The 144,179-nt window shown below is 36.2% G+C and overlaps 1 protein-coding gene and 1 long non-coding RNA gene across 4 annotated transcripts; both read right to left on the reverse strand.

Annotated features, from left to right (window-relative positions):
- Positions 1-27,328: 27,328 nt before the first annotated feature.
- Positions 27,329-108,612, reverse strand: PCDH17 (protocadherin 17). Of its 3 annotated transcripts, none has more exons than XM_088533154.1 (5): positions 105,756-108,612; positions 82,227-82,285; positions 81,879-82,048; positions 36,008-36,082; positions 27,329-29,385 (listed from the first exon to the last, which is right to left on the reverse strand). In XM_088533154.1, the coding sequence occupies exons 1-5, from the start codon at positions 108,369-108,371 to the stop codon at positions 28,700-28,702; spliced, it is 3,606 nt and encodes a 1,201-aa protein (XP_088389280.1). In that variant the 5' UTR covers positions 108,372-108,612; the 3' UTR covers positions 27,329-28,699. The 3 variants fall into 3 exon arrangements, with proteins under 3 accessions (XP_088389280.1, XP_088389279.1, XP_088389281.1); XM_088533153.1 differs by having other exon boundaries at positions 81,879-82,051; XM_088533155.1 differs by having other exon boundaries at positions 29,169-29,385; positions 36,008-36,077; positions 81,879-82,051.
- Positions 108,613-109,488: 876 nt separating this feature from the next.
- On the reverse strand, positions 109,489-110,978 carry LOC148592901 (uncharacterized). The gene is made up of 2 exons (XR_015913854.1): positions 110,484-110,978; positions 109,489-109,675 (listed from the first exon to the last, which is right to left on the reverse strand). It is a non-coding gene; the product is annotated as an uncharacterized LOC148592901 (long non-coding RNA).
- Between the last annotated feature and the right edge of the window lie 33,201 nt (positions 110,979-144,179).

Here is a 144,179-nt window from a genome sequence, read left to right on the forward strand (position 1 = left end):
TGTAGCAGGGAATATTGTCAGCAAGGATGAAGATAAGGCTGAGGTACTTAATGCCTTCTTTCCCTCAGTCTTTAATATTCATATCAGTTATCCTCAAGGTACTTGGCCCTCAGAGCCGGAAGACACCTACAGAGTGCAGAATAAATCCCCCATAATCCAGGAGAAAACTGTCAGTGACCTGTTACCCCAGGTCCTATAGGGTCCTATACAGCGCTGTATAGGGTCCTATACAGCGCAGTGACCCTGTAGTTGGACACCCATATGTCTATGGGGACAGATGGGATCTTCTGAAGGAGCTAGCAGAAGTGCTTGCCAATCCGTTCTCCATCATCTATCAGCAGTCCTGGTTAACAGGGGAGGTCCCAGATGCCTGGAGACTGGCCAATGTGACACCCATCTACAAGAAGGGTCGGATCTCGGGATCTACAGGCCTGTCAGAATGACCTGGGTATTGGGGAAAGTTATGGAGCAGATCACCCTCAGGGCAATTACACAGCATGTGTGCAACAACCAGGAGATCAGGCCAAGCCAATACGGGTTCATGACAGGCAGGTCCTGCCCTGCCTCTTTCAATGATCAGGTGACCCACCTAGTGGATGAGAGAAAGGCTGTGGACATGGCCTACTTGGACTTCAATAAGGCCTTTGCTGCAGTCTCCCACTGCCTTCTCCTGGAGAAGCTGGCAGCTCCTGGCTTAGAAAGGTGTATTCTTCATTGCATGAAAAACTGGCTGGATGGCCAGGCCTAGAGAGTGGTAGTGAATGGAGTTCAATCCAGCTGGCGACCGGTTACGAGTGGTGTTCCCCAGGGGTCAGTGCTGGGGCCACTCCTCTTTAATATCTTTCTGCTCCTCTTTAATATCTTTATTAATGAACTGGATGAGGGGATTGAGTGCACTCTCAGGCAATTTGCAGACGACATGACCCCTGCTTGAGGGTAGGATGGATTTGCAGAGGGATCTGGATAGGTTGGAGCAATGGGCGGAGACCAATTGTATGAGGTTCAACAAGGCCAAGTGCCAGGACCTGCACTTCGGTCACAACAACCCCATGCGGCGCTACAGGCTTGAGGCAAAGTGACTGGAAAGCTGTGCGACAGAGAAGGATCTGGGAGTGTTGGTCGACAGTGAGCTGAACATGAGCGAGCAGTGTGTCCACATGGTTAAGAAGACCAACATCATCCTGGCTTGTATCAAGAACAGTGTAGCCAGCAGCACTAGGGAAATGATTGTTCCCCTGTACTTGGCACTGGTGAGGCCGTACCTTGAATACGGTGTTCAGTTTTGGGCCCCTCACTGCAAGAAACACATGAAGGCACCAGAGCATGTCCAAAGAAGGGCAGCGAAGCTGATGAAGGGCCTGGAGCACAGACCTTGTGAGGAAGGGCTGAGGGAGCTTAACTTATTTAGTGTGGAGAAGAGAAGGCTCAGGGGAGACCTTATCAATCTCTACAACTTGCTGAAAGGAGGCTGTAGTGAGGCAGGGGTTGCTCTCTTCTGCAAAATTGCTACACATAGGACAAGAGGAAATGGCCTCAATTTGCACCAGAGGAGGTTCAGGTTAGATGTTAGGAAGAATTTCTATGTGGAAAGAGTGTTGAAGCTTTGGAACAGGCTGCCCAGGGAAGTAGTAGAGTCACCGTCTCTTGCAGTGCTCAAGAAACATGTAGATGAGGCACTTAGGGTTTAACAGGCATGGTGTCAAAGGATTTACGGTTGGACTTGGTGATCTTGAAGATATCTTCCAACCATAATGATTCCATGATTCTGTGATTTGGACTGTCCTTATTTTCTGGGTGCAAAGATGGGTATAAAGTGCTCTGCTACAGATCCTCTGCTTATGAAATTGCTTTTACAAAAAGAAAAGACAAACTGATCTCTGGAATATTGCTGAAAAACAACACCGTTATGTGAAGAGCAGGATAGGAGAGCAAAAGTGCTAAAAGAGCATAATATAATTAATTTCATTTTTGATTTTAGTTAGTTTATTCACATTATTTCATTGAATAAAAAAATAAGAATATATTTTGCTGTGCTGTTAAGCCTTTCTTTCTTGCTGGCTCTTTTTCCTCTCTCTCTTTTTGCTTATTTGCTTTCCTAGGTGCATTTGGGCAGATCCGCAGCTGGCAAAAGCTGGAGGGCACAACCTAACAAATTTTTCAGAGCCTGAGGCTGGGTGACTCAACATAGGTGACTCTCAAACTGAAATAAACTCAAGCATTTAAGGCTACACAGGAAACACGGCTAAGAAAAGTAGAAGTGAAGCACACAGTAGTCAAGTAAAGTGTTCCATAAATACAGGCTTCATGTTTCCATTATATACTAAACATATTAGCATATTAATTACATAATTAAATTATTGATATATTAACTTAATTAACATAATACTAAATATCAAATATATATTATATATTAATTGTATTATATATTAATAATAGCTAATAAATTCTGTAACTTTACATAGTGTAGGTACCGTTATAATCATTTATCTATAGAGTTAGCTTGTTTTTTTGTTTTTTAATAAGCTTTTCAGTGACTTTGGGAAAGACCAAATGATCTGAGGTACTAATGAACTTCTGAACCCTTGAAAATGGAGAATGTGCGAGGACTGTTGTGAGAGAGGGAAAACAAATGTACAGTCTTGAAGGCACCAAGCAGTCTGGGAATTTCTCACAGGTCACATCAAAAGGGGCATACCACAGATAAGGGAGGCAAATTCCAAGGTATCAGAATCTCGTATAAAATTATCTTCTAAAAACCATTAAAAACTTCATTATATCTTGAAATCTATACTTTCCGTGACAGAAGGGATACAGGGTTGCATAGTTTACATAGTAATGTCAGAGGGGCATTAAATTACCTAGCAGGGTAATTGAAGAAATGGAAGGGAAAGGAAGTACAACCCTCAGAACCTACGTAAACTTTCCTCACAGCACCAGTAATAATCCTTGTAGTAACAATCCTTGTTGTATCATTTGTAATATGAAAAACAGACTTTTGTGCACTAGTTGTAAATGCACTGAGTCCTGAGTCGATAAAAGAACTGGCTTTAGCTCCATTTCCTGCTGTACAGTTGCATCAGTTTAGTTCAGCTCTAGTTTCTGTACTCTCTATTGAATGATTTCAAACCAGGACTTAAGTACCTAAAGTGGGATATGTATGAAAATTACATATATATGTCCAAAACTGTAGGCATTGCTCAGGTGTCATCTGACTTCAGAGGTGACTGCAATACACAGTTGTTCCACTGTTAGATGCTAAACTCTCCCAGTTATCTAGGTGCAGCTTCATCCTGCCTAACTCTAAATACCTAAATTAGACATCTACTCATCATAGGTTCCCTCTGTATACCTTGTAGACCTGTAGGTATCCTTAGAAAACAAGTCAGACACCTAAGCTTTAGATTTTATATGTATACCGAGTGAAGCAATTTCGATTTAGCTAAAATCATCTTTACATCGCACAGTTGGAATCTGGATGTTTTATGTCTTTTTTACTGTATTCAAAAAAAAAAAAGAAAAAAAAAAGAATAATTTAGAAGCTTTCTACACAGCACTTTTAATACATCCCACCACATCCTCTCATGACACACGGACAGAGACTCAACCTTGTTTCATACTAATGTAACTACTAGTACGCCCAATTCCCCATAAGACAAGGGGGTTCAAATTCTTTCTACAGTTTTGTATGATTCTGTTCCTACAGTTCTTTCATTTTTCTCAAAAAAAAATTAGTATTTTACTAATGAGATATAGTCCATCTGAAATATTGGGACAGACATTCTCACTGTTGACACTGTGCAGAACAAAATTCAAGATTCATTGGCACAGAGAGTATTTATTATATGTCGCTTGCACTCATGTTATTTCTTTTCATATAATTTTCTTCAGCACCAGGAATCAGTAATATGAGACTTCTTAGCATCTTTTCATTGATTAGATCAATATCAGCATCTAGACTATTGTACCTTTCTCTGCTAAATTAGGTGAAAGGTATTTTAAAGTTAAAAAAGGGAAGGTAGCTAGAGATAGCTAACATGGTTCCTAATATCAAAATTAGAATGAAGAAGAGAATTGAATTGGCTAAGAAACAGAAAACATATTGGAGTTTTTTTTAAAAAAAGAAGTCATTAAATTAACAGAGGGGTATTTCGAGATTTCATGCTAAATTCTATGCTTTCTTAAAACATTTATGAAAGATCTGGAAGAGGATTTTGCAGTAGCATGGAAAGATGACAAAAGTTTCCAATCAAGCCTGGATGGGATTGTGAGGAACTTTAGGAAAGGAACGATTATGAAAGGAACACTGCCTGCTATTCAATTTTCTGATTATTGCCTTCACAGGTAATAATTTGTTCAAAATTATCTAAAGCATTTGTCAAATTATTGTAAAGTTTGATGTTTATCCCTGGAGGGCTTCATGGAAAAGACTAGAAAAACAGAAACTGTTCTGATGGTCACATGAAAATGGGAAGCATATGGTGCAGCACATTTTCTGTGCTTTGGGATATGTTTGGGTCTCAGCCACCATCCAGGAGAGCCACCACTCCTAAGATCTGTGAACTTCTGTAAACCAGTCAATAAAAGCCTTGCCTTGAAAAAGCTTAAAAAGGCTTGAAAAAGTGTTTGGAGGAATAAGAAAATAGACAATTTTAGCCACTATCTCAAACTGGAGAGAAGTGTTTAAACAGTTCCTACTGTTTGGGGAAGTCTTAGTTATTGGGCTATTGAGGAGAACTGCCTTTGAACTCCTGTGCAAGGTAGAATTTTGGTCACCAATGAATGGAAGGTTAAAATTCTCTACTTCTCTGCTTTAGAGCAACATTTTGGGTAAGAGAAGTGGATTATGACATTCGCTTACTTCTGCATTTTGCATTACAGCTAATGTAAATGTACAGCTAAAATCCTGAAATTATCTTGGGAAAGCTCAGTCATCCTAGACTATAGCATTTTTTGCCTCTCTTCCAGGCACCTGTTTTGGGACCTGTGTGACTAATCTGCAGAATTTGAATATTCACATCTTCAGCTGAAGCTAGTGGGAACTATGGGGACTGTGCTCTGAACACATAATACAGAAACATAGGGCCAAGCATTTTGAATAATCAGATCCTAGCTGTCTCAACTGGTATTTGACTAAACCATTGTGCTGCTGGTGTCTACCTACAAAATGCTATCCAATTTACACAGCCTGACAAGGATGAAGATAGTAGGTTGTGTCGTAGTTGAGAATCTAGTGATGAAACAAAGTCTGTGATGAAAGGAATAATTTCATTTCCAGTGCAATATCTGAAAAGGGTTCAGTAAGTAATACTTTACTCCACATTTTGAATATTGGGCCTAATAAATGAGCAACATCCTTAGCTGCAAATTGAGTGTCACAGTTCTTGAGTTAATAAAGACAGCATCAAATGATGAGCTCCAGTTTCAGTAGATGACAGCTACAGCTTGCACCTTAGCTTTGGAAGTTAAGTGATTCGGGTCTCCTGCAATGGAAAAAAGTGTGTCCTTGCAAATATCCATTTTTTCCACTAAAGTTTAGATATCTAAAGAAAAAAAAAAAAGCAACCTCAGTACAAACATTTTATAAATTCATATTGCTTTATTTTTGCATCCTTAATCACAATATTTCAAAGACATTTTTTTCCTTCGACATATTCTGTATGCAGTTGAACCAATATCTAGTAACACCCTGAATTGTGTGCTCTAAAAGGAAAAGGATTTCACTTACTGTTGTTGAATATTGCCATTGCTAATATTAATCACATAACGCATTAGAATACATTTTTTTTCTATCTTTATATGTTTATTTCTTGAAGGAATGTAACACATCTTGTAAATATGACTCTCTATGGTTGCTTTTTCTGAATTGCTTACATGTATAGCAAAACATTAAGGCCATGTGAGGAATTACAGTGCAGAAAACAACTTGTACCTTGTTTGCTCCTGGCTTTTTCTGTTACTTTCAGGCAAGTTTATGAGTCTGACACTCCACAACTTGTTTATTTTGCAACTCCATTGCATCTTTCACAGCTGTCTCCTTGGATACCACAGTCTTAATTGCAGATTTTAAGGTTAAGTTGCTTCTGTTAAAAGCTGCATCTGTGAGTGCTCATTACTGTTCAGGGTGGGCTGTGAATCTCTTTGGATATCACTCTACTCATCACCTGATTGCTTTAATATGCTTACTGCAGTGCATATCAGAAAAAAAATATATATTTTTTATTTTACTAGCTTACCTTAGATAAAACTTAAATGTGGTTTAGGCAGAGGTTATTCCCAAAAAGTAGTGTAGGTGATAATGAATGTTCTGAGTTCCTTTCTCAGTTCTCCAAAATCCCAACAATCTTAGCATCCCCAAAAGTCCCTACCCATCAGAGATATGTTCCTTAGATTCTGGCAATGAAAACACCAATCTAATAGGCTGAAAAAAAACAATCAAACAATCAAAGAAACTCAGAGATCTGCTTTCCCTCCCTTTCTAACCCTGAACAGTGCGGCCACTGCCTGTTTCTAGATCCCTACATGCACTCTCAAGATTGAAAATCTTTTTCTAACACTTTTTTTCTGAGACCCAGAAATGCAGATATACTGGAGTTTCCAACTCCCACAGAGTTTGGGGTATCCTAGAATATAGTTTACCTGTATTAGGACTTTTGGCTATTACAGCCAAAACAAAAGTGTTCCACAGACAGGAACTTTTTAAAACAAAAATAGTGATCTATATTCCCTACATCATCAAAGGAAGGCAGTGATGGTCAGGTTTCTTCTGAAGCCATGTCCATCATCACTAATGAGCACTTTTAGCAGACAGATCAAAGACTTGCATGAGTTAGGAATGGAGACTGCATTCCCTCAAATCTCCAGAATAGAACCCCTTTGATAAGTTTGATTATAGCTGGACAGGGAAGGAGAAACACACACTGTCAATACTATTTAAGAAGAATAACCTGACAGACAGCATGAATACTGCAGGTAGCACTGGACATAAGACTAATTACTTACAAGGTGGGATGGAGCATAATAACTTGAAAGAATATATTACCCTTAAAATTATATATTATCAACCTGTAAAGTTGTTTATTCTGCAGATTATATGTTTTCTGGTTTGCATGAGGTAACTTTTTCTCATACACTTCACATTTCTTGTCATTCAGGATTCAAGAGCAGAATGCCTTTGGTATGCTCCTGCCATGTAAGCTATCCCCTCCACACATTATTTCAAATGATTTGTATCAGCATAGCCACACACACAGTTTTCAGATTCTGTGACCCAAAGGGCACAAAATAGGCTCCAGAATAGACCTGAGAATGAGTGGTGTGTCCATGAGACCTGTCTGATCTGGAAGGAGATGGCCCTGAATGACATCAGCATGAACCAGTCTGTACTATGAAGCCTAAGGGGAACAGGGCTGGCATCAACCCTGTTTTATTCAGCAACATAGTGTGGTTTTGGTTAGAGGTCATACCTATAAATACATATGGATTAGTGGCCTTCCCTCTAATATTAAATAGCAAAACTCTCAAATGGGGTTCTTAAGTCACTGCAGGATGCTATGCACAGGCATATCAGGAGATATTCTGTCTTAAAGTGATTTTTTAAAGCATCAAAATGAAATAAAATACAGATGCCTAAACAGTTTTTACTGCCTTAAATTGTCAGTGATAACAGACATTCAGAAAAAAAAAATTGTACAAAAAGGGTAGTACTATAAAAAGCATAGCAACTGCAAAACTAATCCCTAAATATTATCTAAATAATAATGCCTTCCTGTTGCAAATATAATTGTCAAATATCTATGGACAAAATAAATGAGAGTCCATCTAGAATCTTTGTTAGAAACAAAACAACTTGAGGAAAAAATCCATGTAGCAGTCTGATTATATGAATATGTGAGCATACTGACACACTAGAACAAAGAGAGTCTATTTAACATGACATTCTGTTCTGACATGTCCAGTGCAAAACATTTCGGTGGAAGTTGCGGTATTTCCCCAGAGTGAAGAATTATAGAATAATCTGTTCATAAAGGAGGTTACTTCTTGACTCTTAGCATTTTGAAATTGTAGCATTTTCTGAGGTAGGAGGATTTCATATATTCATAGATATTGAGGCCCGAAAGCATTACTAGAATCATCTAGTTCGACCTTCTGCATCAGGCAGAGATTTTCTAGGTTCTGTTTAAGGTCAATACTGAGTCTGTGGGTTTTTTTTGATCCTATTTAGTAGAATGGAAATATTTTCGTTATCTGCATATGCAAGTTAAAATGTTAGTTGACTATATGTTTTTATTTTTAAGGAATAGTGATTGATAGTAGTGAATAATACTAGGACCATTACTGCTGTAAATTATAACTTTAGTATTATCCATGTAATGTTCACTGAATGCTCAGAGCCGTTGTAGGTTTTGCGTACAGAAAAGAAAAAATTGATGCTCATGAGGAAGATACACAACAGTTGTCATCTTCCTAAGCACTTGGACCCATTGCTTGGGTGCTAGATGGAGGTCTAATTGCACAACTAAAAAAGATCTTCTACATAATTAAAACATATAACATATTTGAAAATATGCCACTTTCCCCCCTTTTGCTTTTTTTTTTTCTTTTTTCTTTTTTTTTTAAGAAATAACTTATTCCCTGGAAAAAAGTCTGTCATTTTGCAGCATCTTTTTCGCCATAGTGTTAGCACATCTTTTTGACAGTATTAAAGTTTCAAGCAGAAGTCATGCAGATTAGTCTAAATATCTTATTTTGCCTTAACACCAGGTTTCTGTTAGAACAGAAGAAATCATTACATTCATTCATCATCATTTGGCTTTGAGGTTCCAATATGACAAAAATAGTAAACACTTGTGGAATCTATGATAATTGAGAGCAACAGTAAATTACATTTTAAGTGCTCATCAAGGTGAGAACAAGGCACTTCATGCCTCTTCATACATCCTTATTAGGATTTTTGCCAAGATAGAAAAATATGCAGGTTCACAGAAGTTGTTAGCTCTAACCTTCCTATGAATGCATTTGTGCTGTACCATGCACTGATTTTTATAGATACCTAATCTTGCTCAAAAGAAAAAGAAAAAAAAATGCCCTGGACAGAAAATTGTGTAAACACATAATCTACACCACTGTTGTTGCCCATTTAGGATTCAGTGTGGATATTGACTTTACTTCCTTTAGAGTTCAGTCAGGATGAGATGTTGTACTTAGCAGTGGTTTGCTACATGAAGAGTTCCCTCTCTAAGGTGCAGCAACAGTGTCTTAGCATTGGCATCTATTGCTTAGATATGTTATAAGCATCTATTGCTTAGTTTGTCAACATACATGTATGGTAGATAGATATGGTAGACTAGCAGAAACACCCTCATAGAACTACTGATGTTTTAAAAGTTTCACTTTCTTCACAGTTCTGCCCCTACACAATGCAATTCAAGGAGCTGAAAAAGTTTATCTTTGGCTCTAATAAGGTGAATTACAAGATACAATTTTTGGATTATGCACTAGATGGGTAATTTCTTGGTTCTGAAAAATTGCAAGTACTGTTAACCACTTTAGCTAAACAACCTACTGGATCTCCCTTTACTAAAATAAAGATTTTCACGTATCCATATGGTAAATTGAATTGTATGTGGTTCCTTTGAGAATACTGAATACACATTCAAGCTTGGGAAGTATTCCCTTATGCCTGAAACTAGATTTTTTTTTTTCCTCTGGTAAAGTCCCTATGGACCAGATCTTATCTGTTCTTTTACATGGTATCCAAGAAAGGCATGATCCTATATGCTTAGTCTCCAGTTCCTTCTTTCATGTATGTGAAATACAAAGAATCAAAGGAAGACATCCTGTTCTGAAGAACTCCAGTTCTTATAAACATAGCTGGGGTTTTTTATATCTTCTCTGACTACTCATCTCTCTATGTACTCTACTGCAGGTGGCTCCAAAGCAATACAGCTGAGTGGGGGCTAAGCAGATGGTAATAATTACTAAAAGACTAGCCTTATAAATGAGGCAATCACAAAGGGATATACATTACAATACAATGATTGGTAAAAAAAAAAAAAAAAAAAAAAAGCTTGGAACCCTGTGTTACACTGAATGCAAATTGCATTTTATGCCACACAGGTCCTGCTTGAGTGTGGCCATATATTATCAGGCGACTTAGATATATCTTAGGAAAGCATAATAGACAGAGAGATCCACTTTGAGATACTCTGAGTGGAAATTGCTTCCCCTTTCATTCTCTCAGCAAAGGAGACAAACAGCTTTAGAAAAAATTTTGAAAGGTTTTGTCCTATACAGATAAAAATCCAAGGCCTCCCACATATCTTACTTCTTCTCTTTGCAGTTTGAATGGTTTGGTAAATTATTAAGTTGGCTGAGTTCTCAAATTATTGAAGCTAGGAGGATCAAGCAGAAATGTTGCCACAACATATTGCTGAGGAGGAAAATCTGGTATCTTCTCTTCTCTCATCATTCTTGATATTGTCTAGAAAACTGTCAGACAGCAAGCTGGATGAATAAAGAGGAAAAAAAAAAGTATAACCACGAGGCAGCGCTTTACTACATCTCAGCTAATGCTAGATACTCATATGCATGTAATAAAATCCACAAGTTTCTAAATGCCAACTGCATTCAGAGGGTCTTGAATCTGGAGGGCGTCCTCAGAGCTCCAACACTGCAAGGACACCTTTGGGGCCCAGGATACTGCAGCTCTGTGACAAGTAATTTAAATTGCTAGCTGTCTCCCTGATCTAATGAATAAATTGTGAAGAACAGTGATTGAATATAAAACAGAGACAGGTATGTTTTATTGTTCCTGGTTTCAAATAAATCTTTATGTCTGATATTTATTTGTTTTTATTCTGAGGGAGGAATGGGAATGATTGGAAAGTTTCTGTTATGTGTTCATTTCTCTCTTTCTTTGCTGATGATGAAACTAATGCTGTTGTGCCCGGTTCAGAAGGACTGCTTGATGGGAAAAGCAATCTGTGACAAAGAGGAAAGGTTGCTGTAAGCATGTAAAACAGCAGAAATAAACTCAGCAACTGTTTTCTTGTCGTAAAGGGAGACAAACTGCTAGGAATTTGTACAAGTCTTTTCTACAGAGGTATGAGAGGGAAGACAGATCCAAGGGCTGTTAACAATCCTGTCAAACAGGATGTTTATTAGATAATGATTTTGATGGGAAATGAGTAGACAGTATATTACTCTTTTCAGCTTTTAGATGCATCTGAGGTGGTTCATGAGGACCATGACTGAGCAGGGATAGAGCCAGAGCCAGCACCCACTGCAGCATCGTGGGGCAGTGAATGAAGGCCCCAGTCTGGGCTGGGCTGAGGCTGTGACTGGACAGTGACAGAGACTCGGTGGTGGGCAGGAACCTCAGTGTCCTCAGGGACTTGACACTATGATGATAAAATGTCAGGAAAGTTAACTTAAATCTGAATTTTAAGCTTTGTCTATGCTGCCTGTTATCTGATGAAATGTGGAACAAGGGACTTTTAGATAGTCCCTTACGTGATATTAAGACCAGACTTAAGGTTTTCCCTAGGCGAGAACTGTTAACTACCATACATCTCCAACCCCAGTTCTACCTAAGAAGTTTTGCTTGACTTACCTTACCAACACTCGTATTTCAGTCAGGCCCATTTCGTGGTGCTCCAGGAATTTCATACACCCATAGAAATGGTGGTTGGTAGAGATGTCAGGAAGCCATCTAGTCCAACCTGCTCCTTGCTGCAGAACTATCATCACCAATATTAAGCCAGTCAGACTTGATTTTTTTCTAGCTGTTTCTTGGACACCTCCATGGATAGAGTCCACAGCCTCACTAGGCAAAACAACCTAGGGCTGTGCTACTCTCTTACAGAATTTTTTGTTGCCATTTCTTAATGTGCAATTTGAATTTCCTACGCTACAACTTATTGCCATTGCTACATCTAGCAGTACGAAGAAGATTTTGGGTGCATCACTTTCATAACTGGTCTTTAAATAGATATAAGCAGAAGTCCTTTGTGTCTTCTTCCTCAGGCTAAATCACCTCAACTCCCTCAGCTTCCCTTCACAGGTCTTATATGGTGGCCCTGACCATCTTCACCACTCTCCTTGGGATGTCTCCAGTTTATTCTCCTTTCTTGAACTGTGGAGGCCAAAACTGGGTGCAATATTCCAGGTGTGACCTCACTGGTGCGAAGTAGAGAGAAATAATTATTTCCCCTGAACTTCTGTCTGCAGTCCTCCGAATATGGTTTGCCTTATGCAGGAACAGAGAGCATTGTTGTCTTATCTCCAACCTGGTATATCCCTATCCTCCAGTTCTTTTCTGGCAGTTCCTTCCTAGCCTGAATTGATGCATAGAATTATTTACTCCAAGCTTCAGAACTTTTCACTTTTCCTTACTGGACCTCCTGAGTTTTGTTTTTGACAAGTGTCCAAGTTTATTGCAGTTTCTTTGGATGGAGTTCTGACATTTGTCATGATAGTGGCTATTCCTCTCAGTTTAATGTCATCTGCAAATTTCCTGAGAGTACAGGCTACACCAGGAGAAGTCCTGAAGTTAAGAAATTTTACAGGTTAAGTCCTAGATGAATGTTGGTAGGAGTCGTGGTCATGGGAAGGACTGCTCTTGACATTCAAATTCTTAAAGAGGAGAATTTCTTGTTGTATAGGTATATATCAGATTAGATTTTTTTAGGCCTTCTGTATTGTTTTAATTAAAAAAGAACAAGGATTTGGTCTACATCAATTAGGAAAAAAAGTTTGCTGGTCTAAACTTCTATTCATTAATTGTCAATAATTTGAAGTATTGAATTGTAACTTTGTTTCTTTTTCTTTTTAAAAGTTGTTACTTTACTCATTTATTTCAAAAATCTATATGAAAAAGTAAAGATACTGACTACTACTCTTCTTTGAGTTTGTAATCTATATACATGCTGTGGACATACAGGAGTAAAGGCACTCAAGACTAAAAGTGTTTTTGCCTTAATACTACCAGTAGAATTGTTTTAGGGACATATAGTGTGCTTGGTACCCAAAAGCTAAGATTTGTGGAAATACCCCTAGACCATATATGAATTAAAAATTGTCTGATTTCAAGTGTTTGTCTGCATGTATGACAATAATATGCACAAATGGTCAAGGGGAAACTGAAGTTTTACAAGATTATAAGCAACGTTTTTTCTCTGTCCATTCCAAAACTTCCAAGAAATATATTTCATCCTCAAATACAGAGAAATGTTCTACTTGCTAAAACAGTGTGTGTCTTGTAGCAGTTCTAGGAAAAGCTGTTTCTACCGTGGAATATTCTCTGGAACATTTGAATTCTTTTAACAACTGCACAAATTCTAGTTATGATATATGCATGGTTCTTCCAGTCAATTATTTTTGACCTTTATTAGATAATTAGATAAAAAGTCAAATTGATTTACTTTATTTTTCCCCCACATGGAATTAACAAACACAACTGCACCATTCCTGGAAAGAGCTCCAGCTTTTTTTTTCCTGAAGATATGTATTCTTCCTTTGGCTAATCCAAACCGAAGACTGATCCAAAGAGGGCAGGAGTAAATGTAATTTATCTGGAAGAACTACCATCGGGCTATTAATAATCAATGACATGCTTTTACCTCCAATAGAAAAAACAAGAAGATCAGGGCAAGACAAGTTCTCCATTCCTCTCAAATCAGAGTGGCTGTAGAAATGTGGCTTTAGACAAGGCAGCTTGGACCATCAGCTTCAGTTTCTGCTACCCTTAAAGTTACATGATAGAAGTTAAGAATGTTCCAGATGACACTACCTTCAGCAACTCTCTATATTAAAATTCAAACCAAATAAAAAATCAACGTAAGAAAAGAAAGAGAACAAGTGCAGAGCTCATGCCATAAGCTCTGAAATGGCACAGATCTTGTCAGGTGAAAAAAATTTAGATTAATATTGATTAGTTTAATATTGACTTAGGAGAAAAGGACAGTATCACCTGGTAAACAATCCAGTTTACTTAGTAGAGCTCTTATGTTTTCCTTGGAGATGTCCCAAGAATTGACTAGGGCAAGCTCCACTTAGTTGATTGGATTTGGCACAACTACATGCTATAGTAAACCAGCTTTTGTGTACACTGAAAATCCAGGCTGTATCTAAACTGTGAAGCTTTTATGGTCAGTTTACAAATTTTCAATATTTATCATCCACGTATGCAGTGTCTTAAAACTGAGTAATCCTGTATTTTATATCTGGGGAATGACAGGAATAGATACATAACATGTAGGAATAATTCACAAATGAAATGAAATAAACAATGTGAAAAAAGACAGAGAGTGATCTGCTGTGGGGACGTGTTGATTTAAATTCAATATTTAGAATTGCTTAAAATAAGCACATTCTAAATGCTTATCCTGCTCTTACAAGAGTTCTTGAATCTGAAAATAGAAGTAGAATATTATCACAGGGAAAAAAAAATTCTAAATGTTTTTTCAATATTTGTAATTTAATGGACTGTCTAAAACCAGATTACAGATGCACATAAAAATGGAAAAATTTTAATTAACTAGTTCTGTAGTAAAATAGAATTACTCCTTTGTTATAAGTAAATACAATAAGGGAAAGGTTTGGATCAGAATGTAGCTTATCTGAACTATGTGGCTCAGTTTTAATCCTTTTACATTCCTGTTCTCTTTTTTTTTTTTTTTTTTTTTTTTTTTTGTGTGTGTGTGTGTACTGTTAGACTTTTATTTTATTTTATTTTATTTTCAGCATTCCACTGAAATATATCCGCCTTTATCATGACATCATTTTTCTTATTTGCTTAGAAACCCAAGAGGGAGTTTATCCCCCCTTATTATTTACAAGAAAACGAAAACCTTGGCTTCACTAGTCACTTCACTGTCATATTCATTCATATTCTACTGTGACTGTCAGGTGCTGGTTTTGATATACAGTATAAAATAGAAATCAAGCATATTCAAATGGTTTATGCTGCTTTTTTTTTCTGTACAACACAGTTATAAATGATTTTGAATATCATACAAGGAAAGGTCAATTCATTATGTTGAACCAATACTTGTAGTTAAAGTGATACACTACCTATTTGTCTAAAATTCTATTAAAACAATATTCCTTCTGCCAGAAAATTTGACTTTGAAAAATCCGTACCTTAAACACATATCTAAATCATATAACAAGACTCAATTACACCAGGTGGTATTGACTGATATATTTGCTAATGCAATAAAGATGCCAACCCTGACAAAATTTGTTAGTCTGAAAGTGGGGCAAAATGCCATTTTACTGCAAAGTTGGCTAATGAAAAATACTGCTTACAGAACGATGAGACCTGTCAAGTAGATTTATAGTATATGATGTTTGTAAGATCACACATATTTCAAGATGACTTGAAGGATCGTGCAATAAGCAATATGACTATTGTCTTTGCAGTATAATGAACACCATAGAGAGAGGAGGGGCAAGCTTTGACATTCAGACTTGCACGCTAGTGGGATATAAACTTTCTGAGTAAATAAAACTCTTCAACTTAATTTGCTGCCTTTTGAGGTTATGCAGGCGCTGTTAGGACTGGACCACCACCTGGATGTTTTTCAGGCTCCACAATTCAAAGAGCTTTTGGGGATTAAAAGCTGAGAGTCAGATTCAGTGAATTCAAATCCCAGCAGAAGTTTGGCAGAGGATTGAGGCAGTTCCTGGGATGCCAGCATTAATGGCTGAGGGCCAAGCCCTAATCTGAGATGCATGGCACGAGTCGCCTCCTATCTCGATTAAGCCACATCGTTGGCTTGAACACACAACTCCGAGCATCAGATTTTCTAAAGCATGTGCCCATCTTAGGGCCACACATCTTAGTTTAAAATATGGTAAGGTGCGAATATTTCTTTTTGTTTCTTTTTTTCGTCGTATGATGAAGAAAGTAAAAAAAATAATAATTTTAAAAAGATAAAGATTTATTGGCTTTGCTCATCCTGTTTTATTTATCTCCTACTCCCCCCTTCCAAAGGATTCAATCTGTACCACACCAAAGAAACAAAGAAATTAAAGTAATAATAATAGAAATAGCACCAGAAGATTATTTTTCTTCGTTCTTTCTCCAATATATGTGGAACATGACAGGATTCTATAAACTCGCAAGTATTTACTATTTAAGGTAATTCCGCAGTGTTGTAAAACAACATGCAAACTGCAGGCTAGAGAGAAATAAGAGAGTCAGCATAGCAAAACTCGATTAGAAAGTTTGATTTGATTATCTGTTCCTTATTTGCATCATACTGCTGTTTCACTCAGAGGTACCTGACTGGAATATTTTCACTGCACTCTGAACACAGAAGCTAAAGCTCTCGGCAGAGTACGAGGCTGTGGGAAGTGCAACATTTTATGCTGGAACATTCGAGCACATTAATTGCTGCTTTGAAAATTATACCCCATACATTTTCTTGCTTCATTTTGTCTCTTAGTTTTGATGGAAAGTGTCCAGAAAAGATGTGGTTGGGCTTGAAGATGAAAAATGGAGAGCTAAGGGACTGAAAGGTACCGTAGACCTGGATTGATGCAGTGTCTTAATGTACTGGCCTTGAACTATACGAACTTTATGGTGAATGCAGCCAGATTAAGAAGAGTGAGAATCAATCAGTTTCTGATGGCTGTAAAAGTCACAATAAAAGAGAAGATGGTTGTGTATTTATTGGCTAAGAGCTACCCAGAAGACACTCTTCTGCAATAATAATTAAAAAAAAGCTCAACGAGAGAGGTTAGCTTGAAAAACAAGGAACAAAAACACCTGACCTTTCTGTTCTTAGAAGAAAGCCCATTAGCTGAATGATTGATTTTGTGCTCAACTTCTTTTATCTTTTTTCCCCTTTTTTTTCCCAGCATGTATTTTTCCTCTTGTTCTCTCTGTAACGTGCAACACCCCAAAGTATTTTTAGTGACTGGAAACTTAGCATAAATTAGGGGTGGTGGGGGGAGTAGGAGGCTGATTAAAACTGCTGTAGTATTAAAATCCACTTTCAGGAAGCTGCTTTTAACCTTTACCTTCTAGCAGCATCGAGAGCAGAAATTTTACTGCCTTTCTGTATATTTAAATAAAAGGAAGAGTCTGTTTACATTATTTGTCAAATTTTAAAGTCATCTCCCCATTTCACTGATACAAGTCCACCAAAAAAAACCCCATAAATTGCAAGAAAATGACACCCTCTTAATTCCGAGGTGTTGTAAAGCGCTCTTTACAGTCGCTTGTGCTCCCTTTGTGTAAGCCTGCGTCTTGCACGTTAAGGCCATATATAATGTTGATGAGATTGCTAGGGCCAGGAATCTTAATTTATTTATTGTATAAGTGTAATGGCAGCCACCTCCTGTTTTCATTATACCAACCTAATGCCAGCCATTTCCTGTTTTCATTAGACCATTGTAATGCTAGATTCCTACTGTTCTCATTAGTGCAGGACTGTGTAATGGCAACCACCTCATGTTTTCATTATAACAAAACTGTATGGTGCCAGCTGCCACTTATTTTACTTTACAGAATAGCATTTGAATGTAGTCCATACTCTTTCCAAGAGACTATATGCTGAGATGTCAAAAATCTTAGATCTCTAAGATCTAAGAAAGAAAATGTTGGGAAACACCCTTGCTTACTAATTTGTCCGTAGAATAACAATAAGGCAAGCATATCAAATATACAGAGAAAGCAATAAAGGCTGGGGAAAGCATCAAACTATTGTGGAATACAGTTTACTTCTAGAAGAAGTACAGAGACCAATTTCAAATCCATAATCTGCCTAGGCTTTGAAAAGAAGATAAAAAGGTGGCTGTAGCTGCTCAAGGTCTGGATTGGTCTTCTAGAGAAATCTAAGTCAAATTCCCAGTTCCATCACTTATCACTTGTGTAGACTGTGATCTATAAATTCTCCAAGTCTTATTACTCTTGCTGTGACTGATCTGAGGATAATAAGATTTTCTCTCTCCAAAACATTGGATTGTCTGTATTTTTTTGTTTTCATAAACACTTTGAAATAGGTATTAATTCACCACCTATCTGTCCAATGCATTGAAAGTAGCTGTGTCTCCTTCCCTCAAGATTTGCAAGCCCTATTGTAATAATATTAATTAATACTGATTTCTTCCTTTGACGCAAAAATGTGTTGTTGAGAGAAGAGCCTAAAAGTGACGTGTCTCTGAAACCTCAAAGTCTTCTGAGAGGGGCAGTTAATTTGAAGTTACATTGTAAATGTAGTATAACCAAGGTGGTTATTTTACTAAAAGATTTTGTAGTAGATATTGCAAAGAATGAATGTAACTCTATGAGGAATAAAACTACGAGATATTGTGGAAATACTTTTGATTTGTTAAGCTTTTTAAACATTTAGGGTTTTGCTCATATTAAGCATTGCTCTGTAAACACTGCACAACTGCAGTGTAGGTAACGTATAATACCATCACAAATAAATATTTGGCCGGGGTTATAATGTATAAATGAGCTGGGTTTTAGTCATGAAGCAGATCCAGTGAATACATCTGCTGTCTCAACTCTGAAGCCTTGAGAGCCTGAAGTGCTTACCATCAGGAGTGGAGAAAATACCACAGCGAAGGCCTTTATTCTGTACCTGACCAAAATTATCAGTTCTGCACAGTGACTTTAGTTTTAATTATTCATGTGATTCCAGCTTGTCATGTTTTATCTGTTGTATGTTTTAATGATTTATAGCTTCACTGTAGCTTGTGAGGAGAGGAAGAAAGCTCTGTGGACAGGTACCATGAAAATAAAATTTCACTGTTATTATAAATACCGGTACTCATATTCATTTCTGTGGAAGAAAACTGCTCTTCAAAAGTATTTTTGTTCTCCTCTTCCCAGCTTGATGGAAAAGTTGTGGTTTCATGAAAAGAAAAGTGTTCTTTGTCATCTCAGATTGCTGTATTATTAACATCACTGAATGGAGTAATTGACAGATGTGTACAAGTTTTGTTAAAATGATTAAAAGCTCTGCAAATCATAACCTGACAGTGTTCCCTGGGAAACAAAGACCTTTCCATCTGTTAGGGAACTCTGCAAATGAATGCAATGAGTCACCTTTAAAATGACAGCTGTCACTCCTAAGATTTGAGCCTTGAAACAAGTGTTAAAATATAAAAAAATATATATAAATTGACGATCAAAAATATCCTTATTTTGTTATTGTTTTGATCACCTTCCTGTGGGCAGGGAGAAATAGTTTGTGATTTGCCTGTGATCTCTAGTGCTTGGATGAGGTCCAAGTCAATAGGAAGATAGTTATGTTTAGTGATGTTACAGTTTGATAAGACACTGTATGTCTGCATATATCTTGCACATTCTCTGTCACAGTCTTCATAATGAATAAAATTTTACAAGGATGGTGGCATGTGATAGCAGCACATCTGAAAATTACTTCTCCTGAATTGTGGAAGCCCAATAAAACTGGAAATGAGGGACATGGAAACCAGGGTGTGTTTTGGGGGTATAAAAATGGTTCAGTCTTTATGCTCTTCTGCTTCAATATTTAAGATGTTTTAGTAAAGGTAAGTGATTTTTAACTCCTTTGCTTGTACCATTGACTCCACTTTCCAATATCTTATGTGAAGTAGGGCAGGTGGAATAATAACATTTTCTGTGAAATAAAATGCAAATTCTGCTATGCAAACGAACAATTAAGAACTAAATTAGATCAAGCAGCAGTGGTAAATCAGCAATTATATTGTGTTTGTGTGCTTTCTTTTTATACAGCAGGATTCCAGCACAAGTAAAATCCAGCAAGTCTGGAACACGTCATGGATGGTAATGCTAGTCGCTACTACAGGAGAAATTCTAGGGCTGATGGTGTGCTTTACTGAATTTCGTATACTCTTTGCTGCCACTTTGATGCAGTCTTTAAAGTTGAGGATACTGAGCAAAGTGCTTTGAGTCAGCTGGTAACACAGTGTATTAATTACCGCTCATAATAACTTTCATTCTTATATAATCGTTGCATATTTGCGCATGTTATGCCAAATAAAATCCTCAGCCCGGACTGGTGATTATGATTAATATTTATGCTGCAGTTAAAATGTACATGCTTTTAGCTCTGCCAATGAGAAGCCTGTCTGGATTATTTATAAAATGAAACAAAAATAATAATTAAATAAATCCCCACGCTGAGCAAACAGGTGGTTCTTTAAATACATTTCTACCTGCATTTTTTTCTGGCTGCAAAAATGCATTCTGTGTTAACCACCGTGTGGATTGAACAAGGGCTGGTCTTTCTCCAGACCACCCTTCACGGCTTAGAAATGCGGACCAACATTTTCTTGCGTTTGTGTACCAAATAAATACCCAGGTTGCAGGGAATAGAGAGAATGAGGAGAGCTGGCATCCTCTTGCAAGAAGCTATGGGCTCCAAGATTTGGCAGCAGCACCTGACGACTCCTCACTGTTGAATATTGTCGTTGCCTTTGGAAGCTTGGATTACATCCAGGCAGGAGGGGAGGTGAGCAGCAACTCGGACTAGAGGAATTACTAGTTATCAGCAGACATGTCTCAGTTTTACATTCTTAATCCAACACTAAGCTTGGCAAGTCTCCAAGAAAATGTTTTCAAACAAGAACACTCAGTTCCAATGACCTCCAGTCTTTCCTACTTCTACCACTGTTTCAATAAGAAGCTGGGAACCTGGTATTTCACCTGAGCTAAAGAAGTGCTAAGGACTGGCAATTTGCTGGAAACACCATATTCTCTGTCTTCTATTATACTGATTTCTTTCTTCAACCACAAAGACCTCTGCAGGGCTTTTGGGTTTTAGGAATTCTGTGAAGATTTTTATAAGTGTTGGGGAATTAACCTTTTAAAAAGAGAATTTCTTTGGAAATGAAGACACCAAGTGTACTTGTCACGCTTTTGTTTTTAGCTGTCTTTCCTGAATCTTCCATTCCTCTCTTCTATTTTAGCCCATTAGATCTGTTGAATTTAGAAGAGAATGGTGATATATTCACGGTCATTAACAGTTTTAAACAGCTGAGCTGTGGAGAAAAATGTGTTCATGAGCAAAGCCATATTTACCATATTTCCTATACATTCCTTTTTTTTTTTTTTTTTTGAATTCTTTTCTTGGAGATTATTTTTAAATAACTTTTTTAAGAAATAAGAAATAAATCACTCTTTTTCCTTTTAAGAGATTGATGTTCTTTATATTGCAGATGCACAAAAATATAGATAACTGCACAAATCCACTTTCTATCCATATTTGATTCCCAAAAAAAAAGTCAACTAAGCATATTATGCTAAGATAGCATTGCAGCTCTAGGTAGCATACCAGGGAACTTTTTTCACTCACACAGATACATGGAGCTACAGAGGTTATTATGGAAACACAATACTAATTTCTCTAGATTTCTGCAAAATAAAAAACAGAGGACCAGTGACTGGACTGTGCTATTTTTTCGGACACTTTCTTCTAGCAGGGACCTTGAACTTTAATGGCTTTAAGTAATTTGTCTTGTGGTCAAAGATATTAACAGTTGCTAATCTCTTTTCTAAATCTCTTGTGATGGTACCATAATACCATTAAAATAATTTCATATGCGTTCTTTTCTATTTACTGCATTCACTTCATGTTTTACAAATCCATATTAAATTATATAGGACAGTGACTTGTATTCATTTTGTTTTCCATTCAGGATGAGGAATAATACAAAAGAAAATCAGACCTATGGCCATTATTTCTTTCAGCACTGAAACTCAGTTTCTCAAATTCAAACTCAAAATCAATACAACTTGTCATCTAGTGTAGGATGCCCCTAAACATATACTGATAATGAAATATTTAAGCTCTATGCTATATTTAGAAAACACAAAATATACCAGCTTTATAAAATATACATATCAACTATTGTGACTCTGTCACATTTTCAGTCAAAAAAAAAAAACTGAGGAAAAGGAATTTTCAATAACAATGTCTGCTTATTAGAGAAACAGCTTGATTTAGAGCTGATACCTAAATTACAATTTTAAAAAAAGAAATGGAAATATCACCTAACAATATTATTAGTAGGTATTGACTATATGGTATAAAGTGTGAAAGAACTTTAAGTCATGAAGACTATCATCGCCTCTAGTATCTCCACAGTGTAAGCAAATTTGCAACACCGTGTTTTAAATGGACTTTACATTACATAGTTGATGGTACACAGAAAAGGAGGGAATGGTAACGATACTGAAAGGGGTTGTTGCAAAAATAATTATAGCATCTAGCATCACAGTAGAAGTCTCCCATGAATTGCACTGTAAAAAAAAAAAAAAAAAAAAAAAAAAGGTTAAATAAAGAGATGCATGGGAAAAAAATGCTTTAGACAGTAGTAACAGCAATAGATAAATGTCATTTTTTGGTGGTCAGACAGTTATGGTGTTTCCATCTTAATTCTGATCTCAGCCTAGAAATCCATTTTTATCACTTTCAAATTAAACCACTGAAAAGTGTTCTGCATGTGATTGCCCCTAAAATGCTGGAAAAATTGAAGCCATTACAAAATGTAATTGCAGATTTGTTGAAGAGTATTTCTTCTTGCAAACATACTACGAATATGTTTTCTGAACTGCAGTAGCAATCAGCTGATTTGCAGATACAGCTTAAATGTTTTTTAACTTGCAAAAAGTTAAATGTCAAGGACTGAGGATAACTGACTCCCCGATCCCTTAGTTTTCTGATGGTAAGTCAATAGGTGCTCTTTAATAAGATATCTATAGATTTAATTTTAAAGGCACTAGGAGGAAAATATTTTCAGAGATGGAATTTTAATTATTCTATTTCAGTAGATCACGATCTAAATGTTTCAAAGCCTGTCTGCAATCTTGCTCTTTGCTAAGATAAATCACAGAATGTTTACAGATATTTTAGAGTCTTGTCCAAACAAAAACTAATACCTCCAGCCTAAACAATGGAACGGTGTACGTGTTAGAGCATTATTATTATTTTCACTCTTAAAACTAACAAAGGGTTCCCAAATTGACTGATATACATTTAGTAAAAAAATAAATAAAAACAAAAATAGAAAGATAAATTAAAAAGGAATCAGTATTCCAATGACAGAAAAATGCTTCCCCAAAACTTAAACTGAAGCCAGGCACTATTGGGGATCATCAGTAATAAATATATTGAGATACTGTGCTTTCTGTTCTGAGTTGTAACATATGCATTATGAAATATACATCGCAGAAAATTCTAAGATGGGTCATTAATTTCCTGATCCATTTCCACATGCACTACTGAAAGTAAGGTGACCTTTCACAGTTCACGCTATACATGCAGCAGAGAGCCATCCTTTATTTCTCCTGGAGAAATTTCACTTTTTAGGGAAACATGACTAACTGAAGAAATAAGCTTTCAGCTGCCTTCATGTCTTAGACTCAATAAAGGATGAGGATAGGATCTTTATCCCATGAGTGAACACCCTGAAGCAGTTATATGTGGTTGGCTTAAAGGAGATCTAAAAATCTCTGTTTGATAGACTGGCCACTTTCCAAATGAGAAATCAATGACTCTGTATTCTGGGTAAAGAAAAGCCAGGATGGTTTATGACTTGTTCTACATATACTGTGGAGCCAGCCAAGCTCTGAATTACACACAATTGAAGACAGCAAGACAGCAACATCCCATGTCCAATGAGGCCTTCAGCGGCATAAGGTACATCCTGGCAGGACTCTGCACAGACAGTGGCTTGCTAAATTTTGGAATTCAGCCTGTAGAAAGACAAATATATATAGCAGAAAGAAAGGAAGGAAACAATAGGGGTTTTCAGTGTCTAGGATAGTCAGCTAATTAGATGTAGGCTAGTTTTCTTTCTGGCAAAGAGTCTTGCAGAAAACATGCGATGGGTAAATTCAGCCTGCAGGACTGGCACATATCTCCATAATTCTTATTGTATTCTGAACAGATGAAAACTCAATTTATTTGTCAAAAGCAATGCCTTTATATATATATATGTATATATATTATGGGTAATAAACATTCAGTGTGTGGAGACTTTACACTATTTGCTATGCCAGTTATATCACATAGGAGCAAATAGAAAAGGACACACAGTCTGAAGAAGCCATCATGATATTCAGACAGAACATTTCTTAAAAAAAAATAAAAAAGAAAGAAAAAAGAAAAAGGGCTAACAGAAGTAATAAATTATAACAACATCCTCAGACAACCAGTCATGAGAGAAACATATTTTTTCCTAGCATTTTGTCACGTTGTTCACAGTAACATGGATGAAATTATTTACCTCCAATACTGAAGACCCTGAGGAAGATGCATTTTTAAGAAACTTTATATCCTTTAGAATATTTTTTCCACTTGCACACTCAGGCAGTATTTTCATCTTTCATGTCAGGCTGACAGTCTTTGAGATCTTACACTCTCATTTATAGTGCTTTTGGTGAACTCACACCAGTGTACTAAACCAAACTATGCTTTATTCAGCACCATATTTCTGTGAGCAAATAACAGCCTGTAGGGATTCAGCACATCAGCTGCTTAAAAGATAAACCTACCCAGCTTGATGAAAACTCTTCACCATCTTCCTGTTGAGAGAAAATGGTTACACAATTCTAATAAATGAAGCAGGAACTGTCATTTTTTTTGGCAAACTGATAACTAGCTGTAACAGCTGCATTGCCACAAGTTGCTTTTCCAAAGTAATTACCATCAGGCTCCCTGTGGTATGCAGTGTTTAACACATTTCTTCTGTGTTAATGAATGCAAAAGCAGGCAACACCACTATTAGTAATTGCTTTTTATTCGTAGTCCTCATTTTCCAGATAGGTCACATTAAACACAGCCATTAAACAATAGCGGTTGAGATAAACCATACAATGTATGCTGCTTTTGTTTGTTTTTGTGTGTGTGTGTGTGTGTCATTCACCGATCAATTGGTGCAACTTTGAGCCATATGGGGACACAGGGGCTGATAAATGTGAATTGCCAACCTGTAGCACAATTGGGCCAGAGAAGTCAAAACCTTAATCAGGTTTCATTCAATTACACTTTAAATCAACAAATCTTGATAGCCAAAACTCCCATTTGAATTTATGCACTAATAATCACTGCCTGATGTCAAAAGAATGCAATTAAAGAATAATGAGTGGGTGTATATTATGCTAGGCTTCAGACTACTTCTTGACCTCAGCAATTTCCCTTCCATTAGGCAACAAACAGCTTGAAAGCTTGTTTGAATGATGTCTCTTGTTCCACTGCGAGCAAATGCTTCACTTCTAGGTGTAACTTTGACTGGGAAACCCGTATGCTCAAATGTCAAATCACAGTTCAGGATAATCTCTTCCCTGATAAGTATTCCAAGAAAAAAAAAAAAAAAAAAAAAGGAAAAGTCTGATTTGACTCCTAATCTGATTGGACGACCATTTAATAAGCTCCCAGATATTTGCTGTCATTAATGAAAATATATATATATATATAATTGTCTCTACTATCTCTACTCACAGTGTACAGTACAATTTTATTAATTACTTAACAAGCTTTCCCTTACCTCAGCCATTCTCTTTATAGTCACATGATGGATATTTTCTTTCAGTTCTATAAAGCATGTACATAAGAAATGAAAGAAATAGCTCATAAGTTTCATTGTTCATTGCTGTCTCTGTCTTCAGTGGTAATAGCAGAGACACTGAGAAGTAACAAGATTTTACTTCTTTTCGGTATGTAACTTCCTTCATAGATGATCACGTTAATTTTGACTGAACCAGGAAAAGTCACATCTGCTGGTTTATTGGTTCTTTATGTATCAATCCCATATTAGGAAACAGATTTTATAAGATGGGATATCCTTGCTGGAAGAAGTATGCCAGAAATCTACAACACAGGGAAGTTGTCAACCAAATTAAATAAAAGCAAGATTTCCTAAACTCATCTATAAAGCTGTGAGTCATGAATTCTGAATTACTTTAGAGTGGTAAATAAATAATAAGTACTAAATACAGATAATGTGTTAAACAGCTAAAGCTAGTAAATCACTAGTGACAGAGAGCCTTAAGGTAAATTCTCTTACATTGGCACAGCCCTTTCTCAGAATGTTGTGTTTTATGTCTTCAGACACATACAATGAATTGTACAATTGGTTACTCAGTGTTAAAATCATTTATAAAATACACAAATCTCCATCACTTGACTGCATTTAAATACTGGCTTGGATTTTGCTGAATAATGGATCTCACTGGCAGAGCTAAAGACTTGGTGCACAGACACAGAAGTGATGGGCACCACAGAAGTATACATATAAGAGACTGGTCAAACAATAAGAAATCCTCTCCACTATGGAACTTCAAGCTACCAAGCTATCAAGCAAAATCAATCCTGGGTCTCCTGGCTGAAAACAAACAAAAAAAGAAATTGTAGAACACAGACAACACCACATTTCAGATACATAAATTGTCCAAAACATGGAGAGTAGCTTGATAAACATGTACAAGAGCCTTTGTTCACACATAATTGTAGACTTTCTTAACAGCAGGAGCTAAGAGCAAACTTTCAGAATGGGTGTCTCCAACAACCAAAGACAATTCATTGTAGGACTGACTAGTCAAGATCACCCTTTGACAGGAATCCCAAGATCAAAATCAGCTGCCATTTAACTTACTTTCCTAAACTGATAAAAAGTATGGCTTTGTGGGATTTGAGATTGCCAACCTGAATTAAATAACCTCTCATATATGTTTGCATAATATAGCTTAAAACTAAAATAACCCAGACACTGTTTTTAAACAATGTGTCATAGTGGTATGTCTAACAGAGTATCTGAAGTATACAAGGAGCAAATGCTGGATTAAACACTTTTTTCTTCTGTGTTTATTTCTTGTGTGTTTTTTTTTTGTTTGTTTGTTTCATTTTGAACGTGCGCTGTTGCTACTTCTTCATTTTCATCTAAAGATAATTTTGAATTTTTCTAATGCATTAGAAATACCCTTAGAATAAATAAGATAAAAGTAGAAATTATCTCCCAAGTTGCTCTGCAAATAGTTTTCAGAACAACTGAAAATAAAACTAAAAACAACCCCAAAATAAGCAGCCCATACCTAGAACTTCAGTAAACAATTCCACTTTCGACAGATTTTGATAAAATGCTGCTCATGCCACAATGGCACTGTCAGGTTTTTTAGCTCTCTGAACTTAATAACAAAACTTTGAAAGTAGTGGTAGTGGTGATATCGAGAAGTCAACCAAGTATCCTACATCAAACAGGCTGGCTGCATGTGCTTGGAAAATAACAAGGAGGTTCCAGGTGTTGGTTCAAGTGTAATTGTTGTTATTAAACATGGGTTTGCAATAAAGGCTTCTACAAGGACTTGCACATAACCATGACTGATGGATGTATGTGTAGGCCGTTCCGTTAGCTCCAGCAGCTCACTCAAACACATTTTGAACAGATTATGTACTGCAGTACTTCGTAGACCATACATTAAACAAGAGACTTTGCTCTGAGGCGCTGCTTCCCACAATCCATGGGGAAAAGGAAGCAGGAAAAAACAAAACTCATAGAGTTCGACAGCTACTGAGGCAACACTTGCCATTTACAATATAAGCCCAAATATTTTTGCAACACAACTATATATTAATTTAATAAAATACACAATATAGCTCTTATACACTCAACATTTTGGCTCATATGCACTGAATCTGCAATAAATCAATAAAAATATGTCATTTGATGTAAACACACTGAATCTTCTTACATTTGCACATTTAAATGATCATGTGATTTGTGTGGATGTCTAAGACATTTTCACTTTCCTGAGCTATTTTAGTGTCCACAGAAGAATAAAAAAGTGTTAATAATGTTAATTTATTTTGTGTATTACCCTTACAGGTAACTTTTTTTTTCAAACTTTTATTTTACCTCAGGATTGTTTAAAACTTACCGCTAACTATTTAAAGTTTGTTGGACACTAAAATGCTAAATAGATATTAAAATCTCTTTTCTTCTTTTTTATCAAGTGAATTAGCTTATGTGTGTGCAGGACAAAATGAACTATATCATTTTACATTTAACCTTAATATGATATGAGGTGTTTTACTAATGATCAGGATATGTTTTGCTGAATAATGATCTGGAATGTTTTTTATTTTCTTTTTTTTTCTTTTTTTTTTCCATTTCATTATCATGTGGCAGATAACTTTGTACATAAATGTATACCACAAATGAATGTTAATGTTTGGCGTCGCTTGGACTACTACAAGAACTCTTTTTTAGGACTTTCAGTAGAAGCCTGTGGTGGCTGCTGGAAGTCCACCACAGATCAGAATAATTCAACCCTGTTTTTCTTGGGGTTTTTGCGTAAACAGTAAAGTCAGCATCAGCTATTGAGGACAGTCTTAAAGTATCAGACGTACTCCGATTCCACCTTTCTCACAACTTCTCTTCCTATCAGATTGTCAAAATGGCACCGTCTTTCCTTCTTTCCTTCAGTTCTTAATTTACTTCGCTCTGTCCTAATGAAAGTTTGGTCAAAATGAAACCAGTGTTATCTGTCAAAAAGAAAGAGCAGTGAAAAGAACATACTTGTGGGCACTTCAGATGTTCACTAAAAGCCTTAAAGCAGCATTGGTCTTCTTTCATTCCTGTAAATCTGTGACAACCAGGGGATTTTTATTTTATTTATTTATTTTTTAATCAGCAGCAGAGGAACGTAACTGCCAGCCTGTCCGTATTTTCCCCCTCACTTCCTCACGGCCACAGGGTCGCTTCCCCGACAGTCCTGCAAGAGCTTGTCAATTTCTCTAACAACTTCCTCCGCATCCACTGACTCCCTGCCGAGATCCCGGGTTGAGCGGTCCAACTGCTCCAGAACTGAGTCCATCTCGCTCGAGTCTCGGCTCACTCGGGAATGTACATCAGCAAAGGCCCTGGACATCTGGTCTGACGCAATGAATGGAGGAGCGTCTTTTGATTGTTTACTGGGAGATAGATACTGACTGTCAGTTGACAAATACTGGCTGCTTGGTTCAGCCAAGGCTCCTGATTTCACTTCGCAACCATCCATTGGTCCTTTTGTTGAGGTGCAAGGCTCAATGCATGTCTTGGTTGGGCTGCTTGATGCTGAGGGAACCTCCTGAAGCAGAGGACTCAGGGCACGTTTGGCTTTTAAGTAAGGTTTAACATTGGCAATGAGAATAGTGTGCTCTCTCTTGTCTTTCCCAAATGTACAAAAAGTCTTTTTCCCGGTGGGATTCACAGTTTCATAAGTCTCAGTCTCAACATTAGCTTCAACTGCGGGTACAAAGAGATTTGTGCGATAATCTGCATTCTCAGCCTGGCTGGCTGTAGGGAACTGTGGCATCCAACACCTGTCAGAATGACCAAGTACTCGGCATTCGTCTGTGCAGTTAACACATTCTTCTTGTTCTGCAAAACAAAGGAGAAAAAGAAAAAACTCTAATTATAAGTGGATTTCTTGAAACTAATGGAGAGTCTATGATCAACCTGTGTTGGGCTTACTTGACATCTGGCTTCTTAATTATGGAGATAGAAAAAGGAGGTTATAATTAAAATATTTCAGGCTTGTATAAACCAAATAGCTAAGACAATACATTTATTTAACTCTATTCTCTAGGTATTAAAGCCTTTGCACAGCCCAAAGGAAGTAAAAACGGGTCATTAGAGAATCATTCTCAGTGGAATTGAGCTTCATCTGTAAACTAATCTGCTATAGAAATCTGTTAGGCTTTGTTCTGTACAACTCATCCTAGAAAATAGTGAACAGTACTTAAGGAACTCAAAAGGCATTATCAGGATTAATTTTTCAAACCAAATAACTCAGCAATGACTGCCTTTCTGGAAATACAAACACTTCATAAAAATCAGCAAGCTGGGTTTTCATTTTTGTCACCTCCATTCTGTTTGTAATTGTTATGTTGTGTGACAGCCACAAAATAAAAAGGGTTTCTTAAAAAGCCTACTTTTCCTGCTGAGAACAGAGAACTAGAATTTTCCATCAGTATGCATTAAATATAAGCTTGTCAAAAAGTGCATATTGCAATTTTATTAGACATGAGTATGGATCATGTAATCAGTTTTTCCCCTTTTTGTTTTGGTGCAAGTAAGTGAAAATGGATTTGCTTGATACATACAATTTGGAAGAATGACAAACCGTGACACACTATTTGAACTGATAATATTTTCAGACAGGATCTCTTTTTCTTATGTCTTTCAAAGAATATAGTTAAATAAGATTTTTTTTTATTCTCCACATTTTTAGAACATAAATTTCAATGCTTCCTATCCTGTAATTCCATTCCAAGGCATAAAAAATCCTCTGCTTTGAAAACCTTACTTTGTCTGTCATTTTACACTGTATAATATGTTTGCATTACCATTCCTCATTTATTAATACATGAATCTGACTCAGTATCAGAAAGCTGGAAAATTCCATAAATATTTCTTAAAACTGTGTTTTAGAAATGCTTGAATCTGATACAAGTCACCTTAAATCTGATGTTAGTTACCTGCTCTTTCTCTTTCATCTTCTCTGCACTTTCTAATAATATAGATAGAAAAAAACTTTTATCAACTCTAGTTTTGGGTCATTTATAAGCTGATTTTTAACCATTGGATATTTCAACCCACAGAATGGAAAGGTGGAATTTAAAAACAAATTCATAGAAAGCATTTAGTATCTATTAAAAAACACAAGATTCATGAACAGTTACACTGCAAAACCCTGACACAGGAGAAATGCTAATGCTCATCTATCAGAATTAAATAGTGTAAATAGTTTTGACGGTTCACATTTCTGAAAGATATATGAATAAAATGTGAGTTAAATTTAACTACAATTGTGTTATGCCACAATGCTAAGCTAAATTGAGGTGAGATAATTTACTCAGATCTGATGTTTGCTAAGGATTATGCACATTCCTGTGAACAACCATTATGCCTCATATATGTTCCCTGCTTTGAAGAGTTTAAAATTTAAGCCTATTATAAGACTAAGGAAAAAAAAAAAAAAGGAAGAAAACAAGAGTATTTAGGTGCTCTGCTAAGGAAGAGGAAAACATAGAGTGATTTTTCAGAATGCAATAGAAAGATAAATAAAGGTGAAATTTGTAGAACACCAGCAAAAATAAGATGAATAGTGTTTTTATCCCACAACATAGGGAAAAGCAGGGAGATAAAGATACCTCAAATGCTGAGATTGTAACATAGTTACAAAACAGTGAAGGTTTAAGGAAAAGATTTTGTGGTTTAAAAAAAGAAATATGACAAAAACATGGGAGAGGAAGGTTCATGGTTTTAGCAACAGTGACTACTAGTCAGGCTTTAAGTTTTGTTATACAAAAAAATAAATATACGAACAAACAAACAAAAATCAAAATCCTATCCATAACCAAGCCCTTTCAATGGTAATCCTAGAACTTTAGATTTTAGCAACGCACATTAATAATTTATTTCACTCTTTTTATCTTCCTTGTAATCCTACAGAGTGAACTTGTGGTAACCTCAGCATCTAGCTTTAAAAGTGGACTTATGTAGCAATAAGAAATAATAGTTGGCTTGTTTAGATTTCTCTCTAACACATTTCTAAAATTGTTTTCCTGTTACATTACATAGAAAATGCCTGACATGGCAAAGCAAAAGCTTTCTGGCAGTTGTAAGGGACTCCCTAAACAATTAATCCATTTCCCAACTAACTGTTTAATTTTGCACACTTAGCAAGCCTTTTGTGTCAAGTTATGCATAATTTTGGGCCTTCCTTCTTAACAGAAGGTAAAAATAATAACTCTGTAAGATGTTGCATTTTTTAGTTTCCATAAAATACTCTGAACCTGTGGACCAAGTCTTCTCTTTGCTGCTTTCTCCACTTGTAATTATTCCATCAAAGTGGGATTCCTCCTTGCTTCTCACAGGAGAGAGAAAAAAAAAAGTAGCACTTGCTGTAAACTTTCTAATCATATTTAATATGTCAAGAACTCATAGTGTATTGGGAGAGCATCAGAAGAACACCTTTTAGAGGATTTCAGTACATGACAGGCTTTTCCCTTAAACCACTAAAAGGATATCTTAAGAAGGTAGTTCTTCCTACCTTTCAAGTACCGCTTCTGTGTCAGATTATCTAAAAATGCATTAAATAAATATTCCTACATGTATAAACAAATTCCAAACTACATTAAACATTTATTTAAAAATATAAGATGTACACTGTATAATGTAGATAATAGGATTTTTTTTGCAGATTCCAAAAATTGGCAGAAGCATATTTGTTAAAAATATATTAAATACAAATTATTCCCAGATCAAAACGGCCAAGCTATAGACGAAAAGATCAAAAAAGTTATCGGATACTGAAAATACCAGACAGAATGTTAACTAGAGATTTCACAGAGTGCTCAGTCCTATGCCACAAACTGTACTTTGAGATTTTGAAAACCAATTAGGTTAATTTTGTAACCAAATTATGTTTTAAGATTTGAAATCCTCAGCTTTCAAGGATGTGCATACACATATACAGGGTGTGAGGAACTCTTATGCGGCATTTGCATTATTCATTCCTGCCAATAAAAATACAAAGTTTGCTGGCTATCTCTTGAAGTAAAAGAGAGATATATCATATATTATATATTGCATCCCATATCTCTCTTCCCGTTCTCATTTCCTGCATTTGCTAAAGCAGTTTTTATACATGCATTCATACTCATAGTATTGACTAACTTTCCATTTCTGCTCCGTGGGCATCCTAGCCCTGACTGAATTAAATATGAAGCCAAAAAAGAAGACAGCTTTGTGAGGAAACGAATACAAGATGACCTTGAAGTGAAAACCACCTGCACTGCGTAAGCTCTGGCAATCTAGTTGTAATTTTTTTTTTTTTATTCACTCTTCTATGTCACATCATAGGAAGGAAAGTTTGAGTATTGATTATTATAACATTGAACATATTGAACATTATACATTGTTCATCTCACCTTTAGCCTATATTTTTGGCTACAGCTAGCAGATAGTGAAGAAAATCTAACAGGAGCTTTTGTAGTAGCAGCAGAAACTATACACACAAAGTGAACTATCACCATGAAGGGCCAAATTAGTGGTTAGGAGAAAACAGAATCAGTTCAAAGGTAAATGTATTGTACATGCATATGTGCTTATATGTACACATAGGGGTACATGTAGGTATATATATATATACACACATATACATACATAGGTCATACACAGTGCTGTAGAGTAATTGGTCTTTATCTCCCCACTTATCTCCCTCCCGTTGAAAATAAACCCTTAACAGTCCAAAAGTATACAATAAACAGAAGTAGCCTGGAGGTTTCCCTAACTCTCTGGAGCTTTTAGGGTAAACAGTCAGAAGTGCTTTATGCACTTTAGGGAGAACATACACAAAAATAGAACTGCTAAATTATCAGCCATAGGGAGAAAAGGAACCAAGCTATTTGGAAACAACAGTCACCGAGATAGAAAATTTATACCGGAGAGAAATTTAGGATGGTGTAGGAAGAAACTTACATTGGCAAAATATAAATTGCAAACGAGGTATGTATTTTGGTGCAACATATGACATACATACCTTTTATCTTTTATGCTATTTTACCAGAGAAACTAAATTTGACATCTGCCTTCTGCAGCAAGCTTAAAACAAAAAAATCTTTTATTTCCTGCTCTTTTCTCATAAATATTTTGAACATAATTAAATAAAGATACTGATTTTACCCTAACTGTAGTGCACTATAAAGTTAATTAACTAATATTTTAGATAGCTGTCTCCTTGCAATGGCTAAAGCTGAGATATCAAAGTTTGACTCATTAATTATAAGAAATTTGCATAATGATAACAAAGACAAAATGCAATCTTTTTTTTTCTTTTTTTTTAACAGTATAGCATAACTGGCTTCATAAGTACATTACTTTTTCACTTTAATTGGACCCTAATTCTTTAAATTACGCACACACAAACAAAGCTGAAAAGCAGATTAAAAGTAAACAATCCATGTACATGAAACCTCAGCATACAAGCATGAAATATTTCAATAAATATTTCCTGTTCTGAGCTTATAATATGAAAATCACTGTAGTCTGTGTATAATTTAATAAGGTATACTCAGGCTTGTGTATAGGTTTTGCAATCATATTTTGATATAAAAAAAGATAACCATATTCCTCTCTAAACCTGTTTGCACGTGAGCAAAGTAGACAAAGATTAGTCTATTATCATTTATAAGGTCTGACCTGGTAAGTGTTTGTTCAAGTGCATTATTTTCTGAGAACTTTTTACTCAGACTATATAAAAAAATGTGTTGCTATGTATTCATGGATGAAGGTTAAATAAGGCTATGATTAAATAAGTACATAAATAACACTGAATGTTTTAAAATGTCGAAAGCTTTTATTATGCTTTATTGTCTCAGGAGATCCTAGTGTAATTTTCATATCTCTCTCTCACTCATTTACTTCTTTTTTTCTCTTTACGCAGGTGACACCTAGTTTTTATTACTGCAGTAACACCTCAATCTAATAGACTTTCTTTTTTTTTTTGCCTCTCCTTCTCTAGTAATATGGAAGCTAAATAATAACCAGTAATTGGCAGGAATAGCTCACTGGAATGGCTCAGTGACCAAGAGCTCCAAATGAAAATTAGACTGCAGGACCGAGCCCAAAATGTGAATGTTCCTCTCTTTGAAGCACACAGCTCTAGACTGCTGATACTCTCCACCCTCATCCTTGAAGTGCTCTGTTCTTCACTGCATTACACAGTGAATGGCAATTCACCTTTTTTTTTCTGACCTTTGTCTCACATTACAAAGAAAATGATCTGCCTTTGAATGCATGCATGGACTTCACACTGACTTGCCTAGGAGAAAGACTCATTTGACACTTGATTTTGTGAATTCATAGTCATTATTGAAAGTATTTCCATTCAACAGCCATTCAATAACGAAACAAGTTATAAAATTCTTTGTAGTAGCTGCATGCGTAGTCTAACCAAAAACATACTATGTGAGAAAAACAGCATTTGTTTTAAACCAAAAATTAATATGTTTTATGTATTTTAATATCCTGAAATGGAAATGAAAGACCTGCATTTCGTGTACATATGTATAAACAGATGGACAATAAACTATATCTAATGTCCAAAAGAGAAAGTAAATAACTACCTCTTTCAGAACTAGAGGGAATAATCCTTGTAATACAATAAGAAAACTGATCCCAGAACTTATATGAAATGGTGTCATTTTTATGATTTGAGGTAGACAATTGCCCTTACTTAAAAAAAAAAAAAAAAAAAGGGAAAAGATAGTAAGCAGATATTTATTTATTTATTACAAGAGGAAAAAACCTGGCTTCTTTGACATGTCCGAAACACTAGGGCAATATGACACTTCTGATGAGAAAAATCACATAAAGTACTACTACTGAGGTTGGATTCCTGTTTAATTACAATTGATTTTGACATAAATAAGCAGAGGTAAACAAATGCTTCTATACGCACGCTTGCTGTTATTAAACAGTGCTGCCTCCAATCTGAGTATTTATATTGGGTTGGCTGCTTAGAGGCGCCTTTCAGTGAGGCAAAGCAATTATGTAGCTCAGATTGGCATAATGACTGGCAGTAAAATAAGAATAGGCTGACACTTTTTTTGAAACCTCTTGGATCACAAGGTCTTTTCTTGATATTAGAACTGTAATCTTTTTGAGGCCTCTAGAAATCCTGATACAGAGTTTCCACCCTGTCTTTCTTTGCTAGTTTTTCTAGCAAATTTTATAAACAGAATATATTTCTAATATTGACATTCCATAAAGTACTTCAAAAGCAACAAACAGCTTATGGGCCAATAGATTTAATTCTAGATCACAGTTTTCCTGGGCCATAATTAGGGGAAGAATATTGTAGGATAGCATTACGCACTACAGAACAGTTAACATTTTTGTCACGGAAGTATGCTTTAAATTTACATTAATGATTTAATGGCATCATATTTTTGTATTTAAAGACAGCATAAAAACAAGAAAACATTTCCATTACCTGAAAATTTTCCCTCCTCACAGCGGGCTGGTCCACAGATCCCAACGATGGGTCTTTGGCCTCTGCCTTGCTGTTCTGGAGGCAAATCACACCTGTGAGTCACAGACAGGGATAGGCTCTGCTTCCAACATTCCCAGCAATGTCAAAACTTCCCCGTTGGAGGAAAAAAAAAAAGTTTCTATCTAGGCACAGCTCATGGCCATTGAAATTATTCAATGAGACGAAAGGGGCAGTCTGAGTCAGTCAGAGTACCAGCAAGGGTGTCCCATGTCCTCCCCATTAGAGCAGAAAGGGAAGGGGTTGAGGATGAACACTCAGATTTGGCTTCTAAGATCTGCCTGTAAGTTCCTGGAAAAGCTGGGACCTACTATCATTCCTGCCTATTGGCTTATGCTGGCCAAAAGACTGTAGAAAAGCTGTAAAGTCACTACGGCCTCTCTCCCATCCATCGAAACATCTTCCTAGCCCACTGCTGCAGGGAGCAAGATGTAGGATTTAGCTGTGCTGGCCGTGCACTCATGGAGAACTTTCATGGAGAAACTTCAGTGGTTTGTCTGATAAACCCTTATTTAAAAACAGTAAATTCTTAAACAGCAGACCCTTGTTGCAGAGCCAAGAGCTGTTTCCTGGAAAAGAAGAGAAAGAAAACTGGAGAAGTTAACAGACGAGAACATCTCTGCTGATCGATCTGCTGAAAAGAACATTTTTAATGCAGTGTATTTTCCTCATGTTGCTCAATGCACTTCCACAGATTTTAAAGAGGGATTGCTTCTAAACTGGCCTGTAAAAATAGAATAACTCTTAACCTGAAACTTAATCGAATTTGTGCAATCATTTACAGATATTGCATGGCATTCACATGTTTTTTTCTTTACTGACTTACTTCATTGTGCGCTAGTCATAATTGTAACAGCAGTAATTTCCATATCTAATTTGTAATGTCTAGTGAATACTAGCACTGTATTTTGTATTGTGGCGATGCTTAGGAATTCAGTCAGGAACCAGTCCATTGTGCTGTGCCCTATACAACTAATAATAGATTGTACAGTTACAGGCAAGAGGCAACAAGTGATTATGGCAAACAAAAGCTATGAATGGGATGGAAAGACAACATTAATGAAAATATAATCAGGCTGTTGGCAGTTCCTGAAAATGCCAGTGTGAAAGCTCCATAATTCAAGGAAGCTTTCCCCATCTGTTACACCATCAAGCCACCGATGATTAGCTATATGTTATACCACTGAGTCCTCTTCCCTGGCTATCAATTATCTCAGTATTCAAATCTTTAATTAGAAGGCACTAAGCTTTTTGCTTTGTCAGCTTCTCTCAAAGTTGGAGATGACAACTTGTTTACAGGCATTGATTGATGAGGGTGCCACTGAGAGAAATAAGAGGGGTTTCTGAAGCAATTTGTTTCTATATCCTTTCGACGGCTCCGTTTGTATCCTGACTGTCTTGAATGGAAGTATATGAAGTTCTGTGTCTGAGCATGATTTGGTCCAACACAGAATCAGTGCATTAAAGCATTTTAAATGCTATCAGTTTTCCTTTATGAAGTCTCACAAAAAAAGTCCAAAGGCAATTCAGAAACTGAGCCATCCTAAATTTGGCTACTTTGGAGAGAGTACTGCTTCCCTCATGTTCCTGCCAGCATGCCTGGATTTACATTTAAAATCTCTTTTACCAGACATAATAAGACCATATCTGTTTTACACTGATAGATAGAAAAGCCCACTGAGTGTCATTCTCTGCTTCAAAAGGCTGATGTTGCACAAGGGTCATACACTTTGGACTTCATGGGAGGTAGAAGGTAGAAAGCATCTGACAGAATAAGATGAAAAATGCTTTTTCCTGATTCTGCTCTCAAAAAATATGCTGGCTATACAGCGGTCCAGTCATCTCAAGGAATCCTCACTTGGACATAAAATGAGGATAAAAAAATGAATTTATAGGATAAAAAAAAAAAGATTTAACACTTTCTTTCGGAACCTCACCTATGCCATGCTAAGTAGCATATACATATTGCATATAATTGTTAGGCTAGATAGTGTTCTGGACTCTTGTTAGCAGTTTGCTGGTATTAGGTTTTATTACTGCCTTCAAAATAGATTTCCAGGATGAGATTCCCCATATGCCAATTTATGAATCACCTAAATTCTGTCAATAATTTGAGTTTCCTAATGCTACTTCACTTTCTGCCCGGATGGTGCTCCAATTAGATCAACCAGAAAGAATAATTAGGGATGTTGTTTTGGAACCTGATGTTACAAGTATAGGTAGTATGGTAAAGAGTTGTAAACTGAGTTGATGTAAACTGAGCTGATATGTTTTCAGGGTCTGTATGAACTTGTGAATGCCTTCATTTTTCCAGATATTTCACCAAGAACCTTGAGTTCCAGTTTGCTTTTTTATATATATTTTCAGGATCATAATTATGAAATTACACATTCTAACAACACTAATGCACAGGATCTCCAAGAAAACCATGGGATATTCAGAAGCCTTTTGCTTTATTGGAATCTACCACTGATGACATTTACTTAGTTTACAGTTCCGTGTATGATTTCCACTGTGATTTCCTTGCTTTTGATATTAATGGCTGCCCCATCCTCCTAGCCCTTTTTTGGCCTGGGAAGAGAAAGGGCAAGATGTCTACAGATAGTTTTGGCTTGATTCTTAGTACAACAGGTAATGGGAAGTTGTGGAAAAAAAAAAAAAAGTTGTTAAAAAAAAAAAAAAGCTGAAATAGCTATTGGGTCCCAGTTTTCTCTAACTGTCTCTGGTATTCATAATAAAAATAAAGTGGCTTAGCTTTGTTTTTGTTTTGGTTTGTTTCTTCTTTTTTTTGGTGGGAGCTGTTTTTTTTGTTTGGGATTTTTTTGAAAAATAGAATTTCTTTAATTCTCAAGGAGACAAAACCTGTGTGAAAAGCACAATATGTGAAAGTAAGGCTCAATCTGACCTTGCACAAATTCTGTAAGGATTTAAAGTGGGAAAAAAAAAATGTTCCTATGGGAAAAAAAAATTAAAATCTTTTTTTCCTTCAGTCTACCTGTTACTGCACATGTTCAGTATGTATCATACTTCTCAGGTATCTAACAAGCAGTTTAGCAGAGCTCTAAACTTATTTGTAAGCTCTCAAGTGGCTCTGCAGTTCCAGCTGAAGATGGATACAAGGCAGCTAATTTGCTGCCACCAAGGGAAAATGTTATAACATAAAAACATTCCCTCCCTTAGCTTCAAAACTGTTGAGTGTCTAGGGAGCTGAAGTATTTGTAGAGTTGATGCTATGCATATGCTTCCACTGTAACTGCTACATGCATACATCTGGCATCTGTCTCTGTGTTAAACAGTCTTAATTGTCCCTAGTTTTACTATGCAAAAAATATAACCTTTGTTAATACAAAGGAAATAAATTAAAAGGATGTGTATGATTTTGTATAATTATTTTTGCATCATTGGCAAGATTTGCAAGGAGCTCTGCACTATGGCTGTCAGCAAAATATTTTACTTCTGTTTTGAATATCTTTAAATAGAAATTGTGCACTGTTCTTAGCATGTCATTTGGCATTTCATACAGTCTCTTAATAAAACAGAGTATTTTCCTCTAGAAATAGTTTATGTAGAACTGTTTTCCATTTTTTTTCTCACTCTTTTTTTCCTTGTTTATTGCTCCTTCCTCCTTCACTTACATCAGACTTCAGAAGACCGTATTATTTTCCAGACAAAGCAGGATCAATTTTGAATATATGTCATAAATGTTTTCAGGTTCTATTAGGTGGAACTTTATGTGTTAGCATATTATTCAAGTCAAGACTCCCAAAAGCACTTGATTTGAGATGTTAATTATTTTTAAAAGATCAAAGATCATGGCCAAACTTGTTCCTTGGTTTGTATCTTAACATATGCAGAATGATACTCTAAAAGATAGTTAACTAATGCTATGAGAAAAAAAATGAAGACCTTCTGAAATTAATTTAACAGTTGCGTCAATGCTCACATTAAAGATGTCAAAGTGAAAAATGCTTTTAACTGAGAAAATATACTCAAGTAGGTTCTTTCTGGGGAGAGAAAAGAAAAAAAGCAATAAAAATCTGCTGCAACTTTGACATCTGACATTGCTCATTATACATATATTTACACACATACATATATATATTTCTATCTAATGTTAAGAGTGTTTCTTTTGCTAAGATTTCCTTTTATGAACATGGCTATAAAGAAGGGTCCTGCCTAGGCAGCTGTACTTGCTTCAGTTCTCACATCTAGGTCTTCTGAAGGGCCCAATCTCTATACTTGATCCGATACTTCTAACTTGCTCAATTTATATTAAGTTCTTTCTAAATTATTACTGTGAATTACTGCAATGTGTTGACCTGCACAGTAAAGAAACACACTCTGGAAGTTGAAGAATTGAGCCACAGATGCCTCACTAGAGTTGGTCAAACCTTCAGCTCCCTACTCCCCAGTGAGCAGGGAGACGGGCTTGTCTCTGCTATAGTTTTTCACCCCTCTTGCTTGAGCTTTCTTATCATGCAACAGAAAAGCAAGAAAGACAGAGTTTAAGTTAATCGGGCATTTAAGGAATTCTGGGAGAGTTCCTGAAAATCTTCAAAAAGAAGAACCCAGGAAGTGGGTTCAGATTCTGAATATTAGTTCTGTCAGATGCTTAACAGCAGCTTTAAGGGAGAGACTAATTTAATTCAAGAAGCAGAGATAGCCACATAATATAATTTCTGGTGATTAAAATTGGCCTTGAATTCTTATGCTGTCTTTGCATACAACGATGAAAGATGGCTTTGAAGAGCCATTCAGGATGCCTATGGTAGGCTCCAGACCTAAAACATCTCCCAGACAGGTCTACCTATCTTCACTTAACATGTAGGGAGTTAGAGATGTGAAGTTTTCCATTCAGTATTACAATCATGACCATCATTCTATGTTTTTCCTATTAGCTGTATGAAGCTTTTCAGCACTCAGCAGATTATCTTTCATGACTCTAAGAGCCCAGTTTTCCCCAGGTCAATGGATGGAATTTAGATGCTTAACTCAGCATGGTGAACGCCCTCTTCCAGTCTGTGCTCCTAATATTCCTACCCATTTGGTATGAAAAAAAAAAATCCTTTTTCAAAGTAATATAGTAGGGATAACACACATGTACTCTAGGATTTCCATATAACATTCATTCATCATCTAGTCAAATCAAGACTCATGGCACTTTTCCACTGAGTTATTTTCCTGAAAAAAAGTGAAGAAACCTTCTTTCTCCCCTAATACTGTGCTACAAATCTGGTATAAAACTACTGCTTATATTTTTTTCTCTCTCTTTTTTTACGATTAAAATTTGCATCAAAGAAGTGCTGTATTTTGAAAGCCTGAAGGAATGCACTGAGATCTGCTGCGCTTCACACAGGCAAATTATAGCTCATCAGATGTCTCTCATTCCTCTGGATCAGGCCCTGGTTCCAACTGTGTTCTTCTCAGAACTCCAGAAGAGAGTGGCTTTGCTGATGTATAGGTACCAGCTTTATTTGGGCAAGATATTTGGCACTGTATGAAGAAGCTTTGATTCTTATTTTATTTCCAGGTACTTAGTAAAACATATGATGAGCATTTGATCATCTATACTTTGTGTACAGAACAAGCTGTCCCAAGAGGATATTTTTCAAGATATTACCTTAGGTCCTCCAAGAATTTAGATGGAGAGACAGACAGGAAATGAAATCTTTCTCTCCAAGAAAGACTCTTGTGATGGACTAACCTGCTTTTGCAGCACACGTTCTGTTGGTTAAGAGGTTCAGTTGTACTCTAAACTCTGTAGAAGTAGTGGGCAGTTTACAAAGCTTCTAAAGTCTGGTATTCCCTTTTAACTTGAGGGCAAATTAAAGATCTTATGAAAATAGTATCAGAGTATAGATTTAATTTTCACTTAAGTGGGAAATTGAAAGAAAGGAACCTTGGCCCATGCCTGCCTGCCTACCTGTCCGGAGAGGAAGCACTAGAACTGGCAGAACTGCTAGCCTTGTCTTTTGGATTCAGATGTGAAGCTATTTGAGATTATCAAAAGTAAATCATAATCTCTCTTTTCCAAGAAAACACAAAACGTATAGGAATAGAGCAGCATGCTTAGATTTCCCTCCAATCACTTATTCCATTATTGGAAACAAATTTGAGTTCAAAATTCTTATTTTAAAATTTCAGAAGGATTGAGATATTCTATCCATTAAATCTACAGCTTTCGACATCAACAAAAATATTCCTTCTGTAAATAAAATTCAGTTTAATTTTGGCAAGTGCTATTTGTTTCAATGATGGCATTTCTGAGAGGGCCAAGCTGGCTCCATATTTTCAACAATTCTCTTCATAAAATATCAGCCATAATTCTCCAAAAGGCTGACACACATATTTAGCAGATAATTTCTTTAAAACATAATTAAGTGGAAAACTAGTGATGGCAATCCTGTAGAGTGCATCTGCATTATAAAATGTTCCTGCGCTGCATCACCAAAGCTACGTTCAGGCACTAGAGCTTATAGGGTCTACACTATGTGCAAGCAAATTCAGTCACAGATGGATGCTCCAACATGCCTCCAACATTTTCAGACACAGATCTTTCCATTTGTATAACTAACTTCAAAGGAATATTTTGGAACATAAGAGTAAGGATAATATTCACAAAATATCTTTGGATATATTTCATCAGCTTTAGTGTATCTTTTGGACATATTAAAGAGAAAGCTAAGGGCATATTAAAAAGAAAATAAAAATAGCAAAAATACATGAAATAAATAAATTAGAAAGTAGAAATTAAGGATGGTTCCTTAATAACTAGCCTGTATAGAAGCATAGTCTATAAGTCTCTAATCTTCAGAATTAGAAAATAGAAGAAAGTTAGAATGCAGAAGAGATCACACATTAAATCTATGGCAATGTAAAATATCTTTAAAGTTTTGTAGAGCTAGTTCCTCAGAAATTAGTTTGTTTACATTCGTCTGTAGTCAGTTTCTGCCTTTAAAAAATATCAAATCTAAAATATTTTGCCTGTTTATAAAACATTCCTTTTTACCTATGAAACAATCAGAAAATGTCATCCTTGAATATAATTACCTATTTAATTTAAAACACAAAAGTTGAATAGAACCACAGAAAAGCAGAATAAAAAAGAGTATAAAGCATTTAAAACAGAGGGAAAAACATCTATTTCTCTTGCTTTTTACTTTCTTCCTTTGGAGAGGAAAATACAGCATTTGTACATGCTTTCAGTGTCACAGTCTCCAACTATGACAACATGCATCTTCAATGACATGGATGAAAACACCTAAAATTCAAGTCTTCCTTCCAGCAAAACTGTAATCCTGTATAGAAGGTCAGCAAAAATCCGCCTATTAAGGCCAACTGGTTGTAAATAGTAAGCAACATTTTCTTATTTGGATTTTTTTTCACTCTCTGTGCTTTGCTGTCTGATTTCCAAATGGACATGTATCTATTTATCACATTAAATCCTGTTGTTCATCCTTTGCTTCTAACACATACTCTTTGTTCGTTTCCTAGATGTAGACAAACAGAGCTCGTGTTATTGTTAGCATCCTCTGAAGACGCAGTCAATGCAGATGTAGCTAATCCCCTCCTGCTTATTATTCAGCAATCGGCGTCTGCCATTAGGATTTGGGAATCCCAAAAGACCAAGTTTAAAGTGAAGGGTTAAATTCAGCTTGTTTAATGGCATTCTCTGTTCCTGAGATCATTCATCATATTCTCGGAAAGTGTTCTGTGGAGGGCACTAAGGTTACCAATTAAATTAAATTAAACAAGATGGTCAACCATCCAAGTGCACGAGATCGCTGCCATGATCTGAAGCAACTTTATTAATGGTGGGAAGCTATGTTGGTAAAGATAGTTCTTTTAATCTGTTTTAAAGTCCCATGTATTCCCTGTTAAAGATTCCATTTGGGAGATATCACTGGTAGAGCTACACTCCCTAAGAAGTGATCATATTAACTGAAACCTGCTGGGGTACTTGACTTAACATTAAAGTGAATTTATCAGCTACTCCCAACTTTTTGAGAGACTAATTGAATTATCAAAGGCTGCAATGGGGATTGCTAAATCTTTTGAGAGCAGACCTGTAATATAGATAAAATTCCTAACTGGTGCCATATGATTATCTTAAAATACAGTAATAGTCTGGGGCTAATACACACCTAAACTCAAGACTCTTTTTTTTTTTTTTTTTAATCTGTCTAAAGTCTCTTGCCATCCACCAAAATCACAGGAATTTTCAGGAGGCTGGAAGAGGAAGAATTCTTTTAAAACAATCTTATTTATTTTATGTCCTCTTTCAGTTTTTCCAGGCATGCTCATTGGGGAGGACATACAAAATTTGCTGTTCAACTGTTCACGTTATACGTCTTCATCTTTTATAGGATTTCAAAAAATATATCTTTTTTCTCATTTTCAATGGCATCACACATGATTAAAATCAAGCATGAATGCATTTCTGAATTGGAGCACATAATAGTGGCATTTCTACATACAGAAAAGCTACAGATGTGAACTTCAACTGGTAAATTCTAGGGCAAGGCTCTTTTTTCAATTATAGATATCTAGCAGTTTATTTATTTTTAAAATTTATTTTAACTTATTATTATTATTGTAAGTTTTTTGTGTCTTCACTTGTGTGAGGCATCTGTATGTTTGGAATGGTAAAACCACTTAAATATTTAACTATTTCAATTTTATTAAAATTAAATTAAAATTCCAAATTTTACCATTTGGAATAGTAAAACGTGTCAAAAGAGAACAGTGGGCAGGGGCCAAGGGAATCGCGTAAAGGTACAGACCAAAGGCAATTTCCTGCATCCCACTAACAGCTTATAACACAGATCACCTGCATACACATGCATACATTCCCAACAACATTGCTGGGTATATATGTTACAGGGAAAAATACCATCCTACAAATGGAACAAAGGTATTTAGCTATGCTGTTAGCACAAAGTAATTATAAAAGTACAAAAAGTCATGCTAACATTAAGAGTATGGGAGTAAAGCTGATACAACTTGCACGACAGAACAAAAGACACATGACCAGCTTTGACCCTGTAAACCTCTCAGGCTGCAATGCAGTGTATTGACAAGCTGGAGGTGTTCACTGCATGAACAGGTGACAAAGAGGTGATTGTAACAAGCATGAAGACAGTTTTATATCCATAATACATTCATCCTAAAGCACAAGGGCAGCTGTTAAAATCCTTTCTCTTAACAAGCAGCTTTAGAGACACTAGACAGAAAGCAGATAAAGAATTACAAAGAGAGGATAACTTAACAACAACTTAACAAGACATTATAAAGTATTACAAAGGAAACATGTAATATGCATTATAATGTTACTATGATGTAAAGATGTATCTTATCACATAAATAAATAATTTTGAGTGGTTAATAACTACAACAAGAACTACCTGATTATCTCCTACAAACTGAGCAAATCTGTAGATTTCTGAAAACTTGCTGGCATTGTTTGCATTTTTCCTAGCTCTTAAGTAGACCTCCCAGTGGCATGCAGAGTCTATCACTCAGTGAAGTCAACCTGGGAGCAAATCAGGAAAAGCTAAGGAGCTATTAGTGCTCTCTAATTATTTCTCTGAATACGAATTGTCTGCATAAAGAGTATGAGAAGGGAAAGAAAAAAAGATAACTCCCCCCTGCATTAAATGCATATATATTCCAGCATACTCAAATTCTAAAGTCTCATCAGTCACCCAACATTCTCAAAAGTCAGTTTGTTTTTTCTCTAATTTCTGGAGAGTCATCAACCTGAAATCCTCCTGAGTTTTCATCTACTACCAAAGGAAATGTTATGATTCTTCAAATTGCTAACTACTCTTTGCTCACTCCCTAGCCTTCTGTCATCTTCATTCCACTAATATTCCTGGTCTTGACAGCTGTGTGCTCCTTGATCTTCTGCATAAGACCTTTATTATTCCCATATCGATTTCTGCTAAGTAGACCTATTTCTATTGTATTCTCTGCAAAGGTAATGTGTCCAGATAGGTCCATCAGTAATGAAAATAATGAAGGATTATTTCCTTAAAATTTTGGTATTATTGTTGACTAAAATGCCTTGGCAGGTACAAAGTCTGCATGAAGTTTTCCCCATAACCAAGTTATTTTATATAGGGTCTCTCAAGCCTTTATATCACTGTCTAACAGTGTGATCTCAATTTTTCACTTACAATGGGCACTTATATGGTCTGCTAGAGTTCTTCTTCCACCAAATTGTGAAAAATTATTTCTGGCACCCATGTCCCTCTAAAATTTGGGTAGATAAATGTTCAAGCGTTACTGGTTTATAATGAAGGAAACAGACAGACACATCCTTTGCAACTTCTCTAAGGTGTTCCTAAACAACTTGAAAATCAATATTTATGATATCAGATTAATTTATTTGCTCTTTTTTCTAATTGTCGGTGACAGATTTTTAGCTGTCTTCATGGGACTTCTCAAATATCTGGACAGCACATAGGAGATCATTAATGCTACTATAAACTTTCTTGCTATTTACTTATTTATTTAAAATATCAGTTCCTGAGGTGAACCATTGTAAAATATGTTTAAATAACTCTTCTCAAGAAGCAGATTATTAGGCTGAGCAAAGAGCTTCACTAATGTGTCCAGATTGCTTCTGGTATGGAACCAGCCCAGATGTTTCCAGTCAACATGCAGTGCTACTTTGTGTTGTTCTAACAAACAGGTATACACATCTATACTTAACTAAGGAATTGAAGTGGGACATAGCTCCATATTCTGACATTTAAATGCCTGCAATGAAAGTGTCCATAAGATAGACAGGGCTCTAAGTCCCCATTATAGTAAATAAAGATATAAATCAAGTCAACAGAATACTCACCTCCACAAGTGTACATATACAGTTGCACTCAATCCCACTGCTACAGTTACCTGCATGAATTTGGACCAAAATCCCACTCCAGATGTCTAATTACAGATGTAGGTTATGTCTTTAGACAGAAATATTTGCAAATGCTTAGTTCTATATCCTAAATACATTATTAGCTTTCCATATCTAGAGACTAAATATATTTTGCACAGAATCTTGGCAGCGATTATGAAATGAGCTGCAGAACTGACATCCAAGTAGATTCTTTTTTGTTTCTGTGTAAGCAAATACTTATTTTCATTAATCAATCTTACTACAGAAATCTGCTATTTCTTTCACAGCAGTTTTCAAGAAAACTGTTCTGAAATTTCTTGGAAGACACGCTCCACATTGTTGCGCCCAACTGTGTTACATCTCACAGCAACACGTTTATGCATGATTAATGAAACCCATATCCTCCAACAGCAGCCAAGAAAGAACTGATTTAAGTTAACTTGATTATATTCCGTGCTCTTCTGTAACAGAAATTTCATGTACAGATCTCCTTTTGATACTTTCAAAACAACACAGATTAGTTTATGTACCCTTACTCTGTGAGCAAAGATCAAGAAAGCAGAAGTTTCAAGACATAACAGGGCAAAACTAGCCATAAGATGTCAACATATATTTATATAATTAAAGTATAAAGATTATAAAAGCAAAAATCCAGGCAATACTTCTGCTGAGAACTGTTTCTCTAAATCTGAACTGCAAGTTTAGACTTAGCAGTCTCCAGTTTTCACTATGTGATAAACTTTTATGTCACAATAATTTAGGTGCCACTTACTAGAATAAGACTTTTATTAGCATCCAAGATCAGTTCACACGAGGGAGGGAAATTTATGAGTATAAGCATTCAGGTAGAATTTTCACTATGGGCAATACACCAAGGAAAAACAAAATGTAAACCTAGCAACCCACAGCATACCTTTTTCCACATGAGCAGAAAAAAATAAACAAAATTAAATTAAAAATATTCATTAGAAGGCCATACTAAAAAACTCAAAAGTACAAACTAAAATGCTTAAGTACAGTATATGTCCAGTATATGACTGCTTTGCTTGAGGGCAAAATCCTTTTAAAAAAATCCAAAAAATTGAGTGATTATAGAAAAGGACTAGTTTACGTTTTAAAAGAATTTCTTTCCCTCACTCAATCACAAATCCCTTCAAGCTTAACTTATGACTTTGCTAAATGGTGGTGGTTAAGCTCAGCTGTGTAAGTCTTTTTTTTTTTTTTTTCTCCCTCCTTTTTTTTTAACTGGTATTGGAAGAAAATCTTATGTAACACAAAAGAGCTTTTATCTCCAGCAAGCTCTAAACAAGAATGTATTTCAGCATGATGTTTTTCCTTTCAGGTAGCTTTTTTTTTTTTTTTTTTTTTTTTTGGTTCTGTTAGAAATACATTGCAAAAACACAGAGCTGTAAACAGTTCCATAATATAAAGTTTGGAAACAATTTAGCTTTGTAAAAAAAGGTATGATGGATTTTTAGATGTCCAACAAACTGGAATCTAGCTAAGTCCACTTCTGAGGGACTGATCCAAACAAGTGGGCATGAATGAAGACAGTAGGATATGCTATTCCAAGATATAAATATATCTAGTCTGATGAAGAGGAGAAATATCTACTTTTAAGAAGATATTATTTTCCACAAAATGTAAAATCTAGCCAAATATGTGAAAAAGTACTTATTTATTCTATTCCTCCCTCCCTTCCTTCTTTCCTTCCTTCTTTTCTGTTATACATAGTCACACCCTTAAAATTCAGAAAGAATGTTTCAAATTTGATATGTTTTCATGAGATATATAAATTCTAGTCCTGGTAGCCAGGATTTTCGATGAAAATCTCTCTCTTTTTCTACTGATATTTGCGTCTTGCAGGAAAGCAGGTAATAAATAGACAAGATATTTTATGCGCTTTAGCAAAAACTACCTCTTCAATAAATCTGTGGTAGGCAGTAATGAGCTATATTGTGTGGTACTTAATCTGCTCTAAAAAAAAAAAAAAAAAAAAAAAAAAAAAAAAGAGGAGGAAGATATTCCTCTGCCCAGCTCTCAGAAATTAAGTCCGTACATCTTTTATGTTGACAGTTCAGCTTCAGGCTATAAAATAGAAGAACCTGTTCTACATCTACTGTTTAAAACAAGAGCCGAAAACCTAAACCTCCATCAATCTGCTGTCTTTGTTTTATGGCTTATCTATGGCAAAAATGAATCATAAGAAAGATTTGTTCAGATTCCACAGACAGATCCATCAACCTGCTTGTACTTGTGAACCACATGCTCCTATAGAGATTGGTAGTAATGACATAGTTGCAGTATTAAACATAATAGAGCACTGAGCTACTCATATTCGCTTGCAATTACGGTGAGTATCTCTAATAAGAACGTACCTAGAAAATACTCATGCATACACCACACACCTCAAGTCGTACAAGCTCTCATTTTCATTTCTTTCATATCTTCCGATGCTTTCTGAATGGCATACTTTATTTTAAAAGCTCTGTTAGGAACAAAACAAGGAGAATAAGGCAGTGATCTAATTTTGAATTTTCAGATTAAATTTCAGTCCAACTCATAAAAATGAATACAAATCTGCAACTTCTTCATCATATTACTTGCAAGATCTTCAAGAAATACCTCAGACTATCAAGTTCTGAGATGCAGACTTAGAAAAAGAAAAGAAGCTACACAGCTTTCTAATCTCATGTTTAAAATTTGGATCTCAAAAGAAGACAGCTAGCAGATGAAGTATTTGTTCACCTGGAAGAAGCAGCTCAACAGAGTGAAATCTACTTGTAATGCTATGTAGGCCAAAGATAGCAAAGAAAAGCAAAGTTGGTAATATTTTTAGTTAACAAGCAGGAAAAAAAAAATTGTGGGAAACGGATTAATTTCAGATCCGAATCCTTTTCCCCAAATGGCTTCTGCTTTTATCTTAAGCTTGTGAATGGCCATCTCTGAAATAGTACGGCAATGGTGCTATAAAAGCACACAGTACTTTTAGTTAAGACCTCTGCCCAGGTCCCATTCAGAGATAAGTCCCATTGTGACAAATAATTCACTATGGGTAAGAAGGAGAGGATACACTAGGTGATAATGCAAATGATTTTTGGATAGCCCTGTCTCAACAACAATTTTATAATGCATTCAAAGATATATTGACTAAGCAGGAAAAAAAAGATGGGACATTCTTAAAAAATGACAGTTCAATTTGCTTTAAAACGTGATGCAAATGAGGGGACAGAAAAACCCCCTCATATAGTTTAGCAGCACTTATGTCACAAAGACTGGAAAAAAATCACTTTCTATGGATTATTTGGCTATTTATAATGTATGAAAAAACAGCTAATTACAAAAGCAATCAAGATACTTCCCATAGAAAGAGCTCAAAGGGTTTCTGACCTGCTATCATATTCATTTAATCTGCTTTATGAAACTGCTTGAAAAAACATTCAGCTGCTTTCTGAAAGACTGACTTGGGGATTATCGGAGCTGTATAATTGTTCAGCTGATCAGACTTAAAAAGAAACACTTTATTTTACATTAATCTTGCAGAAATGGGCAATGAATTTGAGAAATAGATTGTGGTCTAAAAGTCTTGCCAAAAATGTCTAGCTGAGAGCAACCTTACCTACTTTAGTTATTTATTTATTTATTCTGAGAAGTCTTATTTTCTCATTTTCAATCTTTATTCAACATCTGTTGTTTCCCCCTCCTCTGTAACATAATTATGCAGAAATTCAGAGTAAAACAGGTTGAACAGTTAATAACAAGCAGCTTAAACATTTTTTTTCACATGGTTGCCCTGCAGATGTTTCTCTCTGTTTCCTGCCTTCTTTCTTTTTTTTTTTTTCTTTTTTTTTTCTCTTACCCCCCCCCCTTTTCTTTTCCCCTTTGGCTTCTCATTTAATTTCTTTTTCCTGCATTTTTTTTTCCTGTTCTTGAAGCATTCTCTCACAACACATGGAAGTACCTGAAAATAGGTCAGGGAATTGCACATGTTTATAACACAGAATCGCAGAATGATTAAGGCTGGAAGGGACCTCTAGAGATCTTCTAGTCAAACCCCCCTGCTCAAGCAGGGTCACCTAGAGTATGTAAGGCCCTTAGCGTCATGCAGCATGCTAAAGGCGAGTGAAATTTTGTTCAGTTAGATAAATTTGCCTAAAGAAATTGCTTGCATTTTACCATACTCAATCTGATAAAGTTTCTAGATCTTGTTAAGACATTCTTTATAAAGGTCCTCGATCTTTCAATATGCATATAAGTGTTTGTTTCTTTTCTCCAAAACACGTTTATTTGGTTTTTCTAAATTTGACGTAAATTCACTATATATTTCAAAGGTAATCATGGCTGTATGATAAACACTCCTCATTTTGCAATACTTCATTTCAGAAAGCAGTACTTGACATTTAGCCTAAAAGAGATGGAAAATGTTACCCTGACAGATGTTCAAATGGTCCACTAAAATGTAAGAGTTCTCCCATGCAGAAAGAGGTTACAACATGCTGTTTCTCTTTAAATTTCTCAAAAGTTCATTAAGAATAAAGGATTCTAATTCACATAGAAAAATGTTTGAAGTAGTAGTAGTAGTATGTTTCTAACTTCAGAAAAAAAAACACTACAAAAATTCTAATAAATCTTTAATTCACACAAAAAATAAGGAAAACTGCAAAAGACAATACTGTGCAGAAGGAGAGAGGATTTCATTTCACCTGTGATACATGTAAAGAAACAAAATACAGCAACTTTTACAGAAAACACACCCTATTGCAATTAGATTGTTCTACCTTTGGGTTTGTGTAAAAACCGTGACCAGGATTATTCACTAATGTTGAAATGGTTTATAAAAGATGAATCCAAACATGGCTAATAAGACTGAAAGATTTTTTTTTCCCATAGTTTTAGTAATGAATAACTTCTGACATTTGTGCTCCAATTTTACATTTTTCTTTTTTCATATTAACATAGGTTGATTTTTATACTATGCACTAAGTGTGTGGATATCATTTTATTTTTAAAATGTTTTTCTGATTTATGCTCATTTGAGTATTTTTCCAGCATGACTGCTGGAATATTTTTTTAAAGTTACGTGAGGTGTCACTCACATATTTTACAGTTGCAGAAGATGCTATCCTGTATTAATGAGACACCATATAATACGAGGGTTTCTTTTGCAGAAAAAATAAGGTCTGCTTTCTGTTTTCTTGCAACAGATGATTAATAGTTAAAGAAAAATAAAGGAAGAAGAAGGCACACATAAATTCTTAGTATATCTATGAAATATTTGTTCTTCCAAAAAGTCAGAAAACTATAGCTTCAAACCTGCTGGTTTTCAAGTTAAAGAAAAAAATATGCCAATGCCCTCACAGAGTATGTCAGACACAGATGAATAAAAGAATTCTTTTAAACTAAATATGAATTAAAAAAACAGAAAGATAAATGTCTTTTATTTAGGCAAAATTGCACATAGGTTAGTTACAGATTATCAGATTATTTCATTTTCTTCTTTTTCCTCTGAAATATGTCTGGTTTTCCCCTGAAGCAGAAGGTTATAAAACATTTCCAAATGAAAAACACTCTCCAATTTCAAATTTCTCTTTGCGATAAGGTAAGAAAATGCATTTGATATTTTTTTAAACAGTGTCTAATGCTAGAAGCTGCTTTAATGCTGAAAGATTACATGGATAGCTTTTGTAAATGTGCTCCGTAAAGTTAGCCATAAATATGTGCATATATAACAGAAAAAAATTCTTTTGTAATGCAAAATTTTGCTTTGGGAAAAAATAATATTTCCATGAAGGAGTTTTTCACCATATACTTGAAAGAAATCTCTTTATAGTTTCACTTTTAAATTATTGAAGTTGCAAAAATCTTTTGTTCCAAAACATCCTCACCTGCTTCCAGAAAGGGAATCAAAGCAGGAGAGGCAGTTTAGAAGCAGAGAAATGCTAAAGAATGTGAGAAGAAACTGAAAGGCTCTTTGCATCCAGTATATCCTGAAATTACCTTGGAAGACTTAGAACCACCTGCCATTTATCAGTGTTTTGCTACTTAGTGTGCACTGATATGTGCCTAGAAAATTTGGATTCTTGGGATCGAGCCAGCCAGATTGTAACTTAGAGCAAAGTTTTTTAGCTTATCAATGTGTAAAAAATTACAACAGCATCTTCAATATAAATACAGAAAGCTATTTTCTAAGAGATTGATGTAACTGTGCTATTGGTTCTGGCAGAGACTTTCTGTCAAATCATTATAGTTAGTATGTACCAAAAAAAAAAAAAAAGAAAAATAATAATGCAACGTTGTCTTCTTGCAGTACAAATTACACTGTACTTTGCTTTACAAAACCTCTTCTGGGCATCATACAAATATCTTCAGTTTCAGCATTTAGTGAAGGGAATTCTACTAAATAGATTTCTATAGAAAGTTATATAATGATTTAATTTGCATTTTTATGATATCGGTCACATCACTCAGTGCACTGAACTGAGAAAAGATGAACATATTTTCTTAAAATGACTAATGTCACCAGAGTTTTTGTTTTTCAAAAGTTGACATGCAGAACACTGCTACTTATAGTGGATGCCCTATTCTTAGACTTGGACTATCTTATAGCACGTATGTTAGAGTAAATCTGGGGAACTCATTTTGTGATTCCAAAAACTCCTGCAAAATATTCATACAACCACTGTTATCTTTGAATTTGGATACTGGAAGAGGAGAGGAGGAGTAGATGTGAAACCCTTTCCATCTGGTGTCAAAATAAAATGGCACATACATAAAGATACAAGCTGCAGCATGATTAATCACCTACTCTTCTTAGAGTTTACATATAATTTCAGAGAACTGTTATTTCTTGTTATGAGAAAAAAACTCCTTCACATTTCACCGAAAACAGATTTTGTAATTGTTTTTAAGTAACATTTATACAATAATGAAGAAGGCATAATTGCTCTCTCTATATAACATCCCTTTTAGGTTCTACCAAGATATGATTGCTGTCAGAAGAAAGAAATGTCCACAATTTTTTTCAGGGAGAGAATTTCCTGTTTTTAATATATGTCATTGTCAAAGTTGACAAGCCAGAATTAGATGCACCAGGATTTCTTTGGTTTCTTCTTCCTTCTGCCAGTCTGCTCTCTATTTCTGAGATTAAAGTTCACTAGAAGCCTCTAGTTTATCTGATATCTGTGCTTAAAACCACAGCTCTGTAAATAGAGAGTTCTGCAGTCAATTCTGCATCTATAATGTTAGTTATAAAATGTACATTTATAACCACCAGCTACTTGTCCACCTTAAGTCTCAAAATTCAGTATAGTTATTCACCAGAGAGATGGTGCATAACCTGAGAAAAAGGCTATATAAGAATTCTGAACAATGCCATCTCTAGTGTAGAAAAGACAAAAGGTGAGAACTGGAAAGTGACTGGCAGTGATGTTGGCTAGAATAAACAATATCACTCAAAGAAATCATCTTTCTTTGAAAACAGAGTATTCTAATAAATACAAAGAGGTATATGAGTTCTAACAAACATTGACATCGTCCAATCACCCAGCCTCTGAGCGAGTTATGGAAGATTTTGGTTAAAATAAATCTAAGTCAGTTTAATGTTATAGAAAATTCACTCTGGACATGTTGTATAGATACAGCATAGACTTGACAGTACCCTGATGGCTGATCTAAAGAGATAGATGAGACATCCCTTATTCTTATATTCTTGTATCTGTGCATTATTTAATGCTATCAACCATGAGATCTGTCTGGCTTGTTTGATCTAGGGAGAACGTGATGTACTTTTTTTGTCAGAAATGAGCAATGAAAGAGCCTCACTCCTCACTTGTGCTGAGGAGCACAATGATCAGTTTGCTTTCTGGACATAGTGAGCATCTATATATCATGATTAGGTAAAATCACACAATACGGACTCAAAAACCAAGAGCTTGTATGCGACAGACGGCTTTATCTATCTTCTTTTGCAGAAAAAGATTCTACCTTCACACAGAAAGAGACACTTGAACAAGATCAGCTCACAGAGGAATATCAACTTGTTTAGCCAAGCTTAAGCAGGGTAAATAGTACTGAATGACCCATTAAAATATTCTGAAGCTCTCACAACTGTAGTCAGAGAGCTCCATCAGTTGAAACTGTACAACTATAAATAATAAAATGGTCTGTGTTCTGGGAAAGTGGTGTTACTTACATATGCAAGCTAGAAAGTCAGCCTCTCTATGCTCCCTACCAGTAGAGTAGGAAAAGAATGGAGAGAGAGAGGCTCTTCCAGGAGACACTTTAGGTTAAATTCTAAGTAGAGAGGCTATATTCTTTTACAGAAAGCTGTCCTAGCTATGACTTGTATGTGGTCTACCAGGTAAATCATAATTTTTGTGTTCTTAGGGAACTGTATCCTAACCAAGCATACAGTGATCTCTCCTCATTCAATTTTTATTTTTCTCTTAAATGAAATGTCATATATATGAATATAGTATTACACAGTGCAATCAGAATTACAAATTCTAACTGGAACTGTCGTATGGGACATAGATTACCAGAAGAGTGTGAATTTAAATGTGAGGCACTGAATTCTCTCCTATTCTTAAATGAAGAGTTTAACACATAACTCATATATAACTCTCCTAATCTTGTGATCTGAGTATCAAAGCAAGAATAGTAATACCTAACAGAATGAAAATGGTGTTGAAAAAGGTTGAGTTTTGGAAAACTGCCTGCTCCATTCACAATGATCTAGCAACCAATGTGTGTGGTTGTACATTTATAATCCTTAGTTTTCTGATTAAATAGTAATTATAGAGATCTCCTCTTTCGCTCTATGCCCTTTGGATGGGCCTGACTTCTTCAGACAGAGGAACATGCCTTCTGGCTCCAAACTGAAAAATGTCTGAAAGGCTTGGAGGCTTTTAAGGTTCTCTGTTTTGTCTGACGAATGAATAAACAATAACTCTAATCATAAAGATGAGGTAATTAACATAAGTAAAACTAGTAACAGAATATTTTTTGGATGGTATTCACTATAATGTGCGCAGCATAAATCTTAATATAAACATTAAACAGTGAGATGGATCACCCAACGCAGTTGTTATGACACTTTTTTTTTTCTATGGGGCTCTTGTTTTGAATAGTATATTAAAACATCAGGGGTGGGGGAAGATGTTTAGGGCAAAAAGGATTTGGGAGCATTAACCTTGACAGAGCTCTCTCTGCCCTAAGCAATTTTTGTGCTTTCATAACACAAGCTACCAATGTTCATTTAGAGACTGAGATGAAAATACAACTGTATTTTGCTCAAGAATAATACCTATATTTTGCTAAATGCACCCACTTAGTCACTGACATCGGCTCCCTTTTTGCAATTCACCTTAAGAGAAAATGCAATTATTCAAATATTAAAACTTTCAATAGTTTTTTTTTTCTTGCTCGTTTTTCAGTAATCCAGGCCATGTTCAAGATGATCATGTAATCACCTACAAATGCCCTAATATATATAGAACTGCCAAAAAGTTGCTAAGTTAGATTTCTAAAATAAGAAAATTATACAGCTGCAAGCAAGGACAAAACAGTATACAAAATTCTTACTGGATATAGAAAATGAGATTAGAAGAAACGTTTCTGATCAGAGAGAATCAAACGAATAGAATGACATTTGCTAAGAGGAAAAAATAAAAAATAAAAAAGGAAATAGAGGGCAAAGTGGAGAAAAGATTAAAAAGACATGCCTTATGTAAAATAGGGGGAGAAAAAGGTGATCAAAAGGTAAGAAAGCTAATTATAAGATCAGAGAAAGAAGCAACATGCCATAATTAAGGTAATAAGAGGCAGTGAGAAGAAAAATTCAATAGAAAGGTGAAAAACAGTATGTGACTAGCAGGAATGATCTCAAATACTAAACAAGGAAGATTAAAAAAGGCGACAGTGCAAGGAAAAATATGCAAGAACACCAAACGGGTGTGAAATGGAGAGAATGTTAAAAGTAAAACGCTAGAGGAGAAATGTAATGTAAATGATAGGATCAGAGGAGTGTGGTAGAATTCACACAAGTGTTACTCAGAATGATTAACAGTAATAATAACGACGATGGAGCTGATTTGCTTTAAAAGGAAAACTCAGGGTCTAAGGACTGGTCTGTTATAACTCGTCCATTCTGTTATAATGGGAATGAAAGAATTCACGGAAAGAACAATCTGAAGCACTTGAAACACCACTAATATATGTGCACTCTGACTAAATGTATATACTTCCTAATGCATATTTTAGTGTCCATCAACAGTACATAAAGTATTACGCAGAAATGCATGCATAATAATAATACAAGTCTAAACCATTCAGCTGTATCACAAATAATAATTATCTGGGACACTAAAAGATCATGGCAAAAGCTAATCTAATAAGTCTTCCATTATCCTTTAATACTTTAAAGCTGTGCCATGAGCTAAACAGTTGTCAAAATTGAGTTCTGTTTACACCGAGCTGAGTAACAGTGAAATAAACAGAGATCACTGCTGAGCTCTAATTACAAACACAAATTGTTCTTTCTGTAAGCGAGCTGGAAAGGTTAGTCTCCTTCTCCTCCCATCTCCCCCTGCCGCCCCGACTCCATGCTTCCTGGAGGTGCAGAGACAGATGAAAGATCGTGTGTCATTTGCTGAGCAGATACCGAGTGCAAGAGCGGATCCATAAGAGGAAGACCCCAGCAGATAACACTGATTAGCTGCAGCCTCGCAGGAATGAGGTCATGGTGAACACAGCGACTGCTTTACACCACGTATTGTATTTCATTTTAACTCGCTTAATGGCACACTCCTTTCTCTTCGAAGCTAAGGCCGCTCCACTAGATAAGCGCAACCCATGGCCATCCTCCTCCCAAAGGGAGGTACAGACCACAGGGGTTACACGGACAGGGAGATGGCATTTATTCCTTGCTCCAGATGGAACACTATGCAACCTGGCCCTCACCACATTGCACAGATAGCTTTCACAGCTGCCTGTGCTCCACTGCAAATTAGGCAGCGCATAAATGTTTGCGGGAAGTTGACAACATATGGATTCAGGAATCAAGCTACTAATAAGCCTGCATCAAAGACTGATCTCAGATTTCATGCTGTGAATTACTGCCCAGATGAATGTCCAACATGAAAGAACAGCTCAGAACTTTGCAGGTCTTCTGTTTTTGGGTTTTTTTGGTGAAAGATCACGTGCCACTCATTATGAAGACATAAAGACTTAGGATGATAAGCACGTCGGTGACCACTCCCCGCTTCCCAGCAGTCTTGCCAATACTATAACAGAATATAAAATTGTGAGCGCATAATAACAGCCATAGTTGCCTGAAAACCATGAATTCTCTACAGATACGTAATTCATTTCTTTTAAAAAAATGCTGCTGTAATGCAACTAAATATAACACAGCTCCTCAGGAGGTATCACTGTGGTTAGAGTAGCCCACCACAGCCAGACCGTAAGGGTTTGTTTTAAGCAAGCCACTCTCTACTTGCTGACTGCCAGAGACAATACATTTTGCATCATCACTTAAATTGTTTTGCTTATCTGGCATGATAGTTACAATCTATATTTTTCAGCTCTGTGCCCCAGGGACCAAAACTATTAAAGTACAAGGAAAGCAAATAGCCTGATAAAAATGCAGTACCAACTCATCTCATAAACAGAGGCAGTCACCTTTGGTTTCCAACACGCTGCTAGTCCTGTCCAAGGCAGCTGCTAAATTACTGTTTTAAAATACTGGAAGCCAGCATGAAAACCCCTTTTTATTTTTATGGATAACTGGTGCAACACACACACACAGACAAGTTAGGATTGATACTGATTCATTCAAACTAATACACAGCTTCGCATTGAAAACTCAAATCAAGGGAGAAAGAGCTACTGAGAAACTTTGCTACAATGGCAAGATATACTTCCGTTCCACTGAATGCTAAATTACAAAAACAGAAAACTGAGAAAAGGCAATTAAATCTACTTAATTCCCACTTCCTACAAAACTACATCACATCTCCTAAGACAGTGACGCTCATTTAAAACAAATGGAATCGGTCATTATCAGCTTGTTGAAGATGTCAATCAGCTGGAGATGTGGGAAGAATTTAAACACATGCAAATGCTGCCAGTCGTGCTTGACTTTTCTTCTTCTGCTAAGGGAGAGAAAATCAGTCTTGCACCCCTACTGGAACCAGAAGCTTACTCTGAGTGCAGTGTTTCCATTTATAATCATTTCATATGACATCTCCTCTGGTACCAGAGATGTTAAGTTGCCTCATGCACTGTGGAACATGTGCCTTCTTTATCCACACTAATTGCTAAGAAATAATTTTATGGCTTGATGTTAGTGCCTTGAAATTTCTAGTATATTTGACTAAGTGCATTTTATCTTCACTTATTTTAGGTTTGCAAAATCTGACTGCTATAGATGTTAGCATCTTGTTTTCAGCAATACTTAAAGTCCTTTTGAATTTCTTTGCCTGTAGTACAAGTCTGAACTTTCTGTGAACAGTAGCCATTTATGGTTTGCAAGAAAAAGCTATTATTCTTTGATATCCTCTTTATAATTGTCCAATTTAAGATGATAAGGCATAAAGTCATTTTTCTAAATGGAAATAAAAACTGAAGAGAAATCTACACCATTTGCTCAGTCTTGAATGATGAATGCATGCGATTGTTTATGTAGTTACTAGCAAAATGGGAATTGTAATCTGATTAGTCCTCTTGTATAGATATAAAACAGTAAAAAATAAATAATATTAACACTTTTTATGGTCTTTTCTTTGAATATTATTTATAATTAAAATATCTCCTTTAAAATATGATGCAATTTAAATATGTTCAGTTAAAGCTTTGATGTTTCATATTATACACAATGATGGTTTTTATCTTGCTGTAATTCTGGTTAAGTAATTTGAAAACCTAATCTAGTGCTCAAACCCTAAGACCTATGTTTTTTGCATACTTATAATGGGTATTCATTCATACTGCATTCATAACAAGCAGCTTACATTAAAAATAAAATATCAATTTGCAACACATTGCAAATAATTTGGAAATATCATCAAATATCTTATGTATAACCACTTAAATCATAAATATACATAAATACAAATGACATCTCTTTTTGTAAAAGATGTGCAAAGACCTTTATTTTTCCCCTTCTTTTGTGGCAGCTACGAAAATACACATAAAAAAGATCTATGTTATGATGCGTCTAATTCCAGAAAACTGTGTACGTTAAATCAGGCTAAAGTAACTGTCTGCTTCCTCATTGGTTAAGAATAAGATTTTTACCCAGAAGTGAAAAAAAAAAAAAAAAAAAGATGCTGCCATTTTTGTTTTGTCCAAGAAGCTTTACAAATTGGATTCTTGACCTTTCAGACTAGAGAATGTCATTAAAAAAAAAAAAAAAAAAAAAGAAAGAAAGAAAAGAAAAGAAAAGAAAAAAACCCTAATGATGACCGAAAAAAGCTTTTACCATTCTTAGGCTGGGTTTGCACAATATATTAAATAATCCACATCAGCAGTGCCTGGCATTCTGTCTGACTGCTTTCCCACTTGCTTCTTTTTTTCCTAGCACTCATTTAATTCTATGTTAAGTTGATTTAACTTGGCTATGGCTAAAAGGAACAAAAAGTAATAATTCCTCCTCCATCCCATACCAACTCCGTCAATCCACCCCTCACCCCTTCCCCCCCAAAAAGTGCTTAGTATTATTTCATTTTAACTTCCTGAATTGGCTTGCAACAGGATCAGACGATCGCTCCCTCCCTTGAAAACACACATCTGGAGAAAGAGTAATGTCCCATGCTGACAAAATTATGATTAGATTGATTTAGATCAGCCAAAATGATTGTCAAAATGTGTGCTGACAATTCTCTAACCTCCAGGAGACTGTGACAGTTCATAAGTTCATCAGGAGCTAATACTTCTCATGGACACATTTGTATACTTCTCTAATTCCTCTCCAGGAATTAACCTTCCTAGGCTTCAATCTAGAGCACATGAACCACTTTCATTCCTAAAGATACTTGGGCACAAGAGAGATTTCTAGAATCTGAATTCTGGACAAGAGGGACAAGATTTGGGATCCTTGAGATCACAAGTTGCGTGCTCGCTGCACACACCCAGACAATCTAGCTAACTTGACTTCTAAAGCAGTGTCATCACAAAAGCGTCACAAGTTCTAAAGGATAATAAAATAGCTGATTTAAACTCACTCAACAAAAGTAGTAAGTTTCAGAACTCATGTACCTTACGGTACATGGTGCCTTGGTAGCACAAATTCTCAAGAACTCACTAGACATGCAGAAAAAAAAAGCGTAAATTACTTTTTTTTTAATATACATCAATCTCTCTGGGAGCTGTTATTTTTTAAGCTGGTTTTTGACAGCAATCATCAGTGTGTTCAGCACTTCCTGTTCATACTATTGTACTTAGCTTTATGTAGAAATTAGAGTAGAGGAAACATTCATAATATGAAGAGAACGAGAAAATTAGCTGTTAAAAGGGAAAAGTCACTGCAGGATGCCGTATCAACGATTCATATTTTCACTGGCTCTCAGTTTATTTTCAATGCCAGTTCAAGAGCCTGGTCACAATATTTAAGGTTTTTACTGAACAGGATGCATCCGAGAGTGATTCTCTGTTCACTGCACAATGAGACAGCTGTGTCCCTCTAGGCCACTCGCGTGAGTGTGAAGCTCACAAGACTAGAGATAAAATGTTCTCAGTTGATGACTGTCATTTGATGGAAAAGACACATCACATGAAATAAACAGGGGCTTAGGTCAGATTTCCCTATACCCAGGAAGCGATGGAAGCCAAAAATTAATAATAAAGTAAATAAAAACATAAGCTAACAGCAGTAAACAAAGCTCACCAAGTTTGTAAGCTAAGGGCTTGAAAGCAGAGCCTGTCACTAATTCTTCCATGATTACACCAACCTGAGCAGTGTCTCTGGCGCCCCATTCCATACACCTAATTTATCCTCTAATGGAAAGATAAGGAAGGTAGTGAGAAACAGAGGAACTGAAAGGAGGTGTGGTGTCCCAGGTGGATTTTGTCCCAGTAAACAGCGGAGCACACGGTTTGGATGTGTAGGTGTCTAAATGCTAGAGCTGCCTCTCACAGATTGTGGTAAGAAGCACCTGGAAGGGCAGTTCAGGGTCAGAAAGGGACTTTAACATAGTGTATATACTAATATAAATGTGCTGCATCATTCTTTTTTTTTCTTTTAACTAGAAATAATAGGTTAACATGTTAACATCTTCAGGTGTTTTTACAAGAAAACAGTAGTCATTTTGTTTCCCTTCCTGTAACACTAGTGTCAATTCTCATTTTTTTTTTTTATTTGCTCCAAATTCGCTCTGCGAGGACAATGCTCCCAAGAAAAATAGTGGGAAGAGCTGCTTTGGAATCAACACCAGTTCTGCTGGATAAAACAAATGGCAGGATACGCTTGAAGAGTTACATGGTTGGCAATCGCCACTGAGAATAAAGCGTATAATGCTAATTCTCAGCATGCAGCACGGTGGAATTGAAGCACAGCTGAACGGAGTTGCAGGTATCCCTGTCTACCTTTGAGCTGTACAACCTGACAGGGCAGTGTACCATGGCTTTACATTCAGACTTGTTTTGTTCTTTTCAGCAAGACAGCCCTGAATACAGGATTGAAGGAATTGCTCGTTTGACTCAGCAAGCAAGCTATTAAAGGGACACCACCGGGTCATATATTCTGCAAGTCTGGGGTTTTGTTACAGTATCTTCTTTACAACAGAAATGGAAAGAGGTTTTCTTTTAAGGTTCTAGAGGAAGAATTTTAAATAAATACATTTTGGAATTGAGTCAAAAACTATAAAATCTCCCGGACTTGCTGAGAGACTCTTATCCTTTCTAAGAAGCTATGAGTGACATTCTTTGTGGAGCTTAAAATATTGATTCCTTCTTTATGGATTCCTTGGCTACATCTGTATTAGTAAATATAAGTGTCATAAAAGGGAACTGTCTATACTATTAAGATACTCTGCCTGCTGTGTCTACAGGGTGGGAATGATACATGGGGCACCTTTGGCCAGGGCCAGCTAGTGTCCTGCCAAGCTATTCCTGGAGATGATTCGGAAGTTAGAGAAGCCAGGGATCATAACTGTGTGATTGTTCTGCTTAGAGTAACTTTCTTCCTGGATTTTATCTTTCTGTTGCAGTCCACTGAGTCAAGACAGCATCTTCTCCTCCCCTCCCCGCCCCCCTTCTTTTTTTTTTTTTTTTTTTTTGTGAAAGAGAGCCTTGGTAATTACAGAAGTACATGACTTTTCTGTGCTGCAGGGTAAAAGAGATTAGTGGTATGTATGTGGCCAGACTGTGCTGCTTGGCTTCACGTTCAGGCAACTTTTGCAGTTATAGACACTAAGGCCTATTTGCAAAAAGTAAAGCTTTGAAAAGGTTAATGACAGCATCAGAGCAACTGTGGATATTGACATATTTCCAGCATGGTATGTACACATTTTCTGTGTATCCCTTTACCGGATCCTGCCACAAAGATGCAATAAACTCCATCGACCACCAGCAGCAGTTGGGAGCCACAGCAACTGGGATGGACCCCACTGCAGTCCATAAGGCAGTCATGGGCTGACGTGGACTAGTTGCTTAAGGTATTGCTTTGGTAAAATCCACAGCACACCAACGAAAAAAACAAGTATGCAACTAACTTTAAGCTTACATGTGTCTTACTCCAAAGGAAAGTATTGGTGTATGAGGCAGGAGGTGGAATGCGAGCGAGAAACAATCTGGAAAAATAATCCTTATCAGTTAAAAGGGCAGGGATTTGTTTAATCTTATTAAACAACTATGTGGATATTCCTATGCAGAATTAAAATGGAATTGATTCAGTTTACTCTCAGTCACTTTGGAGGCTATTTAGGCTCAACAAAATTAACTTTATTTTAATCCTGCGTGAGTATATCTATGCAGAGATTTAAAGTAATTTAACTAATGCATGTTAATTTGGACAACTTTTCAGGAATGCTCCTACATAGGAAATAAAAAAAAGGCATTAAAAGATGCACTACAATGAAAAGAAACATAATTATAATAGCCAATATTTATATTCCTGAGTGGAGTTTTGCAATGATAACCCACAAAAGTGCTTTAAAAATATTTTTCCAAGGGTAAGGAAAGGGCAACAAAAAGACATTAAAATATTGTTTTTGTTACTTATCATAATTAATATACCAAACAAAAATTGTCAGAAGTGTATTTCCCCAAAATCCCAGGAAGAGTAAGAATAATAATTAAAAAAAAATCAGAAGGAAGTAGATATGCAAAACTGGTTGTTGTCACTGAATACTAATAATGTTAATACTAACAATACTGATAATACTAATAAAATGTTTTCTCTAGAATATATATATATATACACTATATATATAGTATTATTATATTTTTACTTAACTTACAGTGTTTCTGTTGTGGCCTAAGAAGAAAAATTAAAGATGACATCACATTTCTGCAATATCACTTTTCTGCAGAGATTCATTTTCCAGCTTCTGACTTTGGACACTCAGGCTTACCTACTTCCTTGGGTTGAAAATTGACTTACATAAGAGAAAAGTATATATTAATTAGCAATTTAAGGATTTTTTGCAGTGGACATAACCTATCCAAGAAGGAGAATCATCATGTAAATCAGGAAATGAAAAAGGCTGGTAACATTTGCAAAAACTACAAGAGAGATTTCTGAATTAAAGACGGGACAAATGGCAGTCATAGGACACGCACATCATTTGAGATAATGTGTCATCTATGGCAAAATCTCAAAACTGTACACTCTAAATACTAGCAAAAAAGGCAGGAGAGAGCCTTAACCATATTTCAACAGGAAATAGTAAATAAAACCTTTAGAAATAAAATCCCAATCAGCAGGGCTCACAAAAATTGGCAACCAAACCAAGAACAAATGCTTGTTTGTTTCTGTACAATTTTTAAGGCTATAGAAAGAAGACAAGTGCATTGCCACAACTGGTCTTAAGCAAGGCAATTGATGCAGTAGACATCTTACAGAGGAAGTGAAAAAAATAAAAAATAAAAAAATTGAGTAATACTGTAATTTTAATGGCAAGATACAAATTATATAGGGATGAAGAAGTACATTGCACTTAGAGTAACTTGTCAAAGAGTTCACAAGGGGATAAAAATCACTTACTTGATTTAGTTTTTAGCATTCAATGGACAGGTTCAAATACAATTATCTACATGCCACATTGTAAAGCTGGCCATAACACACTCAATTTCATTGTCTTTGTACAAAAGAAAAAGAAAAAAAAGAATGACTACAGTAACATTGAACTTCAAAAATGGAAACTGCTTGAACATGACAAAGCTTTTTAAAAGGAAATTGAAAAGGACAGCTAAAAGACTGAATGCTTGCAGATAGCATGACAAACTGCTTAAAGTTACTATATTAGGAGCTCAGAGTAACAGTATACCACTTATCAAAAACACTTTAAAAGGACAGAAAAATAGCCAGCATGGCGAAACAGCAGGGTAAAGGAAGCTATTAGAAGTAAAAAGATACCCTTAAGAAAAGGGGGAAGGTATGTACAAATTAGGAAGAGAAAAGCACATGGAATCTAACAAATTAAATGTTCAAACACAGGAGGGCAGGCTGGAAAAGATTTTGAAAATTTGCTTACAATATAATAAGAAATAAGGAGAACTTTTTCAACAAAACCAGGAAAAAAAAAAAAGAAAAAGAAAAAGCCTGCCAGGGAATCAGTGAGCTGACAGAAAATCAGCATATAAAGTAATGCTGAAAGAAGATAAGGTCACAAGCAGCCTCTTCTCCCCTGCCCCATACACACTGGCATTTACAAAGAAGGAGACTAGGGAGATTCCCACGCTGGAGCTATTTTGAGGGGTGGAAACGAGTCAGAAAATCTGTCTGTAGAGGAAAGATTAATAGACTCAGCTTTAGAGAAAAAAAAAGCTAAAATACTCAGCAGCATGTCAGCAGACCAGATGGAACCCAGTTATGAAAACAGAATGTAATACTATCACTTAAATTAGCTTTCGTACCAAACAAATGTAACACGGCAAATGTAGGCAGCAAAAACTAAGAGTGATTGCAAAGAGAACGGATGTCATGTTATTGACAATACAAGAATAAAATGGCCCAGGAGATTCGGTGTCAATAAATGAAGGCAAAGCATATGGTGTAAAACAATCCCTACTCTATATACACAAGCCATCGACTCTAAAAATAGTTATAACCACTAAGAGGACTTCAGCTTCTGGGCAGTTAAATGAAAATGTTTGTTCATTTCTTACAAAGGACTAAGAGAACAGTTGGGAAAAGAAGAAATCTTAGGTAAGGAATTAGACCTTAAAGTGCACAACATTAGTTTGTTTAAATTCATATTTGCCAGTGTCTAGAATTCTGTATGCAGTTCCGCTCATTCCCTTGCTTAAACAGCATAATAGAACTAGGAAGTTAAAAAAAAAAAAAAAAGGATAGAAGATGATCAAAGGTATGAAAAGATTTTTGTAAGAGAAGAGATTAAACATTTTTTAGCTTGGAGAAAACAGAACAAAGGGAAAATATGAAGAGGTATCTGAATCATGAATGTCACTAAGAAGACTTATAGAAAACAATTATTTATTGTTTCTCTTAAAGCAAGGACTGACAGTGAAATTATCATGCAGCAGGTTTCAGCTAACAGAAGTATTTTTTTACATGTGTCAAAGTTGCAGAGTTCATTGCACAGGACATTATAGATGACAAATGTCCAAAAAGCAACCAGACAAGTTAATGGAATATATATTCATTTAGGTTTGATGAAAATCTGTCTTCTTCATATTTTTGCATTCTCTTCTTCAGACCTCTCTCTGCCTCACCTAGGAGTATAGATGTCTTAGAGTCTATATTTCATTGCTGGATAGTGACAGGAGATTCCGGAAAAGAAGTTAGATCTTAAAGTTAGATGCACATTTAAATACTTTTGTGGGATGAAACAAATCAGTTCAAGGGACTTGTGTTACTTTTAGCTTGTATAAACGAAGTGCATATATACGTACAGTTGTCAAAGCCTAGATGGTGAGTGTTACTTCATTGCCTCACAGTAACTCCCACATTTCAACCCTCACACTTCCTAAATGGAGTGGTTTGTATGCTTTTAAATTCTCAGAGATGTATATCTTACATGCTAAACAAAATGTTTAAATCAGTGTGGTAGTCGCTGAATCAGTGCTTACACTGCACCTTCCCGACAGTTTTTATTACTCTTACTTTCATATCCATTATTCTGAATGTCAGGGAGCTATTTTAAGTACTAGCTTACTTCAGCTTAAAAAAAAAAAAAAAGTGTTAAAATATTTACACCAAAAAGTATAAAAAAGTGTTTTAAGAGTTTATTTTCATATAGTCAAGAGTGAAGCTATCAGAAAATAACAATGCTAAGATTAGTATAAGATCTAAATTTGAATCACCTGTATTTTGGCTAAAGAAATACTATCCAAAGGAAATGGCCAAATTTCACAAAGTAAACTGACTATTCTGAAGGAAAAAAAAAAATAAAGAAAATCTAAATGAGATGTTTACACTACTACCATTTATCAGCTGACAAACCTGAAAAAGCAAACACAACAGCAAAAGACAGTCAAAAGTCTTTGACTGATGTACAACACATCAAATTTGCTCTCTGAGACAGTTCTGAGGGCCCCTTATAGAGCTGAATATTTGGTAATAGGGTTACTTCAAAGACGAGAAGTTATGTGACATATTCTTGACAATCTCTTCAATTTGCAAAATCTGCCATTCAATCTTTACCTGTGCAAACTTTGTAAGAAAGCAGAATGTGCTCACCATTAATAACCCTGGTGCTGAATTGCATCGTGTGAGACCAGATCTATACTGTAAAGTATTACTGGCAAAGCTGTGTCACCTAGAAGCGTGGAAAAAAAAAATGACAACTCCAGTTCACAGAGCTATTTTGGCAGAAAACCTTGACATGTACGTAGCTGTATCAATATATATATAGCTTAGTGTATCTCTTTCGGGGACAGAGCATAAAAAAAGGTTTGAAGGAGACTTCTTTGTGCCAGCATGTTCTACGTCTCCAGCAGCTGGCTCTGGCAGGATAGTCAAAAGAGAGAGTGGCAGCTGCTCTCCTAGAGATAAACCTGACCTTACCATCAGCAGCAACACAGCGATTGCAACACGACAGGACAGAACCCCAACTATCTTAAATAAATGTTTACCTAGACCTAATAATATTGTTACTGTATGTTTATGAAATGCCAGTTGACTCTTGAACATATTTGCCAAGGATTAAGAGCTGTTTAAGAATCCACTGATATTTAATGAACATACAAGAACTGTCTTAGATTTAACACGTTAGGTTTAATAAGATCATGAATTACTTCAACTCACTGAATGATAAAAATTTACTGAAGATTAACACTGTGCAAGATACAGATATCTTTTATAAAGGTTAATCCTTAAATTAATATCTTTTTATTCATCCCTTGGTATTTAATTAACATAAAATTATAATAGCTTAAATGGTCAGATAAATATGTTAATTTATTTTGACTTTTAATGGAGGTCCATGTAATCCAAGACCATCTGACCACCTCTTTCTTTTTTTTTTTTTTTATTTGAGGGGGGATTTCAGCACATAGGGCTTTTTAGAATCAAAGGTTGATCTCAGATTCTAATTTTAAATCTCTAACATGTTAATCTTTTTATTTCTGATGTCAGCTATTTGACAAGAAAAAATAAAAATAAATGATTATTTGGCTAAAGGATTAAGAACTATGAGCCTTACGCAGTCATCTAATTTTGTGATTGATTTTGTGATTGATCCCATCATGGAAAACACAGAAAAAGGAACAAGAGCTGTGCAGAGATCATATTTCTCAGGTGGAGGAGAGGATCACCACGTCTATATGATATATCTATCAAAATGGAGAAGATTTGAGGAATAAGTTAACGATGCTGCTGCCAAAACAAACCTGCACCAGAACTATTGACACCATACTGCAATAAAGAGGTACAGAGGTGAAAAGATGGGACAGGTGAAGGCCGTTGAGCAAAAAGCTGGTTCCTGCAAAAGCACCAAACTGCAATTCATCTTTTGTAACTCTAGACATCTATTGAACTACATCTGAGTTAGTCACCTTTTACAGACAACGGAGAGAAACAAGCACTTTGAGTGCATGATTCATCTCAAATAGGTCAAATGAATCATGCTCCACAAGAGCCTGTTTCTCTCCCCGTGAATTCCAAAGAGCTCCTCAACCAATTAACTATAAAGAATTAGGGTGAGTAGCTCAGAGGTAGGTAAGATGGTAGGAGAAATGCACAGGACAAGGTTTCTGATGACCTGTGGACTGTTACGTCTTTCAACAGGGATTGAGAATATAGAGTTTTGGAATGTCAGCATTTTTCATTTCTTAACAAACAAAATCCTGTGAACCAAGACTTCCAGTTTCCTTGTAATTACAGAGGATTAAATAATCTAGAAGAAAATCCAGGTCTTACTTTTTAATCAGTTTTTGAAAGCTAAAATTCTCTATATATTTATATAAACCTCTATTTTCAGGATTTCATTATGATTGGAAAGAGTATTTTTTCACTTTCTAGATATAAGATTATTTTTTACTCTTGCTCTTTTCTCTGGAGAAGATTTAGAGAAGATTCTAGAGAAGATTTCTAGAGAATATCTGGATTTTCCCAATAAAGTAACAAAGACACAAAACCTCTAAATAAAAATACTGCTTCCTGTATATTTTTTAAAACTATCTTATTTTTGTTTATCTACAAAATCCATGCAAAAGAATAAGGATGCCTGACCATGAATAAAAGAATAAATTACATGTTTTCTTTAGTTAACTCATAACAGCAAGCAAAGATTATACCATACTGATATAAAATGGGCAAGCAATGCAAGTCTACTACTCTGATAAGCCTTCACTGCACTTTATCAGGCAAATTGATACTGTGGAAAGTACTGCTACAGTTTAGGCTAATTTAATCACACCTATTATTTAAGACAAAAAAGAAGAAGAAGAGGAAGGAGAAGAAGAGGAGGAAGAAGAAAAACCTCTCATTTGACAGAGGATTAATAAATTCATTGTTTACATAAGGAGAATCAAATTTTCAATGTGAGGAAAGCATCTATATAATAGTTATCTTTTAAGTGTGCTGGTAGAAAGCTTAAAAGCAATATTCTTTTAAATAAACAGCCATATTCTGTTGTCCTATATACTTGTGGAAAACTGCAGAATCTCAAAAAAATTGCAGTCATTTGAAATTAACTTCTGAAGCAATGTCTTTAACATAATCTAAAGAAGCATAATATAAACATAACATAAAGAAATGTTTAGGATTTTAATAAAACTTTATCTTAGTCAATGAATTTAAACAACTCCTAAAATAATTTTTGAATAATGAATTAGTGAAAGGTGTTCAGCCATTTTCTACAACCTGAAGATAAGTTGCATTTCTAGTGATCATTGATGGTCTAACCTGTTGTGAATGTTTTTTCTTGTGTCAAAATAAAAGCAATTTTGACATATCTTTTATTCTCTGCATACCAAGAAAATAATTTGAAAGCACAAAAATGTGTAAAATTGAAATAAAAACATATAAATACAACATTAAAATAAATAACAAATAAATGATCATGTATCCCATGCAAAATATGAGCATTATCTATAGTTTAAAATAAAGAAAAAATACCCAATGATGAAGTCCACAACATTTATAACTCTATGTTCATAATTAGGTTTAAATATCTCACAGGTTGTTATCTCCACAATAAATAAATAAATAAATGAGATATATTTCAGAATAAATCCAAACTATATCGATTCTGTTCTTATGTATAATCTGAGACAGTTTTTACTTCATGCTCCAAGGTTTTTGAAAAATTATTCAAAACATATTTTTTATTATTTTTGGAAGTTTTAATAAATGTTATATATACACGTCCTGAGTTAATGTCATAATATTTGCTTTGGGAACAGTTGCAAACTGTAATGTATTTTATCATAGATAATTATTTCTAATTTCCATAATTATCTATGTTTCTGAACATAGATTTTTAAGAGTGTCTTTGTTTGTTTATTAAAATCCTGAATGACAGAGAAAAATATCTGGTGCAATTTCAGATGATTATTACATAGGTAAAGTCAATTTTTCATGTTTTTTTTTTTTTTTAACTTTTACGGTCAGAGTCATTAGTTGATTACTACTCTGAAGAAGCAAAAAGCAGCACTTCTTGCAGTCAGCAGCACTGACTAGTTAAGATGGGTTTACAGCTTTCTCCAAAGCAGTGAACTCTAGAGAGCTCTCATTGCATTTTTCTTTCTCCTCACTTCATGCATTTCTCCCCAAAAACTTTTTCTATGAACAGGGGTATTTTACCTGAGTACCATGCAGATGTTATTTCCATACTTTTAATATTTTGAATTGAAAAGAAAGAGAGAAAAAAAAAGATGTCTGAGAGTAACAATCAACTTTTCTGCTTTGTGACTAACACCCAAAGGTCTTATTAGCTTGGCACAAATTTTACAAATATTTCAATAAAACTATTTTAATTTGACTTTTTGGAAAATATTTGCCAACTATATAAAAAGAAATCAGGTTAAAATTAAATATAAACTGTTTTCATAAAGTGTCTTGTGGTTTTTATTGTAGAGAAAATATCAGCCCTTTTTAGGACCATCTAGCCAAAAATGGCACAGTTAGGATCACATCATAATATTTGCCACATTACATATGCAAAATTTCTACTGTAAGTAGAATACTGCTTTAAAGGGTTGTGAAGCTGGCACTGTCTGAGATGATTATGAATGTGAAGCATGAATTTTATGTAACTCAGCAGAAAAAAAAAGTTATTTCTTCTTTAAATTAGAAAAAGCAATTTTGGGTAAATGTGTGGACCAAAGTAGGTTCCTTTTATGTGAACTTTGCTTACAACAACATAAAATCATAAGGTTGAGGGACAGAATCCTCAGTTCAAATCAAGCTACCTAAGCACTTCAGACCCAGACAGCAGAAAAGAAATGCCACATACTAAAGCTAATACAGCACATAAAGTTTAGGACTGCTAGCACTCAATAGTGCACACACACTCAATAGCCATTTCCATGGGCCACACAAACTGCAAAAGTGCTACAGAAATCTTATTGTTGCATCAAATAGACTTAGTTCCATTTGTGTTTCTGTTTCTCTTGTTCTGTGCAGTTGAGTCAGAGCTTTTAAAGTTATTTGAATTGTGTGCAATGTGCAACCTAAATTGCATTTTTCAGATACAAAAACTGGGTTTGTTTAGTTTGCCTATAAAAGCTTCATTTGTTTGTTCAAGCTAAAATGGGGTCAGATGGTAAAATACTGTATGAAGAATATAATTCAAAACAGGATTCAAAAAAATTAAGTTCAAAAATACTCTGTAAAAATCCATATTGTACATCCCTGTTATTTTTAAACAGCTAGTGCAACAATACAGTAATATATTATATATACAGATGTGTAGACATATATAGGAAAATTATATATTTGGTACTATACATTATTAACTGCATACTAAAAAAAAAGCTTCATCTTTTGAAATATTGTCTTTAACCATATTACTGGTACACACTAAAGGTATACACTATAGAAAATATTAAAAGATGAAGGATTATAGAAAATTTACTCACACTAACATCCTCATTGATTTATAAGAGATATGTACATAGAGTTAGCATAATCTGGTACTAAATTTTACAAAATAAACTTACATATTTTAAATTAAGTTTGTTTTGTTTTGTTTTCTTGCCACATTATCACTCTGTTATACTGGCCACAGGCTTCTCTCCACTCCACGTTGTAGGGGAAAGCAGATGGAATTAAATGTAGCTTGGCATGCTGCACGGGGCAGCCATGGAGCAATATTTTTTTAGTACCACTACCAGTTCCATATATATTAGAGATAAAATACAAAAAGGGGCATGTCACCTTCAGGAAGGGGTAGCAGTCAGGGAACATCTGTTATACATGCAGCGTTCCCTGTAGATAGAACTGAAACGTGATAAAATATGAATCAAAAGTTCCCTATGCACGGAGGTGCATTAAGTCCCGTTCGTGCCATATGAAAGCCACTTGGGGAAGGGAGGTTATTTAAGTGCGGCAGCTGGAATAGGAGAAAGCAGCAGCAGGAACTGGAAACCAGCTGTTCTCCATTCTGGAAATAAAGATGGGCAGTAGCCACACATCAACAGGGATGAGATAAAGTTTCTCTGAGCAATAATTAGTTAATCACATTGCAGCTCTGTGTCTGAGCAAAGTCCTCTTTAGATGTTAAATAGTGGTATGATATACTATGGATTCTTGTTACAAAGCCCGACATAAGCCACATTTCTTGCAATTCTCCAATATGTTTAACTCTTCCCATAAAAGATTATGTTCACAGACAACAGGCTGTAGGAGAGATGGGAATAAATATTCCCTTTCAGAACATTTTTTTACTCAGGACTGGACAGTACAGCTCATCATCACCTTTAATTAGCCTCATAAAAAGCAGGGCTTGAGTGGATCTGGTAGACTAAAATAAAACTGGATTATCACAGACAGACATGTATTTAATCTTTTCTTCACACAAACAAACAAACCCAAAAAACCTACATGAAAGGGTATTCTATAACTTACATAGGTACCTTGTTCCTGCACTTAACTATCTTTATAGCAAAGTTCTTCCTCATATTTAACCTAAATAGCTCTCACTGCAAATTAAACATACACTTTGTGCCTTGTTTACCAAAAATAAAGAAAAAAAAAGCAGCATCGCATTTTAATAGTTTTTTTATACAAAGCCTTTTATTGTTTCCCCTCAGTCCTTATTCTTTTAAATAAATATAAATTCCAAACAAACACAATTCTTTAAAATTTCACCTACAGAACACATTTCATAGATCTCTCATCATTTTTTTTCTGCTATTCTTCTTTCCTGTTGCTTTTGAATTTATCTAGACTTTCCTTAAAATATTCCCATAAACTGGGAGTGGGAGTTGTGTGACTAACTAAAGTGCACTGCAACTCTGCCCCCATTTAAGTTATTCCACTTTCTTTTCTGTGTAAATGAAGACATACAAGGAAAGTCATATGACCACAGGACACTGACAAAGGGCCAGGAAAAGGATGGACAGGAGTTTTGTGCACAGAAATTAGAAGATGCTCCTTGATCCAGAAAAACACAATATAGTTAGTATTATTCCAGCATTGCTAGATGGAGTAATTCACTCCCAGCTCTTACTTAAGACATTTCTGTTGATATGTTTGCTTATTTGTTCCCCAGATTGACAGAAAGCCATTATTAACTAAAATTCAAATTCGGGTTTTCTACTAACATGCATTAGCTTCACAGTAAATTTCTTTCATGTGACTGGAAGAACGTGCCAAATCTTTACTAATATCTCTGTCTAACATATCTACATATTTTGTTGGCTTTATATGTAGAATATTTTGATGATACTAAATATTCCTCTAATATATGAATATATGCTGTAAATTTTTCATTAACAAAAGTAAGCACAGTCAGAGAACATCCATTTATAACCCAGAGAAATGCATGAAGCCTGAAACAATGAAAACTATCTATTTTCTGGTTTCCTCGTTTCCAAAGTTGTTGATCTTTCTATGCCCCCACTTTTCTTTCAATTTATAAAAAGAGTCTGAAAAGAACAATTGTTAGCTGAAGATAATGCTTTTGACACAGAAGCACCTCATCTTAGAGAGAACGGCAAGTTCTTCTCTTGCTCTTCTTGTGGGAATAAAGCAAAAAGATAACTTATGGATTCTAAGACTTCCAAGAACAAACTGCAGTACAAAGACTGAGCTCAGCCCCAGGAAAAGCAGTTTCAAAACAGAGAGTACAGAAAGCCAATACTGAGGCTTAGACTAGTGAAAAGGGAGGGATATTCTGCTTTGTTGCCTCTCTAGCACAGAATGAAAAAAACCAGCACCAACAGCTAGAGCGCCCAAACGTTATAATTTACACTCACATTTCAGACTTCCAGTTACCACAGGCTAGTGATCTTGAAGTACTTCTTATGCATTTATTTACGAATAAGCACATCAAAGAAATCACTTCAGAATTTTATTAATACTTATACTGGTCAAGTTTAAACATTTTCAGGAATTAATAAGATATGTGTCTATATATCTGGCAGTGATGCTTTGTATAGCCTATGAAAACACAAGATATAGGGCAAAAATATAGACAAATTTCAACAAATGATTTAAAGCGTTACTATAAAACAAGAAGAAATAATGGGCAAAAATGAAGTTGCCTGAAAAAAAAATGTGGCATACACACCAAATAGTGCATAAATTAAGCAAAGGTGAATATATATAATAAATTCTTGTGTCTCAATGAGATTTTTGTATGCCCACAGACACAGGAAGTTCTTTCTTTATGTTTTGTCAGTTATAGAATTTCACAGTAATTCACAACTAGGTGCATTCATTAAATGTGGGACATGCTATTCACCAAATTTCACTACTACTAGATACATCATGATAATAATCTGAAAAATGATAAAACATGCACCTGATTTTATATATACATATACATACATTTAGCTAAACTGAACTCCAGCTAGGAAAGACAGGATAATCAGTAATAACAGGTGGCAATAATAGGCTCTATTCAAAATGAATTCACTGGCCCTTCCACAGCCAAAAGGTTTGCATTCATTTACCATTTTGTGTCAACGAAGACGGATAAAAGTAAGTAGTAGAGATATTAAGCTAATCTATCCCTTCCTCATTAGGATGCCACTTCACATCCTTTTTTGACTTCTTCTAAGACATGCATGTGTTTCCTCAGACTTTCCTCATCTGGCTGGCTTTGCCTGAGCTCCTAAGCTGTCAGTATGGGCACAGAGTACCCCATGGAGGGAAGCCACACATCAAAACTCTCTCATCTCTAAAGAAGAGTCACCAAAAGAAATCTGTCTCTGTTTCTAAGCACACCTGATTATCATTTAACCTGACATCCCAAAGTGTGATTCAAGAACACAAATTCATCATTGAAATAACTGAGATAAAAAATGAACCCAGTTAAAATGGTAGACTAGCATGCAATCTAAAAATAAAATGTATTAACCAAAAGATATTCAACCTATAGGCACTTCAGAGAAAAAAAAATAACTTTAATCCTCTGAGTAAATAAAATTTGGTAGCAGGACAAACGTAGTCTTTACTTTGTCCAAATCCACTGTACAATTCAATCAATATATAACACAGAGCAACGGATGTATCATAAGGCATTGGGTGAGAAAGACTGAGACGATCACCTGCACAACAGGCAACTGAATTGCATTCCTCTGTTTAGCTCATTAACTTAGGTTCATTATCCTGGACGTTTAAGGATTTTAACATCCTTAGAAAAAGGACGTTACAGAACATTGGAAGCCAAAGTATTTGTATTGCCTAGCTCAGCTCAGTCAAGGAAGTCTGCAGAAAGACTTAGTTTTTTCTCATTTTATTTAGACAAGTTTTAAAGGAATGTTTATTGATACATATATTAAGACCAATGTGCCTACAAGATCATTTTTTTCCTGATTACTCATCTAACTAAAATTGCAACATATTCATTTGAAGGTTAAATACCAATAGAAGTTTCAATATTCTCATTCGCAATAGACTTTACAAGAAGGATGCGACCAATAACAATGCTGCTAATTCTCTCAAATTCAGAATTACTGGTTTATTGAGCAATCTACTCACAGAAGAAAAGTAGGAAGGAACTGCTGATGCTAGTCAAAATGTCATAATGAATTGTTGAATGCACTGAAGTGGACACAAAACTAATAAACTAATATGAGTATGGCCCTTTTCTTCATAAAAATCTACAATTCTACAGAAATTTTTAGTCACAAATTAAAATTCCCAGTATTATAATGAGTTTATATATACATATATATATCTCCAGGTTTCGGAACCCATTTGGTCAAGCAGAATGAGTTGACAGAATAGATAACAGGGTGCCCAAAGTGGAAAAAAAAAATCTAATTTCTTGTGGGATTTATCTGACTGTTTTTAGAGTTTACAGCTCCAGAAACAAGATAGAAAGTCAGAATAAGGCAAAGAAATAAGTTCTCAATATAAGTAAGCTGCTGTTGTTGATCTGGAGGACACTTAATTAGATAAAAGTGAAGACTGGAGGTTGCATGTGCAAGTCCTGACATACAACAAGATAGTGTCTTACCTGGCTATGTTAGGGGCAACCAAGTTGGAATGGATGAAGGTCTTGAACATAAAGATTCCTAGATGGTGTCAGAGCAAGGTGAACAGAACAAAAGCTGTCAGAACAACAGTGACAGTTATTTGTATTCTGGGCACAGAGTGTGTGATGGGAGATGGTTTGTCCAAGGGGGAGAAAAAAAAAAAAAAAAAAACTATGGGAGAAAGCAGTGTTGAACAAAATATTCCACAGGTCTCCCAGGTCTCCCAGCCTCATTCGGTGTCTCAGCAGAGACCATCACCATCTCTGAGAACTTTGAAAGGAGATATTTCTCCACATTCTCCACGTTTCATTATCTCATTAAACTGATGCGCTTATGAAAGAACCCATCATCCCCAGTGGCATGGAAAGCATTGGTGATCATGTCAAGCAGCAGAAATTTGTCTGATGAACTTTCTGCACTGCTCAGTCTAGACTGATTCTCACTCTGTTAAACAGAATGGATTTTAATTATCCTAAAGATCTGAAGAGTTATAGCAAGGAACTCAATGAATAGTTCAGAAAACTTCTGATAATTTCTATTCTGCTGTTGATGGGTAATGTAGGAGAGTAGATTTCAAGCATCTAATGTGCTAATAAACTGAGACTGTAAACATACAAGCTACTGGAGGCTCATTCCATGTACAAGCATGTTAAAAGCATTCATGAAGACTTTGGAATATTGATGCAGTTACATGCTGGACTACATCCATTGTGATGTACATGCATTTTTGTCATTATGATAAAGAAATAAGTATGATATTTTTCAGTGGTATTTAGTATCCCTTATTTTTCTTTCTGAGAATTTATTCCAGTCCTTTTATACTACTTATCTATATCTTAGAACAAAACTGCAGTCTTCTACAGAGAAGCCTGATAGGGAAGACCAGTGCCTTAGTGGAGTCTCCGACACCAACTGCACGGCTTTCTTTTACTCTTTTCTCCAAGGAGGCGCCTCTGTTTTTCGCTTTATTCTCAGGATTCGTGCTACTGTTGACGAGGCAACGAGGCAATGTAGAAATGCCCCCTCTACGGGATTCAAGCGTGAATGGCAAGCAAACCTTTCAAAGCCAGACATCAGGCTTATGATGAGAAAGTAGCAGTGAGAAAGCAAAAACTAAACAACTAAGCTACTGAATTCAGATCTTGGATATTTCTAAAAACAGCATGAAAATGTAACTTTATGTTAAAAAATATAGAAAGCACAGACAGCACAAAACAAAAGAAAAAGGAAGAAAAAATCTATGGGGAAATCAGACAATGATTTACAAATACCTAAAAAAGAAAAAAAAAAGTCTCTGTATAATACAATAAACTTGTTCACTAAGAAAAGTATCGAGTACACCTCTCGCTGTTGTACTATGCATTTGTAGATATCATTTATGGCTTACGATATCATTTTCAGCTCTGGATATCTCTTCAAGACATACAAATTATTGCTGCTATGTTTAAGCTATAGCAAACAAAAAGATTGCTCTGTTATGTGAATATGCAGTGTGAATACTATATGCTATGTCATGTGCTCCAAACAGGAATTTGGGGGTTACCTGGCAGAGGTAATCAAAACTATTATTTCTTATAATACTTGTAACAAGTAGGGCAATCTCAAACTGTGATAACTAGTCTCAGCAGGATAATAAAAAGAGAGCTAAACAAAACAAATTTAGCTAAAACCATTCTATTGAAAGAGCAGCAGGCATGCGGAAGAAGCTGCTTAGTAATACAACTGAATCGGATAGCATAAGCAAGCTTAAGAGACGGCTAGATATTTTTTATGCAGAAAGTGGATTGAAATTCAGAGCCGAAGGATATATGGTTGGGATAACTAAAAGGGGACATATTTTAACGTAAGACTTACTCTCCCAATAACTTTTCAGGTCTCCTCCCCCCCGCCCCGACCCTGGTCTGTTCTTTCTATCAAATGTAACTGTGGAGCTTTCATTAGCATTTGATTGCTGGTGCAGCTGCTGCAGTGCTACAGACAGAATTTTTGACTATCACTTAATTTTCAAGTTCTCTAGACTCAAGTTGCTTAAAACTGTAGTTTTAAATAATGCTGGTATTCTTATTACTGCCATGGGTAAAGCTGGACTGGTGAAAATAGTTTGGAATTACATACAGAAGATTTCAAACTCAGACTAAAGTCACTTTTTAATTCAGGAAGCTGAACTCAAGATCCTGACTCTACAGTGACATCCTGATCATTTTCAAAAATATCAGAAGAGCTGCTGTCCCCTCCTAACTATCATCTTTCTAACAGCAAAGGTTGCAGTACTTTAAACAGCTTTCAAAAACAATGAACAACCCTGAAAATTTGGTACAAAATAACAAGTTCCTATCCTTGGACATGAACCAGATGATGACAGAATCGGAACTTTTGATATTGTTTCAAGTCCTACTACAGACTATTGTTTCTGGCAAGTTGTCCAAATTCTTTGCTTGGAAATTATTTTTTCTCTAAGAAAATGCAATCCTTTTCCTATCCTAATCACACACCTTATGTTTCTAAACCTCCTTCAGCCTGGCTTATCATCAGAGAAAGCAATTTTGTTTATCTGCTTTTAAAGGAGAAAAGTTACGTCAGGCTGCAGTTCCCTAATCAGACAAGCAATTGCTGATTTCACTGGAAACACCACATTACACCACCTTCATCATTGCAACGATCGGTAACCCCTGAAGGTCTTCACTGCAGGTTCAGTTTTCATAATATGCCAATGGTCTTAGCACGCACTTGAGACGGAAGAATTCATAAAACAAATGGGTATCATTAACATTTGTAATTATATTTGGGGGAAAAAAAAGAAAAAGTTTATCCCCATATACTAAACTATTGGATATTTTTTCAGTAAAAAACACATAAGCACCTGCTGCTGTAGTTCATTGGCTGATAGTATTTAACATTCACAGTTCAATATATGTATAATAACAATCTGAGGAATTACTATGAGCCAATTGCGTCAGGCTTTTTTTGATGAATAGGACTCTTCATCCAGACATGACGACAACTGCAAGCCTCCAAATAGCTCTTTGCATTATAATGAAAAAAAAAAGCAATAGCAATAGTTGACTTGATCTGCTTACTAATGTTTTCACATTTTGACCAGGAGCAGGCTTCGTGCCATTGCATGAACTGCAATACTATGAACTCTGGCTACAGGCCTTTTCTATTAATAAATAAATAAATAAAAATCTGTTTTATTTGGAGTACTAAACAATTATCCTGATCAAAACTTTTTAAAATTGTAGAATTCTTTGCTTTTTATGTAAGCATGTAGCAATCCAGAGATTTTGACTTTTTCTAATACAAAACTGAGAAACTTATATCCACAGACAGTTTCTTAAAAAAAAAAAAAAAAAGTTTAGTACAGCATCTTTATACAGATCAATGTCCAATTATAAGCAAAGAGTGGCTGTGGCAAAAGGTCAGGAAAAATTAATCCTTCTGGCATTTATGAGTTTGAAAACAACTCATGTGAGGTCAACCCTCCAATATACACAGAATAAATTAAGGCTGTAGCATTCTAAATATTCTGCCCAGAAAATAAATAAATAAATAAATTTCAATCACAACATGATCAGAAATATGAACATATATACTTCCTGATGATTGTACTACCGACCAGACCAGGCTAGAGGCAAAATCTAGTTCCAATGAATCAACAACTAATATAAAGCTTATAAAGTATTTCTGCTCAATTATAAACATAAGTTTTCATTAAGTCTGACTGACTTACTCATTCTTTTCAAAGTCTTTAATACTGAATCATCTCCCAAGCAGCAAATGAAAATAATAGCAAATACACAAAACAATTCAAAATAATTCAGTTGTACACTTTCTTGTGGCTTTCAGTCTAGAAACAAACAAACAAAAAAAATTCAAAGCTAGAGTGTTTGGTTTATCTGCAGCTTTTAAGAATTGTGCTTATTTTAAAATAAAAAATCTCATAATTAATTAACACATTTGGAAAAAAAATGAATTGGACACAGACTTTGAGGAAATAAACATACTTATTTGGTAGAATGGATGATTGTAGAGAGCATTGCTGTTCGCATGATATAAGCTGTTTAGCTATTTTACAGATGCTTATTTTTGATTCCTTCATAGGGTGTGAATGAAATTATACTGAAAATCAGATTACGCTATTATTTGACACTTCTCAAACTACCATTAATCACGAAATCAACATTACAAATTGCCGTGAAATGAAAACATCTCCTATCCATTTTCACTATTGTCTGATATCCTGAGTGTTGTCTCTTTTCCTCTTCTGCAAACTACATGAAGAGCACAAAAGACTGGGATCCTTTTTATCTGTAGTAATCCTGCCTAGTTTGAATTTTGAAATCCAGCTTTGGCAGAGGGCTGTATATAATATATTACAGGTAATGACAGCGAAGCTTAAGTATATTCTAATCATTTTAGAAAAGTCTACTTTGGAAAAAAAAAAAAAAACCTTCATTTCATTTTTCCCCTGATTTTTCTGAATGATAGCAAACACTCTTTGCTCTGGGCTAGCTGCAAGATTTACTGTTTTCTCTGATAGTATTATCAGAGGGCTATTCTGCCCTGATAAACTGCCACTGCAATACTAATGGGTTTATAATGATTGCTTAAACTTTACACTCTGCAAGCATGGGAGGCTTCACTCACCTTGTTCAAGTGGCTGGCTTTTAGTTGAAGCAGTTTTCATCTTGAGTGCCTCCCTAACAGACATGTCACAGCAGGAGCCTTTGTTAGTGTCTTGGTCACTGTCAGCCTGATCACTGTCCCCATGCCCGCTGTCCCTCAAGCTGGCTCTTTCTGGATCCTTGAACGTGGAGCTACTGAAATACATATTAAAAAAAAAGAAAAAAAGGAAAAGAAAATAAAAAGAGAGAAAGAGAAAAAAGAAAGATAGAGTTGTATTTACTTGTTCTAAGTTGAATTGTACTCTCTGGCAAAGCAATTTTGACAAGAATGCAAATGGGGAAGCCGAGAAAGTTATTTAATAGGCCTTACCTTTGAACAAACTGCTGCCTGCTGCCCATGTAATTGGGCTCTGCGGGAAAATTGTCTGTCTGTGAAAGAGAAGGAAAAAAATACGTATAGTTGTACACTGGACAAATCTCCTGCAGAGCAACAAGATTTCCTAGAGGAGAAATGATTAATAATTCAAAATTTCCCTTAATCTTCAGATTTGTACATTTTAATTAAATTGGAAAATGCTGGCATGTAATTATGTGCTCAGAACAATTAAATGATTCCGGTCCACAAATTACCTGCTAAAGTAAACAATGAGGCTCCAGTAAGTGGCATTCTCTGTTAGCAACCTGACAGATGACACTGTTTATGTTTTTTCATTAGTTAGATATTAAGACTGATGGTTATTGAAAATGAGAGAAAAAAAGACTTTTGCATATTACAAAAGTGAATTATTCAATAATACTAATTTTTAATCATAATTACATCATCTGCTGGGATTCTGAGGCCCTTACCGCTGTAATGCAATTTCATATATTACTATATTATTTTTGAAACACAAAAACAACAAAATTAAAAAAGTTTGTGGCTTATAAGCTCTTTTTTAATGCTACTGGAGAAAATGTAAGTTTTAAAAAACATATTTTTTCTCTCTCTAATTTTCATCAGTATTAATAGCTGTATTTGAGCAATGCAAACCACATGCAAACAAGAACATTAAATGATTGTTGTAGACAAGTAGTTTTTAAAAGAAGATACTTAACTATTAAGTCTGCCATGAGTATATTTTTAGCTGCATGAGCTAAGTAACTGCAGAAGCAGAAGTATTTACAGCATCCAGCCCAACATGGAGCTCTGCCAAGGGGAACTGAATTCCCCTTGTGTCATCAGCTAAAGTTCTTTGGGAGAAAGAGAGACTGAATCTTTCACAAAACTCCATATACTGTACATTCATGCACGCCACTCCTTGCAGCTGACCTCGCGACAGAGCTCCTACTGTTTCCTGCATCACTTCATATCACGCCATTACGCGTTGCAGAAGCTCCGAGTTTTGCAACGGTGTCTAATTATTAGCACTCAATTAACGGAGCAGAGGGTCCAAGGCGAGGTTTAATGTTGCACAAGTGTTTACATAAATGACTGGTCTCTTAGATATTTGTTTTCCCTACAGCTTCCAGCTTCATTCTTTAGCCCTGTTTTTTCTTTTTCTTTTTTCTTCTAATAGGCAGATAGTAAGTGGAAATATTTACTACTAATTGTATGGTTAGACTTCTGGAGCTTGGAAGAGATGCCTGAAATTACATGTGAAATTCCACAGTCGGTGCAGGTCACAAAGGAAAATCGGTGAAAACAGGTAGCTACCTGCCATTCTTAGTTAACACTCTATATTAACATATATGCAAAACAGACTTGTTTATATACCATGGATAACTTGTGTACTACAGGGAAGGGTCAGATGATAAATAATTATCTTCTATTCTGCAATTATGAAGCATACTTACACGGGTTTTATTCCTACTGCTGATTATATCTTTTGGTACAAAATTAGGATCATAACGCACTTTGTGTTACACACATTTTGAAGCAGTTTCTAATTTAAGCCATGGAGTTCACATCATTCACTCATTGGGAAAGATTAAAAAAAAAAAAAAAGCTTGATATTTCATCTCTGAGATTTCTTTTCTTATGATAAACGGTAAGACAGAACTGGATTTTTAATGTTCTGTTTTCTCCACTGCCATGAAACACCTATGCTTAGGATTCTAAATGATATTTTATCAGATCAAAAATGAACATTTTGAAATCTGAGTATTTATGTGTAACTGGAGACTTGAATTTTAGCAGGATTAAAAGGTGAGGACACAGCAAATTCTTAAATAGTGCCATAAGAAAAGCAAAAAACACTCTCTAGATTACAGAAGCAGGCTTCTGGAGATAAGCGTCTTCAAACTCGGTATTTTGTGACTGCTTTTCCAAGTCAGCTTTCCAGAAGTATTCATAATTTCATCTATAGATATGCAAAAATAAATATTTCAGCATTCTTACACATGCAGTCACTTAAATGTGACACATCATATCCTGCATTTCAGAAGCACCCCATATTTTTTCCCTGCCTAAAATTATAAACTCGTATCGCTGCTGTATGCAGTGAATCCACAGAACATAAACAAGTATTTTGTGCAACATCAAAAAAGAGCATACTTTTCAACCCATCTAAACTTATATAAACAGAGCTCATTTCTATTTTCTGGGTTCTATTATCTTACTACAGCTGCCCAAGAAAACTAACCTCATTCTTTTACTTATGTAAGAAGGAAATCTGCTTTTTCCTAAAACCAGCTGCCTCTAGAATGATCCTTTCCATTTTCTGTGTCATTGTCAGGCAAAACGCCTGTCTTTTCATCAATTTTATGCCACCTAATTAGGAGACCTGATTCTAACTTTTGCCCTGGAAATAGTCACAGCATCTCCTTAAAATGTACTTTTATTATATGGTTTGCTAATGACCTCTCTGTCAGGTGGCAGCACTTTTCATTTCCACCTTGCTATAGCAATAAAAACAAATGGCCCACCCTGGACTATCACAGATTTACATTCTAAAACAGAGGCTGTAACAGCGTCTTAGCTGCAGTCCTAACAATGGGAGCTGCATCTGAGAAATTCCATATTCATGGTAATCATTAATGGCCCTTAACTCAATAATAATCTGACCAATTTTCTTCATATTGTATTTTGCAGCAAAACAAACAGTTGGGTGCCATCTTACAGTGAGTTCATTGCAACAAAAGTGCAAATGCAAATGCTTGATAACTGTGTACAGCTGCAGAGCTCCTGTTCTTTCCGTCTGTTCTAAAAGCATTAAGCCTTCTCCTATGATCTACGAAAACATCGTGTTTGTGATCAGCAGTATCCTGGCACTCTGAGATCTAGGCAGCAGAGAGACAATTGCTTCATATATAATAATATCTCTATGAGGATGGGGATAATAAACAAACATTTAATTTTAAGGGTAGGTAGTTTAAGAGGATTCCTAGAAAGGCAAGCATACGATCCTCAATGGGTTGCAGAGATATATGAAGATCTAACTCTCTTAAAACCTTTGTTTTTTTTTTTTCACAATTCTAGTTGAACGAAAGGTCATACACTTAAAATTTCTACACTTTAATATGGATGGAAGTGATATTGTACATTTCAGCTCATGCCTTGATTGAATCTCTTTCCCCATAATACCCGTATTTCCTCAAGACACTTTAAACACTTCTCAACAAGAAATAAACTCTTTGTTTTCTGAAAATCTATCACTTTCCAGGAAATCAGAAGCACGTTTCTATGGATGTCTGCAATCTGAATGTCTAAATGCTAAATTAGGAAAGTTCTTACGTGCAACAGATTCAGCCACCCAGTTCTAAGGTGGCTTTCAGTTCGCCTACACATAGCCATCTAAGGTAGTCACCTACTGAAAGCTAATTAGCTATATGCCCTTGGTAAGAACTGGAGACATAGGTGCCTACAGATGAATCATTATACTTCGACCATCTATCTTTAGGTATGTGCTGCTCTCTGGAGATGATTTCTCTACCCAGTAAATATGGGGAAATATGGTCATTTATATGACCAGCAAGATGTTTAATTTAACAGCTAAAATTGAGATGCACCCTACCATGAATTGCACGGGAACTATCATTACTCAAATGTCAGCACTATTCGCATTCTGAAGAACAAAACCAAACAACATTCTGCACAAAGAAAAGCCCAGAAACAGTCCAGCTCTAGAAGTCATTGGAATTCGTTAGTAAAAGACATCTTTTTTGTCTTTGTGATTCAAGCTTGAGGGCTGGACTGGGAATTAGGTCAACCGTGATTAAGACACAAGTTCTTTAGAAGTAAGAAAACATACTGAAACAAATAGATCCCTAAAACAAAATCAAAAGTTGAATAGGAATTGCCCACTGCCTTGGTTAGATACTGGAAAAATAAAAGGTCTGTGATGTTAATCTAACAGACCATAACTCTCCCAGGGTTTTTGGGTCTAGGAAAAAAACTCTCTCCTGTTTCTTTGGGGAAGCGGGCGGCCGGGGGGGAGGTGGGGGCAGGGGGAGGTTGCTCATTTTCGTGGATTAGTAGAACTAGCTCATTTCGAATAAGAATAGACTGTTAAATCATTAAATAAAAATACTTTTTCACAGTTCCTATGACAGCCTCCAAAAAAAGGCCTTTCCATACATCTGTCTTAATATGGGACTGCAGAGTAAATGTGAAATGTTAAGAACACTAACTGATCGCTATTTTGCAGAGAAGTTCATGAGGATTTTAGTACACATGTGAAATACAGATTGCTTAGAAGGATGGAGATCATAAAAATGCCATTTTGAAAGAGATTAGGACTCATAATCAGTTCAACAGCCACCAAAATTTGAAAAGGTTACTGCCATTCAGAAAATATATTACAGCTTAACAATGTTACATATTTTGTATAGATGGTGATGAATAGAAAGGAAGAATACAGGCAAATGAAATCTGTACAAAATACACTTTTTTTGGTATAGGGTCTTCAGATGTGACAATATAATTGCTATAGTCTAATATACCTAGGAGAATCACATGTTGGTCAATGTTTGCATGAACTACATTTAGAACATTAGAAGTTTTTGATATTTTTACAGCTAGAGAGGAGTTACAGAAGAGCTCTGCTTGCTTGAGATATTGTTCGCTTGTTTCAAAAAGAATGTCAGTGTTTAAAGTGCAACCCGGTACTAATCAATCTGATTCCAGAGATGCCACCATTTCTTAGTGAGACCACATTGGAGAACTTCACAAGGCTTCTCCTTCCATGACTTCCCATATCAAGAAAGACGTTAGAATTGAAAAGTTCCTCATTCCCATTTTTCCCTTTTTTAAAAAAATCAAAGTCATAGTTCCTTTGTGATTCTGAAGATCTTTAGCCACCTTTATTTCATTTCATATACTCTGAATAAATTTAGAGAAAAGTAGTAAAATATACAGTTTAAATCTCTTTTCCATGGACAGGAATTCTGAAAATCAACATGACTGCAAAAAGAAAGAAAGAGAAAGAGGTGGCAGAGAGAAGAAAATGTAGTACTTAAGTATTCTTGACAAATTATGTCCCCCAAATAATTGTCATATTAGGAAAAGATGTATTCTAAAATGTAGGGAAAAAGGGCTTAAACATTAATCAGATTTATGAATATTAGACTACTAGAATATTCATAATTTTTTCTCAGAATTACAAGAACAAGTAGCACATTTTCAGAAATGATTCAATGCAACTCTATTTTATGTAGCTGTTCATACCTGAAACTATAATAAAGCAAAATGTCTTTGCTGATTCTAACTTCTTTTTAATTAAACATTAAATGGAGAAAATGAAATGAAACATCTCTTCCCTTTATCATACTGCCACTTAATATCTAACTCAAGCATCTTCTGTGTCTTTTCTTGAAAACCCTAATTCCAAGTATTCACCCTTCCCCTACGAAACAAAAAACATATATAATGGCAATCACTTTTCAAGACAAAATAATTATTTTCTGCCAAAACTAGTTTTGAAAGAATAGAAAATTGTCTTGATTTTGTTAGGAACAGTTTGTGTTCAACATAGTACAATTTTTTCGCAAAAGACTGCTCAGGATAAGACTGCTAGTGAGTGTATTTATTTAGCCTGAAGAAATAAATTTTCAACTTCGTAAGACTTTTTCCATTATGAAAACAGTATTCCACCAATAGCAAAGAAAAAATCTGGATGTAAATTACTAATAAAGTATTCTGTTATTTGGAGGGCAAAATTAAGTAGGCTATTTTAACAAATCTAGAATGACAATTCTCGTATGTGCTGTCCACCTTTTTTCTTAGGAAAGTGTCTTTGGGACATATTTTATATGACACGTGCATACTTGGGAAATTTCACACTTCCTGCGAGATATGTATTTTGGTGTTACAAGACCTACAGTGTGACAACATTAATTTCTTACATGATATATAACATTTTTCAAAAACACGTAAGAAGCACAGAAGCTACAAAAACAGCAGGATGCACAAGGCAATCACCAGGCTGCTGTACTCTCTTGCAGGATGTTCCTGGCTCATGTTTTCTTTCTCATGCATGAGGAAAGTGGAACTACAAGGTAAAAAGGTTGTGAGCTCTTCAGTCAAATTCACAAAGCAACTTCTGAAAACTGAGACTCAGGGAACAGAATCTAAAGTATTCTAGGTAGTTGCAGGAATGACATTCCTCTCCAAATAGATGCCTAATTTGTGTACTTTTTTTTTTTTTTTTGTAAGCAATTACCATGATCCGTTACTAAAAATCATTAATGATTTATTACTTCAATATTCAAGGAATTGCAGTAATGTATTTCAGTTGTATTGACTTACTAAAAACAATTCTTTTCTAAATTTTTTTCCAACAGTTTGCTCTGCAGCACCCACAAAGTGTTACTCTGCAGCGATTTAACATAGTACAAGGATTAGTACAGGTAGTCAAGTTTCCTCTCACTTCACCAGTGGTTGCATTGAGCCTAAAGGCTGAAGAGGCTAGAAAGGTCACTACAGAGAGCCTTTTTTTTTTTTTTATGTGACCCTGGGGGGGGAAAAAATCTTTAAAGATGGGGAGAGATAAACAGATTACATGAAATAAAAGAAAAAGAAAAATAAATCCACCATCTATGGAAAAGAGAACTGAGATTTCCCAGACCAAGCTCTTATTGCTCTTTGTTTCATAATGGAACCTTTTTATTTATCAGTTTTCTGAGCCTCAGTTTGAAAACATGAGAAGAGAAATATGAAATATAAGCATCTAATGAAAATGAACACTGTCTGGGAGGGGAATGTAGAGCAGAAGAAAATATGTATGTAATTGTAATAGGACCTCTTGAGATTAACTACCTTTTAGAAAAGGTGCAAGATCAGAACACAGAAAGAGGTGCCAAATATCACACCACATAAAGAGCTCTAGCTGAAAGTACAATAGCTCTGCTTCTGCTATCACAGTGTCAATAAATAAACATAATGAAATTCATGACACATTATTGCATTGCTCTGTATTGCCTCTATTCATTTAAAAAGGATGAGCACATTTAAAATAATTCACAACTTGTCAAATGCCTGTGAGCACTGCAGTTAGACCGGTGCTTTAAGAGGGATTTGTGAAGATCTTATGAGAGAGAGCTTGATTCGACTTATATCACAGTAAAGATGGAAGTATGGAAAAATAGAAAAATAACTGCTTCGCTTGAACCTACCGCTACAGTTGCATCCAATGTATTTACACTGTTCACCAATGATATGTACTTACTGAAGCTACATTGTCAATAAAAAACACATTAAGAACCTTTTGAAAGAGCTTCCCTGTCAATTAGACCGCAGATACATTCTATAGTTCCAGTTTTCCTGTCAATTTAATATACTGGATCATATTAACAGTACTGGCTTGTCAATACGGTAAATCCGAATCCTGTTAATGGAGTTATAGTGCCAATATAATCGGCTTCCTATTTATTGAGCTCCCCAGTATTTGGGAAATCTGTGAAATGGGATTATAAGGTTAGGTTGCATACATCTATTTCTATATTATATAAATATTTCAGGAATTGTTTCCTACAGTGTGAAGAAAAAAAAAAAAAAAAAAAAAAAACTATTCAATCACTTTTTTTCCCATTAAATAAAATTCATACAACAGAAGAGTATAATAACTTACCATCTCTAAAAGAACATTGAATCACCCCCCATTTATCACATTGTTTTCTACTTGTTCTAAGCAACCCTGTAATTTTATAAGACAGTCTACTTGTGTGCCGCATACATAGGAGAAGTGCTAAGGGATCTATTCATTCCATCCAACCAGCATAACATCTGTGCCAGAAAATAAATAAATAAATAAATAAATAAAACAAATTTTAGGAACAAAAGTGTTTCACAATTTCAATGCTTATTTAGTCCTTTTACCACCCTGTATAATCTCAGTGTAATTGAAACTTGTAAGTGTAATTTTAGTGTAACAGAGACCCCGAGAAATAATTAATAAAAGGTAGTAGTTCATGCTTAAAAAATGGTAAAAGTTCAGCAAGCCTTCCATTTAATAGAAGTCTTAATGAAGTTGAACATTAGTTGCTTTTAACCACATTCAATATTAAATAACTACTTTGACTGAATTAGTAGAATATACAACAGTCCATTAAACCTGATTATATTTAAAAAAAGAGAAAGTTTTGCTAAGAAAAAAGAAAAAAGAAATTGCATTAAAATGTGCGGGGCTTTCTCTTATCAAATTAACTCTCTGGGTCTAACTTGAAAATATGGATTTAAAAGCCATGGTCCAAAATGACAGTTAAAGGTCAACGAATCATGTTACCAATTATATTTTCTGGTAGCAGATGGGTGCAATGAAATCTAATGATTGAATTTGAAACGCTTTAATGCACCTTTTATCCATGGTTCCCACCATGTTGATCTTACCTTAGTATTCCTAACAGATATTTACTGCCTAACAGCCTCTACCACAATTTGCTAACTAGAACGAAACCTGCACTACTTAAGCATAAACTCATAGTAATAATACATCTGGGATAGCATCTTTGATAGAAAAAGTTGCTTGATTTTACAAATTAACTAAGTCTAAAAGTTCAGGCATAAAAATTAGGTGGAGACTTTAAAAATGAAAATAAAACAAACAAAAAAATAGAGCCTTGAAATTTAAGGGGACAATTTAAGTGAATTTCACCTTTTCCTGCATGTATAAAAACAACCTTATCATTTCTTCTTTTCATTCGTACACACAGGTTCTACCACACAGTTGTAAGCTCCTGGTAATTTATTTTTAATTTTGAGACATACCCAAAAGCTCTTACTCGGTAGAAATTCCCAGTGAAACCAGAAGTATTGTAGAGCTTGTCCTGTTCTTAAGACTGTTGTTCTTATGAGTAAATTTATAAAAAATATATGAGCAAGTATATATAAAAGCTGCAATGCTATATGATTGGGGGGAAGAAAATCAAATGATGGACTTAATGTTGGCCAACTGCTTTGAACTCATAATATTTCAGAAGGGGAAAACAAAGATATGTTTATCTTTGTTTACCACTTTGTTTACCAGTGTTTACCACTGTGTTTACGTTATTCTGTCCAGCTCATACTCTCACTGTAGGCAACAATAAAATGCCCACAAGCCATGTTTTCAAATTGATTTCAATAGCCCTTGGATTGGTATGCTTACTTCAATTACAGGATAAGTGAGTCTTTACATGTAGCACATTAGGTGCCACATTCCCACAGATATGTATGTTGTATGCTGCAGACAACTGCAAAGAAGCAAAAATAAGATTACAATAGCGGGAAAAAAAAAAAAAAAAAAACGAGAAGAATCTCTTAAACATATTAATCTATGCCAGCATATGGTCTTCACTATGGCCAGCATTTAAACTGATTTGTAATGAAAGTGACAGGGAAAGGTGATCAGCTAGGAAGCAAACACCGCATTAACTTAAAACTGCAGTTCTGTGTATCTTTTTTGAGAGGAGACACAGCGGCAAAGATTAAGCAGGACTTGATTCTGAAGCCACATTGCCTGCAGAGAAAACATTAAGGAGGGACACTGAAGCTTGCTCCCAAGGTGACAGTCTGGAGAAGAGGTAAAACTAGACTACCTCCTTTCTTTTATAGCTATAACCATATTCCCTGCTTCTTCCTAACATCCTTTTCTGGAAAAGTACTGGTTCCTTTCACAGTGGAGGGAGGGGATGTGGGGGGAATATCTCAGTTGCTAGAACCTACTTATTTCCTTCTGTCTAATTTCTAATTCTAATTTCTAATTTGGGTCATGCAACTCAACTTCTCAACTTTCAACAATCTGTTAAAAAAGACAACAACCCCAACAAGGTATTCTATAAACATTTTGTGACAGGATACAGAGCCCTGTTTTCATGCAAATACTTTGGAGTAACTCTTTCATCTTAGCATTAGAGAAAGGCACACCGCTAAATAATCTGCTTAAACAATGGCTGAATTTATGGCAGAATTATCAAACTTTGCAGCCTCACATCCCTGGGTAAGGAGATTTTCAACTGCAAAACAGTGATGAGTTGATTTATTACTTGTGACATAAGATAAATAATTTAGGCTTGCACAAATTTAGCAAGAAGTTTTGTCCCTAAATACATTTTAAAACAGTAGCACACATGTGCCTCCAAGAAGGTATTTCATGAAATGCAGAGTTTGATCTAACACCCCATTAATACAATAGCAATGGTCAAGTAAGTTTGGACAGAAAAATAATATCTTTCTGAGATAAGCCTTTGTACTGTCATTTCTGTGATCTCTGTCACTTCAGTGACTTACCGCAAAGACTTTATACACAACTATGTATATTAAGGTGATTCGGAAGATTGAACATGAGAAGGAGAGTTGTCTTTTTTGATAGGATTATCTTATATAGACCACAACACACTTATCCAGACATCTCTACAGGCTCAATAAATTCACAAGTGGACATCAAAATTCTTAACAGTCTAGGGAAACAAACAAACAAAATCCAATATTCTGATCTACCTCCTTATTAGAGCTTTCCATTTCAGGATTCTGAAATCAGATTCCAGTGTTAATATAAAGAAGATTCACATTAAAAAAAAAAAAAAAAAGCGAGCCTCAGGTGAAGAGAAGTCCTCTATCTCCCAAGTCAATACTGGGCTTGCCAACACCTATGATATTGCTATAGGTTTCACCAGATCTGGAGAGACTGAATGTATATGCTCAAATTTGAGTGGCTAGTTAGAGTACATTTGATTAAGTTACAGGTTTACCTCTACATTTAATTAGCAGGAAGTTCAGGCAACATGTGAACACTTTTACCGAAACAAAACAAATGCAACAACAAGCGAGTAATGCACAATATTTTGTTTGTTTGTTTGTTTAATCATGAACTTTGAAAGAAAAGAGTTAAAGCAACCTGCAAAATGCACAAACCACAAACCCAAGTCAGAGTAAGTTTGGAATAAACAAAACACTTTTTTTATGTGCATGGAAGGAGCACAAAAGGAGCACAAACAAAAACTCATGAAAAGGGGGAAAATAACGTAACACATTTATACTTCTTTTCCTGAATATTCAACATTATGTAACACAGACTGATGCTGCTCCCTGCAGGTGGATCATCAGCCCACATGAAGCCATGCCAACTTCATAGGGACTCAACATGGAGTGAAACGTTTATCAACAAGATGATCTTCCATACCAGGCCTGTGTATTCCATTGTGCTATACATACACCAGCAAAACATTATTCAGGTAGAAGAGCTCATTAGAAGATGAATTGCATTATTTTCCATAGTAGGTTATTTGTTTGCGTGGATTCAGGATCTCATCTTGACCTACTGATGTTCTTTCCTAACCAGTCGATTGTGATTTGGCAAATAAAACAAGAAACATAAAATACTAAGGGCCAAGTATGGCTTTTAGTTCACTCACAACTTTATCGACTTCACCAAAACAATCTAAAAATGGATAAACTTAGATTTGCTGGTTGTTTTTGTTTAAATCTTCTCTAATGCCATGCCCTTCTAAAACACACAAAGATCAACAGCAAAATCAATTACCGTTCATGAAAACAGAATTAGTATCTTACTCTACAGTCTTGTGTACCAAGCTTCAGTGTAGAAGGTTTCCAAGGTAATGGTTTAAAACCCTATTTTTAAAGATTTGTAGTTTAAACTTAGCCTCAGCATAACAAACAGTACTAATATAATGATAATCCAACCTACTAACAACCTTAAGAATGTACAAGGAACAGACAGATACTGGCAGGAATTAATCTGCCATTTTCACACATCTGCCCAAGGGAGGTATTGTAATTGCAAAAATTTACTTTTAGACTGCTGAGACTCATAGTAATTATGTTTCTTTTTTTAATAGGAATAGCCACAGGTAGTAACAAATTGGGTTTTCAGTTGGGAAACTGGGCATGCATTCTAACCCAAATTACTATGTAATTGTCTTTATTATAAAATTCTATAGAAACTTATGGCTAAAAACTTAAATCAGAACAAAACCTTTCCTTTAAATAATCTCTTCTCCTTCTCTGGCTATTCAACATGCATGCCCACTTCATTTACTGGTATCAGCAAGACCAGTACAAGTACAGGCAATTTATCTGAAGATCTCTGCCAATACTAGCCAAAATTCCCAAGGCTTACATTTGTTCATAGAAGCAGTTTTATCTTCCTCTGCTTTGATTCAAGCAAAGTAGGTTGACAGGTTGGTCAAAATCCGGAAATCTAACTACTCATTTCCAAGATTCCCTTGCCAGAATTAAAGCAGAGAACGAAGAGGCTTTGTTTCTGTGGTGCACATATACATTACATTATCAGAATTTAAAGTACAAATGAATTGAAATTAAAGAGAAAATGCATGGAAATTTAAGTTCAAACAGACTTCCAAGATATTGTCTCTGCTCCAAGATATTGGAAGTCTGTTTGTTTGAAACAAATGAGGACATGAGAGCCCTGAAAATGAACTATTTTACACTTATAAGAAACTATTATTAAGAAACCAAGTCATATTATTGTGATAATGAGATGTATACTGCTGAGGAAGATGACCAATGAATAAAAAATAAAATAAATCCATCCACTTCTGCCTCTTCCACTATTCTATTCAGCTAAGCCTGAAAAGAAGCTACAAGTGTTTCAAACAGACATAACACATTGACTTAGACAAAGTGAAGACTATTCTTTGAAAGAAATATCACAAAACACTTTGTTTATCTGTCTTTTTTCACCCTGGAGCCACACAGATGACTGATATGTTCCTTACCTTGAAGCCAAGGGATGCAAATTATCATGTGCTTTTTAATACCTAATGCTGTTAATAAAAGTGATTGAGTGATGATTATTCTCACATTTCATATGACTTATATTCCTTCTTCATCATTACTCTCAGTCCTGAAGGCTGATAGTGGGATGCACAGTTTTAAGCAAGATGTATAACTTGCACCATAAAGCACAAAATGAGGTCCTTCCTTACCGATACTCTTGCCTCAGGAAAATATGACAACAGAATCTGTCTCTAAACTTGAGGTTTTCTAGAATTCTGTATTGAAAAGTGAAGATTGACAGTACCTTCCAAAACACCGCTACAGAACTATGTACAGATCATATACAATATATACAAAAATAGGCATGCGTTGTTAGTAGACTCTTCCGGATCTATGCTGCCTCCACTTCCATGTATTTGCACATACACACTCATATATAGACAGTCATGTTATCTGAAATATAGTCTGGAAATTAAAATAGTTTCCAAGGCTTTTTGATTGCCGTAAAAAAAATGTTAAATTCACTATTTCCCGAGCACTCTAAATTCCACTATATTCTTATTGTCATTTGATTCACTGAAACGATGAAAAGATCAGAAAAGAACACACTTGGTACTTTACAGCTGTGGCTGGATAATCTTGCTCATGATCATCAAAGCAGGATTGTTTTTATGATCTTCAAATCTGCATATCAAATTACACAAGTCTATGCAAAAAAGCAAAAAAAAAAAATCAAATATTCAGACATCAGGACTATCTCAATAGAGTACTAGAGAATGCAGTTTGAGACTAAGTGAAATGATCAGCTTTTACAGCTTTGCAATGTTTTTAAAGCAAAGGAGAGAAGCAACAGGGAGCAGTTCAGCTAATAAAGACTAACAGATTCTGGGCTGAATTCTGCGTATGCTTGCGGATATCAGAAACTCTGCTCCTGTAAGTGATCTATTTAATTCAGTGATTCTATTGACCTAAATTAAAATATTAACTGAATAAGCATTTGAAGGATCGTGCCCTATGAGACGTAATACTAATGCAATTATACATATAAAAGAAAGTTAGTTTCTATAGGCCTTGAAACTATTTTGGTACTGATTAAGGAAATAATGCTGCTCTTTTTAGATTTGCGGAAAAACTATCATATCCAAAGTATGATAAGTCCAAGTGCTAAATCTGACTTGCTTTATTAAAACAAAGTTATTCTTTTTCTTTTTTAAATGACCTTTACAGTTTTATAGAATGTAAATAGTGGCTTTAGGTATTAATGAAAATTTGTTTTGCTCACTGTAGCTCACTTTTTATTATTATTTTTATTCTCTTTCTTAATGAATTGTAGCTAAGCGATCTTAACCAGAAGCAATTGGGTGGGAATCAGCAAAGAAATAGGCAGACATGTAGTAAGTAAAGCATGACATGATCTGTGTTTAAGTCATGGTAGTCATTTAAAACAACAGAACAATATCAACAGAAGTTTAAAAGAGAGCTCCTAATAAAAGAATACATATAACTGTCTTTAGGAACAAATTATGCATTTGCAAGGTATAAATTGTGATTCACATGTCAGTTCTCTATAAAATTCTTTTAAATATTATTAAAAATACATTAAAATCCTTCAAAATTTTGATGAAGCTATTATTTACCTTTTGTTTTTAATTCAATTGTCAAATGTGCTTCCAATTTTTTTAAAACAGTATATATCTACAAAGCAAGCAAGAGTTTATAGCTTTGAAGACCTGAAATTGATTTTTAATGCACCAGCTTCTAAACACTACAAAGGCTGCTCTCTGCTGATAAAGACAGTAAACAAGAAATTGTCCTTTAAATGTTCCCTTTAATGTTTTTCTTTAATTAAAAATCAATCAAAAAAAGCACTGCAACATTAAAAAAAATAAAATTAAGACTTAAAAAAATGTTTAAGGTTTTTGACACATAGTATATTCAAACTAGAATGAAAACTTACAATGTTACTTTTGTTTACTTACGTTATTTTAGGTTTTCTTTGCACTGTAAACATTGTTAATTAAGAAATAAAAACACATAAAAGTAGTTTTTCACTGAACACAGCTATTTTCATTGAGTAGAGATGTTAAAATAAGATGATATGAAACCAAGTGTTATAAAACTACTGAAGTGAAATGCTTTTTAATACCTTTAGATTATTTTAATATATTCCTTTCCTCTAATCAGACCAAAGCCTATTTATGTAGATTAGTTACATCTAGAGTCTCATTTATCCAACCTGTATTTATCCTTTGATCACAAAGCTTGTTAACTTAAACGGTCTTTTATTGTTATGATTCGTTTTCCCATAATTATGCAGTTTAACTGTCTGATTTTTTTTGAATAAATATATGCAAACGCGCCAATCATATTCAACAGTGTTATGCTAGATGCTCAATGAACTGTAAGAGCCATTTCAATACAATAAAACTGCCTGGAAACCTTCCAGGGCAAGAACTGCAAATATCAGTAATCATAGTGTCACTAGAACTAGTACAGGCAAATATACGCGTGTCACACATATATCAATAGATTGTCTGAAACACTGCCTGAAACTAATTTTGCATGTCTGTCACGGAAAGAGCATACAATCCATCGACCAGAGGTCCCACCCACCCAATGGAAATTACGTGCTTGTATCTTGTAACGAGATTTGTCCTTCTTCCTTTGGTGTCTTTCTTTGCCATGCATTGGAGCCTGCAGTCACCCAACATGGAACGCGGACACCATTAGAAACCATTGTTATTATTATTACCATCATCATTATTATTATTGGCAAAAGTATTTTATGAGCCATCGGTACTCTGCTCTGAGGCAGAAGTGCCCAAATCACTAGGAAAGTTTATGGCGAATGTGAAATATGGTATTCACCTGGAGGATTTTACTCCTCCAGGCACCACCATGGGACTTCAGGGGATCTTTAGAGCTGAAAGAAGAAATATTCTCTCACTGAATGAAACTGAGATGCAGATGGTTCTTTATGCTGCCCTTCTGCAAGTCACACTAATAATTGAACTGTTTATGTACAGACACTCCTCAGCTGCCAGCAGACATCCCCAGACCAAAAAAAAGAAAAAAAAAAAAGGTACCTATTCTTTTTAAGTGAGAAATGATCCAATTTTATATTATCCTTTCTGTAAAGGTAACATCAATAACTTATTGAAGAGTTCAGTAAAGAGATGCTTCTCTTGTGACCTTAATAAGCAGCAATTGTATGCAGCAGCCTTTGGGATTTAGCTAGAAAAATATGACTGCTTAAGGAGGTTATGTAAAGTACTGCCTAATATCTTAATTACCAGGAGCATTCATACATATTTACTTGTTCTCAAATGCAGCACTTAACACTATTTTATATAAAAGTCTTATAATATTTTTTGACTCATACAATTGAGAGCTATTAATCCAGAATCTTCTGTAAAAGCAACATCTATGCCAAAATAAAAAACAAATGTTGAGCTAAAAAGTCCATGGCAGATGTATTACGAAGCCTTAGAATGCATCCTGGCTAAGATTATGTCAGCCCATACACTATTCAGTTATATCCCCCCATACCAGCAAAAGCCACACTAACTACTAATCTCCATTTCCCCCTCAAAAATATAAGTGAAAAAGTACCCCAAAATCTTATTGTTCAAAAAAATATATTTTTTTACTTAAATAATATTTTTGCCACTTTCATCTTAGTACTTTTTCTTTTCTTTCTTTCTTTTTGTTTAGGTAAGAGCCTACACCCCCCTGAGAGTTTTAGTTTTTCCCTATGTTCTTGAACCCTTTGGCTTTAATTTCACCACTTCTCTTCTTACAGCTGAAGAAGTGACACAATTGAGCGTATCAAGTGCTCAGGCTATCTGCGGCAAGAATTTGTCCCAACCGTTCTACTCTGACCTTTTGACATCAAAGGATTGCTTCTATACTTTTAAAGATAAAAACAGAGCTGTGTTTCTGCTCTGCTCAACAAATCATTGCTTAAGTTCCTTTCACAGATTTTTTTCTTTTTTTTACCTGTTGGGAAATACTGGTACTAGCCGCAAAATGTCTTTTCTTTATATGTGCAGGCACTCCTCAATCTTGAGGATGTATCTCTAGACTGCTGGCATGAATTGTACACATTTTCTTCAGATAGAAAACAAAAAATCAAATATATACACACTGATTATATTGTTTGAATGTTGTGCCTAACGATATAATCAGTAACCTAGAATTAATTGGTGCAGCACTTTAACTTTTGGAGGAGTATTAAAGGAAAGGGAAACTAAGCAGGATTAGTAACAAAAAAAAAAAAAAGTAAATATTGCCTGGTAAGTTAACATTTTCTAAGGAGAAAGATAATGAAAAGGAAGAAAAATTGCTGCAAACAAATAGGGAATATTCTATTTTAAAACAATCTCAGCTGCTTTACAGTCAAATTTTTGACTTGACCAAAAATTCCTTTTTTTGGCGACATTTTTGTCTCATTACAGAAGCAGGCTTATTTCTATTTCTTAATTCCAAGCAATATTTGCAAATTATTCACATACACTAATGATGATTTACTATGTAATAATATTTGCTGAATTTTAAGAATAATGGTGTATTCTGTATACTTTTATAAATATATGAAAATATCATGTTCAGCAAAATACTCAATAGAGACTTTGATTTCTTTTTTCAGCTGCACACCTGATCATGTTACTGTTCAAATCAGAGCTATATAATCTTCTAAAATCCAATTTCCTCAATAGCTGTTTAGAAAGCAGCTGTTAAAAAAAAAAAAGTCTGAATGTCTGAAATGTGAAATTAGACTTCTAGATTTCTCTTTGTCCCACTCTCCTTAACTGCATTCAGTAAAAAATTTAGTCACAATTTGGTCTTGAACCATTGAATTCAGTGAAATTAAAATTATGCTACTGACAAGAACGGGGTAGCCCTGTGCCTTTACGACTTTTCCTTAACTGGGGAAAGATATCAGAAATTTGGCCATTGGATCAGTAAGTCAACTCATCAAAGGATCAGTTGTACAAATTGCACTGGCAAACCCATATTCATGTGAAAGTTCCCATTTACGACATGAGGAAAGCTCAAATTTTGAAGTTGTTGAAAGCTGGGGACCCGTAAGTATTGCATGACTTGACTCAAGTCTTTAACTACGCTAACTTTCTTCTGGCATTACACTTCTCTTATAAGGCCGCAAATTCTATGGAGATGTTGTTATTCTTAATTTATTTCTTAACAAGAATTTATATTCTAGTTTCTTACAATACCAGTATTTCCTAATTCAGTCTCTTAAATTGTCTTTCCCCCATTATATTTTTTTTCTTGCTTTATCTTATAGCATACTGAACATTTGGAGCTCATATGGACCTCTGTATATCAGGAATGATCCTTTTGAAATGACATTGCTATAGATTATACCGATAAGACTGCAAAATAAGAGCCCAGTTCTGCTTCCTCTGCCTATTTCAGCAGCTAGGGAGGATACCATAGCGAGCTGTAAATTGTCAGATCTGGTCCTAAAATGTAAGTGCTTTGTGTCATAGTTTTATGCAGAGTATATTGGAGGAAAAAAAAAAAAAAGTAAGTAAAAAAGAAAGTATATAGAAAAGGTGCCATCTCTCAACTCCTACACAGCCAACGCTGCCATTGATTTCAACAAATAGGTAAACTTAAAGCTACAGAACTATGTAACACATTTAATGCATTGAAAGGAATTATTTCACCATACTTTTAAGATCTTACCATAAGATTTGAAAAACCACCATAACACTTCTTAGTCGGGTCATTCCAAAATTTTATCAGATGACAAATTGGTGTCAGCTCAGAAATCCATGATGCAGAGAGTTATAATGCACAAACCTGTGAACCTGCAAATGCGCAGAACTCCCCCATTCTCCTCTAGTTAGTGTAATACTAACTTCTACCAGCTCTACTGAGAAAGAGTTCCTCATTTGCAGGAGAAGAGATCAAAATCGACACCTCTTATGAGACAGGAATTTAAAACACTGAGAACAGATGCAACAGCTGCACCTTCTGCAGGTAAAGTTGATTCCCCTTATCCTGCAGCAGCTGCTCTCTTTTTTCTGTAAATCCAGACCACTGAAAACTCTTGAAAATGATTTTTTTCCAGGCAAACCATAGAACAACAGTATATCTAATAGAGAGCAGCATGAATACACTTTATTTTTTACTTCCTCCGAATACTGTCTTCTTAGATACCCACTAGACACCTGAGGATGCACTGGGACTTAGCAGTAGACTGTTGACACACCATAAACATCAGGTGCCTGATGTATTAAGAACGATCTGTACTTTATCTTACAATGCTGCACGACTGAATACTTCTGTAAATGTGGCAATTCCCAGCTTGAGAGCTTCTTGTAACACATTTTGTCTCTTTTTGTTGTTTAATAAAAGCTGTGACCACCGTTTCTGCTATATTCACTCCTGTCTCACTGTTGATGTATTTACAAATCCCTCCACGCTGCATCACAAGTGTAATAATAAATAATCTCTAGGATTATCAGTGTGACTTGAATATGTACACAGCTTTCTTACACTTGAAAGAATCAATTTCTAGAACCTACTTATTTAAAGGATCCATCCAATCTTTTATTTGCTGGAAACCTGAAGGAAAAGAAGTGGCTGCTTATTCTAAAGGAAGATTTTCCTATGTTAGTATGAACACAGAACTTTTTAGTAGGACTGATTTGAACATATACACATATGCTTATACATGATATTGTACTCTATGTCTGTTTCGGTCTGCTTCTTCAAACACAGAGCAAAATTCTGTTTCTCAAAGTTAGGTGAGCAGACCAGCTTGATTTACTCACCAGAATAAGATGAACAGAATTTACTTAATAGTCTTTAAGGTCTAGAAAAATCTTCTTTCAGACACGAAGAGATTCCATTGTCTCCAGTTTTCTCCTTTTTCCACAGTAAAAATGTCTACTTTGGATCTGAAGTGATTCCAAGCTTCCAAAGAATTTTGAGCCTGGCAGTCATGACTACAGAGTTTATAAGTAAATATTTAGTTAATTAGTTATAACTAAATATATTTAATTGAATTGTCTTTTGGAGTGCATAGTACTGATTCTAAAATATGCTTAGAATACGATTGCTGAAGTTAAAAAATGATAAAACATGCTAATGTGTAGCTGTCCTAACTTCTCAGCACATTGTTAATGACTGTTCTTTGTATATATCAACCTTAAGTTTAATCACAAATGTTCTGATTTTCAGAGGCCCTAAGACTTGCAAGCCTCTTGTATCAATAAATATTCACGGTATTCATTGTCCTTAGCTATTAATCCAATATTCTACATATATAGCGGATGCATATTTAAATCACTGATTTACTACACCAGAGAACTTCATTGTTTCAAAAAAGCGACATATAAAGACATATAAAACCATCGCAAATAACTAAATGCTACAAATAAGCGAGTAAATAAGTTGTTAAAACTTGTGACTAAAGTATAACAGAAGTCACTTCAAGAGAGACAAGATTACCCTGCTCTTACATATAATCAGACTATATTTTATTCAGTTGCTGGTCCTTTTGGGTCAGCTTGAAACCCATGGTCACTAAGTAACACTTCACAGGTATTCATTGATTTTAATTGGGCTGTCTGTAGGATAAAATACTCTTCAGCAGAAATATGAGAATCATACCCTGGTTTATTGACTTCACTGGTTCTTACTGCAAAGCAGAAAAAGTGTTATGTGCTCCTCATAAAAGTGAGAAAATCTGGATCTTACTGAGAAAGCAATTATTTATTTGATTTAAAATATTTATAGAATCAGTTGAATGAACTAATACAGCATATTTTAAATATATATATATGTATGTTTTAATGACTCTCTCCTGCTAGAGAACTCTGTCATTATAGATACTTGCTGAGAAAATGAGAGTGAAGGAAAGCAGTTCAGCTGTATGAATTATATTATGTGGGATTATCGTGGTTCGGTAATATATCTGGAAAAAAAAAAGTGGTTATTTGCTACAGAATCTTTACACAATCATTTAGCTCTGCCTCATAGAGCTGTTTGGACTGTGCATCTATTTTTTCTACAGGCTATACCTTTGATTCCTAGCTCTGCAATTTACTCTTCCAAGAAACAGGTTTCCTGGAGCGATCAAGGATATATTAGATCCAGAGACAGGGCTCTTCATTTACTCTTTCTCTATAAGTTTGCAGCTTGAATTTTACATGATCTAGAAGAACAATACCAGACGCAAAGTAGCATCTGTGTTCTAAGAGTAAATTTATATAAAATTTGCTCTAAAGATATGGGGATAGAGAATAAAAAGTATATTTTAATAATACAAAAGTATAGTGAAGAGGACCAGGCTTATCCATCTGACTACTATAATTCCGTGTCTTTCTTAAGTAGAGCCCAACTTCTGCATGCAATAGAGTGTATTCTTTCTTTTAATACAATTACAAAATATTCTGTTAATAATACGTTCAAGGGGGATTCACTAGTGAAAAATGAATGTTTCCTAATCTACAGGTTAGACCATCTAAATAGCCAGAATACTCTGTATAGATACTAAGGGAAAGGAAAAAAAAAAAAAAAAAGATATGTACTAAGCCAGTATGTACTAGGAGGAATTATGGTTAACATTTGCTATGGTTGCCGTATCGGAAACTCTTATAGAAACCACAACACACCTTTTTAAGGGAGGAAATTCCTCTTTTAGCTTTATATAGATCTCAGGAAAAAAAAATATGATTGATATTATACAGTGAACACTGTAAAAAAAAAAAAAAAGAAGAAAAAAAAAGGAATCATATTTTCCATAGGGATTTTACACTACAGTTGAATCTTTACTACTTAGTAGGATCAATACATGAATTATTTGCTTTATAAAAGACATTACATGGTTGTTTAAAAGTATAGTTTTCTATCTTTTAGTAACTAGTACACTCATCACTTGGAGAAAAAAAAAAAAAAAAAAAAAAAGCATTCTGACCACTCCATTTTACAGTAAAAAAAAGTTGACATTACTTAAACAAGTGTCATTGAAAATTACTTGTCTTTTAAAACATGAATTAAAAATCAAATTTTCTTCGGTTGTGCCCTAACCTAAGCTCCTTCCTGAAGCATCACTTTTTGTCAAAATCAATTTCCGATTTTAAGTATTGCTCTACTCACCTAATTGATAGCAACACAATGGCATGATAGGCATAAAATGAAATTCTTTCTGTGACACAGCTCAATAAATAGTGGGTTGAGGATTAGTTCACAGTGACATTATAGAGATAGCTTTTTTTTTTTTAGCTTAGCTTTTATCCTATATATTCAATTTATGGACAATCAATGCTAGAATTTTGGCTACTTGCCAATTACTAGAGGCTACTTCTATTTAGTTTATAAAATTAGATGCAGCCAGCAACTAGAACATTCGATGTTCACAGACTGCACAGTATGACAACTGAAAGGTATTATGAATTTTTCTTTTGGTACATCAAGTGTCTACAGAGCAACTTCTTCCCCACTAACTACGTACACAAAATGAGTCTGTGTCACTTCTGATACACTCAGCTCATTCCCCTATGACTCAGAACAGCATATGAGGAGAACCACAGGACAAAACAGATATGACATTTCAAATATATTTAATAGTCATTATCCAGAGCCTGCATTCAATCCAAACGTTAAAAATCACTTTGGAACATACCTGTAGCATTTGAACATTAAGATGCATTAATCATGAAGTCATACTTCATATTAAATCAACTGGAGCCAAATTCTGCCCTCACTTTGAGTCTGCAAGTTCACTGCTCTGGAATATATCATCTGAGTTTGCACTTGAAACTAGTCATTAAAAATTAAAATGGGCCAAATTCTGCCATTTCTCACTTTCATAAAAGTTAGTAAGACAGTGTGGATATAACTGACAGCAGAATGCAGCCCAGCTGTGATTTCTAAATGAGCTTTGGTAGAAAACAGAACATGTAAGCCTTTCGCTATAAAGCAATAATCAATATTGATTCAGGCTACTGGAAATCTGACTAGTTGTTTTGTTGTTTCATGACAGGAAGTGAGTTTTGTTAACATTTGGGAGTAGGAGGGAATCACCACATACATTGTTTTCTACTTGACTAAGCAAAACTTTCAACGTTGAAGGCTTGGCTGTTTATGGGGAGAGGAGGAGGCAATGGGGCCCCAATGATTCTGTTCTGTGTCAAAAATAAATATTTATGTATATATATTCTGAAGAAGAAAATTTTTTAAAAAATAAAAACATAATAAAAACATATATCTTGGGAAGAAAGCTCATATTTACATACAGGATCGGAAGGCTATAATACACTGTTGCAATAGATGTCCTCAGTGTGTAGAGTTTCTCCCATGTTAGTGACTGCAGATGACATGACTGCTTCAGATACATCCTCCCCCTTCCCCACCCCAAATTAAAGCAAAACCTGTAAATGAGCCCAACTCTCTCTGATGATCGTCTGGGAAAATACACCAAAGCGCCCCAAATATATGAAATGCCTGCCTGCACTCTCACACGCACCTCTTTTACACTGCTGTAACTCTATGTATCTCAGGGCAGATTTACTTTTAGAGTCACACAGGAAACACCAGTGTGACTGCAGAAGCAGACCCACCAACGTGATCTGCTGCTGCTTTTAAGTCCACCTCTCAAGTGACTTGTGTTGTTCCCTTCAGTGGTGCCTTACAGCAGATTTCACTGCAGACAAAAGGTAAAGTTAAACCAGTGTCTAAAGCGAGGTCCAGGGTATTCTAAAAGTCTCCTACCTGAATTATGGACATCCGGCTCGGGGGAGCCTCGCTGGCGTTAGTCCCTTGCCCTGTGAAGCTGGTGTGGCAGCCCACATGTCCCTGGGGTACAGTCAGGTTGTTGGAGGCGGGCTTCAGGTACATCACCTCAGACCTGGGAGAGCTGAGGGGCAGGCGGGTCTGGTAGTCAAAGTACATGGGTGAGGTGGCCAGGGATGGGCTGCTCACCACGTTCATGACATTGAGGGGGCCCCGGCTGTCCTCGCCCTCACTGGGCACCAACATAATGTCATTCTTGCTGATCTTCTTCTTCTTGCCCTTGCCCCCTCCACTGCCACTGCCTCCTCCTCCCCCGCCACTGCCTCCCCCTCCTCCCAGCTGAGGGTGGCTATACTCGGCAATGCGACAGTTATAGGTGCGGATCTCCTTGTTCTCTCGCTTGCATTTCACGGCAATAGTGATCATGGCAGCCAGCAGGATGATGGAGACAGTGCTCAGGGTCACGATCAGGGGCAGCGACAAGTCCCAGTGTGGTCGCCGATGCTGCTCGCCATTCACCTGTGGCTCGCCAGCCTCGGGCAGGGGCCCAGCCAAGGCCCTGACAATAAGCTTGGCCACTGCGGAAAGGCTGGGCTTGCCATGGTCACTGACTTTTACCACCAGCTCAGCCACAGGGCTGAGCTCCTCCCAGTAGGGGTGCAAGGTGCGTATCTCACCGCTAGTTGGGTCCATCTCAAAGAGGTGCTCCTCATTGCCTTCCACAATCTCGTATGTGAGGCGCCCGCTCTCCCCAAAGTCACTGTCCAGGGCACGCACGGTGCCCACAGGGTAACCCACACCGGCATTGCGAGGCACCTGCAGCTCAGCGGTGTCGTTGATGAGGGCAGGCAGGACGATGAGAGGCGCATTGTCATTGACGTCTAGCACAGTGACGCGTACCGTGGCATTGCTCTCACGGTGGGGCGAACCTGAGTCCTTGGCCAGCACACGAAACTCAAAGTGCTTGGTCTGCTCATAGTTAAAGCTCCTCAGGGCATAGATAGCACCATTTGTGGGGTTGACGGAGACATAGGTGTAGATGGAGACATCACCAACGTGCCCGGGCAGGATGGAGTAAGAGACTGTCCCATTTTGGCCCAGATCAGGGTCCTGGGCCAAAACAGAACCCAGGTACTCTCCTGGGATATTGTTTTCAGGTACCTGCAGCACGTAGAGGTTCTTACTGAAGCGGGGTGGGTTGTCATTCTCATCAAGGATTCGGACAGAGAAGGACTTGGTGGAGTTGAGGGGGGGGTTGCCTCCATCACGAGCTACAATGGTCACATTGTACTCGTCCTGTGCCTCACGGTCCAGAGGCCGGTCAGTGACCACGGTGTAGAAGTTGTCATAGTTCTCCTCCAGGGCAAAGGGGACAGCGCCAGGCCCACCACCACCGCCCAGTACCCGGCACTGGAGTTGTCCATTTTTGCCTGAGTCACGGTCAGTGACCCGCACCAGGGCGATGACAGTGCCTGGTGGGGCGGCCTCGCTCAGCGCTCCCTGGCGAACGGAGACAAAGCCAATGGTGGGCGCGTTGTCATTGCGGTCAATGAGGCGGACAGTGACCTTGCAGTGTGCGGGGATAGGATTGGGCCCCAGGTCTCGGGCCTGGACGTCAATCTCAATGAGGCCGTTTTCCTCATAGTCCAGGTTGCCTTTGACACGGATAAGGCCACTTTGCGGGTCTATGCTGAAGAGATCACGGACACGTTCGGGCGCATAGCCGCTAAATGAGTAGAGCACTTCCCCATTGGTGCCCTCGTCAGCATCGGTGGCATTGAGGTCAATGACAGCAGTACCCAGTGGAGCATTCTCCGGCAGCTCCACCACATAGGAAGCAGCCTCAAACACGGGGCTGTTATCATTGGAGTCAATGAGGCGCACGTTGATCTGCACGGTGCCCGAGCGTGGTGGGTCACCACCATCCAGCGCTGTCAGCACCAGGGTGTGGTGGCTCTGCTCCTCACGGTCCAAAGGCTTCTGGATCACCAGCTCTGGAAACTTTGTGCCGTCTCCACGGGACTTCACGTCAAGAGAGAAGAGACCATAATCATCACGGGTGAGCAGGTAGGTGCGCAGCCCGTTGTCCCCAGCATCTGGATCATGAGCGCTGGTGAGGGGGAAGCGGGTACCCGGTGCAGCATTTTCTGAGATGTCCATGTCCACCTGGTCGGAGGGGAAAGTTGGCGCATTGTCATTCAGGTCCTGGATCTCCACTTTGATCATGCAGATCTCCTGGTCGTTGGCGAACACCTCGAGCGACAGCTGGCACTTGGCGCTGCGCCGGCACAGCGCCTCGCGGTCGATGCGCTGCTTGGTGTAGAGCAGCCCGCTCTCGCCGTCCACGTCCAGGAGGTGCGGGGCCGAGTTCTCCAGCACCCGGAACGTGGACTTGGTGCCGCGGCCCCCGGGGCCGGTGCCGCGCTCCGGGGGCAGCAGCCCGCCACCCGGCGCGCTCGGCTGAAGCCGCGCATCGCGGCCGATGTTGCCGATGACCGTGCCTGCTCCCTGCTCCTCAGGCACCGAGTAATTCAGGTTCTTCAGCGACAGGGCGGGAGCCCAGCAGAGAAAGAAGCAACAAATGGAAAGGTACATCCCCGTGCAGGGGGTGGGGTGGTGGCAGCTGCAGCAGCGACCAGGGCTGTCCCCGTCTTCTCTGCCTTCTGCGCTGGATTTAGTCTTCCTCCTTCTCCTGTGTCTCTTTTTTTTTTTTTTTTTCCTTCTCTCTCCCCACCCCTATCTTTTAAGTTCCTGGACCTGTTGCTCTAAAACATCTGCAGAGACACAGGATGAGAAGCAGCAAATGGACCATGTAGCTCAGAAAGAGGGAGCAATCGGGGGGTGAGGGTGCAAAAGAGGGGGCTGGAGGTGGGGAGAACAAAGCAGCTTCGGCAGTGCTTCAGTAAGCACTTTGTTGTGCTTATGATCCCCTCCCGGGTACTTTGTCTGTCCAACTTCAGCAGCAGGAGGAGGCGGAGGAGGATTAAAAAAAAAAAAAAAAAATCAGAAAAAAAAAATCTTGTCCTTCAAATAGGCAAAGCGTTCCTGATCCTTGAATCTCCGTTGTACAAAGGGTGATAAAAATAATAAAAAAAATCAGCAGCAGTGGTTGTTTTTCTAAAAACAGTCCAAAATATTTTTTTTAATGGGTGTATCTATATATACACATGGAAAGGGGGTGGCCACAGGGTTTAGAGCGGGGGGGGAAAAAAAGCTTATTTGCTGCTCCTGACTTGTGATGCGATTGATGGAGTAGAGCGGGGCGGGCAGGAGGGAGATGGAAGGGGAAGAAAGTCTCAGCTTGTTGTTGAAGCCCTCTTCGTGTGCAGTGAGAGGCAGTGAAATGTCTGATTGCACCGCGGGGTTGTTGGTTTTCAGGGAGTGTTTTGCTGCATTTAGAGATCTAATCTCGCATTGCTCGCGGCGGCAAACTGCATCTTGCTGCCATCGGTATTTCCCCCCCTTCTCTGTCTCGTACGCGCTCACTCTTTCCTTCCCGAAGCAGGAGAGGAAGGAATGGGAATTGCAGTGTAGAAGGGAAAATAAAATAGAGGAAAAAAAAAAAAAAAAAAAAGAAAGAAAATAGTGTCTCGTAGTTTCCTTTCTCTCTTTCTACTACCAGTCTCCCACTCTTGCGTGGATGCGTGAGGGGGACAGAATTAAGAAATCCACCAGCCGATTGTCATCATTAAGAGCAAATATATATTTTGAGAGAAATCACAGGCTGTGCTCAATCAGATGCACACTTGGGTTTCTTTAAGACAGGCCAGTAGCCGCCGCCACCACCACATCCTTTCTTGCTGTGTGTGTGTGGCTGAGGAGCTGCACTTTTCTCGCGGCAGTTTAATTCCAGTTTGCTTTTCTCTCCAGTCAGGAGGAAATCAACAGGCAACCCATGGCTGGACGCACGGATTTAAGGGAGAGAAAGAGGAAAATAGAAAGAGAGTGGGAAGGTGGGGGGAAGGAAAGAAGGAGAGCAAGCAAAGCCACTGCACACACACACTCTTAGTCTCTTGCTAAAAGGGAAACAGTCTCTGCATTCAGAGGGCTGCGCTGTCAAGTGCCTCTCTTTTCTTTCTATTCAGCATCTCCTTCCAATGACACTGCCTCCTGGTCCTCTTCATTTAGGGGAGGGGAGGGAAGGAAGGGGGAAAACAACCTCAGTGATGAATAGAGTGGCAGATCTTTTAATCAGCTAATTCGCTTATATTAAACCCTAGGCAGCTCCTTGGCTTGTGTGAGGCATCTTAGCAGCGCTTACAAGCTCTAATAGCCTCTCTGGGCATCTTGGTTTGTGCATGTGGAAGGAAAAAACATTAAAAAAAAAAAAAAAAAGAACAGCAGCAATACCAGCCCTATGATCTCCCTTCCACAGTTAGTGGGAGATATAAACAGATATTGGGGAGAAGGAACTAAATATTATTCCAGGTTCTTTTTAACAGCCAGAAATAAATGAGTGACACATCCAGAAATGCAGGTGTTTGAGCCTGCTGGATGAGTCAGATCCAGTGGAACAAATCACATTCACTATTGCCTCATGTTCCTCCCTTCACAGACATTAGTTGCAGCTTCTTCCTAGCGCTTTTCTGGCTCACTCTATAGACAGAATATAGATATATATCTCAGATTTAATGTTTTGGAAGGAAGGGAGGGGGAAAAATAAAGAATGAGAGGGGGGTGTCGGATTGAGCTGCACTTTTACTATACCTCTTTCTCCGGGAGACTGAGGATCAGGAAAACAAGGCTGTTATCCACTCACTGGCACAGAGGCGCGTCTGTCTGCTGCTTTGCTGAGTGTTTTTAACCACCTTCCCTCAGTGCTATGTGTGAAACAGTCAAAGAGCTCTCATATTAAAAGGAAAAGAAAAAAGAGGCAAAAAGAAAAATCATAGGTTCCCGATACACAGCTAGCTCCAAGTCTCAGTTCTGCACTGCTTTTTTTTCTCCTCCTTTGAGTCCAGACCCAAAGTACACAGTTAATTCTGCAATCTGCGCAAGAGGGGCTGTTATTAAAAAAATAAATAAATAAAGATAAATCTCTTCTCTCCGCCTCATAGATGGGTGGCCCCTCTCAGGGAGACGGTCGCCAGTCCTGGCCAGGCAGCACGCGAAAGCGACGCCGATCCCCGGTACGGCAAATCCATGGCACCAGCCGCCCCGTAGGTAACGAGCGGAGATTTCAGCGAGGGAAAAAAAAAAAAAAAAAAATTCAACAGTTGGAGCTGCGTCTCTCCACCTCCCCCCTCTCCTTCCTCCTCCTCCCTTCCCCGCTCACTGCAGCACTCGCCGCGCTCCCCGCGCCGCCGCCGCGCTCGCCCAGCGCCGCTCGCCGACTGCCTCTATTCACCTCACGCCGCCGCTTAAACATTGATACGGATTCCCCGCCAGCCAATCGCCGCCGCCGCCGGCCGCCCGCCGCCCCGCCTCCCCGCCAATGGGAGGCGGCCGCAGCGCGGCGGGGCGGGGCCAGGGCCGGGCTCCCCCCACTCCCAGCCCGGCGCCCGGGTGTCATTGATTAGATCGCTTAGATGAGCGGAGGGGGGGGACACACGCGGGGACGGGGGGGACTAACGATGTGAGAAGGGCTTGTTGCTTGCAAACTGCAGAGCTGCCTTCCTACGCGCTGCAGCGCCTCCTCCCCCCGCCCCCCCGGGCTTTATTTATTTATTTTTTAAGGGATATTAACAAATTTTCCACGATCCTCGGAAAAATATATATATATATATGAAATAGGAGGAGACGCTGTGGCTGGCGCTGCTCTCTCCAGGAGCTCCGTGCGCGGGCTCCCAGCCCTGTCGCGTGTGGCGAGGCAGGGGGCGAGCCCCCACGGAGGGCTGAGCGTGGCCTGTGTGTGTGTGTGGTGGGGTTGGGAATCGCAAGGAAACCCGTCGAGCAAACGCAACCCCCCTCCCGTGCCTCCCACCGCCCGCTGGTGTCCCGTCCCCCCGCCGCCCCACGGAACGGAGGCGAGGGGGGCAGGTGAGTGTCGTGTCCCCCGGGACCGCGCCCACGGGGAGCCGCTGCTTGCGCTGCGTGGGGAGCGCGGAACGCGCGGGGAAATCCCGCCCCGCGGCGCTCCCGAGTGCTGTTTGAGGAGCGGCCCTTAGCGGGATCGCTCCCCTCGCTCCTCAGTCGCCGGGATAACCTTTCCAGCCTCTCCGCGTTATTTATGATACCATTCAACTTAGAGGAAGTCCTGCGAATTTATGCGTTCAAACGAGCGGCTCCTTCCAGACCCCTCTGCAGCCCCCGAGACCTCTTGGTGGCTCTGAAATGGCGAGTTTGCCGTGCGAGGCACCGCTGTGAAACCAACGCTGTGTTTAAGCGCAGAATATAAATAAAGTACACGCACATTAGCGCCGCCGTAAAGTCACTGCTTTCAGACGTGCCAACTTTCCGCGCGAGAGCGACAGACAGGCGGAATCCGGAGCCTGTTTACGAGCCGGGCTGCGCTTCCCGCGCCAGGGCTCCAGACTGGCTGCGGAAATATCAGCGTGTGCGGGCTAAGGCACTTGTTTCCGACAGCCACACCTGAGAGCAGCGCGGGGAGCAAGCGCCCGAGCAAGCCCGGGGGTGAGTGACCATGGGAGCTCGTTTCCTTCTGGCCTGAGCCCTACGCTTTCCTCTCCTCGTCCCGCAGCCCTTGCAGGATATCTCGGGATGTCCAGATAGCTGGTACGCGAGTTCTGCTAATAGGGGGAAAAGGCAATAAATAAATAAATAAAATACAAAATAAATTAAAGGGGGTCATTGCAATTATGTAATGGCTCCCTCTAGCGTGCTGCAGTTACTGCTGCATTTGGGGTATATTCTGCGTATATGCGTGCACCCCTGTGCGCACGTGTGCTATCTCTGCTTCTCCTTAGGAAGGAGCAGGTGGAGCAACAGCAGGATAAAACGGTCATTTCGCTATTACAGTAGCATGTACTATGTAATATGTTTCTGACATATTTCTTGATTTTCTCATTTTAAAAAAAAAGATAAAAGGAAGATGTATTTGACAATTCTTTTTCTTTCCTTTTTTGATAAGACTAATGCCACTGTTCTATTTTTTTTTTCTTAATATGACTCAGCAATACACAATAAATACTCTGTCTTCACAATGAAGTCAATGTATTTGTGGGCACTCTGCAGTTTGTAAAACAAGTGCTGCAGAACTTTTTATTAAAGGGTATGCTATATAACCCAAGTAAGTGGAGTCTTGACTTGTAAAATCCAGTGTGCTGCAGCTTGTGCCATCCCATTGCCACTAATGACATACACAGAATACTTGGAAAAAGAAGAAAAATCTTAGTGTTAGATCTTCAAATCTGTTTCATTATCAGTTTGCTATCAAGAGATAGTTTTAAGTGAAAGCCTTACCCCTTCCCCAGCCCTCTACAAGTCACTTAGATTTTCAATGCTAACTTCAATGCAGCCACTTTCTAGTTTCATTTTCAGATGTGGCCAGTTGTTGACATTTTCTAATGATTTCTTGGAAACAGCATTATTTTAACCTCTTTAAAAAAATGGTGGCCCTTAACCTCAGTAGAGATTTAGGTACCTAACTGGAAATAGCCAGCTAAAAATGGTGCCTCTATATGTGCATCTGCTAAGCTAAAGTTTGTTGCAGCAGATAGTTCATAATAATAAAATGACATTATTAATTTTAATCTACCTGTGCAAGTATATTTTTTTTATTTCTCAGATGATTTTATCTATTTTTTTTCTGAAAAATGAAAATATGTAGCACACAATGTAGATATTTGCACAAATATGTAGATATTTGATTTGATCTAGAGTGGTACCATACTTCAGTCTACATTCATCATGAAATTGCTGTATTTGTCACGTGGATAAGACTCAGACAGAAAATGTAAATAATGTCAATGAGTCCCAGCGACACCTGTATGCTGTACCATATCACTGTGTATTCAGTACATAGCAAGTATTTAGTGAAAAAAATGCACAGTGCAAACAAAAACAAAAAATAAAATCCTTGTTAACAGTTTTGTGAGAAAGCTCTATTGTGGAGAAGCTAATAGATAAAATGATGGCTACAAATCCTAAGTATTAAAATACACACAAAGAAGGATTTTACTATTGAAGAAAAACATATTGAATACACTGTGTAGGAGAACTCAACAAAGAAGCAAAGGACAGTGTAACAATCCTAACAAATGACTTGAATCCCTTCTATATGAACTGTTCAAATAGTGCTTTGGAAAGCTGCTTTTTACATTTTAAATATTTGTTTACTGGAAACTGTAGCCTGACATCAAACAAAATAACAGACATTAACAGGAATTATCTCAAAGCAACTTTTTAAAAATACTGACTAATCATCAACATAGTAAAATTATATTCAGAATCTTTCACAGTAAAACATAGGCTTTAATATTATATCTACAGCAAGGACAGATAAACCTTTCTTTCTTTTTTCTTTTTTTTTTTTTTTTTTTTTGAAAAATGAAAGAAGTAAGAAATATCTTCAATCAAAAGTGTTGAAATGAAAATCTTTAGTCTCAGCATGAAGGGTACTTAAGCATAGCACAGAAGTCCCAGAACAAATATCCCTAAACAAATAACAGAAAATAGGAAGGCAAAGAGAAGATCAATATAGTTAAATGTCAAGGTTCAATACTTAAGTTATTTGAGCCTAAAATGTATCATTGGGAAAGTCCAAATCCAATCAACTTGAAAAGAAGGAAGTAAAATTAGAAAGGCTAAGAAGGGATTTTGAAGAACAAAGAATCTATGTATCAAAGAATGAGAATATCTACTAACAAACAAACATATGCTTTTTCAAATTGGGGAAGTCAGGATAAAGTCGGTCATTTGACTGACCAGCTATAAAAGAAAAAACAGAGCACATAAGAATATTGAAGAGAAATTAATTTTTCACGCTACAGTCCTCTTAGAAAATGAATAGATTTCCTCAAGTTAACAAGTCAAACTTTTTTTTTTTTTCTTCCTAGTAACAACGATGGGACGTGGGTATGTTCTGAGGTGTCAACAGAGAGATTCTTAAGAGAAAAAAGTATCTTACACTAAATGATTATTATCAAGAATTCTTACAGAAATTAAAAATGAAGCGAGTTGCTAAAAAACATACAGTCATTAAGATCAACTACTGTATGTGAGGATTAGAAGGTACTACGTCTGTTTAACTTTCAAAAAGACTAAAAGGGTGATTGTTGCTTAAGAAATTATTATGTGGCAAGTTTTGCCTTTTGTACTGGAAAAAACAATTGAAATGGCAATTAAAAATAGAAATTATATGGTATCTAGAAGAATGTAAGAGAAGTCCTGTCCAGAAACTCAATGTAATCAATAGAAACCTTTCCACTGATTTAATTCATTCTATAATGATAAAGCAGTACAACTGATGTAAATTAAAATAACATTTCTTCCAATTATTAGTATTGCTTTGATGTGTCAACACACAATAGATAAAAATGACTTTTGTGGCTCTATGTGAGCAGTTTTATGTCAATTTAAAGCTCAGCCCATAGGAGCAAAATGTGGAGGAAAATAGAGGGAGTGTCAGAAGGATGATGTTAGTGGAGTAACTGAGGAGCAGGAACCAAGAACTGAGAAAAATAGGAAAAGGGCACTGAAGTGGAGCATATGACTATTTAAAAATATGTCAGGGAAAGGGTTATGGCAAGTAGGAGATAAGCCTCAGGTTGCTGAAACGGTGGAAAACTCCTCTTTCACGTAGCTGGGAAGCATCGTGTTTACACTTAAACTTCTGTCATTTTGCTCAAGAGAATTTTAACTCATTAGACTTAGGAAAAAGGATGACTTGTTAGGCCACACATAAGTGGCTTAGGACTTGGATTCTCAAGCCTATTTTCAGTCATATTACCTATCAACCACTTAGCACAGAATACCGAAGTGTCACATTCTTTTATTACAGCGTGAACAAGACACACTTTGAGGCAGAAGAAGGTAGGTTTCAGACAAAGTGCAAGTTTTCCTAGTAACTTACAAATTCAAGCAATCTGCTTCCAAGCAAGGAACTAATCAGAACTGGTTTCCCATCTGTGTGTGTTTTAAGTTTCCCAATGCAACCAGTAGCAGCTCTCCACTATGTCTTCAGTGCTGGTTGCTTTGCAGATGTGAATGGCTGTTTGACCAAGAGATACTGCCTGGCCAGGCAGCAGCTGCCCAGAGAACAGTGCTGTGACTGTTTTTCTTTCTCTTGGTGATAGTATCCATTTATCACTTATATATACCCACCAACTGGAATGAAATTTTAAGACTGCAGTCACCCTTGGAGTTTCTGTCCCCTTGGCAATTAGTTTGAAATAGGATAATAGGTTGCAAGATTACTGAGAAGAATGAGCAATAGAGAGATTCTCAAGTGATAAGCAAAAGGTTTTATTTTTTCTTATATAGCCTGCTGAAAAAAAATACTAGAACATTAGCAATATATATAAATAATAGAGCATTTTAACTGTCACATTTTAAGTGAACATATTATAATCTGATATAATCATGGGATCATGATACATCATTGTAATATGATCATATGATATGACTTGTGTTGTCATAATACATAAAAGTTAAGAACATAGTGTAAATATATATGTTAGGTTTTCTAATATATGATGAAAAATATGGCATATATTTTGAAATAAATGATATATTCTGAAATACCCACTTTTACAAAGTAAATATCTTCTTTTTTTTTTAATCTACCAATTTTTATTTTCATGGGAAATTGCTGTAACTTTTAGCAATATATTTCAGTTTCACCGAAATACTGTTTACCAATGTAAATCTGTTTTGTGAATTGTGACAAGCATATTAGAAATAAGAGCACACACACCTTCCAATATTATTAAAAAAAATACTATAATGTAAGTATGATTAATGTTTATAAAATATTTGGTCTAGTAGGGGTGCTTAGTTTGTCTGTATTTATTGTAGGTTACTGTTTCTCTTCTAGGTTCTGTCTCTTACTGTATTTAAATGTTTTTTAAAGATGATGTGACTAGACAAGATAGATGCTTGTCTACTTGCTCCTGTCTGGGTTAGGCTGAACTCTCCAAAAACAAGGAAGATTGTGTCTTCCATAAGAACAACAGAGAATACATAGATGAAGAAACTTATGCAAGTGCAGGGTGAAAAAAAAAAAAAAAAGGGGGGGGAAGAAAAAAAAAAGATAAGAGTGAACGAATATGAGAAACCTTCTGTGAAAACTGGAAAGCTGAGGTACTGTTCAAGTTTCAGAGGCAGAGAGAACAAAATCTTCTCCTGTGCTTCCAGAGGGGATTGTGAGGAACTTGTTGCTAACCAGCAGAGTTACAGGATGGAGACCACGCCTGAAAGAGTGGACCTGACCTCACAATGTGAGCCAGACCATATTTTTCTGCATATTTCAATTCTGTGTCATTTTGTGAAGTTTTATGATTTTTTTAAAAAAAAATATAAATCTGATCTTTGAAGTCATCCTTTTTTTTTTTTTTTCTGGGAATGATGGCAGTGTTCACTTCAAAGAGAAGGTAGATACATCTCAAATATGTGGGCAACTGACATGCATTGTGAAGATGAAACAAACCAGGTGTAACAGCCAAAATGAATAACTACCTAACTGGAATCACTAACTAGAGCAATCTTACAAAAAAAAAAAAAAAAAGCAAACACAAAACACTAGTTATTTGGATATTACGATCCACAGATACATACACTGAAATTTAATTTGATGCAGATCAAGGAGTTCACAGAGCATACCGTTATCAAAATGGATGCAGATGATAATGAAACCTGTATTTTCAACACTGGACACTGACAATGTATGTGGTAAGACTATGACACTTTGAGATGCTATTGAAATTTAGGCATGGAGTAGACATTTCAAATAAAAATCAGAAGTGCTATCAGAAGAAGAAGAGAAATGTTATTAAACGAGAACGTTAGAGAAACCAAGATCAGAGTTTGAGAAGAATGTGCCTGAAGATATGAAAGGTCAGGAAAATCAAAAAAAAAATAGGAGAGGATGGAATATGGGTTCTGAAAAAGTTTTGACAAATTCATTTCATGAAAATGTGAAGTACAGAAAAGGCAATAAATATTTCCATGTTTTTGTCATTTTAGTTTTTCTAAGTCAGGATTTTGCACTCGCCAACAAGAGTAGGAATTCTCCTTACAGTTTATGAAAGTTCTTATACATTAAGACTAAAAATTCTGCAAGCTGAATTTGACTGTGTTTTTGCAACCCTTTTGTTTCCAAAGTATTACCCTATTCAGTTATGCAGTTAAGTAAGTAGCTCTACTTTAAACATGACTGATTGCAACACTGTAAGCAATTCTCCCTTTAACTCTCACAGAGAAATGGAATCCCATTCACTGTAAGCAATTCTCCCTTTAACTCTCACAGAGAAATGGAATCCCATTTGTTCTCTCTAGCTGCTATTTTATTAGATTAAAACAAAAACAAGAATGAATAGATAGTGAAACTCCCTCTGCTCTCCACCTCAAAAAGCCCAGGAACAGAACTAGGAATTAGATAAGCTATTGAGTCCAGGTGGCCCATGTGTGTGTCTACTTTTTTAAAGGAGACTTTCTGGAGCTGAAAATCTTTCTTCTCTCCTTTTCACACCTATGTCAAACTAACCATTCAGTTTTGTTCCTGCTACCCCTTCCCATTTGTACACTCCTGTGTGAGCTCCAGCATAAACAAGGCTCGTAAACAGCAGGCTGTAGGTAAGCTTTCAAAATGTTACGTGGCATTTTACCCACATATCTGTCAAGTAAAAGGTTAGAATCTTCACATTTTAAAGAAAAACATACCAATTAGCAGCAAGGCATGACTGTCTAGCGCGTGAGGTTTTCAGTCTGAAGTGTCTGTAAGGTGCAATATGATCCATTTATGTGTATGAAGCTTCCTTTCATTTTCTGATGGTGAGATGGGTCTGGTGAGGACTAAATCTCCTGTGAATTTATAAGTGCTCCCAGGTATTATGAGATCTGACTCGTCGTCTAGTGTTTCTAGCCTACTTCAATCCAGATAATGGTTCCTTAGCACTGTTTGCATATTGGACTGAGCCCTCCAAACTGGTTGCAGTGGAGTAACCAGAAAACAAGGACAGGACTGTCAAGCGCTCTTATCACAAGCGTGCAGGAAAATAAGGGAGACTTGCGGGCTCGCTCCCTGGCATGAGCTGCCTGGATTGTAGGTCACAGCGAAAGCAGGAAAGTGATGACAGCAGCCGGCGCAGGGCCCCGATGCACATCCTGATGGGGCATTGGCAGCCAGTGCTGGAGGACACACAGGGCTTTGGCTTCATCCCCTCAACACGTTGGCCATCTGAGTTGAGCTGACCTGACAGCTGGCTAGCGGCACAGAGCGGTAGGAGTTTATGCCCCCCTCTTAGAGCCAGGGGCAAGTAAGAGAGGAAATTTTGCTTCTAAAAGTCATAATTCCCTTCTCGGGTTTGCTCCTGGGATGATGCTGCCATGCATCCCCCTTTCTGCAGGCAAACTGGTATCGTACAATCTTGTCATAAGTGATTAGTCAGAAAACAGAACCAAAAAAAAAAAAAAGGCCAATACAAAATAAAATAAACCTTCAACAACTACCCAAAATGTAATAACCAAAGTGTAAAAAAAAGTAATTTAAAAATTCATTAATATGCTGTAGAAACAAAAGCTGGTCCTAAAATTAAAACATAAAGTACCATACCCTTGAGACCACAAATATGCTTAGTGAATTTATCTGTCTTTATAGAAGATATTTTAGAGTGGCCCGATTTTTCAAACTGCAGAGTGCCCATGTTTGGAAAATTAGGTCCTTTAAGGCATTTTATGATGAGTACCTAAAATCACTCGTCACTCTGAAAATCTTTAAAAAAAACAGAATATTCACATTACAAATTCAGCAGGAAAGAATATTATAAAAAATCCATAGAAATATAAATCTTAAATTGTATTTCTATTGTCAGGTTTTATCTATTAGACACCTACATAGTTTTTAGTTTCATATGAGTAAATGTATTCGTGGATTCTGCTCTAAGGAATTTATAGTGTCAACAAATTAGCATAAATGAATTGTTACAATTTTCTTATTACAATATCTTAAATTGTTAGCAGATTTAACAGTTTTACATACATTTAGAGATAACATCTAGATTGCAAATAAAACAGTACAGAATATATATTGTGCACAGTTTTAGTTTAATATGCACAAATATTAGGTAAGCAAGTACCTAATTTGGGGCATTTTCCCATTCCATTAAATATGTCCACTATCGTGTAAAGAAGGGGAGTCCACTATACTATAATAAATATTTATTTATGTAGATTTTGGGCTACATTCTAGATTGTTAATGTTGATCTAAAGAATCAGTTACTTCAATAAAGCAGAGAATTATTTTAAATGTATTTATTCAACTTTGGAGATTGTATAACTGATTCTTATCTGTCCTTTATCTTTGGCATGTCCTAACAACTAGTTTATGTTTAACATTCCCCAATTCCTATTAAATCCAAGTTGAACTTTTTTTTTTGTTTGTTTATTGGTTTGTTTTCAAATTATTAGTTAAAGCTTGACTGAAGAAATAAAATTCTCTGCCTAAATGCAAGCACGTTGATGAAACGCTCCTGGGACTTTTACACACACGGTTTCATGCTGGCAAATGATGGCCTGGTGTCAGTTATACCCTCACTTCTTCATTGGAGGGACTAAAGAAGCTCTGTTTGACACAGCACCACAGAGCATCTCCTCTGCAGCCCTGGCTCCTGGCAGACATAGGAGAACATGAGGCCTGTCTCACAGTATCAGTTAAGTCCAGCATCTCACCCTTATCTGAAGGTGCTTAATGATTCAACGTGTTGAAACTACTGAATCTGAGGTGAAGATTGTGGCTGACAGTTTCGCTTTTCTGTCCCAGCAGAATGCTATGCCATAAATATAAAGTTTATCTGGAGTAGGAACTGACACTTTTAGTGGATAGACCTGATACAGGGCAACGACATCCCACATGAAACCATATGACTCTTGTACACCTCAGCAAACTCCTGCTTTAGGTGCAAGTCTCTTTTCTTCATCTAGAATTCTTTAATGCAAATATATAGCAAAAAGTAGATTCATAATTTTTATTTATTAAAACAATACAGCAACCATACTTTTCTCTCTGAAGAAAGGATGTCAGGAGAAAATTAAGACAGTTTTATTTTTATTGTTTGATACACTAATATAAAACGGTGAATGTCTATGGAGAGGAATATAAAGAACCCGTATAATAGAGAACAGATGACAACATAAGACCACAAAGAAAGCCAAAATCACTTCTGATATGTGGTATCAGGGACCTAAGTTGTATGAAAAATATACTAGGTCTCAAAAATGTCTGAATTCAGACATTTTGGAGCTCTTATTACAAGACATAATCATACAGAATACTGCGGAAGAAGTGCATTTTAAATTGCTTTGCTATTTTCTTCTTTCAAAGAAAATGGCGTTTCCTAGCATTGTCTTTGTTCTTTAATGGCTCTGGCATGTGAATACAGATTTCACTTCTTCAGCAGATGTAAATTGCCACTGCAGGGTTATGGGTGCAGTCCCAATTCTGCTCTCTCTCAGAGCTCACAGAGCTTTACCGAGCACATACTTGCCAAAACTTCCCAACAGAGGACTATCAAAATACAGTCAAGTTTAAGCCATCACCTCCATGATCACCTTGTGATCATTTGACTCATGTGATGCCAAAATCACACAAACTGCCAAATTAGTTGAAATTACATAGAAATGTATTTGCTCAATTAGCTTTCAATCCAAATGTCTTTTCATTGTTATGCTTTTTCTTTTGACTAATGAGTGTGGAGAATCCTAAATCTGATTATTATGTATATATATGTGTATATATATATGTATGTATATGGAGAGAGAGAGAGAGAGAGAGAGAGAGAGAGAGACTTTATGAGAAAGATTTTGAAAGAAGAGGTCATTATTTTTGCCTTGCAGGTAAAGAGGATCTATCTCGAACAACTGGCTTTGTGAACTGGGCTCAAGCCTTCGAAATGCCACTTGCCCTACATTAAATGCATAATTATATATTTTATGCATATTATATATACACATATATATGTGTATACATATATACACATATAAACATATAATACTGGGTAGATTTTGAAGGACATCAAAGAGACAAAACAGTTGTCTATGCTGTCTAGCCCAAAGAGTTTGAACTACAAAATAAGAGAAATTTACAACTAGTATGTCTATGCAATAAGATATAGGTCTAATTACTAAGGTCCACATTCACAAAGTATATAGCCTCTACTAAGAAAAAAAAATAATTTACAGATTCATATGTAATCATATGATTCTGTTTGAAGAAAATAATCTTTTTAATTAGGCTCCTTTGAAGTAGAAGCTCTCTCACAGGTTCTAATATGCACATTCTGCTTTCAGTCAGTGGTGTAAAAAGAAAAAAAAAACAATAGCGTTCAACTCAATCACATAAAGGGAAAAAGATGGTTAATAAACAGTTCGTCAAATATTAATACACTAGGGGACTTGCTGTTGTGTATGACAGGCATGGATTTAAAGTGAATTAAGTCATTCAAAGTTGCACATAGTATAATTAAGGCCTCTTACCCCACTGAATCGAAGAACAGAATTCTCAGTGGGTTTAACAGCTCTTTTTCTGGAATTAAGCATATTTATAATCTTAATTTAGAATATAAAGGGGAATATACCTCCCCCTCGCCCCCTCCCCTCTTTTGTGGAGTAAATAGCAGGTGTCAAGACTAAGTGTACTGAAAATAGCATTTCTAATGCACCAGGATAATTATCTGAAATATTGACCTGAAGAATGTGCAGGAATAGCGATAGACAGATAGTCAGCCTTTCTAAATGTCACTTTTTTTTTTTTTTCTTTTGGTGAGGGTGGAAGAATAATAAGTTGTATTAGCAACAAATACAGAGAGTACAATAGCACTAAAAAGGAAAGTGGGAATCATGATCTAGGTACTACTAGTACTCTTACTAGGTCATGAGCTTTAAGACATAAGGGCAGATATCTTTAAAAAGCAAATAAAATGACAGAATCTCTTTACATTAATGTTTCTGCCTATCCAACACTTTTTGTAAAAGCATAAATGAGAATTCACTTCCAATTATATGTTGTTTGCTTATTTGCAGTAAATAACTTTGCATAATTTGCATTGAATAAATGTGTTCAATTCATTAGAAAAGAAAATCTAGGATATAGATATTCTAGGACTTAACACAGAGAATTATCTTTGTCCTTCTGAAATGAGATAGAATTATGCCATTGATTTCCATGTCAGCAAAAATACTGTGATACAGAAATACTTCTTTAGCTTAATATAGGCAAAGACAATAACGATTTATTTTGCAATCAATAAATTATAAGATTTCTACCATATCAGCCAGAGTAAAACTGTCTTCTTAAAAGGTAATGTGATTTTTTAAAAACATTAGTATATAAATATACTAGTCTACCCCAATGAAATATTACTCTAATTTGGTACAGAGATATGCTGAAAAACAAAGAATAGTATATTCTAGTGGATTATGAATTGTCTGTCAAATAAAATACCTTCAATCAAAATGTTTGGACTTATTATCAACATTGACTCACTAGCACCACAAAGTGGAGAGTAGGGTTTCTAGTTCTTTTTTACAAGTATCATTGCAATTACATCTGACATGGAGAGGTGTCATCAAATTTAATAGAGAAAAAGGATGTGTTTTGGTTACAGATGTCAACATGTTTCTAATATTGTTGATATTTCTAGTGATATTGGATATGTATTAGATGTTCTAGTTAGATACTTCTATGTAATATTTCTAGTATTTCTTTATTTCAAAGAAAATATATTAAATACATTTCTACCACATTTTTTTATAGCAGATAGAGGACAAGTTGCATATATTACAATCTATGCTTCTAAATGTATGCTCTATATATCATAAATAGTGTAAGTACATGTTTGAGTTTAGACAGCTAGCGATCAATGAAGCACATTGAGTTCTCAAAGAGATTAGTTCCTATGTCATTTTATGACGGCATATTTTTACCGGTTCTGTTGTTTCTTTGCATTGATAAATTAAGGGTTTTTTTTTCTTTTTTTTTCTTCCTTTTTTTCTTTTATTTTTCCCTTGTTGGCTCTTTTTGGTGTCAGATCCAGAAATGTTAGTGGATTTTCTTATAGTCCTAAAACTAGTCTACATCTAATGGCTTAAGAAGCATTTCTACTAATTATTCAAGTTAATAACATATTAATAGGCAAACTTGATGTTGCCAAGCATTTTTTAAAAAATCATTCTGTTTAGTTCTCTTCATCTTTGAGCTAAAAGGAATGAATCACGTCCCACGTTGTCTTTAGAAGAAGGAGTAACTGATTTGCTACTGCAAGTTTTGGTTTCTATTTCCCACTGCTTTTATCAATAAAACTGAAAACAGTTGCCCGTAGATGTGCCTGATATTAAAATATCATCAGTGATAAAGTTTCACAGACATTAATTAAACTGATAATAGATTGTGGAATCTAGTTGTTAAATAGGTAAATCATGGAAAAGATTTATACGACAAGGAAGCTGAAACTCTCCTTGCCTGAGAGAGCTTCTGGGAATCAAGGGTCCTGTTGTGTTCTTAGTTTTTTTCTTTCTCAACTTTTCTTTTTATTTTGAGAGACAAGAGACTGGACTGATGCCAAAGACTTTTTCCCAACATTTGGAAACGATCTAACCCTTGTCTATTATTTCTCTCTATGATCCCTTTTTTTCATCTTGTAGTTTTAAGCGTAGCTGCCTTTTTGGACTAGAAGCTGATTGATTAAGAAACAACATACTTTTTTTCAGAAATAACTCTGGCTCAATTTTTTTTTCTTTTTTTGAGAAAGATAAAACTCAGCAGGCTGTCAGTGGCCTTGCTTTAACAAGAAGCAAAGGTATACTTTACTCCATGTTAAAGTCCAAGTTGTGATTTAAATATGTATTAGCTGGTTGTGATCAGTGAAAGAGAGGAAAGACTATCCAGTAAGGTAGTCACTTTTATCAAGTAAAACTAATCCAGTTATACACATTAACGCTGTTTCTTTTCCTTTATTTGAGTATAAATCTGAAGGAAAGGAGATTTGGAAAGATTTCTAATGTCTACTTAGTCTAAATCTATTTAAATGCTACATACTGTGTGCAATTGTTTGCAGTGCGACATAACAGAGTCAATTCCACAATTATTATTTCTTCCATGTCATTGTTATACCTGGTGCTTCACAAATATCTGGTATTTTAAAAATCAAGAGTCTTGTCCTAAAGTATTTATAAACAAATATGCATGGAATGCAAAACAAACTGGTCAGAGGGGAAGGGAATTACAAGAAAACAAAATGATTGCTGAGTTGTACATTTGGCACATGCCTAGGTACTTCATTTTCATCAAACATGAGGTCTGTTTCTCTAAATCTTTACTTAGCTCACAATCTTATTTAAATGACAAGCCTACAAGGTGAATTGTGTGAGTTGGCATAGTGTTCAGTAATGAATTCCTGGAAGGGACCTTAAGGAACAAAGTAAGGTTGGTTGACAAAATAGAGGAGAGAGGATATTCTAGATAGCGAAAACAGTTTCGGTGAATAAAATTCATGTATGAGATGAGGAGGTATGTGATATGCGGGAGTGATCCAGAGCCAGGAAGAGTAAAGACTCAGGCTAGTTTTAGGCTAAGGCAGACTCCTGCAAAGCCTTGAAATTGCAGAGGAGAAATTTGACCTTGTAGTGTAATGAGACAGAAAACCACCTGAGAGACTGAGACACAAGGTGATGTGATCAGAGTGGTGAACAAGAAAGCTAACCTTGGCTGTAGTGTTTGGAATGGACTGGAGGAGGAAGATTAGAAGGAAGAAAGCTGCAGTTGCTAAGAGGTCACAGCAGGTGAGAGATAATGAAGGCATGAAGCACAATTTCAAAGCAGGGATAGGAAAGAAGACTGACTGAATAACTGAAGTTGCAGTTGGAGGAAAGATATGATTTGGCCATGGAGCCCAAATCTGGACATTCAAATGGTGATGATTATCATCTGAAGTGCGCGCCGGACTCCTACCATATTTTATAGAGGTTCTATCGGCATACTGCAGCCAACTTGATGCAGCAGAAGAGACAAAGCTATCATCTAGATCATCTGTTATCTTTATCTGTCTCTACACACACACATTGTATTGATAGGTAGCTACTTTTATATTTCGGTAGTAGAGCAGCAATGTGAAAATCAGGTGACACAGGTTGTTCTGCTGGCTCTACCATTGATTGGCCCTGTGATTTGGGCAGGTTATTCCTGCTTGCTGTGCTACAGGTTTTTTTTCTGTCTGTAAAGCAGTCCAACAACAGTTCTTTACTTTCTTTGTTTGAAGCCTGTGTTTTAATAGAAGGCAAATTTTGGACAAGAGAATAGATATCGTCAATAGCCTTCTCCAGATCTGTTGGGAAATGCCCCTGGCTATCCTATACCTAAACCCTCACCACTAACACTGTTATTTTATGTTCTTTTTATACTGTGAGCATATAAGCTGTGGATATTGAGTTGAATCTGGATTTGTTTGGGATTGCTAGAAAATTTAAAATGATTGTGCCCAAGAACATAGTTTAAAAAGCAGAGGTGTGAAAGCTCACCAGAGCATGATAACAATATATATATATACATATATATATATAAAATCAAACACAATGTACCTATCAATTTCCTGGTTTAACTATGTATTACTTAAAAATGTATGGTGAAAAAAAAAAAAGCATTATTCCTGAAAACATTCCATTCCACATTTCAAAGGGCTTTTAAAAAACATTGTTTAGATAAGATATGAAACGGACACAACACTTGCTGGGAATTTTGACTGGGAAGATCACACTTAAATATTTGGAGTTTTGTGTAATAATTACATTGTGTGTTATTACTGTATTATTTTGTATAAGTATTATAACTTTAATTCAGAAAAAAACTGTAAACAACATTTGATAATGTCTAAGAAAGAAAAAAAAAAAAGAGCTATCCATACATTTTTATATTAAGCCATAGGTCTAGGAAGAGTGCCTCAACAATGAACACCCCCATAATAATGACTATAACTTTTACTAAATCACAGAGCTAAACTGTGCACTCACGAGTAAAAAAAAAAAAAAAAAAAAAAGGAAAAGCAAAAAAAAGGTGTAAGTAAGTAAAGCATCTTCCTTCCACTTACGCATTGTTGCTTTAAAATTCTGCTTCCAGTGAAGTTAATAGCTATTTTGCCACTGACTTCAGTGAGAGCAGGTTTTCATGACTCTTAACAGTCGTGTTTGTACAGCCAGTGCTGAAGCTAAGATCCCAAGAGGGCAGGAAAGAGGGGGGAGCTCATGCATCACACGAGTGAAGAACATTAAAGGTGCAAGTGCTTCACCAGATGGAAATCTGAGTCAGTCAGAATGATTGTGGTGGTCATTTCTGTGGTTTATTCCTTTTGCATTTCTTTGTGTGAACTATGGGTATAGAAACATATTTATAATAGCTACTGTGTAGATTAGGTAATTTTTAGAAAGTTTTCTGGAGATGAAAAGTGACATTTAAGTCACTAAGTACATATTGAAAGAATATAATGGTAAACCATAAGTTTTGTGCCTGCTATGGGAAAACTTGCTGTTGAAGGACAATGAAATAAATTTCTTAGACAGAAGAAAATTCTTAGAGCTGGATCATCCTAATAGGAATACATCATATTACCCCTCCATACACACTTTTAATGTGACACTTCTAAACTTTTTAGATTAAATTGTTGCCTTTTGTTACTGAGACAATTAGCAGGTGTCAGTTAGAAGGCACAATAGATTATGTACCCAATTACTTTTTTCCTTTCAGACAACAGTTTGCAATCACAAGAATGTGTGAGGAGGTTTAATCAAAGATTAGAACTTTTTTAATTAAATAGGGCCTATGTGACTAGTCATTTGACATTAATTACTGTTTTAGTTGGATTCCTTTTGATTTGTAAAAGGCCTTGAGCACTGCAAAAATATGTCACAGCATAGAAACTGCTGATTATTAAAACAAAAAGTTTTCTTCATCAGCCTATCTTACTTCTATAAAAGAAACATCATTTCAAATGTTAAACTGCTGCCACAGAAAAGGAGGCTGGTGAGTTTTAAAGGAAAAAGAGCAGATGGTACTTCAACTGACTTCCCTTGGAATGGACAATCCGAAATCACTTAATTGTCATGATTGATAAGGTCTTCTGTCAATGCTCAGCAAAACTTTGAAGGGCTAAACAGCTGGCATGAGGTTCATTTGGAGGTTTAACTAGTTGACTACACTTTGGGGTGTCTTAAAGCTAACTAGCATCACTGATATTAATAAAGGACATCAGTCAAAATGGAACAGTGAAGCCAATACTGATTTGTTGGCCAGTGGAAAAGAGGATAAATGATAAATATTAACAGTGTCTTTGTGTGATAGTTTTAAATTCAAGCCCAGTGGTGTCATCAACGTTTGCAAGTCATTCTTTGCTGAGTTTTGCTTTTTCATGCACTCTGCTTTATTCAGAGTAAAGTGGGTGCAGTGACAATGAAAATCCTTATCTGAATAGCCTGCAGGAAGAAGCAAAGAGAGAAAGAAAGATGTAAAGAGAGCAGGAATAATTCTTAACCCATGTAAAGATTAGGTATGAACTCCAGACAGCACATTCACATTCTTTGTATCTTTTGTGGTGAACTTTTAGAGAGTTTTGCGGAGGGGAGATGTCTGACTGAAGGTGAACTGAAAAACCAAAATCCGTCGCTAATCTGCAGCGCTGTGGTTCAGTATCTGCACACGATGCTTGGATATGGAAACGTGCAGCTCCTTTCTTAGCCTACTGAAATGCCAGTGCCAACCTATTGGGCCTAAAACAGAGGTTATTTTTGGTCAACAGAGTATGTCCATCATTCAAAGTGAGCAATGTCTGTCTTTTGGATAAAATTTGAAGATCTTTGAAAATAGTGATAATCAGAATGCTTAGCACAGACTTAGACCCTACCTGGTAATCATACTATGAATTTGTAAACTGGCAAATCAGTCATAAACTATTCCTCACCTCCAATTGATAAAGTGCACTGAGAGTCTTTGTGGGGCAGAGGTATTGAAATGGTGGAATTAAATAATCTTTTTTGGAAATAGATAACCCCCCCAGATTAATACCTGATGTACAAACAAATTAGCTTCAGATCAACACAGGAGGTTATTCTGTATCTGAGTAACAGTTAAAGGGAGTAAAATTACCTGATAGAAAAGTGAAGTCTGGCTTAGGCAGTGGAATGAAGGTTAACAGGTCTGGGTTCATTTCTACCTATGACTAAACGATTTCCATGGCTGTGAAAAAAAAGATATCTTTTAATCTCTCTGTAATTCAATTTCCTAACTAAATAAAGAAGGAAATAGATTATTATTTCACTTTGTAAATGATAAGATCTTTAAAATAAAAGATATCTGTTACTGGCATTGGTGCAATGCCTGCAGTAGCCTGCAGTAAACAGGTGCTTCTAGATACTGATGATATTGTTAGCATAAATTGTACTCACTGCCGTTTTTCTAGTTAAGCCTCTAGCCTGTTAGATTCTGAAAATCACTATGGAAACTGTGGTAGTAAATGTGGTATTTCACAACCAGTTTACATATCATGTCCAGGATAAATCTTTTCCTAAAAAGACCTAAATTACAGAAGTGAAAAGTGAGAAGAAGAGAACTTAATTCAGGTAAAAAGTTTCCATTTCAAATGGAATGAGATACCATTTGTGTATGAAGATAAGCATTTCAGGAAACTTTAAATCTAGAACAAAAGGAAGTATTCCTTATAAGCAGAGAGGTACTGTTTTTCAAGGGAAAAAAGAAGAAGAAGAAGAAGAAACACAAAATTAACATAGTATTTTGTATTCTCTGCATCAGTTATTTCCCAAAGAAAGCCTATCAGTTAAAATGATGAATTTTAACCTTTACCAGTTCTTCCAGAGAACATTTAATTTATATTCTTCAGGCACTTTGCTACTTGTTCACCATACTGATGCAAAATTATTGTTTTTGTAATATTTATAAGGATCTAGTTACAAGTTTTCAAGGACATATTTCACATTTCTTTCAAATGTAAACTTGCCAATATAATTTAAGGGGAAAAATGAAACAAAATAGCTAACCTATAGTATAGTTATATGATTTCATGCATTAATATTTAAATACAGTATTATATTGAATACAAGACTAGTGGTCAATGCAAAATGCAAAGGTCATGTTATCACAGCTTACAGAAAGCTGAAAGACTTGAATGCCAATGAATAAAGATTTCTGTATAGAATCTTTTTTTTTTTTTTTTTTTGTTATTTACATTGCTCATATATGCTCCAAAAATACCAGTTTAAAATCAATAGTTTCAAACTCCTTTTCTGAAACCAGTCCTGCAAATGTTCTTGGGAGTATGCAATTTGATAAGTTGCCATTTGATTATAGGTTCATATTTCAGATTTTCATAATTCATATTTCAAACAATTTCTGTTGCCATGATCGTAATCTTTCTTCAAGCACTAGGCTGCTGGACTCTACTCACGACAGAGCAGCAATTGTTACAGAAATTGATATTATTAGTAGCCCTGCTGGAAGGTTGCAAAGTATGATGCCTTATGCTCTGCAATGCATAGGGTATGTGAGGCTGATAGGCTTGGGATAAGAAACTACCAGCTCACTGAACAAGGAGATGGTAAATAAGAGCACTAGGAAGAAATAGGAAGATCTACATATTTATCTGCCTGCTGTGCAGATCACTTTCCTGAAGCATGTTTCAAAACTGAATCCTTCAGACAGGTGCCAAATTAGTCCTGAGTTTACTTTTTAAAAGACTTTCAGTAGAAAAAGTAGAGTCACTCTCTTTTTAACTATTCATAGTTATGGTGCTCAGCTGGGATGTGAGGTGTTAAGATTTAAATCTCTCCTTTGAGAGAATTAAGTCTATATCCCACCTACTAGGAGACATCCTGAAGTATCAGGTTATAAAATACCTCATTTTCTCATACTGAAACTATTTTTGTCTGTTTTCTCCAGTATTTCTTGAAATATAGACTAGACACTGCATCAATCTGTTTAAGAAAGAGAACACATTAAGCCACAATCATTTCGTTCGTTCGTTCGTTCGTTCGTTCCTTTCTTCCTTCCTTCCTTCCTTGTTCCTTCCCTCTTTGCCTTTCTTTCTTGCTCTTACTCTCACTCTGATTAGCAAACTAGAAAGCTTGCAGAAACTCAAACTCAAAGGGTTGTGTGATGTAAGGAAATATATATACATACTACATGCTACATACTACATACTACATACATACATACATACATACATATATATATATAAGTAAATATTTAAACACAAAACAAAAGATTTAAATCTTTGCCAAGAAAACAAATAATTGTGTTTCAGCATCTGTGGTGACAGCATGTTTGCATACACGTTTAATTTACAGCAAGCAAACCTCACAAGAAGATCCATTATTTGTTTATTGAAGCACTGGAGCATGATGTTTGGGTAACCTCTCACATTAAGGTCTTTAAGGCCAGGTTAGACAAACATCTTTCAAGAAGCAGGGAATGCACTAGATGACCTTTTGGCATATGTCTATACTGTTAAATAAAAGACTGAGAGTAAATTCAAGCACCGGATCTCCGATGCTTGTCATTGTTGGTCTGCTTGCTGGCTCTGCTTTGAACAGCTCTGATTAGCTCTCTAGAACTAAACTATCCTTGTAACAGAAGAATATTTGGTTTTGCATTAGGTTTGGCTCAACACGCTTTTGTCCTACAAGGACAAAAGGCCACATCCCAGCATATCCCATCAGTCTGTTATCTCCCAAACACTCCCATGTCCCCTCAGGTATGCTTCAGGCCATGTACCCACCTCACTAGTTTCCTGCTATAAAAGCATTACTCAGCTAGGCTCCCACACAGCCTTCACATTATTTCAAACATCCTTCAAACATAACCCTTCCCTGATCCTCTCCATCCAAAGTGATAATTATGTTTTATGACTAAGGGAAAGCACCGAGGAGAACATAGCCAAGGGCCTTATGACGTGGAAGTGGGCAGCTGGATGTAGAGGGAGCTGATCTCAGATAGCGCCACACAAACACTGTGTATTTGCCTCTAGTGTAGCTTTGTTTGCATGAGAAATTTCCTTCAAATGCACCCCCCCACCCAACAGTATTGTACTGTGTACTTAGACATATTATTAGTATGCAGTTTTTCTTTTTTTTTTCTTCTAGGTAAACTAAGGCAGAAATTGTGCATTTGTGCAAAGTATAGCAAAACTTTGGTAACAAAAGCACAGCAGTTCTGTACTATTTTGTCTTTGAACCAGTGATCTCTCCCTGAACTGATCCCTGATCTGTGTATACAGATAAAAATTTTTATTTTTCTTGGCAAAAACAAGTAAACCAACTCTGAAGAAAAGCTAATCTCAATTGTTATATTTATATATATATATCTCCTATCTGAAAATCTGCTAAAGCCTGGCTTTTCTGATATTTCTTTGGAGAAGTCGCCTTAGGAAAAAGTATACTTGAAATATTGAGATTTCAAGTTTTGCTATGGAATACTCTGAGTATTGTCTATTTTATGAATTTTGAATCTAAAATTTAATGCTACTTTTTTAATGTTGCCAGATGTTTGGTGTTAATAAACATGTCCTCTGGCAACAACTTAGCCATCGTGATGATATTATTAGGGAAATCATTAGTCACCTCATAATTGATGTCAGAGATGTGCAAATATCAGTGGTCAAAACCTTTGGATATAGAGACCCAGAGTTCTTGTTGTAAGCCAGGGACGAGATCCAAAGTGAGGCCTCAGAGTCAGTGTAAGTTATTTATTTGATGTATTCCAGGAATGGATATCACTGTGCTGAATTAGGCACCTAAGAAAGATCAGACGAGAAAAAAAAAACAGAGAACTGTGCAGGGTGAGCATGAGACTAGTAAATCAGACACAACAAAAAGAGGCGTCTAAGCATTCTCTTCCTCTGAATTAGAAAACCTAAATCTGAGCTACAGTTAGCTGCCTGGCTGAGGCTAAACTTCATTCAAGAGTCTGCCTTTCTCACAGTAGTTTAATGGTTAGAGGAATTACCAAAGAAGTTGGAGATTTTGAATCAAATCTATTTATACTAGAAGAGACTGCACTTAGACAAGAACCAGACTTGCATTCTGGTCTGTACTCTTGTAGTCGCCACATGTTTTTCTTCTAATGACAAGTTAACATAAAATGGGTAAGGATCCTGTGCCCATTTTGTCCTGCTGCTGAGTACTCTAAGCGTTGTTCAATATTGCTCTGTAGCTTCTGTATGTAAATACAGACTTCCTGCTCAGCATACGCCTTTTAAATTTGCTGGAGGTTCTTCTGAAGGAAAAATTTAATTTCAGTATGCGCTTAGGGTTTTTTTTTTTTTCCCTAAAGTTGGTTCTATATTAAGTTTAAGAATCTGACTTCGAACTAGTAGCAAATGATTTGACTATCAATCATTTAAATAGAAAAAGCCATGAATAAATGTTAATGTATATTTTTCTACATTTCATTATTATGCAGCATAAAAAACTATCTGTGACAGTGACAAAAGTGTACAGATCCATTTTAAGCTTGGCTAACTGACACAGGAAATATCCTGTGAGTAGATAGCCAGCAACTTATTCATCCACATTAGGAAAGAACAAGCAAAAAACATAAAAAAAATCCTCTGCAGAATTAAAATAAGAAATCCTCGGTTTGACAGAGAGGATGAAACTGTAAGAATATAACACTGAACATAGTGATTTTCTATTGCATTTCCCTCAGGCAATAGCTCAGTGATATTTAAACAAGATAGTAATTATATGAAAGGTGTCAAGTAAAAAACATTCAAAATTCAAATTTATATAAGACTGTGAAAAGAACGAGACCCGTTAGTTCTCATAACTTATATAAGTAGTGAGCACAAATTCAGAAACAATTGTTTTCAGGATGTCATAAGAATTGTGGGTGTAGAAGGCATATCTCTGATAAAAAATGAGAGTTCTGAGGTGTAGGTTTACACAAAAAAAAATGCTACTTTGATGTCTCTCATTACATGTCAAAGTCAGTATACGACAAGTCACATTTTACCTCTAGGGAGACTTTTCATGTTAGTTAGTTTTTTGCTAGTCTTATGCAGGGATGGTGAAAGAATCCCTCTTAATGACTTGTATGAAGACAACAATCTTGACTGGTGAAATTTCAGTTAGTTTATTGCCAATTAACATTTTTTTAATTGATTTGGGTATTAAGAAAGAAAAAAAAAATAGAATTGAGCACTTAGCTCAATTCTAACACTTAGGAAAATGCCTTTCCTATGTGCTCCCCAGTCTCCACTCCCCCTCACAGGTCACTCCTGCAACCCCCTGCTACCAAAGCACTGTGGTTTATGAAGTGTAAGATATTTGTGCAGAGATGATTCGGTCCAGGCCAAGAGGGGGGACTAAGAGCATCTGCTAGGTATCTTCAGAAGCAACTTTAAGATACCAGAAAACCTTGCAAACTAACAAACAGAGAAAAATAAATAAATAAAAAATAAAAAAAAGAACAACCTTGGCTGAACAGAAGCTTGAGGAACTCCTGGGTTTAGCCAGTTTCTGAGCAATAATTTAAGAATCTAAGTCTTGTTTTAAGGTTCCTGTATTGTCTAGTAGCAATGAATAGCATTATTTTTTTGAGTCTTGTATGGGAGCATCAACATTAACATTTTGATTTGGATTAATAGTGTGTGCGTTAAGTGAATCTTCTGGATATCTCATGAAAGTTGGATGTAGAGCAGACTGGGAGTCTTGGACCCTTTCAAATTGCACTGCTCTGGGAGACGCACCATGGGTGCATACTCCAGCCGCTAATGGGCAGTCAGGCCATACGACTGCAAGATTGCAACTAAAGTATGCCATCTGAAATGCTTATACTGCTGATAATAGATCTTTGGAGCTACTCTGCAAATTCACCCCCGTAACATTATAGTTCTTCCTAATGTAGATGTATCTTCTACCCCGTAGGACTTCTGTTAAGTGGTTCTCAACATATTAGATTTTCAGATATTGTTTATACGCTGCTACTGGTTTGGGGTCTTTTCCTTCCAGAAAAAAAAAAAAAAAAAGAAAAAAAAAAAGAAAAAAAAAAGAAAAAAGAAAAAAAAAAAGAAGTATTTTCTCCTTTTTGCAAAATGCTAAGTTTTCGCAAGCTGAATATAAACAGAATAGTTCAGTAACATCTAGGCAGTGACATATATTAGCTTTCACCGATTGCACATCTGAGTAGTCTTTCAACAAGACAATCTCTACAGCAATTTGGATCATTGTCTGATAACATTTGAAAATGCTTCTTTACAGTGAAAAACATAATGGTTCATTCCTTAGAAAAAAGTTTTTCTGAGTACATTTTTCACAAAAGCTTCAAATTTTGGATAAAAGATACTTTAGGTATGATCTAAAAGATGCCAGTCTTCTATTTTGCTGGCAATAATTATATTGAGCATTAAATCAAAGATAGTAACAATAGGAGTAACCAAGTCACAAGGTCTAATGAAGAAGCAAAGAACTCAAAGAATTTGTAAAGGCAAAGTGTGAAGAGCAGATGAGAAAAAAATAAATAAATGTCCCAGAAAGATACCTCTGAAAGCTCTGTCGCATGAAACATGACAACTCGGTACCAAGATTTTTAAATTAATTAAAAAAGAAAATGAGGAACTGTTCTGAAATTTAAGACTAGAAAATAAAAGCACTTATACTGAAGAATTAGAAAAAAAAAAGTGATCTAAGCAATTACGGATTCCTTATTGTAAGGAAAAAATTATCTTGAATTACAACATGAGATAAAACATAACCGAGGCTGCCAAAAGTATACACTAACAGGTTAATCCCATCTATTTTTATCTTTATTTATTTACTTGCTTATTTACCTATTTATTTTTTGAATCAGGTGAGTTAGGTGGGGAAGGAAATATGGTGAGCATAATCTATAATTCTTTGAAAGGTGAAAGAAATGCCAGATTGCCTAAATAATAAAACAATCCCTAATAATAAAAAGATGGGAATTATTCTAAGAATTGGTAGGACATATGGATAAGGAAGAATTGTATTAAAAGAAAAAAAACAGTTAGAGCCCAAAAAGTTATCATGATTTTATGTTCTCGTTCATATACTGCTGATGACCTTGGCACAAATATCTTGAATTATAGAGAATTGATAGGAATCACCAGTACAATGGAAGGTCCTCCTAAGAGAAAAATTTTGGTAGCATAAGTGACTGGAATATTGAAGAAGAAAGAAATATGATTGTGTCAAGTCCAGTATCATTTTTTAGAGAGCAATAAACTGGGAGCTAAATCAGCTGGGGTGAAAGAAAGAACTAGCTGTAGTAGCCTAGCAGGGAATAATACTCCCTCATGAAGTAGCTGTCTCAAAAGGCAATTAGAGCCCTGGTATGTATAAGATAAGGTGTTTTCAGTAGAAACATTAGAAACAGAGAAATAATAATGCTACCATATAAATAAGTAATTTGAAATTTCAGCTTGTATTCAAATCCTCCAAAATGTCCCTGCAAAATCCTCAGAAATGTCCCACTATCCTAAGACATGAAATCTTGTAATATTTCTTGTTCTTAGAAGCAGGACATGGAGTCTTGGGAGACGTCAGACATGGCTTATTGGATATTATTCATTTTCAGTCCTTTTACCTCTGAGATTCTTGCCGATATTATCTTCGTATCTCCTTCAAAGTTCCTGATGATACAGAAAGAGACGAGATGTGTAGGAGGATGTCATACGTTATAATGGAATAACTCATAAACAGTAAGCTTTAAGGCACACATGCAAACCCTTCAGCAGTGTTGAAATAGAAATATCCACATCAGTCTGTAGACAACAGCACAGAGTCAGAGTTTAGTTTGATGAAGATATTTAGTTACACCATCTGAGAATAAAAGGTTGTCAAAAGGAATATGGGGGAGATGACATTAACAAATGAAAAATTTTGAAGATCATCCATTTTTCAACTTGGAGACAGTGAAAATACTTGACTCACACTGGAGGAAGTAGCTTTTCCCATGGAAATACCAATGATTTTAGTGTGTGGCAGAGCAAAACCAGGACAAAGTTTCGCTCTCTTGGAGAAACCACTGGAGAAAGATGGTCTCAACCATTTGTTAACAAAAAAGTCATTTGTATCTAAATGAGATATGGAGTTTTTCCTCCCATACACAGGTTTTCCTAGTCCCTCATTTTGATCACCAAGATTCACATTGGGAATGCACTAAAAAGAGCAACACCTTGTAGGCAAGTGAACAAGCAACAGGACTTCATTTATTCTTACCCAGCAACATTTAACCCTAGAAGTTTAGTAGAAATTAGGAAGATACCTGGCCTGATTTTTGTAAATGATAGACCATTGTTATAAAAGTTTAGAATATTCTTCAGTCTTAACACTGTGAATAGATTATATATTCCTCTTATTGTATTTCTGAAAGTGTTTCTCCTTTTACATTTCTTACTCTTTACATATTTTCCCTTCCCTCTCTTATCACACTTTCCTGTAGACTTTATTTTGCTCTTCTTCTCAGAATTAAAATTTTATGAAGTAAACCAGAGAAAAACAAGAATCAGAAATACTGTAGAGAGTTATTTTCAATTCAAGCAAGTAAACCCTTCCCATCTTTGAAATAATATGAGCATATCCTGCTAACAATACATTCTATCAAGCTTATAATGGAGTAATATAAAAAATATGTATTTGGATTCAAATAATATGATCTTTAAGACATTCCAAATATTTTAATATGTTTTATTTTGTTCAAAATGGTTAATGCAATATTTCGCAGAAACCTACATAAAATATTTATTGAAGTTTCTAATTACTTTATCCTGATGGCGCCTTAATGAAAAATTAGAAACTATTGCAAAATGTACGTGCTTACAGTAAAAATACAGTTCTTATCCCTTAAAAATATATTTGAATAACTAATTTTTTTTTGTTAAGGTAAATCAAACAGATGTATTTTAAAAAAAAAAAGAAAAAAAAAAAAGGCACAGAAAGCATGGCATTGCTCAATATTGCTGCTTTTCCCTGCTATCCTGCAGGGAAAACAATAATTATTATCAGTTCTCCATGTTCTTAGTGTTGGCATTAATAGAGGTTTGCTTGAAGAATGCAACCATGCAGAAGTACAGCAGCTCTTTAGAGGAAGGGAAGCTGCCAAAGTCTCCTGTGAGGCTTGCCAAAAAAACAGTCACAGTAGGGTGTCTCTAACAACTCTCTATCACAGTGTTCATAGGTCCTTCTCTTAGAGACAATCACCTGCTACTGAATAGAACTATTCACTGAGGCTGAGGGAGTGACGAAAACACAGACTTAAACCTTTCAAAACTACAAAGTTGCTAGAGCTCTCATTTTCTCAGGAGTGTCCGGAAGCTTGGTTAAGTTGGGGTAAGTGCTGCCTTAACACCACCACTCCACTTTGGAACTGGATTTGGCTCATAGCAGGCCAGCTGGAATTTGGAGTAGGTGGATGCACAACTTGTTAAATCTGTAAATGGAGCCAAGTCCTCAGGGCCTCTCAGCGTACTCACTAAAATGAATCTTCTGTAAAAACTCAGACTATTGGTATTATTATCCTTCTTTTTCATTTACAATGAAACAAAGGTTAATTGAGCACAAGAATGAATATAGTATAGTGAACTCAGGTTACTCATCTGAAAGAAAATAGATAGTAAATAAATTCTTGTTCTGATGCAAAGGAATTCAGATGACGAGGATGAGGCAGACTTTGACAACTTTGGGGGTGTTGCTGGCGGCTGTCTCCGGTCTCAGCTCGTAGCCGTCTGTGGTCTCCAGCAATAAACGTGTTCACCCAGAGGTCGGGCTCTCCGGGGCCATCCTACCCCGCTAGGGGACAAACCACGTAACACCAATATGGTTGGAGTGCCCTTTATTGTTTACTGCTCACTACAGTTATACTCCTTTCGAATGTGGAAGCTTGCTCTGCCACCAATCAGCAACAATGCCACCCCACATGGCTAGGTACTGATTCTTCAAAGTAAGACGGCTGACTCGCCTTAATTTCTGTTAACCCTTTGCTTTCCGTAACATCGCGAGATCTTCCGAGCGCCAGGCCCTAAGCCTAAGTTTGGCCAAGTCAGCTTGTGTCAAGCACGAAGCCATATTGCTATATCTACATATCCGACCACATGGAGGTTAGAATCACATAACCACAGAAAATAGAGTTGGAAGAAGGGAATTCTGGAGATCATGTAGTCCAATCCTCCTGCTCTAGTAGGGTTAAGTAGAGCACGTTGCTCAGGACTATGTCTCATTAGATTTTGAATATCACCAAGGACAAAGAATTTACCATGCTCTGTTCCCATGTTCAGACATCCGCAGGGGAAAACAAACAAACAAACAACACCTTTTTTTTTGTTTTGTTTTGTTCAGATGGAATTTCAGGTATTCCAGTGTGAGCCCATTTACCTGTTGCTGGGCAGTGCTAGAGAAGAGTCTGGCCCTCTTTTTTTTTATTTTTTTATTTTTTATTTTATTTTTTCCCTCAAGCTAAACAGTCACAGCTCTTTTGTCTCTCCTTGTATGGGTGATCTTCCAGTCTCTTAATCATCTTCATACCCCCTCTCTGGACTTGCTCTAGTCAGCCCAAATCTTCCTTGCACTGGGAAGTCCAGCACTTGAGACAGAAGTCCCCATAATACAGATGTGGGCTCAACAGGCCTGAGCAGAGGAGAAAGATCACCTCCCTCCAACTGGTTGGCAATGCTCTTCCTAATGCAGCCCTTTGAGTTTCTTTATGGCAAGGGCACAATGCTGGCTCATGATCATCCTCTTGTTCACAAGGAGCCAGCAGATTCTTTGCTGCAAAGCTATTTTCTAGATGATTGACTCTGTACTGGTGTATGGGCTTATTCTTAACTAGAATTTCTTGATGTTTTCTTGTCATAAATGCCATAACCAGCAGGACAGAGTCACTTGCATTTTGCTATTTCTTCTTCTAGTATCATGACTTCTGCTTCATAGCTGTCCATCTTCAACAGACAGGTCTATGTCATTAGGACGATAAGACATTGCTAGTCTTGCCCATGCAGGGATGGAAATGGGCCTCCAGCATCTGTAAAAAGAGTTCTAAGCATTAATGTGGTATCAAAAAAAAAAAAAATTGCCAGAGCAACATATTCAGACTTATTTGAGGAAGTCACTGACTTGGTATCCTCCTATTAAACCTGGTTTTCATCAGAACGTATCTGTCAATGAACCTATATCTTCAGTATCCAGATGCACATATAGGCACATTCAGCAATAGTAAACTTTTAAGTCATACAAAAAGCCATACATTTACTATTTATCAATTTAGGTACTGTGAGGAAAAGAGATGTCACAGAGAATTGTCTAACCTCTAAGAAAATTTAGTTTCCAAATCACAAATTAGACTGACCACTAGTGATTTCTAAATTCTCTTAACTTCATTTAGGCCTAAATCTTATGTTGAAACTGGTCCATATGTTCTTTTTTGGATCTACTTTACAGTGTTCTGGCCCTCAAAAGAAGACTTTTTGCATTTGAGTTTTGAACATATATATATATATTTTTTAAAAAGTGTTTCTGTGCGGAAAATATCTGTGATGATTTATATATTTCCTAACTCATTAGAAGAAGTATCTCCATTCAGAAGATTACTATGTAAATATAAATCTAGGAAAGTTAACTTTTAAAAGGGACAGACACTCTGTTTTCTAGAAGCATTTTATTTGTAATGTTGTTTCCAGCTGTGATAAATAAAGGGCTGAATTGTAGCGGGAAACGCAGAAATCGAGACCCTGATCCTGTCCTGAATTCAAAGTGGGCAGGAGGTTTGCCAACACAGAGTTCATTGCAGGATCAGGGCCCTAAAACCCGAACTTGCAAGGGCTGACTTTTTATTCTGCAGTGGTCAAATGGACTGCTTAGAAAACCTATAAATGCTTCATCTAGACAGCAGGGCACCATTTCAGGAACTGATTGCCCATTATAGTACTGACAATAAAAAAGGAAAATACCCCAAGGGAGAGGGAGCAGGGCCTTATGACTTTCCCATTGAACTCAATGTGAAACTTGTAATTTCCTGCCCCCACTTTGCAGGATGTGTCAGTTTTCAGTGGCCATTGCATTATGCTCATAAGCTGCTTTCAAAGAAATCTGAAATGAGGGGGCTTATTACAGCGAAAACCAGACTAAATCATTGCAGGAATCTGAGTCCCACTACAATAAAGATTTCTTTCATATGTACAAAAGAATATTGGGTTCTTTCCTTTATAGTGGCTTCCTCCTCCCCCAGAATTAATCAGCTAGAAATAATACTTCTTTGATTTACATTTTCTGGGCTAGGTTGTGAAGATGTGCTTGTCATACATAGAAGAGAGCATATCTGTTTACAAGACCTTTCAGGGATTTTTTTACTTTTATTTTTTTCCATAAATCTTTTTAAAAGCAGTCTGTACCAACACTGTAGAAGAAAAAAAAAATGGGCATGTGTACAGATTCACTTATTATCCCAAGCAATCATGTTTTTCTAGATCAGAGCCAAGAAACCAATCTCCATCCTCCTCCCCATACTGAATCTCCTCTGCAGAGCTTCCAGCAGGCTGTAGTAGCAGAGAGCACCTGTCTGGATAATGTGAAGGGATAAGGGAGTATGTTAAACAAGGGCAGAGGGAATTGGGGAGGGATGCAAGAGACACAGAGCTAATTGAAGCAAAGCATTTTATTAATCTTGAGTGCTGTCTCCAGGCATGCCTGAAATCTAAATAATGATACTGAACTTCAAAGGCCTTATTCTCCATTTCTGGTGCACTCACTATGCCTGTTCAAGTCACTGAAACTTCTAAGTACATTAAAACAGAGAATCATACCGTGAATAAGCTGTAAGAATCAATTAGTAAAAAAATCTTTTGCTGTTTAGAAAAAAAAAATCTGTTCACTTTTTTTCCTGTCTATTAGAATGAGTAATTTGAGTGTCAAGTTATGTGATTTTGACCTTCTGGAGAGCCATTTAAAACACCGAGTTTCCACTGAGTCTCTTTTTTTCCAAATGATTTATGCTGACGATCTAATCTGCTGCCTGCCATTGGACGCTGAATGTGTACAATGCTTCAAGGAGTTGGGTAGAATTCGACTACAGAGTTGTCTTGCTTCCTAGGTATGCCTGGGGATCTGGGCTTTGGGTGTTAAAACTATTCAGCTGTTTATGGTCTTTGCATATTGAATTATGTTAATTATGTTATGTAAACATTACTTGTTGGTTGCAGAGCACTTTGATGATGTAAGGTGCTCAGAAAGTGATCATTAAATAATTATTGCATCTCGTCTAGTTATTTCATCCTTTTTAAAAAAAAAAAAATCAGAAATTAGTCTTATTAGTCTTCGCTTACACAGAGACGCTCAATTGTCTACCTGTCTCTTCCATGCGCGCTCATAACGATGCCATTTTCTAAGGCACAGGACACTGTGAAATGCTGTTGCAGAAAAAAAGTACTGTTATTGTTGCCTTCAGAATGCAAGATCCCAGCCATTTCTCATGCTCCTCTAGCAACATCATCAAAATGGAAATCATAGCACTTACCTCTCTGAACAGTGGAGTAAATGTTCCTACCCATTTTCACACATATTTCCATGTGTTCAATTAGTTTTCAGAATGTTATAGGAGAGCCTAAGTACCTTGCTTCTTTGCATTTAAATATTAAAATTTATATGAAATTTTCAAATTTGGTTTCAATTGAAAAATTTCCCTGGCAAATTATTTCCTAGATTTTTTTTTTAATCACTAAAACTTGTTATGTCTGCTGAGATTGGCTTAAACATTTATAATTGGATGTCTGATATTTCATAATGAAAAAATATATTTTGTGGAGAAATAAGGGTTCACCCAAATAAGTAGAATTTGTGATAAAATGGTTATTTTAATTAAATTGATTATATTTCATGATCACAACATCCAACAGGAAAAAGTTAGTTTCAACAATTGTTAGCTTTGTTTTATAGCTAGTCAAATTAAAACAAAATTTTGTTGAATGAGGCTGACATTTTTCATTTGAAATAGTCACATGGGGATTCTTTCAGTGAAATATTCTATAAGAAATTTCCATTAGCACTTATCAAAATTGAGTCCGCATCTTTACAGTTAAGACTGATACAGCATTATTACTTAGTCTTAGGGGAAATAGGAAAAGGAGAAAAACAGACAAACAAAATCCCCAATCTGGATATATTATTATTCAAATAGATGAGATATTGATAGTCTTCAAGTACAACCTGAAACCCCATGAGATAAATGGGTATAAAGCAATTTATACGCCTAAATTCTTAAGCATTTGCTTAAGTCTTTGCTTCTACCGAGGCTTATTTAATAGGAATAATAATAAAAAAGATAACTTTTCTTTTTCTAAAGGTAATTTCACTATCACTAATGGGCACTTATTGTTCATCTGCTGGAGGAAAGATGGGAAGGAGGAAGGCAACAAACTATCATCACAGCACAATCTACACAGAAGACAGAAGGAATACCAGCAGGGGTGAGATGGAGCTAATGCCACACACAGAAGCTGCCAGTGCCTCCAAAACATCTTGGCAACACTCATGTATTTATTACCAGGCTGTGGGGAGATTGCAGTGTAAAGAAAGTTCCTACGAGAGCAAATTGGAGAAGATAGTGTACCAGGAAAGAAGCTCCATCAGGGAAAACGAGCCTGTGGTAGGAAACATGCATCAGCAGAAGCTGTTGCATTGAAGAGAGGCAATAAAGGTCAGCAGTGGGAATTTTCTGGGAAAGAACATGATTTTTTTTTCTGAAGCGGAGGGCCACCAAAGGAATCTGGGAGGGCTGAAGGCTGCTGAGTGATAGTGTAGTGGGCAGCAGAGGTGTGAGATTTTTTGCCAGGAAGGCAAACTCTTCTGACAAGGTTCAGGGCTCAGTGGAGTCAGAACTATATTTTGTGCTGTTGTTAGACTGAAAGATAAACTGTGGGAAAAAAAAAAAAGGAAAAAAAAAAAGAAAAGAAAAAAAAAAAAGAAAAAGCTTATAACACTATTCCATTCCATTGAAATTTCTCTGGTTTTGCTAATGTTTGCTTAATGTGTACTAGCGCAGTAGATGTATTGTAGAGCACCCATTACTTCAATTATGAGACATAACAGAAAGTCACTAAAAGATTTTTAATGATATTTTTATGTTAGCATTTAGGTATATAAAGAAGTAATGCTTTTACTGTTACTTTTCGCACATCAGACTAAATTACAATAAGAAGATAACTAATTAAAGCAGCCTGATGGTCTGTTGATTTTGCTGTGCACTTTTCTATTAGCCTCCCTCATTTGAGTTCCCCATATTGTTAGTC

This window comes from Tinamus guttatus, unplaced genomic scaffold (assembly GCF_059628265.1).
Source record: "Tinamus guttatus ecotype Peru unplaced genomic scaffold, ASM5962826v1 Tinamus_guttatus_pri_ptg000486l, whole genome shotgun sequence".
Taxonomy (NCBI): Eukaryota; Metazoa; Chordata; class Aves; order Tinamiformes; family Tinamidae; genus Tinamus; species Tinamus guttatus.

Coding starts and splice junctions, on each gene's coding strand:
- PCDH17 (XM_088533153.1), bottom strand. CDS start 108,371: ATGTACCTTTCCATTTGTTGCTTCTTTCTCTGCTGGGCTCCCGCCCTG. Junction 82,052..82,226: donor AGGCAGCAGTTTGTTCAAAG/GTAAGGCCTATT, acceptor TATGTATTTCAG/TAGCTCCACGTTCAAGGATC. Junction 29,386..36,007: donor TGAGGAGGGAAAATTTTCAG/GTAATGGAAATG, acceptor TTTGTTTTGCAG/AACAAGAAGAATGTGTTAAC.